The sequence below is a fragment of the Haliotis rufescens genome, unplaced genomic scaffold (genome assembly GCF_023055435.1).
Source record: "Haliotis rufescens isolate VD_foot unplaced genomic scaffold, xgHalRufe1.0.p SCAF_22, whole genome shotgun sequence".
Classification (NCBI taxonomy): domain Eukaryota; kingdom Metazoa; phylum Mollusca; class Gastropoda; order Lepetellida; family Haliotidae; genus Haliotis; species Haliotis rufescens.
Window position 1 is genome coordinate 3,151,188 of NW_025963913.1, and position 144,179 is coordinate 3,295,366.

The following is a 144,179-nucleotide window of genomic DNA, read 5'->3' on the forward strand; positions in this document are numbered from 1 at the left end:
CATGGCAACACACAATGTAGACACATGCTCAACCACGGCAACACACAATGTAGACACATGCTCAACCACGGCAACACACAATGTAGACACATAAGGAATCGTGGCAACACACAATGTAGACACATGCTCAACCACGGCAACACACAATGTAGACACATGCTCAACCACGGCAACACACAACGTAGACACATGCTCAACCATGGCAACACAATGTAAACACATGCTCAACCATGGCAACACACAATGTAGACACATGCTCAACCACGGCAACACACAATGTAAACACATGCTCAACCACGGCAACACACAATGTAGACACATAAGGAATCGTGGCAACACACAATGTAGACACATGCTCAACCATGGCAACACACAATGTAAACACATGCTCAACCATGGCAACACACAATGTAGTCACATGCTCAACTATGGCAACACACAATGTAGTCACAGGGTCAAACATGGCAACACACAATGTAAACACATGCTCAACCATGGCAACACACAATGTAGACACATAAGGAATCGTGGCAACACACAATGTAGACACATGCTCAACCACGGCAACACACAATGTAGACACATGCTCAACCACGGCAACACACAATGTAGACACATGCTCAACCACGCCAAAACACAATGTAGACACATGCTCAACCATGGCAACACACAATGTAGTCACATGCTCAACCATGGCAACACACATGTAGACACAGGGCCAAACATGGCAACATTATAAATAATAGATCAATATTAAATAAATCAATAAATAAATAATATCGACCTATAGCGGCCGACTCGCTATAATGGAATAATCCATCAGTTGACAGGCACGTCTGGTTTCAAACAAAACTGTAACCGCCACTCCAAGGTGCCCATCAAACGAGGTACATCGGCACCTTTATTCATGACACAGTTGACCAATATATGACAACAGTTTTCCACAGATGTCGAGTAGATGTTGTACTGCGCATCAGAGTTTAGTCAAATTGGAACACACTATGGATTTCGTTTTCATAGGGATTGAAAATACAAGTAGAACATTACCAAACTGTGATGTCGCTACGTCCAGGTAGATGCGGTAGATGCGTCCGGGAAGGTCATACCAAACTATGCAGTATGGAAGTCCCAGGAAGTTATACCAGACTAAGTAGTATTTAGGTCCGGGTAGATCCAACCAGACTATGCAATATTTATTTCCGTATGTGTCATACAATACTATGCAGTAGTTAAATCCGTGTAGATCAATACCAGAATGTGAGGTATTCAAGTCCAGGTATTACTGACTGCTGTATCTAAGTCTAGGTAGGGCCTACTCGTGGAGAGTGATTTGTCACTCTGTCACTCTTTGCATAGCTCTTAATATGAAACAGGTGATACGGTCTCCTTTAGTGGAAGCGAATTGACTTTTTGACGGTTGTTGAACGAAATCAGATCATCGACATACTTGCAGATTATAATAAGTTAAACTTCTTGGCCAGATTACGTTTTTTTACTTTGCCAATCCGAGCAGAAAAGCATAAAGAAACACATCAGCAAGAAGGAGCGTAATAGGTGCCCGTGAGGATGCCTACTCCATGCCAAAATGTCCTTCCCCAAAATTGTATATAGATGTTATCAATGAGGAAGCACAGCATTTCACATATGAATCGGAATTTCTGTTCGGATTGGCAAAGTCAAAACAAGGTAATTTGGCCAAGAAGTTTAATTTAAGCTTCAGGTATATCGATGATCTGATATCGTTCAATGACAATCAAATAGCCAATTCCCTTCCACTGATTGACCCACCTGAACTAGAAATAAAGGAAACCTGTGAGACCCCCTCGTCTGTTTCATATTTAGTGACAAAACACTCTCCACAAGACTGTATGACAAGAGGGATGACTTCAACCTTCCCTTCATGTCGAGCAATATTCCAGCAGCTCCAGCCTTTGGTGTTTATATTTCACAACTTTTGAGATACAATCGGGAGCTCTTTCTACCAAGATTTCAAAGAGCATCATACGACTCTTGCTCAGAAGTTGGTTGATCAAGGTTACAACATTCAAGGTCTCAGTAAAGCTTTCAAAAAGTCTTATGGTAGACATGTGGAGGTCATTTCCATATTTAACGCATCAGTGACAACAGTGATGTCCGATGCAATTCCCTATTTTGACTTGTGCCATATGTTTCCGTGTTTTATCAGGTGAACAATTGACTTGCCTTTGCATGTGTTTGTGACGGATGCCACGGGTTAAGGCAGGTTACACTCATATTTTCGCGAACACCTGGTATCATTTATTTTACTATTTGATAGTGATTCATAAACACATGCTCATGATATAGTCGGAATCGTACAATCGACTCTGCCTTAAAGCAGATATTTCTATTGGATATGGAAAGGGTTTGCATCGCTTTAATAATATTGTTATTATTCTCAGTACATTTCAGATGACATCTGCTTTCATTTTTGACAAATTGCCCTGAACCTATGCAGATAAATATGCAACTTTATATATGGTCGCCAAATTTTGTAGCGAAAGCCCCGTGGATCAAGTCGTTTCTTAAGTTTATCATGTGGGATAGTGGTTTACAAACTTGAAAAATCAAAAGATTTGACAGAACTGAACTTGGTTCTTTTCTGAGATTGTAAAACGTCAAGCAAATCCTTCGAGGATCCACATGGTATTAATACCAGTTGCCTAAACCAATTCTGTTAATGTAAACAGATCCTTCCTTGTATTAATGATTATGGTTTATGACAGGGATTTGGTGGTACATTTTTCGGCCCCAAAAATATATCTCTGCCATGGAGCTTTGAAATGCAAGAGGAATAGACATGCTTTCGTGTTTTAGAGTCGAGCCAATAGATAATATTACTGATGCATTGTTTTGGCAGATTTCTGCCTGTTAACAAACTGGCCTTATACGTGGAATTATTTGATATGCCACTTATACCAAGTTCTTTTATAAAACGATTAATGTAGTGATGCTTATATATAATGATTATGTTATTTGAGGTATTATCAGTGGGAACAACTACAAACTTGTGTAGGCCAGCCAGACTTTTGATGACAGCTGACTGGGACAGAATGGGTTTATTCCAATTCTGTTTCCTCTTTTTCAGTTTGTGCATTCCACCAATGACAACATCACGCACTGACTTGACCCACTCTCAACAGGTTCCTCTTCTCTCTTGGTCCATTTTTTTGCATATGCTTCGAATTGGCATATGCGTCGACAGTATCCATTATGTTTTTAAGTTGTGATCCGAAATGGTAGGAAGAAGCTCACGATATTTTGGCCTATAGTTGAAAAATTGACGACGGTTGTTATTGTCAACAATAGAGAAGTCTCTGTGATTAAAACGTTCCCCTTTTCAGCATACTGTATTGGCAATAGGCAGCCCTACACTTATTAATTACCTATACAAACCTTTAAAATTGCAAAATATACAGTTTAAAAAACTTCATTTATGCGTCAATGTGTATTTCAAATAAATGGTCCTAACTTCAAAGTTTTATTAAATATTATCCGCGATAATATGAACACTCACAGCAATCTATCTATAAGGGGTAGTAATGAAGGGTAGGCTATATACTTTAATATATCAATCAATATACTTTAATCAGCATATCAATATGTACTTAATCAATATAGCAATAGCAATTGTATGCATAAAATGTAAACTATTGTTTAATAAAACATTGTTCATATCAAATCAGTCAGTCGTTTGGATTAACAATATGGTGATGGTCACTTCGTGTGAATAGTCACTACGCCGGACTTCGAACTCTCCAAATGTTTCTAATGTTTGATGAAACACCCCATACCTTTACTTATATATATATATTCAGTGCTATTCAGTGCTATTTAATTTAAGTGTAATACCAGTTGAACACTACTGCTAATTGTATTAAACAATTTTAAGTAAAATAAAGGTTAGTAAAAAATGTGTTTGATCCACATGCAAGTATGGGCCCAGGCCTATTATCCCCTGCATATTGACCCTACGCACCCCCTTCCCCAGGTCAGACCCCCCCTCTAGGTCATCTTCCCCCCCCCCCCCCCCCCCCCTCCCCCCACCACCACCAAAAGGAAGCACAAAGAAAAGGTAAACATTAATTTTTCATTATTAAATAAATTCATACAACTGATACTTTATCACTGAAACTTGATTTCATATTTTAATATTTCATACTTGAATATGATAACAATTGATGCATTATTAATAATGCTTCATATTATATTTAAAAAGCATTATTATTACAACAGTATCAGGTCAACAGACTTTGCCAATACACACACGATACAATGGGGGCACCCTGTTGATATTACTGTGGCATTTTGTACCCCTTTTTGGTTTTTCCAATTAAATAAATATCTATTTTTCCGCATAGAGTGATTTGGTCCTCAGAGAGGCGTGATTATATCCCGGAGGGACTGATTTGATCCTGAGAGGGGATCGATTTGATCCTGAGAGGGGATCGATTTGATCCTACGATACATTCCCTCCAGAGTATGTCCGTTCCAGGATCAGTTCACTCTAGACCGATTCTATCCTGGGACAGAGTAACACTGAAAGGGGGGTGATAAAATCCTGCACACCGGCAGCACCCGCCACTCGAACAGTTTACATAAGAAGCAAATGTAAACCATCCCCGATTTTTCTCTTATTCATAGGTCTGGCATAGAGTTACAATCACGTCTGGGCGTCCCGACACGTCTGGACGTCCCGGTATGGTAATGGATGACCTTGACCTTGGCCCGTTGTGATTCAGCAACGTTGCACTGAGTCATTTTTGCTGAGTAGCTTATGTACAGAGGAGATTAGTCTCTTCTCACTCGAGCTCCACAGTTGTCGACCTTGCCCTTGGCCCGTTGCATTTCAGCAACGTTCCACTGAGTCATATTATGCAATAGTTATATGTGCATGTGAGACCAGTCTCTTCCCACTTGTGTCTGGGTTGTGGCAAGAGTTGGTCGGTAAGAAACATGCCTCAATACAAGCTGATTTATTTTGACCTTCCTGGGCGAGGGGAACTGTCTCGAATGCTCTTCGCTCTGGCGGGACAGGAATATGAAGACGTCAGAATGAAGTTCGAAGACTGGCCAGCGGAGAAAGACAGTGAGTAGTTAGTTGGCCGATGGGTGAATGGGTGAAGGGGGGGGGGGGGGGGGGGGGGAGAGAGAGAGAGAGAGAGAGAGAGAGGAGAGAGAGAGAGAGAGAGAGGGGGGGGGGGGAGATTTGTGTGGGTGGGTGAGTGGGTAGTTGACAGGGTGTGTCAGTGAGTGAGTGCTGGTCGAAGGAGTCGACTGACGGGCACCGGCAGATTACAATGTGTGACCTTCCTGATCGTACCCCAGAATGTCCTTCACGAACACTGTGGTACACTGCGGTTTATCAATCCAAACGCATGTGAGATTTCGGCATCCAATAGGTCCCAAGTAATCCATTTTCGTCGAATGAGGCGATGCACCAATATAGGGACCAAACTCAATTCGGCAAGAGTCAGTTCACGAGCTAACCCACTCCACCCCCAACGTAAGGAATAGTAATATACGTAGGAAGGAGGACTTGTACCGGGTGTAGTAATGAATCGCAAATTTAATGTTCCGTGAAGGTTGGTCGGGTATGTGAGGGTTGTTGGGATATAAAGAATAAGTTCCAGTACATACTGAGAATATCTTTACTAACTAAAAGTGGGCTTAGGACGGTTGGCAACCTTAGCCTGTTTGATTCAACTCTTTGGAACACTACTTTGTCTTCTTAATAACATCTTATAGGCATACTAATTTAACAATCACTTATTACCTTCATTATTGTACGTCCACATATGTCTACTTTGACCCAAGCGGACGTGAATTAAGCTTAAATTTAATTTGACCGTTGTACAGTGTATTTAACACCCTTTGATACGAGCTGTCAACGTGTTTTATTTATGAGCAGAGGTATGACTATATTGCTACAATGACAAATGTTTCAACAAATCAAATTACATTTTCCTTGGCATGTTTTTTTAACAATTTCAGAGTACATCTTCGACAAAGTTCCTATATTGGAGGTAGATGGGAAACAGTACGGGCAGAGCATGGCTATCGCCAGTTTCCTGGCCAGACGGTTTGGTGAGTGGTGTGGGCTCTACCTTTCAGGAGTAACTAGTCAGTTGTGGTACAGGGACAAGGCTCCCTTCTTTGGTTAGTTGATATGTAATCATTCGTTGGTATGAACAACGATGGTTCATGGAGATTAACTGTGACAATTCATGGCGGAAATAATGCGGATACGTGATCTTACTGATAATATGATATATGTTTTATTAATCAGGTTTCCATGGCCGCACTGATGTTGAAGTACTAGAAGTTGACCAAGTCCTTGGGATTGTCGGGGACATACTTGCAACCTTGGTTCGGGTTTTCATGGAGAAGGATGAAGCGAGAAAGGTGAGAGTGCCTAGTAACAGGTTACGTTATAATTCTTTATGCAACAGCACGAAGACGACATGTTGACTAAATGAGTGAGTGAGTTTCGAACGGTTTGAAAAGTAAAGTATGCATGCATGCAGACATATTAGTATATGCCTCTGTATATTGACCGCTTCCTTGGGAGGGGCACGGGTGGCCCAGTCGTCTAAGGCGCCGCGATTCGCTGTGCAGAGTTGCGTCCCTTGGGCACGCCAGAAACCTATGATTGTGGGTTCGAATCCCGGTTCGCCACGATTATGTTTCTAGGTTTGTCAGCACCATACCCGTGCTCGCGGGTTTCACCGAAGAGTTAAACGTCTGAGACCTGCAGCACTTCGGGCTTTCCTCCCACATTAAGCTGACACAACGCGATATAACTGGAATACTGTTAAAAGCGGCGTTAAACCCAACTCACTCACGCTTCCGTGATCAAGTGGATAAAAGCGTCTGTTCCAGGGACCTGTAGGTCGTGTCAAATCAAAAGACGTTAAAGGATGATTTGATAATTTGTTATGGTAATTTTCGTAATTTTGTCCGCCTCCGTGGAGGACAGGGCGTCTGCCCGGAGAGCGGACAGTTAGTGGTTCGATCCCAGGCTTCGTCATACCAAAAGATGTTCGGCATTAAAGTGTTAAAAACAAGGACTTGTCGGCTCGGTGTCTGGGTGGTGCACCCATGTTAAACTTCGGCATGGTTTCTCAGTGGGCTAACACTATAAAACCGGCAACAATCCAGACTACTACGCGCGTATGCACACGCACACGCACACTGCTATATAGTGCAATAATCTTGAACGTCACTTTAAACCACAGGTAATTTATCTGAAGGCAATCCTTTCAACGTTTTCGACTCAATAAACGTCTTAATAGTGTCGTCTCAATAAACCTACAAAGGTGTAGATTAATGTATTTTATTCAGTGCCATTTTGCAGTATCACTCTATTGATGTGTTTACATGTGTGTTGTAGGCGGAGATTGTGACGGAAAACAAAGTAACTAACATTCCAAGGTTTCTGGGCTTCCTGGAGACTGTGTTGAGAAATAACAACACTGGATACTATGTGGGCGATAAGGTATTACATCTGACTTATAACCTTTGCATACGTTACACTACAGTGTGAGTAGGCTGTTTGACATGTTGATAAACAGGGAATGAATGCCCGTGGATTCTGAAGAAATGCCCCAGCTTTAATTGGATTTGTAAGAACAAGGTTTGAATTTAAAAAATGACCCTTTGATATGAATCTAATGTTGACTTTTGATTGGTTAAAAGTCACAAAATCGAACCTGCAACTTCACATATCGTGTTAAGTTCTGTAACCCACTGTTTTCCCACGGAGCCACAGGGGCAGGTGATAAAAGGGTATTCAATCTGACATTTCATGACTTCAGTTGTGTGCAGGCGGCACGCTTTTGTCGAATTCCTTTGATACCTCGACGCGTTGTATTGTTTCACTGTAAGTTATCCCGATGTCTTCTTATTCCTTCGGGTAATTCTTGCATTTGGACAGTTTATAATTTCAATATAAACTTCCTCTTCGGTCTTGATTGGGTCAGTTTTTATCCTTAACATAAACTTACCGGCAAAAGAAAGTATAAACTTGAAAACAATTTGACAAACGAAGTTTAAAATGTTATACAATGTTGTACAATGTTACTAGGCTCAAAGCAGTCGCTGAAATATCGCATACGTACGGTCCAAAACCCAACAATGACACCCGTATAAAATACATCACCATCGAAAAACCATAATCCTGTTTGTTTCAGTTTTAGCCACGATCCACCATGGATGTATACTTTCTTTTGCTTGGCAGTCCATAAACATGACATGCTTTATGACACTGCTTAAATAAATGGGTTTTACAACAAACAAACAAAAGAATAAGGGAAATTAATTTTTAAATAGATTATGGTTCGCTGGACACGCTGGATGTCTTGAAACACGTGTTGTGTAGAGATTCCGTCTGTAACAGAATTCCACAGAATGATGACTTACATGTATACATGTTCCCCTAAACGTAGGTTTCAATGAAGGTTCATTAGATGCTCAGCACCCGTTACGAGCTGGAATGGTTAAACACTTTTATATACTACACAAAAGAAGTTAAAGAACACCCGATTCTTTCATGTTACTATAGTTACTCTGTTATGGCATCTTTAACTGCTTTTGAGTAGTATAAAGTTTTAAGTAAATGATCGATGCTCCATCAATATTTCTATGTGTATGTAGCATGAGAACCTAGCAGATTGCCCATTATGTTATTTTAAGATATTATAAACTTAAATAACATGAAGAGCATATTCGTCTTGTGTGCAATAAAATTGTAATGAATGTTTAGCAAATCGCAATGATGAATTTATGAGGACAAACCATGAATCGTTCGCAAAATACAGAGAGAATGCTTTAAAATGATACTTCCAGCTTGGATATGCCGATGTGGCTGCATTTGAAGTACTGTATGCTGCTGGCATTGAACAAAGCCTGATGGAACGCTTCCCATTGGTCAAAGCCAACTTTGAGAAGGTCAAAGCTAACGAGAGAATTGCCCAGTGGTTGGCCAAACGACCGCAAACACCAAAGTAAAGGAGAGCCAATTAGCCTGGGAAAAGAACAACGATATCTATATTTATTTTATATTCTGCCACACATCATGTCGACAACACATATTGAGCAAAGAGAGAGGAGCTCTGTTGTTCCACCTTTTAGTTGGAATGGTGGAAATTGAAATAAAAGTATGAAGTGCAACTGTGTTGTTGTATATTTTTATGAAATGATACAAGAAATTTTGGGAGGAGGACACATTCTGTCCGTGCACACACAATCATGCCGACAGACATGTTTCGCTCTTTAACCCTAAGGTCCGTCTGTGGCAGAACACATTATCTTGTCTTAAAATACTAGCTTCTTATTGGTTAAGTTATTTTCCATGTAACCCACCAGTACCCCGCTGAGAAATCGATCGGAACACACCTTAGTTAACTTGCTTATCTCACATAAGTATCGATGAGCTGAAATGAAGACGCGAAGAAAACGAAGGGAACACGCAATGTTACAGCTTTTTGACGTCGGTGAACACGCAATGTTACAGCTTTTTGACGTCGGTGAACACGCAATGTTACAGCTTTTTGATGTCGGTGAACACGCAATGTAGGCACGGGGCCAACCAAGTCAACACACAATGTTGGCACATTGTCAGCCAAGGTAGCATACAGTGTAGGCACGAGACCAACGACGGCAAGACGCAATGTAGGCACATCTATAACGATAGCAACACACAGTGTAGGCACATCTACAAGTATGGCAACACACAGTGAAGACACGAGGCGAACCACGGCAACACAAAGTGAAGACACGAGGCGAACCATATCAACACACAACATAGGACAGAGCGAGCAGGTGAAGGAGGAGGACGCTTTCTACCCGTTTACACACTCTCATGTATAAAGATGGTCAGATATGGATGGATTGTAACCGTCACGCTGAGGTTCCCATCAAACTGGGTACCATAACGCCTTACCTTACTCCTTACCAATGTAATGACACCAGCTTCCTAAAGATGTCGGGATGTGGCAATGATTACCAGAGTCAGATTGGATCAAACTTTGCAATCCGTATCATAGGAATTGAAAATACATGTAGAACATTACAAAACTGATGCCTCTAAGTCCTGGTAGATGCAATAAATACCTTCACGCTGACTATACCAGACTATGATACATCGAAGTAGACCATAAGAGACAGTGAAGTATTCATGTCTAGGTAGATCATACCAGACAGTGAAGTATTTAAGTCAATGTAGACCATACGAGACAGTGAAGTATTCATGTCTAGGTAGATCATACCAGAGAGTGAAGTATTTAAGTCGAAGTAGACCATACGAGACAGTAAAGTATTCATGTCTAGGTAGATCATACCAGACAGTGAAGTATTTAAGTCAAAGTAGACCATACAAGACAGTGAAGTATTCATGTCTAGGTAGATCATACCAGACAGTGAAGTATTTAAGTCAAAGTAGACCATACGAGACAGTGAAGTATTCATGTCTAGGTAGATCATACGAGACAGTGAAGTATTCATGTCTAGGTAGATCATACCAGACAGTGAAGTATTTAAGTCAATGTAGACCATACGAGACAGTGAAGTATTCATGTCTAGGTAGATCATACCAGAGAGTGAAGTATTTAAGTCGAAGTAGACCATACGAGACAGTGAAGTATTCATGTCTAGGTAGATCATACCAGACAGTGAAGTATTTAAGTCAAAGTAGACCATACAAGACAGTGAAGTATTCATGTCTAGGTAGATCATACCAGACAGTGAAGTATTTAAGTCAAAGTAGACCATACGAGACAGTGAAGTATTCATGTCTAGGTAGATCATACGAGACAGTGAAGTATTCATGTCTAGGTAGATCATACGAGACAGTGAAGTATTCATGTCTAGGTAGACCATACCAGACAGTGAAGTATTCATGTCTAGGTAGATCATACGAGACAGTGAAGTATTCATGTCTAGGTAGACCATACGAGACAGTGAAGTAATCATGTCTAGGTAGATCATACCAAAGTGTGAAGTATGAAACTTCGCATTAATGTCTCCAAAATGACTATCAACGATAAGATGGCCTCACAGCACACTTTGGATAGGCCGTCATGTAGCTGGAATATTGCTGAGTGCGGCGTAAAACAACAAACGAACAAAGAAACAAAACTTTGGATAGCGGAAATACCAACTTGAATATAAACGCAAACACGGTTTATTGAGCAGCAGTTGTAACAAGTGTATAACAATCCCATTCAAAGGGTGAGTTATCACTGCTGGGGTCAAGAGTTCTATCCACTCGTGTCAAACTCCATCGACATATTTCAGTGTTTGTAAGTTCTGATACATTGATATCAAGAAATATGCCCATGTACCTCTTTAATGCATAACTGTACAGACAAAAACTCGATGTAACATAAGACAGTGTGTTACATGTACCCGACATTGTATATGCCATGTACAATATTATAGACCAGTAGTTCGGAAACAAAACAACAAGAATGGATTGGAACACTTCGTGGAAACGATACTTACCTTCCATCCACTGAAACAATATTTCAGTTTCACGTATGACTTGATATATTTACAAGGACAAGACGTTAACTGGAAATAGGCATATACAAGTACGTTCATCATTCCCCTTCTTTTAATTGATGCCAAAAACTCATTTTGACCAGTCTGCAGTGCAGCATTTTTAAATACGAGGGCTGGCTGAAAAGTTCTAAGCCTAACTGTGAAAGACCCGTACCAAGTCCATGGTTTTCATTTATTTCTCCACATAGTCCCCTTCCAGGTTTACACACTTTTGCCAGCGATGCTGCAAGGCCTGGATGTCGGACAAGAAGAAATTTTCTTCAGCCACCCTAAAAAAGTCATTCACAGCGGAAATGACGTCATCATTACAAGGAAAATGGCGACCAGCTAGTTCCTTTTTCATTTTTGGAAATAGGTGGAAGTCTGACGGGGCCAAATCGGGTGAATAAGGGGGATGGTCAATGAGTTCGAAGCCACAATCATGGATCGCTGACATGGCAACCACCGATTTGTGAACAGGAGCATTATCTTGGTGGAACAGGACTCCTTTGGTGAGCATTCCCCGTCGCTTAGCTTTGATAGCTTCACGCAACTGTCTCCGTAGGTCAGCATAATATCTTCCATTGATAGTCTGACCTTTTTTAAGATAGTCAATCAGCAGAATACCCTTGGAATCCCAAAAGACTGAAGCCATCACCTTTCCAGCAGAAGGAACCGACTTGGGTTTTTGGGGGGCTGGTGATTCCGGATGCTTCCATTGTTTAGACTGAATTTGGGTTTCTGGTTGAAAGTGACGAATCCAGGTCTCATCCATGGTTACAAATCGGGCCAAAAAATCATCGGGATCTGCTTCAAAACGGCATAAATTGTCACGGGACGTCAGGAATCTGATACGTTTCTGATCCGCTGTCAAGAGTTTTGGCACCCATCTTGCAGAAACTTTTGTTATTCCCAACTCGTTAGTGATAATGTGCTCAACCCTCTCATGAGAGATGCCCACAACACTGCAGCTGGCAATATGTCGAGTGGTCAATCGTCGATCAGTCATCACCATGTCATGCACCCGGGTAATGTTTTTCGGAATGGTTGCTGATGAAGGCCTTCATGGACGCGGGTCATCGTCAAGGCTCTCTCTGCCACGCTTGAATTCCGCAGCCCACTCCTTTACAGTGGAAAAGGAAGGGGCATCATCCCCTAAAGCGGAGACCATGTCAGCATGTATCTGTGTTGGAGTTAGCCCTTTCAGTTGCAGGTTTTTGATGACTGCCCTATAGCCAGTTTTGTCCATTTCTGGTGATTTCAATGGGTAGGTTCACAAGATGGTCTGGTATAAGGACAATAATAACACTACAGTTGCAGTTCTTATGTCTATGATTCATTAAATGATTATACATGTTGGTGGCAAAAGTTTGTTTCAATCCGATTGAGATATCCCACTTAGGCTTAGAACTTTTCAGCCAGCCCTCGTATATAACCCCAACATTTGAGAACAACCAGTCTCGATTATCCATCGAAACAAATTCCACTGGGCGTAAAAGGCAAAATAGCAGTGAAATTAACAAGAATGGATATCTGAAAATCAATGATGACACCAAGTGTTTGAGAAAAGGGTTAGCATGCCCTGCCCCATCGGCAACACCCCCATCTACACAATGTGCCTAAAAAAGCAAGTGTGAGCCGTCCCATATTTTGCGCTCATTGACAGGTCTGATATAGAGCTACTATCATGCGTAGACATGTAAAACTGTCCCGAATACGTGCGGGCATCTGCCATATGATAATGCATGATCTTGACAGAGTAGTTTGTGAACAGGAGAGATAGTCTCTTCCCACTCCAGCACACTTTGTCGACCTTGACTTTTCGCCCGTTGTATTTAAGCAACGTTGCACTGAGTCAGATGAGATTAGTCTTGGATGTCGTTAGGGCTGGTCGGAAACATGTCTCAATACAAGCTGATTTATTTTGATTTCCGAGGACGAGGGGAACTGTCTCGTTTGCTCTTCGCTCTGGCGGGACAGGAATATGAAGACGTCAGATTCAAGAGGGAAGACTGGCCAGCAGAGAAAGACAGTGAGTAGTTGGTGGGTGGTATAGTGGTTGAGGGATGGGTGAAGGAGTCAGTGGTGGGTGGGTGGGTGTGAGTGAATAGGGTTCACGCCATAAATTCCCTCGGGGGGAACCGGGGCAAAACAGGTCCTTGTTCTTGCTTGTGGTAGGAGACGACTAACGAGGACCGGCAGATTACAACGTGTGGCCTCCCTGATCGAATCCCTGCATGAACAAAGCTTGCACATCTCTGTTGTGCACTGCGGTGCAATTCCAGCTCAGAATAGGCCCCAAATAACCAATTTTCGTCGTAAAAGGAGATGCACCAATAAATTTCGGCAAGAGTCAGTTCAGTAGTTAACCCACTAGGGAGAACTAGAACTATAGGAAGGACTGGTACTAGGTGTAGTGTGTACTCTATTTAATGTTCAGTAAAGGTGTGTGGGTGGGTGAGGGTTGCCGTGATTTAAAGAACATGTTCTAGTAAATACTGATAATATATTTGCTAACTTAAAGGCGGACTAGGACAGTTGGCAGTCATAGCCTGTTTAATTACACTCATTCGAACACCAGTTTTAATGTTTTATAGGTACTGTAATATAACACTCCCTTATTACCATAATTTATAATACGTAGACGAGTTTCCACTTTGACCCATGCGAACCTAGTTTAAATTAAATTTAAATTGGTCGTTGTAGAGTATAAAATGACATCCTTTGATACGAGGTGTCGACGTGTTTTATTTACGAGCAGAGATAGGAATGGAATGCAAATAATCAAATGACATTTTCCTTGGAATGTAGATTTTTTAATTAAATTCCAGAGTACATCTTCGGCAGAGTTCCGGTGTTGGAGGTAGATGGGAAACAGTATGGACAGAGCATGGCTATCGCCAATTTCCTGGCCAAGCGGTTTGGTGAGTGGTGTAAAATCTATCTTTCAGGAGTAACTAGTTATTCAGTTAGTCAGTTATCTTACAGGGCACGGCTCCCTTTTTTTGGTTAGTTGATCTGTAATGGTTCGTTGGTATGAACAACGATGGTTCATGGAGATTAACTGTGACAATTCATGGCTGAAACAATGCCGATGCGACGTCAACGTTTAACCCACTCACTGTTAGTGGGTATGAACTGTGATGGTTATTGGATATGAACTGTGAAACATCAGGGAACAAATGGCATTTGAGCCCACGACCATAGGTTTCTGGTTCACCCCAGGCGCGCAGCTCTTCAGTGTTAACTAGACGACCTGGACACTACAATACGTGATCTTACCGATCAATGTGTTATCTTTTTTATTAACAAGGTTTCCATGGCAGCACTGAGGTTGAAGTACTAGAAGTTGACCAAGTCCTTGGGATTGTCGGGGACATACTTGCAGCCATGGGTCGAGCTTTCATGGAGAAGGACGAAGGAAGAAAGGTGACGTATATGTTATATGTCTTAACTCCCTATGCAACAACACAAAGTATACATGTTGAGTGAGTGGGTTTTGATCGGTTTGAAAAGTAAAATGTGCATGCAGACATAATTATATATGCCTCTGTATATGGACCGCCTCGATGGTCAAGTGGATATAGCGTCTGTCCGGAGAGCGGAAGGTCATGTCATACCGAACGACGTAAATGATGATGGTACTTGGTGCTCGGTATTAAGGACTGGAGTCGGATCGGAGTCAGTATATTGTGTTTTAGTGGAGAGTGCATGTTAAACTGCGGAATGGTATCTCAGTTTGTTTGTTTGTTTGTTTGTTTGTTTGTTTGTTGTTAAACGTCGCACTCGGCAAAATCTCAGAAAAATGACGGCTGTCTGTAAAATAACCGAGTCTGGTCCAGAAAATTCAGTTATTGATATTGTGATATTGTACAATTTAGATACGATGACATGCATCAACCAAGTCAGCGAGCATGACCACCCGATCCCGTTAGTCGCCTCTTACGATAAGCTTGGGTTGGGTATCTCAGTGGGCTGGCACTATAAAATCGTCATTGGTCCGGAACAGCACAAGCACACGTGTATCCACGGTATCGATGGAAGTTCAATAATCTTCAATGCGACATTAAACCCTATCTCATCTCACCTCCGCAAGTGGTGGCCTCCAGAGCCTGTCAGGAGAGCGGAAGGTCGGTGGTTCGATGAATCCGGCATTTGTCCTGGCTTTCTCACACGCACGCACGCACGCACTCACGCAAACACACCGCTGTATGAGTGCAATAATCATTGAGCCATGTTAAACCCTATTTTATGTGAAGGCAATCCTTTCTACGTTTTCCGAGTGCTTGGTCGTCTCAATATACCCTACAAATGTGTCCATTATTTTATTTTAATCTGCTTTGTTTTTGCAGCTTCAATCTATTTCATAATATCTGTTTTGTAGGCGGAGATTGTGAAGGAAAACACTGAAACTAACATTCCAAGGTTTCTGGGCTTCCTGGAGACTGTGTTGAAAAATAACAACACTGGATACTATGTGGGCGATAAGGTATATATCTGACTTAAACAGTTGGGCAAAAGAAAGCATAAACGTGAAAACTGGATTTGACCAAAAGGTTACAAACGTTATCAAAACGATACTAGGCTCAAAACAGTCGCCGAAACACTTCAAACGTCAGGTTCAAAACACAACTAAGATGCTCGTATTACAGCCATCACCATCGAATAATCATTTCTTGTTTGTTTCTTGTTTAGGCACCATCCAACATGGATGTATACTTTCTTTTGCTTAGCAAACATTACATGCTGAGTGACACCGCTCAAATAAGTGGGATTTCCATAAATCCAATAGAGTGAGTGAGTGAGTTGGGTTTAACGCCGCTTTTAACAGTATTCTAGTTATATCGCGGCGTGTCAGCTTAATGTGAGAGGAATCTCAGACGTTTACCACTTCTGTGAAACCCACGAGCACGGGTATGGTGTTGACAAACCTAGAAATATAATCGGGGCGAATCGGGATTCGAACCCACAATCATAGGTTTCTGGCGTGCCCAAGGGACGCAACTCTGCACAGCGAATCGCGGCGCCTCAGACGACTGGGCCACCCGTGCCCCCAAATCCAACAGAACGATAACTTACATATTGATGTCCCAACTTCCCCTTAACGTGGTTCTGAATGAAGGTTCAGTTTAAATAATCAGATTGTCAGAACCGTTGGTTTTACCAAAGTGATAACAGTATAAAGCATGCGTCGTCGATTTGGGCTTTCCTCCCATAACGAGCTGGCATGACATCACTCATATATACTACACAAAAGAAGTTAAAGAACACCCGATTCTTTCATATTACTATAGTTACTTTGTCATAGAATATTTACTTCTTTTTAGTAGTATATACATTTGTGAAAATGATAGATGTTCCATCAATATTTCTTTGTGCGTGTAGCATGAGAAAATGTTAGATTGCCCATCATGTTAATTTTAAAGTATTATTGCCCTAAATCACGGGAAGATCAAATTGTTATTGTGTGCAATTAAATTTTAATGAATGTTAAGCAAATCACAATGATTAATTTATAAGGACAAACATTAAATCGTTCGCAAAATACAGAGAGAATACTTTAAAATGATATTTCCAGCTTTGATATGCCGATGTGGTCGTTTGCAAAATACAGAGAGAATACTTTAAAATGATATTTCCAGCTTGGATATGCCGATGTGGCTGCATTTGATATCCTGTTTGCTGCTGGCGTTGAACAAAGATTCGAAGGACGCTTCCCATTGGTCAAAGCCAACTTTGAGAAGGTCAAGACTAACGAGAAAATTGCCCAGTGGCTGGCCAAACGACCGCAGACACCAATGTGAGGGAGAGCCAAGAAGCCTGGAAATAGAACAACTGTGTTTATTTTATATATATACTGTAAATCTGGAAACCTATAATATTATTATTTTTTAACTGGCACACATCATGTCGACAACACATGTTCTTTGAGCAATGCCAAAAATGCTCTGTGACTGCTTATAGTTGAAATGGCGCAGATTGAAATAAAAGCATAAACTACAATTGCTGTGTTTTAATTTATTTGAAATGTTAAAGGAAAAGATACAATGAATTAAGCATTGGTTTTTTTGTTTCTTGAGTGTCGCCACTTGCTCCACAGAATCAATTTCAATGTAATTGTTTTTAAGTTTCCTTGCCATAGATTGAAATGAAGCATTTGTGGCCGTGAGGGAGTGAGTATAGTTGAACGGCGCTTTATACAGTCTTTCAGTTATATCACGGTGTATCAGCTTGATCTCGGAGGAGCATTACTGGTCGACTTCGTATGTTGCTGCTGCTGAAACCTATGCAGCGGAAGCCAACAGGGATGTTATCAAAAGTTGTGTTATGTCTCCCGTGTCTGTTCTACGCACTGGCTATATAGTAACACATGTTACTGCATAAGGTTTGCATTCGGTGATAACATTGAAAATGCTTTATTGTTAATTAAATTAAACAGCTCCCAAAGTAGTAAACGTCGTAAAACTGCATCACATCGGACCTTCCTACCACATTAAGCTGAAACGTCATGGACCACGTCCGTGTTCTCCTGGAAGGAGCGTCTGTCTGGAGAGTGGACGGTTGGTGGTTCGCCCCCGGCATGACGGTAGGGATTAAGGGCATAGAACAAGGATTGGTTGGCTCAGAGTATATCTGACTGGGGAACATATGTTAATCTGTCACATGGTATCTCAGTGGGCTTTCACTATGAAAATAGGAATTTGTTCGGACTAGTACAAGCAGACACATATCTCACACACACGCACACACGGACACACACGGACACACACACACACACACACACACACACACACACACACACACACACACACACACACACACACACACACAAAAAAAAAAACACACCATTTGCTCAAATATTCAAATACTCAAATGAAGAATAATCACCTATCATCACACACAAATTTAACCCTGCAAAGAAAGACGTGCCTAGACCTCACTCGGTAAAACAGGTCAAAATCCACACCACGACTGCACAACGGTAACACAGCACTTAATGTGACCGTGGTCGTACAAATATTATGCAACAGCTTATCGACGGTCACAGAACAAGGCCAGCCGTAGAGAGAGCGGGACGTATTCTACCCGTGCACACATCACAATCATGCCGACATACAGGTTTCGCTACTTCGACTACAAGGCCGTGGGCGAGCTGTCCCGGCTGCTGTTTGCACTGGCAGGACAAGAGTATGAGGACGTCAGGATCACTTATGAAACATGGCCCTCGGAGAAGCCAAGTAAGAATAATATAATATCAAGTAAACGGGTATAGAAACATGAGGGCCTTATAATATTTGGTTCATTTGGTCATGATGAACTGCTTTTTAGATTTCCATCACTATCAAACATCTCGCGTCTCATAATTACATTTGCCCTACAAACCCTAGCCCTTGTTTCCTCATATTCTAAAACGATGATCATTTTTAAAACTGTCATGTTTTTCAAGTTACTTTCAACATCGACATTGCATATCATTTTTTTATTTTGATAGCTATTTGTATTTGTTCGATTTTATTTAAATTTAAGTCAGTGGTGGTATGAACACTTATATTATTATTGTTGATACATTTACTGTCGTGGGAAATAACCCAAAGGGCTGATATTTGAAATAGGTTTGTATTATTTCATTTATACGATGTTGGCTGTTATTTGTTTGTCTGTTGTTTAATGCCCCACTCAGTAATATTCCAGCTTTATGACGGAGGTCTGTAAATAATCGACTCTGGACCAGAGAATCCAGTGATCATCACGAACATCGATCTACGCAATTGTGACACGATGACATGCATCAACAAATTCGGCGAGCCTGACCACCCAATCTCGTTAGTCGCCTCTTACGACAAGCATAGTCGCCTCTTACTACAAGCATGAGTTGCTGAAGACCTATTCTAACCGGGATCTTCACGGGTTAAAGCTGATGGGACAGTCTCTGGGAAGTGGTGAACCCAGGTTTCATTCATAGTCATAAGTCGTTGCAAGAACCTTTCTTGATCAGCTTCAAACAGAGCTAGATTATTACGAGACGTGTTGTGCCTGGTGCGGTTTTGATCGGATATGAGACTTAATTCAGTCATTCCCCGGTCATCACCATATCGTAGATTTTGTGGATCACTTCAGATGTTGACGTGACCGGCCGTCCAGGACGGGGTCGTCTTCACAGATAGGGTAACAAAATATACCGTCTGTTTACGTCTTAATGCGGTCAGGGATCGAACCATTGACCACCCACTCTCCGGACGGACGCTCTATCACTTGACCACGGAGGCGATCTGACTTAAACAGTATGTGTGTATATTTTCTTTATTCGTTCACATGATCGGGACGAGTATTTCACAAACACAATTCGTAGAAATGGTTTATGCCATTATTTCTTGATGTGTTAGAAACACATACATTTCTAGATCGGTGTAGAATCAGTTACAGTGTCAGTGTTACAAAGTTAACATAACTCATTATCCTGGATAAATATACTGATTGAGTCAGTTTGGACATATGCTTCTTTGAACAGTATTTCAGTTATGAATATTAATGTCATAACTCATTAAAATTGTTACACAAATAGAAATATTGTACACGCAGGATGATGCATGAATGCAAAATAAAGAGCAAAAAATACAGTTTTGATTTCAGCTTCTACTGTATTATAGGCCTCGCTGGAGCATTGTTCTGTGAAAACAGTTTCTAGTTCAAATTGTTCAGATTTTCCCTGCAGATTTTCGCAAACTGAGTAACGTTGAAAAGGTCGAAAAGTGTAGTGTGGATTGGCAACGAATCAAGACATTTATTCACATTTGAACATGAACATATATTTAATTTGCGGGTTTTAAATTCAACTACATTCCGGCTGAATACGGGACAGGCAAGCCCCTTTTGATTGCCAGTCTGCTTACAAATCCAGGTTCAGCTTCGAGTTCCACGGACCACTGCCTTTGTAAGCTTGTAAAAACGCCCTTAGTGCCATTATTTTCTTTTATTCATACTTCTGACAAAAATGCAAGACGCATATTTCAAAGTATTGGACATTTTCATCACTCGCAGTGATGTCATTAGACTCGCAGTGATATCATTAGACACACAGTGATGTCATTAGACTTGTGGTGATGTCATTACATTCACAGTACTGTCATTAGGCTTGCAGGTATGTCATTAGACTCGCTATATTGTCATTAGACTCGCAGTGATGTCATTAGTCTCAGTGATGTTATTATACTCTCAGTGATATTATAAGACTACAGTGATGTCATTAGACCCATAGTATTGTCATTTTACCCATAGTGATGTCATTAGACTCGCAGTGATGTCATTGGACACACAGTATTGTCATTAGACTCACAGTGATTTCGTCAGACCTGCGGTGATTTCATCACTTGCGGTGATATAATTAGACTCACAGTACTATCATAAGACTCGCGGTGATGTCATTAGATTCACAGTGATTTCATTAGACATGCAGTGATGTCATTAGACTCGCAGTGGTGTTATTAGACTTGCAGTGATGTCATTAGACTTGTTGATGCCATTAGACTCAGTACTGTCATTTGACTTGCAGATATATCATTAGACTCGCTGTATTGCAATCAGACTCACAGTGATGTCATTAGACTCGCAGTGATGTTATTAGACTCGCAGTGATGTCATTAGGCTAACAGTGATCGCATAAGACTTGTGGTGATGTCATTAGACTGTGGTGATGTCATTAGAGTCACAGTACTAACATTAGACTTGTGGTGATGTCATTAGACTCACAGTACTGTCATTAGACTCAGTGATGTCATTAGACTCGCAGTGATGTCATTAGACTTGCAGTGATGTCATTAGACTTGTTGATGTCTTTAGACACAGTACTGTCATTAGACTTGCAGGTATATCATTAGACTCGCTGTATTGCCATCAGACTGACACCGATCGCATTAAGACTTGTGGTGATATCTTTAGACTTGCAGGTATGTCATTAGACTCACAGTGATGTCATTAGACTCGCAGTTATGTCATTAGACACACAGTATTGTCATTACACTCAAAGTGATGTCATTAGACACACGGTATTGTCATTATACTCACAGTGATGTCATTAGACACACAGTATTGTAATAAGACTCACAGTGATTTCGTCACACCTGCAGTGATGTCATCATATTTGCGGTGATATAATGAGACTCACAGTACTGGCATAAGACTTGTGGTGATGCCATTATACTTGTGATGATGTCATTAGACTCGCGGTGATGTCATTAGATTCACAGTGATTTCGTTAGACCTGCAATGATGTCATTAGACTCGCAATGATGTCATCATACTTGCGGTGATATAATGAGACTCACAGTACTGGCATAAGACTTGTGGTGATGCCATTATACTTGTGATGATGTCATTAGACTCGCGGTGATGTCATTAGATTCACAGTGATTTCGTTAGACCTGCAGTGATGTCATTAGACTCGCAATGATGTCATCATACTTGCGGTGATATAATGAGACTCACAGCACTGGCATAAGACTTGTGGTGATGCCATTATATTTGTAATGATGTCATTAGACTCGCGGTGATGTCATTAGATTCACAGTGATTTCGTTAGACCTGCAGTGATGTCATTAGACTCGCAATGATGTCATTAAACTTGCGGTGATGTTATTAGGTTCCTCGTTATACTATCTGAGGCAAGGTACTTTAATCTGGTTTTTAATCTGAGGTTGTAATGGACACCCATTTCACCATATGTAATGATATGACAATTGAAATGCGAGTGGTACGTACCGATTCCTTGGGACTTCTAGAAAGGTAATTTCCGTCTTGCAACGAATTGATTCCCTGTTGCTCCTCATTACTAGTATAGTCATTCAGGAGGACCAATATTACCAGATATTGTCAGGCATTGTTCCACGATATCAAACAGGCCGCAATGTACATATAAGACGTCATGATATTCGTTGTTACTTCGCACATTCGAAAACCTTTGTAGGGTGGTAGGATAGCGTAGTGTTAAAGCGTTCGCTCGTCAGGCCGAAGACCCGGGTTCGTTTCCCAACATGGGTACAACGTGTTCAGCCCATTTCTGGTGTACAGATTACAGGAATTTTATATTGCAGATACACCTCTGGGTCAGGTTCCCGTCCTTGAAATTGATGGGAAACCCTTTAGCCAGAGTAGCGCCATATCCAGATACCTTGCAAGGACATTTGGTGAGTTGAAAATGTGGGTCAGGCCACCTTGAAAGTTATCGATAAAAAAGGCCCTCCAATAGGCCATCCTTTCCGTAAGAAATGACTGCAGTTATGATTCGTGTGATTTGGTTGAAGAGGGTAAAATACTGCTGACTTCCTTCAGTTGGTTGACGTGCGTATATTTACTGCAGATTATTGTGGGAATGTATGTAGAGTTAGGGGTAAATTACTACGTATGGGCAATCCGTTAATCCCGATGTCGTTGAACCAGACGATTTCATTGGGAATGGTACTGTCCGGAATATCGAGGTCTCACTGTAATTGATTTTCGGTAGAGAACACATGTATCCTGATACACGTTATACCTGTACTGACACGGAGTGTATCATGTAATGTCATCCGTATCAGGCTTCTATGGTAACGGCGATCTGGAAGCTCTAGCAGTGGATCAGGTTCTAGGTGTGGTCCAAGACGTCAACACCTTCATGCGCGACTATCACAAGGAGCAAGACGAAGCCAAGAAGGTAAAGTAAACTGAGTGTACTGTATACCGATCGCCGAATCAACTGAAATTACGTCCCTTATTTGTGTCAGGATCTGCTGAAATCCCTGATTCGCCCTATGTATGATCCTAAGTCTGTCATCATTTTCTCACCACAGACTTTGCTCCGACATCAAGATAACACGCCGTGATATGACTGAAGTACTGTCCAAATAAGGGTAAATCCAAACTCACACCGCATAACTGATGCGGCTGCATGGAAGATACCTAATAGAAACTTGAAACCTTTTAAACCTTTTATATGGGCCTTTGAGATATGATTGTCACAATTTGATCAATTATGGAAAACAATCTGAATCGAACGGTAATGTTCAATCTCAAGCTGCACGTGAATCCGGCCACAGCACACCCCTCAATGATCAGGGTGGAAGAGATCTAAAGTGCTCATCTTAAACACAGAATATGATCACAAGATGGATCTAGGACTGAATGATCAGAGCTCCTGATAACTATTTGAGTAACTGAGTTTTTACTCGAAAGAAGGTTTCTATTTTAATTGGGTTATTACATTTTTCTTTCGGTAGCCTATATTTTTTCACATCTATTCATCACTCTGTTGGGTTTTCCAAAAATTAGTAAACATTTTGAGATTACAAAAAAATGAAATGTTTCAGATGTACATGTATATAGCGGTTCTTAACATTGGCTTAACTCGGAAAGTAAATTAGCTCGTAATTGTGTTTCGGAAAACTAAGTCCACTGTACACATGCTGAAAAAGTTTCATTGGGTATTTACGCCTGCTGTTTTTATACATTTGAGTTTTTCAATTAATACATGCGTCTCTGTACGCAAGTTAATTGAAAGTAATTGGGTTTTGAATATTGCTTATCTGTAGCTCTGGAATGAGTGAAAGATATAGAGGTTATCACGCGAGTGTGTTTGGGGATGGTAAATATCCTGCATTAGGAATAAACATTGTATTTAGCGAGCCTTGGCGAGCTAAATACATAGTGTTTATTCCTAATACAGGATATTTACCATCCCCAAACACACAAGCGTGATAACCTCTTTATCATATAATGTCATTCTTTAATTCTGTGCTTCAAAATCGCTTTCCCTCTCTCACAAACATTACCGAAACATTGCGAGTTTTCCTGGAATGCGCGCATTAATATTTATTACGTCACAGGGTAAGTGATGTGTCAGTCGGACAGTGACAGTAGCCAATATAGTTCCAACTGAAATCTGTTTCTTATACAGCGGCGAAGCAACATATACGCAAAACAACAATTGTTTTTAATTGCCTTTTGCGGCAATCCATCGGTCTGTCCGCTAGAGTAACTGCCCTTTGTCAAAGGGAAGCTACTCTAATCCTAGTCTATGAGACGTCACGGCCACGGTCAGACGTTGTTGACAGTCGGTCTGTCCTGTCATAACGATAAGAAATGTACTCAGATGTACACACAGCGACAAAACGAAACAAGGTAACAATTCAAACATATTTCCGTCAAATCCAACTATTTTAATTTGTGGAGAAGGTTTCAAGCCGCAGAGGTCTACAAGCACAGATATGGCTACTGATCCCGCTTCTCCAAAGTTGCCAAAACTTATAAAATGCCTTAGCTGCGTCACAGTTAGACACAGATTTTCAGTATATTAGACTGTTCTTTTGATAATGATAGCAATTATCCCTGTAGTTTATCCAGATTCCCGATGGTTAATTCTGACTCGATCGCCGAATGACGAGTGCGACGCCATGTTTGTTTATAAACAGTGAAAGTAGTCCCTACTTGACCTTTGATATTTGCATCTCTATCCGCATATGACCCCAACGGATATCGTTTTTATCCGTTGGCTTTATCCTGCCGAGAAACCTACCCATTATATGATAAATTACAATATCAAGCCTCAATCAACAATATTCCATCTTTATCCTGGCGACAAACTAAAACATAGGTTGATAGCATGAGCAACAATCAGTGCCCTTATGTTACTAGCGGTTGACACAACTAGCCAGATCACTCATTTACACCTCATATAATCTGCCTCTTAACTCTTATGCTAGGGGTATATTCTGACCTGGAATACCCAGGGGGTAGTGAGTGAAGGATTCAAATGTGATGTCTCATAGTCATAAATTATAGGATGAAAACCACGGCGTGTCAGCTTAATGTGGGAGGAAAGCCCACTCCCACTTCGGTGAAACCCACGAGCACGGGTATGGTGCTGACAAACCTAGAAACATAATCGGGGCAAACCGGGATTCGAACCCACAACCATAGGTTTCTGGCGTGCCCAAGGGACGCAATTCTGCACAGCGAATCGCGACGCCTTAGACGACTGGGCCATTCGTGCCCACTAACTGGTGATGGATTTGAGAGTGTAAGAAGGGGATCAAAAGATTACACTATAATGCGTGTTCCACTCTTGGTTCTGTAAAAGCAAGTGGGTGTGATTTACGCAGCGTTTAGCAATATTCCACGGCGTAACACGGCGGAGGTTCTGTGACGTACAATGTATATATGATATATTACTCATCCTTGAAGAGATCACCTGTTGAATAAAGCTGTAGTACACATTGTTTAATAACATCACGTTCACACGAACATTTTTTGGTCGGTCACATGATACAACACATGACTAAACAAAAAGGTAACGTCAAAATGTGGGCGTGATTACAAATACTTTTTGTTCAGATGAATATACGGACAAAATATATTTATTAATTAGAAGTAATAAACGACAAAAAAAAGTACATATAGGATAGGATAGGATAGGATAAGTTTTATTCCATACTGAAAGGCCTCAGGCCCATAGTACAATTCTGTTTTCGGAAGTGGTTACAGATCCGTTTAACAGGTCATATTCTAATTAACATAGCATGATAAATGAACATTGATAGATTTTTTAGAGTATCTTTATCAGTTGTTGACATGATCGTTGTAAATCTTTGTATAGTGGGATGTACATAACCAGGCAGATCAATATATTTTCTTCTAAGGTGGTCGTATTTTGGACAAACTAACAGAAAATGAAACTCATCTTCAATCACATTTAAATCACATTGCTCACATATTCTCAATTCTCTGTCTATGTTTCTATGCCTGCCTACTTCGATCCTAAGTCTATGAGAGCTGCATCTAAATTGTGCTAAACTTATTCTAAACCTTTTAAAGTTGATGTCAAACAAATAGTTTTCTGGGGAAATTGTTGTTTTGAAAAGCTTGTAATAATTGCATTTTTCTGAACTTAAAACATGCGATGCCCATTTTTGCAATTATATATCCTTAAGTCTTTGGCGTAAAGATACTAAAAATGAATCTGGATTGTTTGGTACACATTGATTACGCCAAACATACCCATAGCCGCAATCATTTAATAACGACTTTACATCATTTACCCAATTGCGGCTTCCATGTTTTTCAAACAATAACATCATATTGTAACATTTTCTAGGTAATCTATCAATAGGCATTTTAAGAATCTTGAACCAATACTTGAGAATTCTAATATGTTGAAATATGTAAAGTGGTACACGTCCACATTCACCATATACCATAACACTCGATGTAGAGTTTTTTACGCCAAGGACATATAGCACACGATGACAAAAAGCACACGATGATTCTGTCGTTCAGCATGATCCCACCCCAATGGCAACTGAAGCTATAAAAGTAAATGATTGTGTCAAAACTGATGGACAGCTGAAGGGACGGGTGCTATCGGTTGTTTAACAGCATGTTCAGCGTTAAAATAGGATGATCGTTCAATGAAAGCAGGTACCTCGCTATCGAATGCAATGCATTCCTGAGTCTGTGTCGGTCATGTCACCCCCACCCACCTTTGTTGACAGTGACTACAGTTTGTTTGATCTCTACGAACTACATTAAGGTGACTTTGCTTATATTGTGCCTGTGCCTCTAAAGGGGCATGAAATACCTGTTCCGCCAACCTAGTGTGACGATTCCGAAATTGCAGATTTCACTGCAACAAATAAGAATGTGAACACTTCAGGGAAGGTCAAAAAGGGTGACGGGGCCACAGGTGTAGACAGGCAACTCCAATGTTTTTTAACGTGAAATCAGTTATGCACGATACAGAGTTTGCACATGTTAGGAAGGTTCTGAAAACCAAACAAAAAATTGTAAAACAAGAAGGTCGCGGAAACGTGCCTAAGCGTGCTTAGCCGGTAAATGAGAACGATATGTCAACTTTATGGAAATTCGGCGAATTGGGTCTCGAAGCTCCATGGTTCATTTTGAACACACTTTGGTGGCACAACCCAACACTTTGTGGGGCTTCGCAGCAGGACTCCTCACAGATATATGCACTGTGGAGACGTTACATCAGGTGCGTGCAGTTCTCAGAGCGTCAAACCAAAACACGCACTGGTGTAAACATCCGAGATGTTTGGACTGTCACGCCAAAAGCCTGGACAACAGGTGACGATCACTGCCCCGTCCTTGCTTACATGCGCTATGTACATGCTTTCAGTGGCAATGAAGCGCCATTTTACTTGGCAACAAATTCCCAAATTGCTCCCGCTCTAACACATCCTTGGTTTAAGCGACAACCCGTTGGCATCAACAAGCTTGGGTCCATAATGAAACGCAGCAAATGCAAAACTTGAAAACACCAAACGGTTGACGAATCATTCTGCCAGAAAGTATCTGGTCCAAACTCTTTCTAAGAAGAATGTTCCACCTACTCAGATAATTTACTGTTCACAAACTTCTGAAGAGCAGCACAAAAACATCAGTAAATTGATTAACGGGCACAGTGATTCTTGCATTTCCCAATCACTGTGTTCCGACTTGTCAACAGTCGACCATCTCTGTTCCATCCCAAACCTTCAATGTGACAGCAAGCAAGTCTCTGACACACAGCTCATTCTTTGCCGGTACAATCATCAATTCTGAGACAAATGGTTATTGATTTCGAAACGTCACCGCAGTTTCGCACGAAATCCATTAAAGGTTTATGGAAAATATGCGTGTTCGGTTTTTTCTCCATTGGAATTGCTTAATTTCTTAGGTGATAGTTGCACTTGACGATGCCTAATTACATGAGTTTGTATTCATACGCATGACCTGATTTGAACGCGGGAGGCGACTTACTGAGTCATTCAGCTGATTTTTACGTAGGTGGCGAGTAATAAATAAAATACTAAACTCGCTCCCGTGTGAGCTTTAGCTCGTCAGATACCAGAACTATTCACTCGTTTCATAGAATTGGTATTACAGGGTAGCTCATTTAGTATTCTAAATGTATATGGTGACACTACTGTGTGCAGAGCTTCATCGGTATTATGTGTAACAACTTTATGCTTTCAGGCTGAGTTTCTGAAGGAGGCGAAGGATGTGAAAATACCGCTGTATTTCGGGATGTTTGAGAAGTTACTGAAGAACAATGGCAGCACTGGGCTTTTTGTTGGCAAGAAGGTAAAACACCTTTACTGCTACAACTATCTTTACATCTTCTACGACTACTTTAATACTAAGACTATGATCACTACTACTACGTCTACTACGTCTACTACTACTTCTACTACTACTACTACAACTGCGCCTACTATCACTACTTTTGTTGCTGCTGCTAATATCACGACGACCACTCTTGGAAATGGAAACTGTCACTACTACTACTACTACTACTACTACTACTACTACTACTACTACTACTTGTGCGCCTACTATCACTACTGCTACTACTACTACTACTTCTGTAACTGCTACTACTAGTATTACGACCACCACCACTACTACTACTAACACTGCTATTACTACTTCTACTACTACTGACACTACCACTATCACTTCTACTACTGCTACTTCTTCTATTACTACTACTGCTAATAGATCAATTCCTACAAATCTCACAATTTGAACATACAAATAAAAAATTATACTATGCCATGAGTGCAGCCATTTTGTGGATGCTGGGTCATGTCCCGCACGTGCGCGAATCAGAGTTTTCATCTGCATAGCATCATAATCTTCTCTGTGACTGTCATATTAGTTACATTGTTGAATCAGTTAATGGGGATAAGGGTCCGTTAACCTGACACCACTTTTCACAGCAATAAATGTTCTTCAGATCAACTTTAGGGATAATGTTGCTGATTTTCTTAAATATATATTTTAGCACAGTCAATTTGCCCGTCATATAACGATTAAAAAAGCACGCAATTAAAACGTAAAAAGATTGTTTTACCACTAACACAAATATGATGATTGTTATCAACGTAAGTGTTGACGATTACACTAATTACATAGAGGCACTGTCTCAGTTTCACACAAGCCAAGAACGAGCAAAGTTACTCCGTAACATCTTTGATTTCAGTGTTTTTAAGTGGATGTATGAACACTTGTTTTCAGATTAGTATTGCTGACGTCAGTCTCTTTGATATCTGTGACAAAACCACAGAGGCAATGTTGAAGATGGAAGACTACCCTCTGGTCAAGAAATGCTGTGACAACGTGGCGGCCAACCCTAAAATCAAAGCATGGGTTGAGAAACGACCAGTTACAGCATTCTGATGTGAGACACATGGATATTTCTTCTGAGTACAAGTGGCAAGTACTTGGCAGAATAATGTTTACAATATATGAACATCAGATGGGTAATTATGATTGTTTTCATCACGATGTAATCCCCGATTTAGTATAGAATATTGTAAAAAATTTTTTTTACATAAAAAGATTGAGGCGATACTGTATGGGTTTCGTTGGAGATTCAGTTCGAAAGAAAGTATTAGTAAGCAATCTTTCCACATTTGGTTACCGACCAGGACATCAACTTTGTGTCACAGTGTTTTCATTACAAAAACAATCCGGGCTGGGTAATTTTAGTGGAAACATTAAGCCTCATTCCGATAAGAAAAATAGATTTTCAGCTGAACCTTTTATGCGTCTCGACTGCTGCAAGACGGCATCCACCAATGTGAAGGACAGTAAAGTTGCATTTGCCTCGGGCGCCAAGATGCGAGCTGGTGTTCCCCAAGGTTGTCTTATGTCTCCTGTATTATTCAATCAATACGCACACGACAAAGTCAGGATATAAGAATTACATTTATAGAGGGCATTGAAACAATATATTATTTAGGATTTGTATCGGGTGGCCCAGGCGTCTAAGGCTCTACAATTCGCTGTGCAGAGTTGCGTCACTTAGACACGCCAGAAACCAATGATTATGGGTTCGAATCCCGACTCCCCATGATTATGAAGCTAGGTTTGTCAACTATACCAGTCCTGTGCTCATGGGCTGTACCAAAGTGGTCAACCTCCGAGACCTGCATCACTTCGGTCTTTCCTTAAGATAAAATAATAGAGACTTTTTACGACGGGGTTTTTCATGTTCCAAGCAAGACAAGCCACAGCTAACATCAGACTGCGTGAACAAAGCTTGCATGCCTCTGCTCAACACATGTATTTGTTTCCCTCCATGAAATGTCATCTCTCCTCTACAATAAATAAATGAGGGCACGGGTGGCCCACTCGTCTAAAGGCACCGTGATTCGGCATGCAGAGCTGCGTCCCTTGGGTACGCCAGAAGCATATGGCTTTTGGCTCGAATCCTGGTTCGCCCCGATTATGCTTTTGGGTTTGTCAGCGCCGTATATATCAGTGCTTGTGGGTTTGACCAAAGTGGTAAACGTCTGAGACCTGCATCACTTCAGGCTTTCCTCTCACATTTAGCTGTCATGCAGTTCTGAGCGGCCTTAAATCTAACTCACTCACTCAACAAGAAATACATGTACATGTACCCACAGTAATCTCAGACCCATACACACGTGAGGACCAGATCCATAACAAATCCCTTGCATCTATTTCTTATAAGAGGCGACTAAATTGGACTAATTAAGATAAGGGTTGTTGACGTGGTTCTTGCGTGTCATCGTACCCCGACGGCGAGGGACGTTGCTCACAATATCAACCACTGTTTGTGTGGCGTGAAACCCAGATAAATGCCAAGTGGTTGGCCAAACGACCGCAAACACCCATGTACAGGGCAGTCAATTACGTATCCTGGACAAAGAACAATAAATAAATTATTTGTTGTATTATATGCAAAGGACAAAGTTGCTAAGTGGTTCCAACTTATACCGCAGGTTGGAATAAAAGTATGAATTACAACAGTTTTGTTTTAAGTTGTTTTTATTTAGTGCAAGATCATATTTTAATGTGTATAAATTTAGGGACCGACCATTTGGTTTTATTGGGAAAGCAATTTCCCCCGAAAATGCTTGAAAGAATTATTTATGTTTCAAATTGTGGAAAAAAAGAAGAAATTGTCTGTTGCAAGAGCTGAACCTGTGAAGATCCGGGTAAGAGTCAGTCTTCAGCAACCAATGTTTGTTTAAGAAGCTAATATGCTTGTTGTCCGAGGCGACTAACGGGATCGGGTGGTCAGTCTTGGTTGATGCATGTCCTCGTATCCCAATTGCGATGATCGATGGGCATGATGTCAATCAGTGGATTGTCTGGTCCAGACTCGGCTATTTACAGACCGACATCATACAGCTGGGATATTGCTGAGTGCGGCGTTAAACAATAAACAAACAGATGTAACAAAAGCGATATATCAAAAGACGTTATAATATGCTACTTGTTGTTGCCGTTGGCATTAAGGAAATAAAACAAGGACTGGTCGGCTCGGAGTCTGTATAATATATCTGAGTTGGGTATCCATGTTAAACTGCGACATGGTACATCATTGGCCTAGCACTATAAAACAGGCATTTGTCCTGACTAGTACCATCAGCCACACACGCACGCACGCACGTACGCACGCACACACGCACACACACACACATACCTCCCCATTTGTTCACACACTCACTCAAATGAAGAACACAAACATACCAGCACACACAAACTGCCCTTTACTAGTACAAACTTCACCTTGCCCCACAACATATCTCGGTGACGTACATTCAAACTACGATTGCAAAATAGTGACACAGCACTTTCTGTGAACACGATGGTACACATCACAACACAGCCTCAGTATAAAAGCCAGCAGTCGAGGAAGGAGGACGTTTTCTACCCGTGCACACACACCAGTCATGCCTACATACAGGTTTCGCTACTTCAACGCAAAGGCTTTTGGCGAGGTGTCCCGGCTGCTGTTTGCACTGGCGGGACAGGGTTATGAGGACGCCAGGTTCACCCAGGAGACATGGCCGGCAGAGAAGCCAAGTTAGTATTTTAAAATGGTTTGGTAAACGGGTATAGGAACATGAGGGTGAGATTATAAATTGTTCATTTGGTCATAATGAAGTAATCATTAGATTAACATTTGGCCTCAGAACATTGTATTGTCCTGTACAAACCATATATTTTGTTTCCATATATTCTGAAACGATGATCATTTTTCAAACTACATATTATTTTGTCAAGTTACTTCGGTCAATATCTGCATTGCATATTATATTTTATCTTGAGTTTTATCTTGATATATTGTAAAAGAGAGTTGAAGCCCATTCGGACGAAAACATCGCTCACCGACATTTTGTTTTTCCGTTCTTTGAGTCTTGGAGGGCAGAACAGCAGATATACCATTGATGGGCGCTATGTTCATCCTGGAATATTATAAGAAGTTAATTCTTTTTACAGGCAGTCTGGTCGTGACTCACTACTTCGATTGTTGTGTAGCTTGAGGATGAGATAATATTCAAGCGATATTGAACTGATCCCTCTTCTATGTTTGTCATGCAGATGTTTTGTCTTTGGAAATTAGACCCAATACCGCACAATACATTAAAAGAATGAAAAACTTACCCCTGATATTTTGAGGGCCTAATTCAAAGGTTTAATGCACATATGCACTATTTTGCATCAATGTAATCTGTATCGGGAGATAATGAAGACTAATTATTCTCTGGGGTTGACGTTTTATATTTATGTAGCGACGTACATACACGTGTGTGCGTGCGTGTGTGCGTGCGTGCGTGTGTGCGTGCGTGCGTGCGTGCGTGCGTGCGTGCGTGCGTGCGTGCGAAATACGAGAGGTGGTTCATATGTCCTATGCCTCACATGACCAAACTGACGTAAAGTCATAAAAAAGATATATTCTTTTAAATCTTCCCCTTTGATGAACTTTGCTACCGATGTTGAAGGGATTTTATCCCAGTTTTCCCTTGGCTGATCAAAACGTCTACTATGAATACATCGTTCAAGTCGAAAAAGGGTCTTTCTGTTCGTTTGGGAACAGATGAAAGTCTGGTAGAACCACATCAGGAGAAAATGGTGTTTGTTGCCATGGCAATTGCAATTGCCAGTTGTTGCCTGGTGTGTTAGAAATAAATACATTTCGAGACGGTATCTCTTTAGCATCAGTAACAGTGCCAGTGTTACAAACACTTCTTCAATCCGAGATAATCACACCGAATGAGTGTGTTTGGATTTAGTCCTTTCTTAACAATATCTCAGTTATAAATATAAAAGCCATTTCAGATGCAAATCCTCACAAAAATAGAAACAATGTACACACAGGATGATGCATGAATGCATATTAAAGAGCAAAAATTAAATATTTGTCAATAGCTTCCACTGTATTGTAACCCTCATTAACATCGGAGCATTGTTCTGTAAAAATCGTATCTAGTTCAAACTGTTCAGATGTTTCCTGCATAGTTTTAATTTCGCAAACTGAGTCATGTTGAATACAGTAAACTACGGTTATAACAAACTCAAAGAGACAACTAATTTTAGTTCGTTATAACCGTAATTCGTTATAAGCATATATACAGCATAACTACAGGAAACAGTCGGGACTAAAAAGTTAGTTCGTTATATCCGTCAGTTCGTTATAAACGTGTTCGTTATAACCGTAGTTTACTGTAGGTTGAAATGTGTAAAACCCCCTGTACACAAGGCTGCTCCTTGTGCCACCTTTGAGCGATCAAAAACTGGCCAGGACGCACAATGGTCGCCTAAACCCAGAAAATCATGTATCTATGTAACTGCCCCAGCAGTTGTTCAGCAGTAAGTGCTCGAGTTGTTCAGCGTCTGCAACCACAATGAAACACCGCAGGTACAAGCCCTCTATTCATAGGCAGGCTGAGGAGGCACTGCAGGTAGCTCAAAGGAGGCAGAAAAGAGGCAGAAGCATTGCCATGGTGTCTCAAGGGTTGCCGTGGTCGCCGAATGGAGGCATGGTGGTCGCCAAAGTCATCGTTCAATGCACGCTGTGGATCGCCCAAAGGAGGCACAAGGGAGGCAGAAGCGTCGCCCATGATTGGCGGGAAAATATTTCAGCAGAACGCATCTGTTACCTGGCGACCATTGAGCGACCACTGTGCCTTCATTCTGCAACAGCGGCAATGCATGTGCCTCCCTTCTGCCTCCTTTGAGCCACCTTTGAGCAACCAACCACCTCGGCGACCTTTGTGCGACTGTTTTGAACATGTTCAAAAATCGACGGCGATTTCAGAACCTCCTGTGTACCACCTTCGAACGACCTAGGCAACCATTCTGCCTCCTTTGAGCCTCCAACGACGACCTGGCAAATTTTATGGTCGCACTAGGGAGGCACAAAGGTCGCCATCCTGTGTAAAGGCCCCATAATGTGGACGGACAACGAATCATAACATAAGTGACCAAACATGCATGCTTCCCTCGACATTTACCCCAAAATATCAATAATCAAATGCCTTCCTCCTTACAGTATCTGAATTATGGATGTCAACAGGGATGTCTTCCTTAAATGAACATGTTGAATGAATAAGGAAAGTAATATTTGTCCACAATGGTACACACCACTCACCTGCTAACGAATAAATGCTATCTCAAAACAAATGATAATATATAATTGTTCAACAAATTGTTATCTTAATGTTTTAATCTAGCGTGTTTATTTCACAGTAGGGGTAATCAATATACACCACAGCACAGCAATGTCGCTATTCTAAATTCCAACTGCGAGTGTACGAATGATGTTCTTGAGAGAGTCCGGATACATGGTGAAGAACAAGCACCTGGAGTTCAGTTAAATGAAGCCTACTTTTAATTAAATCACATACCACTTTTGCATTGGTTTCACAAAACCGCCCCTCGTAAACAGAAATTCTTTAGTTTTGTCGGAATGTTGACCCGCCACAGCCATTGTGATTTGTCATCTCAGGGAAGCACATATCCCTGTTTTACACATGATATGTCATTTGCCAAACAGCATGACAAGTTTATTTAGTGCCTGAGGATTTACTTTACGCTAATGAAATATGATACTTATCTTTCTATGGGCGGGGCAAGATCGAAAGTGTGACCTACGTATTAAGTCAAGGTCACAGTGAATGACATACGTAATTTAAAAGTACTATTGCCATTTTTACTGTTTACTCTTTCTGCAACTAGGTAAATGTAATGCATATAATGTATACATATATGACGTCAGGATATTTCTTTTTTACTTAGCACGTTCGAAAGCCTTTTTCATTATTTTAAAAACAAATCATATAATATCGCTCATGACTACTAATTTGACAGATATACAAATTCATGTATAGAAATATATATAGCAGAGTATATTTTGCAGATACACCTCTGGGTCAGATGCCCGTCCTTGACATTGATGGGAAATCCTTTGGCCAGAGTAGCGCCATATCCAGATACCTTGCAAGGACATTTGGTGAGTTGAGAATTTGGGTCAGGTTCAATGGAATTCATCGACAAAATAGGTCCCCCAGAAGCCCATGCTTTCTGTAAGAGCTGACTACAGTTAGGATTTGTTTGATTTGGTTGAAGAGGGTGAAAGACTTTCTTCAGTTGGTTGGCGTGCGTACATTTACTACAAATGATAGTAAGCTTCGGGTTGGTTTTCCTGTTGTAATTGTCCAAATAGTGATAGTCACATTCGGTTAAGTAAAGATAATTATCGTCCTGACCACTGTAGTACAGTCAGACTCCGTGAATCTCAACTCTGAAAATCAGAAAATGTCGTCTTCTGTACGACTGCTGTTGGGGTGTACAAAAAGTTAGGGGAAAAGAATTATGTATGGGGAAGTCGTTGATCCGGATATCGTTAAACCAGACAATTTAATTGTGAATGGAGCTACCTGGACTAACTAGATCTCACTGTATTTGATTCAGGGTAGAGGACACATGTATCGCGATGCACGTTATACATTTACTGACACGGAGTGTATCATGTAATGTCATCCGTATCAGGTTTCTATGGCAACGGCGATCTGGAAGCTCTAGCGGTGGATCAGGTTCTTGGTGTCATCCAAGACGTCATCACGGCCTTGATGAAAAGTTTTCAAGAGAAAGACGAAGCCAAGAAGGTAAAGTAAACTCTGCGGCTTGTTGGAGTGACATCCGACGTTAAGTGACATCCAACTTGCTACTGTATACTGGTCGCTGCAATCCACCGGACTGACGCCTCTTTGTCGTGTCAGGATCCGCTGAAATCCTAAATTCGTCCTCCGCATGATCATCGGTCTGTCATCACATGTTCAGAACGGGATTTTCTTCAATATCAAGTTCAAACGCCGTCATATAGCTGACATGCGGTTCAAAGCTGAGTTAATACCAACTTACACTCGAGCCACTTCACTGATATATGTGCATGGAAGACATTCGTTACTTTTGAAACAATTTTGGTCAAACTTTATGTTTCCTTGAAAATTCAGACTTGCTGAAATACTGTTCAAAGCTGTGGTAATCCTCGAGCACTTCTCGAGCACTCATGTGCACGCTAGTCACCTTTGAAACAATTTTGGTTGAATGTCATAGAAAATTTAGACTTTCTATCTGAAGCTGCTTGTGAATCGGGCTAATATAGCGGAGCTTCAATGATCTTCTGACTCCCCATGGGGTTGGGAGTGAATGAGTAAAACGTTGACGTCGTGGTCGGCATTCAAAGTCACTGGTGATGAAAGTATGAGTTGCAGAACTTGATTAAAAGATTATTCTATTTTATTTTATAACGCACGTTTCCCCCTTGGAATCTGTAGTGTATACATGATGTAAATGGTGACACCCTCTGTGCACAGAGCGTCATGGGTATTCAGTATTATATATATGTTTTCAGGCTGAGTTGAGGAAGGAGCTAGCGGATGTCAAAATACCGCTGTATTTCGGGATGTTGGAGAAGTTACTGAAGAACAATGGCAGTACTGGGCTTTTTGTTGGCAAGAAGGTAAAAAATTTACTGCCACAACTATCTTTACTTCTTCTACGACTACTGTAATACTAAGACTACAACTACTACTACTTTTACTACTATTACTACTGCGCCTACTATCACTTCTACTACTATCACTATTTCTACACCAACAACTACTACTATTGCTGCTGCTGCTAATATCACGACGACGACTATTGGAAATGGCAGAATGTAAATGACATAACTCTCTTTGAAATTCACGGTAATTCACCAGTTAGTAAACAGAACTTACAAATCTCGCAATTGTAACAAAATCTATTTAGAGTACAACCATTTAGAGGACGAGACGAGTTTCATCTACAAAGCATCTCCTCCGTTGGTTTTTTAAAATATATTTCGGCACAGTGCAATTCCCAAGAAGACAGTTTGAAACAATCGCGCAATAAGAAAACGTTAAAGATTTTTAGACCACTTTAGTACAAAGGCACTGAAAACTATTCATTGTCATGTCACATAAGGCCACAAGGTTGCGCTGAACTCGTATCTCGCGTGACCACCTGGGCAGCAATCACGGCTCTGCATCTCCTCGGCACTGACTGGATAAGGGTACGAATTCTGTCCGGCGGAATTCTGCGCCATTCTGCTTGTAACGCGTTGGCCAGTTGTGGGAGAGTCTGCGGCGTGTTCTGACGTTGACGTACACGTCGATCGACTTCATCCCAGAGGTATTCGACAATCGACAATGGCTGGGTTTTGTCGCACCGTTTGTCGAATATCAGGCCACCAACATTTTCCAATAGTATATATTCAATTTATATACCGTTTTGTTGTTGTTATTTTGTGTAGTCAGGTTCAGTGAACTACATACTGTCTGTGCGTTTCCTTTTCTGAAGAGTGTATGCTGACATCACTACAACTACTGCTACAGCTACCGTGACTACAACTCCGACTACTATTACATCTATTAATGGCTATTATCACTATTACTACTACTACTACTACTACTCATATTACTATTGATGATGATGCTTCTTAATGTCAATGCTAAATCCTTACAAACGTTCATATCTCACAGATGCAAGAGCAAATGAAAGCACTGACCATGCCTTGATGGCAACCATACAGGCGGCGCATTGGCAGGTGGAATTACCTGTATATCACCATGTATCACAACTGCTTTAAATTTACTTTGTTTAATTAAATCTATGAACATTTGTTTTCAGATCAGTCTTGCTGACGTCAGTCTGTTTGATCTCTGTGATAAAGTCAAGTCAATGGTCAAGTTGGCAGACTATCCTCTGGTCAAGAAATGCAATGACAACGTGGGTACCAACCCTAAAATCAAAGCATGGGTTGAGAAACGACCAGTTACAGAGTTTTGATGTGAGAAACGTGAACATTGTCTCTTTAGTACTGGTATCAAGAACTTGGTAGATTAGTTATTAGGACATACACACAATAATGAGGTAATTATTATTTACTTCATCTTGATTTATTATTCAAAACTGTAAAGGTATTTTATGACAATAAAACGAACACGGAGGTGCTGTTGTACGAGTTTATTTGGAGTTTTGTTTGAGAGAAAGTATTAGTTAGCATGATTCGTTTCGACATTTCAGTTACCGACTGAATGTATTTGGTTTTGGTGATTCACAACAGTTATTTCTTTAAATGTTCTTCAAATTGGAGTGTTTTTGTAACAAAAAGTCAGGTCGGGGTTATTTTAGAGGCAACATCAAGCCCCACCAGAGAAGGAAAAAGGATTGGCGCCTTAGGTTTTGAAGAGTCTGTACTGCTGCAAGACCTGAAACACCAATGTAATTAAAGGACAGTCAAGTAGCCTGAAATAAAAGAGATTTTTTTACACTTGAATGTTATATACTTAACTGGAACACATGCTTGACAAAGGACAAAAAAGATTTGTGGTTACAGGTTATATGTGACACTGCGCAGGTTGGAGCAACAGTACGAACATTATTTTAAAAATGTTTTATAAAATGATTTCACTTTTTTTTCTTATGGGTAACTTAGGTATGGAACGTATGTATTGCCATAGATTGTGATGAAGCATTTTTGGTTGACTTCCATACGCTATGACTAACGGTGCCTGGGTGCTAACATGTGAACCGGTGTTATTCAAGGTTGTCTTTTGACTCCTGTATTATTCATTCTTTACACTGGCAACAAAGTCACCAAAAGTATTGTATGAGTATTAAATTGACAAAAGGCAGATCCCTGGATCTCTTCAGTAGGGTCAACTACTGATCTGGGGTCAACACTGTGGATCCAATCATAAACAACAAATTTCTAATGCGGAGTGTGTCAGCTACGATGGATTGTGATGACCCACAACTGAATAGTTTTCCAAAAAGTGTCAGCGATAAGTTGAATTGTAAAACGTCGGTCGGTCATAACCATGCAGTGGACAGCCTCCACTTGAAATTCAGACGAGGCATCTTGAGGACGGCCAGGCCTGCGGTCATCTTCTGTGTTACGTATGTCTCGATGTCGATACCTGACATGGGTACAATGTGTGAAGCCCATTTCTTGTGTCCCCCGCCGTGATCGTGCTGGAACATTGCTAAAAGCGGCATAAAACCAAAATCACTCACTCACTCAAAGCGGTGCAGCTTGTCGTAAGAGGAGACTAACGGGATCGGGTGGTCAGGCTCGCTGACTTGTTTGATGCATGTCATCGATCCCAATTGCGCGGATTGATGCTCATCATATTAATCACTGGATTGTGTGGTCCAGACTCGATTATTTACAGACCGCCGTCGTACAGCTGGAATATTGCTGAGTGCGGCGTTAAACAACCAACCAACCAAATCTAAGCGGTGCTTAAAAAACCACCATCACTCACGAACCGCCATATTGAAACAGGTCAATATACTGATACTAATAAATAATTCGCACACAAACTGTTAGTATAAAGCGTAGATGTCATAAGTCAGACGTTCCGGTAGAACGGCGAAATTGATCCGCTTCATAGATCCTGGAACGACACGCATGTGACGCAGCATTTTCTTTGTGCTCGCGTCAGTATAAAAGGCAGCAGTTGAGGAAGACGAGCGCAGTCAACCCAAGCACACACACACAGCCATGCCGACGTACAGATTCCGCTACTTCAACCTTAGGGGCCTGGGCGAGGTACCCCGGCTGCTGTTTGCACTGGCGGGACAGGATTATGAGGACGTCAGAATCCCGTCAGAAGCATGGGCTGCGGAAAAGCCAAGTGAGTACATTTAAAATAGCTTGATCAACTGGTAAAGGACACGCGGACAGACACGTGTATATACAGTACATATAGCATACTTTTATGTTACAGATAAGACACCCTGATTGATTTAGGACATATTATATTATCAATAACACATATATACAATGATATGCTAAATGTACATTTGCGATGTAGCAGGTTTCCATGGCGTTTCTAGCACCGTATGTTCGTTTAAACAAACGACATGTTCTTTCTTTGCCAGTGTTCGTGTTTTCGACCTCGAACTCGCCTGATCATCCCACGTTGATAAAGCAGTTTATCAGGAAGTTAAGATTTCATTAGTTCACGTAATCGTGATAAAATATTTTTTTATAAACCTCTAACGGTGTCACTCTGTTATAAATATAGGTTCGCATTTTTTTGGGGTAAGCCGGAAAGGAGTTATTCCAGCTTAAGTATGTCCGGGTAAGCGGGCATTCTGTGAAATTTAACGTGTTATAAACTTGCCTTTTGATGTAATCACAATTGTGTTTGAAGATTGGTTAAAAGTCAGAAATTTGTTTTAAACATGAAACTTCCATGACGTGAATGGAATGTAACCTCACATATCGTTTTAAGTTTTGTAACCCACTGTTTTCCCCCTGAGCTACTGGGGCAGGTGATGAGACTTTGTTCAGATTACCATGTCATGACTCCATCTAGTCCAGGCTGCACAAGGCCAGACCCAGCACCGCACACCTTGCACGCCTTGCACGCCTTGTATCCCTGTTTCTGAGGCGCCGCGATTGGCTGTGCAGAGTTGCGTCCCTTGGGCACGCCAGAAACCTATGGTTGTGGGTTCGAATCCCGGTTCGCCCCGATTATGTTTCTAGGTTTGTCAGCACCATACCCGTGCTCGTGGGTTTCACCGAAGTGGTAAACGTCTGAGACCTGCATCTCTTCGGGCTTTCCTCCCACATAAAGCTGACACGCCGTGATAAAACTGGAATACTGCTAACAGCGTCGTTAAACCCAACTCGCTCACTCACTCACTCGCTCGCTCACTCACTCACTCACTCACTCACTCGCTCGCTCACTCACTCACTCACTCACTCACTCACTCATTCACAAATGGCCGACATCAGACCCGCAAATAATGGGTGTGTCGAAAAGCAGCCCTTTGATTGGTCGATATTTTTAATCGGGTTGGGGACACTTGAACCACGGGAACAGTAAACATTCATAAGCTCTTCATTGCCATGGGAACCACATCTGTCGACCGTTAATGTACACAGATCCCTTTGGGAGTTCTTTTTGAAATGGAAGTATGACAAAAACATCTTCCCGCCTTACAATATTGAGGAATCGCGTTGACAATCTAACAATTAGTTCATCGCGGCTTTATGAAACCACCTAAAGAGTTAACTCAAAGCATCCTTTGACTTATCTCATGCCGACGGTTCATCCTCATTTCAATAGGGCCTAGTTTTGAGGTGTTAGTATTTACTATGAAATCCTTCGTTAACTCGCACTTGCAATTCAGGACACGTTACACAAACCACACTTTCATTTACCTTCCGTGGCTGTGCCGTGCACTCAACACCCCCACCCCTGTAAAGAAACACCTCAACTTAAAGCATTTAAATTACACTTTTTGATCAACTTTTTTATGTTAAGTCAAGTTAACCATAAAAAATAATTGATGAAGTAAAGGTAAATGAATAACTTTGCGTTGATTTAATAAAAAAAAATGTTTATAATTTTCTTAGTTTTCTTAGGTTTTATTGGGTATTGTTCTAAGTTAGATAGTTTTATTTTAGTTTTGAGTGTGGACTTACATGAATGGTCCAACTTTTGAAATTGGCTGGCTGGTGAGGGATGTGTATTGTTGTGTGTTATTGTGTAAGTCTGGATTTTTGTTCAAGACCAATATTCGTCTCGTTATTCTTTCAACATATTCATTTAATTCATAAAGAATTTTTCATTTTGCGTGTTGCACCACATCAATTTTTTCTGCATATATACATTTCATTAATGTCCACTATTTTGACAGATATACCAAAGATTCTATTTAGACAAATGCCATGGCAGCTGTTTATATGTATAACACACATGTACGCGTTAGGCAGCTTATTCTTGGGAGATTCCAGGGCTTCGGTCCTGCCCGACACTAACACAAATGTAACACACGTACACGCAGTGTATCCTTAGGCCCACGACTATGGTCGGAATATGCCGAACCGTTTACTTCGAAGTGATTGGGGACCCGTTTTAGGATGAGATGGTAATGGGTGTCAGACAGGGAGCTTGGGTTGTAGGCTCCCCAGGGAGCTGATATTGAAGATCGTGTGCACACCGATCCATTAGGTGCACATTAATATGCAGAATATATAGTAAACATTATTTTGCAGACACACCTCTGGGTCAGATGCCCGTCCTTGACATTGATGGGAAACCCTTTTGTCAGAGCAGCGCCATATCCAGATACCTTGCAAAGACATTTGGTGAGTCGACAACTTATGTTAGTTCATCGTGCTTGCCTTCAGGGGCTGACCATTTGATAAAAACATAATTCTCCAAAAAATAATTATTGTATGCTACCCTAAAATGGATCTGGCGTCCTAAAAACGTATCTGTTATATCAGATGCCTCAGGGGCGGTGGGCTAGCCATGTGGGAACCCGAAGGTCCAGGTTCGATTACCGAACGAACACGCACTCACGCACACACACACACACACACGCACACACACACACACAGACACACACACGCACGCACGCACACGCACACTCACGCACACACACACACACACATGCACGCACTCTCTCTCTCACACACACACGCACTCTCACACACATGCACGCACTCACGCACACACAAACACACACACGCACGCACGCACGCACACACAAACACACACATCGCTATGTAAGTGCCAGAATACATTAAAGCAATGTTCAACTCCGTTTCACTTCACCTCACCTATAAAAAGGCCTTTTACTGGTTTTCATGTTCCTTGGGGTTTATCATTGATAGCCACCTTTGGTTTGGCCAAGATCGTTAACGACCAATGTAGAACAGTCAGACCTCGTTAATCCGGACACCTTTTATCCGGGACTCTCGTCTTCCGTACGATTATTTGGAACGTTTTTGAATAGTTAGAGGGACATTATATTACTACATCCCGGAGAATCTGGATATCGTTAATCCAGACAATTCACTGTGCACGGCCCTATCCGGATTAATGAGGTTTCACTGTATTTAATGTTCGGTAGAGAAGACATGTTTCACGATACACTTTATGCATGAATCGACACGTTGTGTTTATTCTAATGTGATCTGTGTCAGGTTTCTATGGTAACGGCGATCTGGAAGCCCTACAAGTGGATCAAGCTCTGGGTGTCGTCCAAGACGTCATCACTGCCTTCTTGAAAAGTAAATTCGAGAAGGACGCCGCCAAGCAGGTAAAGTAAACCCTGCGTCTGATTATAGTGTACAAGTCTGTCAGCATAACCCTCTACATACTATCAGCTCACGAGTGAACTCAGTCCTCTGCAGTTACGGCTCATGGTTGTGCCAGGATCCGCTGTTTTAAGTTCCGAATTCTCCGCGGGTATGGTCATTGACCTGTCAGAACGATACTCGTTTTCCATCGATTTCACCAAAATTGTGACGACATGAAATTAGAGTCACAAAGTGAATGCGAGTGTCGATCCCTGGCCTAAAACGAGTATTGCGTTAATGCGTGCAGCCCTGCCTATCAGCAAACAATAACACCACAACTCCATGTTTTAGTATAGGGTGATAGCTGTTCGAATGAATAATATCATTTGCTATTTTCACAAACTTAACTTCAACTGTCTAGGCGAGCAAGCGGTCTAGGGCAGGCAAACAAGTCTAGGACAGAGCGTCACTCCCTCTGATGATTGTCCCAAATAAAACAAACGTGTTTTTTGTAATTATTCAAATTTAGGAATGTTTTATAAACTATTTTCATATGTATTTATGTATTTCGTGTGTACGTATAAGCCTTACTTTCTACTATCACTGGAAGATACCAGAGCTTGCGGTCTAGCTTACCAGGCTACTTCGTGGCAGTAGTTCTGTTTTAAACCCACCTTAAATTTCCAATAATAAATCACTAAATTTAATACACAAGAGGAATCTCAGCACACATAGGTTTATTATAATGCCACAATGTCTCACTTGGGCATTAGTCACGCCAGTTAACAATAAACAAAATGGCCGCTCTTCACAGCGAGCACTTCGCGTCCATTTTTACAGTTCACATTATAAATGCGACACATGGACATTCTACAATTCACACCGACCACGAGGAAAAGAAAACAAATGGCCGCTCTTCACAGAGAGCACGTAGTACCCATTCATACAATTCATACCATAAATGCGACCCATAAAGGTAATTTCCGTCACCGGTGGCGGTATATGCAGGCGCCCACCACACAAAGAGCCACGACCGTGTAGGACGTTATCAAACGTATAACCACAAACGAGCCGCGAGCATTTACAGTGGTGTCAAAGCAATGCCACCGAATCGTTTTAGAAAGATGATATGTGATTAGGTGTCACAGTTTCATCAATAGAATATGGAACGACTTTATGATTTCAGGCGGAGTTGATGAAGGAGATGAAGGAGGTGAAAATACCGCTGTATTTCGGGATGTTTGAGAAGCTACTGAAGAACAATGGCAGTACTGGTTATTTTGTGGGCAAGAAGGTAAATATAAATTGTCAATGAAGTAGCAACATTGCAAATACCACTCCGACAATATGTGATTGATATCAACACTACTACAACATCAGCAGCCACCACGTATACATATACTCTCCAATAACTGCTGTTACACCTCACTACTGGTACAATGACTACTATCACTGCAACTACTACATTCATCACCTCCACAACCACCACTACCTACCACCACTACCACTACCACTACCACTACCCTTGTCAATGATGTTACTACGACAACAGACCAGTGAAGATCTGGGGTAGAATAGGTCTTCAGCAACCCATGCTTGCCGTAAAAGGCAACTATGCTTGTCTAACAAATGTTATATTTGGTATAACACTTTCTTAGTATATATTTCATTGTGTATTCATAACTATGCTTGTCGTAAGAGGCGACTAACGGGATCGCGTGGTCAGGCTCGCTGACTTGGTTGATGCATGTCATCGATCCCAATTGCGTGGATCCATGCTCATGATGTCAATCACTGGATTGTCTGGTCCAGACTCGATTATTTAAAGACCTCCGTCATATAGCTGGAATATTGCTGGGTGTGGCGTTAAACAATCCAACAATCAAACTGCAACAACTACATGCACGACATTTACAACTGCGATCACTACTACTACTACTACTACTACTACCACCCACCCACCCACACACACTACTACTGCTACTATCCTTCCAACTACTTCTATGACGACTACTATTACTTCTATCACGACTACCACTACTTCTATTGGGTCTAAATGGCAAAGCTAAATTCTTACAAACGTTCATATACTGAGGAGAAAAGGCAAATCATGCCTTGATGGCAACAATAAAGGCGATGCATTGACATGTGGAATCATCTGTATATCACCCTGTATCACAACAGCTTTAAATTTACTTTGTTATTTACATCTATGAACATTTGTTTTCAGATCAGTCTTGCTGACGTCAGTCTGTTTGATCTCTGTGATAAAGTCCAGCCAGTGGTCAAGTTGGCAGACTATCCTCTGGTTAAAAAGTGCAACGAGAACGTGGGTGACAACCCTAAAATCAAAGCATGGGTTAAGAAACGCCCAGTTACAGACTTTTGATGTGAGACTCATGGACATTTACAAGTGACAAGTACTTGGTACTTAGTACTAGTGTTTATATAAACAACATAAGTGTAATACTATTTAAAAGATAGAAGAATTCGTCACGATTTAATTCGTCTATTTATTATAGAATATTGTATTTTTAATAATACAAAGAAGATATCTGTGTTGCCGTTTGAGTCGGTGGTCTGTAAATAATCGAGTCTGGACCAGACAATCCAGTGATTGACATCATAAGAATCCATATAAGCATTTGGGATACGATGAGATGCATCAACCAAGTCAGCGACCCCGACTACCCGATCCCGTTAGTTGCCTCTTACGACAACAATAAGATGGTAATGAACTGAATTTTGGACATAAGAAGCCAGTGATCTAACACAAACATATTATGCTCTTTGTATGTTTAAGTCCAGCCAATTGGCGTTGCCTTCATTTTATCCAGGCTGGGGTTTTTTCAGAAAAATTAAGCCTCATCGGAGAAGAAGAAACAAACCATGATTGGCCCCTTAAGTTTTGAAGCGTTTTGTACAGTCTCCATTACTATCTATACACCGAACGCTGGGTTATCAATATGACATGAGTGAGTAAGGAAATATTACAATTTTATAATTTCAATGTCACGATGGCAATGCATTGAATATGGACCCGACAAGCCAGTGATCGATAGCATGACAACGACACACGCAATTACATGATGACACACAATCGGACAGGTGACACAGTCAGACCATCTGATAAGTCGGCTTTTATAACAAGCACCAGATACTCAGAGCTATTTTAGCGCCGGATCACATGAAGCTTTTTTGAATGAGTGGCAATTGCCTAACGCCGCATCAGTAATCGTGCGGTTATTACCAGCGAGGAGTGACGTGTTGAAAGAAGTCACGGTGATATATATTGATGTATATAATCGAGTGTGAACCATGGCCAGTGACTGAAAGCATGGGCCACGATCCACGTCATCACGTCATCGACAATGACGTATTCAGTTACCTGATCCGCTCAAATCCCAGTGAAGTGTAAAGGGGGACACGGGTGGCCCAGCCGTCTAAGGCTCTACAATTCGCTGTGCAGAGTTGCGTCACTTAGACACGCCAGAAACCAATAATTATCGGTTCGAATCCCGGCTCGCCCCGATTATAAAGCTAGGTTTGTCAACCATACCAGTCATGTGATCATTGGCTTTACCAAAGTGGTAAACGTCTGAGACCTGCATCACTTCGGTCTTTCCATTTACATTAAGCAGACACGCCGTGATATAACTGGAATAATATCAGAGCGGCCTTAAACCCAACTCGCTCACTCAACAACAAATACGGAAAGCTGGGTTATCAATATCACGATGGTACTGAATCGAATATGGACCAGACAAACCAGTGATCGATAGCATGACAACGACACACGCAATTACACGATGGCACACAATCGGACAGGTCACACAGTCAGACCATCTGATAAGACCAACAACAGGTACTCAGAACTATTTTTGCGCCGGATCACATGGGGCAGCGTCAAAGGAGTGATAACTGCCTTACGCCGCATGAGTTATCGTGCGGATATACACAGCGAACAGTCCCGTGTTGAAAGAAAGTCACGGTGATATATATTGTTGTATAATCGATTCTTTTCGTATTGAATAGGTTGAATTGTGTGCTGTAACCAAACAGTTTTGTTCTTGTTTGTGTAAATGGAGTCAGCTGGAAAGAAACCTTGCAAAAAGCCACAGTGTAATCATCTGCATTCACACACATAGCAGGCGAGTACAGCGTTGTGCATTGAATGACTTGATGAAATATTTATCCCTAAGTAGATCATTACTAGACTGTGAAGTATTTATGTCCACTTAGATTATTACCAGACTGAAGTATTAATGTCCACTTAGATCATTACTAGACAGTGAAGTATTTATGTCCACTTAGATCATTACCAGACTGAAGTATTAATGTCCACTTAGATCATTACCAGATAGTGAAGTATTTATGTCAACTTAGATCATTACCAGACTGAAGTATTAATGTCCACTTGAACATTACCAGACAGTGAATTATTTATGTCCACTTAGATCATTACTAGACTGTGAAGTATTTATGTCCACTAAGATCATTACCATAATTGAAGTATTTATGTCCACTTAGATCATTACCAGATAGTGAAGTATTTATGTCCACTGAGATCATTACCAGACTGTGGAGTATTTAAGTCTCGGTAAGTTATTATGAGACTAAAGTATTAAGGTCTAGGTAGATCAAACCAGACTATGAAGTATTTAAGTCCGGGTAGGTCATAACATACAATGCAGTATTTAAGTCCGAGTAGGCCTCACCAAACTATGCAGTATTTGAATCCGGTTTGGCCTTACCAGACTATGAAGTATTTAAGCCCGAGTAGGCCACACCAAACTATGCAGTATTTAAGTCCGAGTAGGCCTCACCAAACTATGCAGTATTTAGGTCCGAGTAGGCCACACCAAACTATGCAGCATTTGAATCCGGTTAGGCCTTACCAGACTATGAAGTATTTAAGCCCGAGTAGGCCACACCAAACTATGCAGTATTTAAGTCCGAGTAGGCCTCACCAAACTATGCAGTATTTAAGTCCGAGTAGGCCACACCAAACTATGCAGCATTTGAATCCGGTTAGGCCTTACCAGACTATGAAGTATTTAAGTCCGAGTAGGCCACACTAAACTATGCAGTATTTAAGTCCGAGTAGGCCACACCAAACTATGCAGTATTTAAGTCCGAGTAGGCCACACCAAACTATGCAACATTTGAATCCGGTTAGGCCTTACCAGACTATGCAATACTTAAGTCCGAGTAGATCATACCATAATATGCAATATTTAAGTCCAGGTAGATTATACAGGGATGTGAAGTATTTAAGTCCAGGTAGGTAGGTCATACCAGACGATGCAGTATTTAAGTCCCGGAAAAGCATACCAGACTGTGAAATATTTGAGTCCAGGTAGATTATACATGATTATGTGGTATTTAAGTTCAGATAGATCATACCAGACTGTGCACATTCTAGTATGATACACCTGTGAAGTATACATGTAGGGCATTCCAAACTGTGAAGCATTCAAGTCCAGGTAGATTATACAGGGATGTGAAGTATTTAAGTCCTGGTAGATCATACCATACTATGCATTATTTAAGGTCAGGTAGGACATACTACACTGTGCAGTATGTAAGTCCGGGTAGGCCATACCAAACTATGCAGTATTTAAGGCCGGGTAGGTCATACCAAACTATGCAGTATTTAAGGTCGGGTAGCTCATACCAAACTATGCAGTATTTAAGGCCGGGTAGGTCATACCAAACTATGCAGTATTTAAGGCCGGGTAGGTCATACCAGACTATGCAGTATTTAAGGCCGGGTAGGTCATACCAAACTATGCAGTATTTAAGGCCGGGTAGCTCATACCAAACTATGCAGTATTTAAGGCCGGGTAGGTCATACCAAACTATGCAGTATTTAAGGCCGGGTAGGTCATACCAAACTATGCAGTATTTAAGGCCGGGTAGGTCATACCAAACTATGCAGTATTTAAGGTCGGGTAGCTCATACCAAACTATGCAGTATTTAAGGCCGGGTAGGTCATACCAAACTATGCAGTATTTAAGGCCGGGTAGGTCATACCAAACTATGCAGTATTTAAGTTACCAGACAGTGACAGTATTTAGTACAGTATTTAAGTCGGGTAGGTCATACCAGACTGTGACATATTTAAGTCCATGTAGATTACACAAGAATATGCAGTATTTAAGCCAAGGTAAATCGTACCAGGTAAGAAATACCCATACCGTTTGTTGCTATAGCAATAAAGTACACATTTTACTATGTTATAACATAGCAAGATAAGCGATGCAATAGATGTAACATTATTTGAACGAGTGGCAACCTGAGATGTAAATGAAGCACAAGGCTTTGTCAAGCAAATTTAATTGAAGTAATTCAAACACAAACGTTGTATGATTGGTTTAATTTGTATTTTCATCCAATTCATTTCTGTATTATAAAGTGTTAGAACAGAGATTTATGCAGAGTGAATTTATCGCCGCTTTGGTCATTATTCCTGTTATATCACAGTGTGTCAGCTTGAATCGAGAGGAAAGCCTGAATTAATGCCTGTCTTAGACGTTTACCACTTTGGTGGAACCCACTTTATTAAGATTTATGCAGAACGATATCAGTTTGATTAATAATGTTACAAAGACATGCTCTATTGAAATTAAGATGTCCCATACATGGACTTCTTTGAAGTTGGACGATAAACTAACATTCCAAGGACATCAAGAATATGTACACTGTGTAAAGCTGTCACCTTAATAGAGTTGAGGGTGAATATCATTTTCTGCTTGTATGTCCTTTCTATTCTCAGTTTAGAATTAAGTATATACAGAATTAAGAATGTACCATTTGAATACAACACATTGTACATACAACATTATATAATAGGTTTCTTTGTTATGTTCTGATAACTTCTTTGAAATACATTTAGGAGTTGGAGTACTAAGTAAGGATAAGAATTTATGGATGAACAACTTCTCTATTACAATTAAGAGCAATATTAATTGTAATAGAGAAGTTGTTCATTCATAAATACTTATCCTTACTTACGCTCTGATACAATGATAGTATAACATGTCCATGCACCACAGCCATACATAACGCAGTCTGTTACATGGACCCGCCATTGCATATGCCTTGTACTATAGACCTGTAGTACAGAAATAAAACAACAAAGAATTGATTGGTATTGTTGACAGCGTCACCTTCATCCACAGATTCAATATTTCAGTTTCATATATTACATAAATATATCTACAATGCCAAGACGTAAAACAGAGTGAGTGAGTGAGTGTGTAAGGTTTTACCCAGCTTTTAGCAATATCACAACAGGGGGCAAAAGAAATGGTCTTCACACATTGTAACCATGTGGGGATTTGAAACCGGACCTTAGGCGTGACGAGCGAACGCTTTAACCACTAGACTGTCCCACCGCCCCACATTTACAAGAACGTTGACCATGCCCATGCTATCTTAAATTGAATCCAAAGCTTATTTAGACCAATTGTAAATATAAAACGCCAACGCTAGAGGATAACCAGACTTTATTATCCACCGAAACAGATGCTATTGGGCGTGAAAGACAATATAGTAGTGGCAATTGTATAAATGGATGGCCCCCAATCAGTGATGACGCCATATGTTCTTGAAAAGAGTACTAAGCATTTCCTGCCAGACCGGCAGCACCCGCCACCCACACAATTTGCATAAAAAGCAAGTGGGAACCGTCCGAGATTTTACTCTCATTCATAGGCCTGGAACAGCTACTATCAGGTCCCGATTACGTGCATCTGACATTAGATAATGGGTCACCTTGATCTTGCCCCGATGTAATTCAGCAACGTTGCGTTTAGTCATTTGGCTGAGAAGGTCTTATTCAGGTGAGATTAATCTCTTCCTACTCGAGCAGCACTTTGTCGACCTTGACGTTTCAGCAATGTTGCACTGAGTCATCGTGATCAATAGTTTATGTGCAGGTGAGATAAGTTTCTTCGCATTTGTGTCAAGATCGTGGTAGGAGCTGGTCGGAAACATGCCTCAATACAAGCTGGTTTACTATGACTTCCGTGGACGAGGGGAACTGTCTCGTTTGCTCTTCGCTCTGGCGGGACAGGAATATGAAGACGTCAGAATCACGAAGGAAGACTGGCCAGCGGAGAAAGACAGTGAGTAGTTAGTTGGTGGATGAGTGGCTGAGGGGAGAGCGAGTGGTGGTTGGGTGGTTGGGTGGTTGGGTGGTTGGGTGTATGGGTGAGTGAGTGGGTAGGTGACAAGGTGTATGAGTGAGCAAAATAGGTCCTTGTCCTTGCTTGTCGTCGGATCCGAATAACGAAGACCCGCAGATTACAATGTGTGGCCTCCCTGGTCGTAACCCTGTATGAACAAAACTTGCATATCTCTGTGGTGCACTGCAGTTCATCATTCCAAACACACGTGGGAGGCGAAGCACAAAAAGGAACCATACAAAAATTCGGCACGAGTCAGTTCACTCGTTAACCCATCCCACCCCCAACACATTTACTGTCACATCGGCAGAATTTCAGTCATATATATATATAAACTGTAAAATGTGTTTGTTTGTTGTTGTTTTACGCCGCGCTCAGCAGTGTTCAAGCTATATGATGGCGGTCTGTAAATAATCGAGTCTGGACCAGACATTCCAGTGATTGGCATCATGAGCAACGAATCACACAAATGGGATACGATGACGTGCATCAACCAAGTCAGCGAGCCTGACCACCCGATCCCGTTAGTCGCCTTTTACGGCAAGCATGGGTTGCTGAAGACCTATTCTACCCCGGATCTTCACGGGTGTTAAACTGTAAAAAAATCCAACCTGGTAGGCAACCTGCTTGGTGTGTTCATACAGTGCTGAAGTTGTTGCTGGAATAGTCTCAGATGATCGGCCCTTTTTGCTGTTGGTGCCGGGTTGACACACAATGCGCTGTTAATTAGGGGAGATTTTCTTAAAGTAACTTCTGTGTCAGATATCCATGTGTTCCATGCTGTAACTGTGCCCTTGGTTGCAAAGAAAGACACTTGGTCACAACAGGTAAATGCGTGAAAGGCTCCAAGAGCTTTGGCTACATCTTCTCCAATTCCTGAAGCAATACTATGTATTGGAATATATCTAAACGTTTTCCCTGTTCTGATCGCGATTCAAAAACGTGACATATCCAGAAATTGCAATAATGCAACAGCAGGGACAACAGCATCACTGTTCATAGTTCATAGTTCTGGAGCGACGAATACAAGAACAATCTAGTATCTGCCTCTCAGTGAGAAAAATAGACCCCATAGCCTCAGCCACCTTGTTTCTCAGAACCAGATTCCCACTTGTGGCAACGATTTGTTTTTCTGTGTTCTGTGATGCTATCAGTTCGTCAAGAATGTGAATAGTTAACCGTTGTTGTCCTGTGATATCGAGAAAAACTTGCTTGAATAAGTCTTCCTGGACTGGTTGCTATGTGATGTGTTGGGCTCTACCAAGCCAGTTGCTCATCCATCACTCTTCACTATCTGGGTATGTTGTTCATGAGCCTGGTCAATGAACATGGACGAGAATGCTGAACGGGCCTTTCTAACAACAAACCGTACATTTCGTAGATTGCTGGATGAGTTTCCGGAAGTGATGTCATGTCTCTCCAAAGTACCGTCAACCAACGAGCATAGCCGATGTGGTCGAGTGCAAAGAACAAGGGAAGCAGTTGTTCTAGAGACCCTGTGTACAGCTTGAAATTTCTGTTTCTCAGTGATCTCAGAAACATCAGAATACTGATCTCAAAATCTATTGTGATGGACACATTGAATTGGTGCAACTGTTGCTGCTTTACTTTCCTCAAAGTGCAGTTCGGTCCTCTTTTGAAGCCGCTCCAGTAATGGCTTGGTTGGAACGAGTAATACCCATCTCCAGATGTTCAAACGGATTGTGAACCTCCATCGGCAAATATGATGGAACCTCCAAATTTCCAAGTGCCAAGTGTCACATCTACTTCTTTTCTTTTTTGTTTCGATGAGCAGAACCTTGGACAGTCTCAGAAAGTTCTGGGGATTCTGGCTTTGATGTCCGTGAAATTGGTTCCTCTGTTTGAGAGGCTGATACTGATGGTCTTTGATGTATCTGGTTTACTTCTATATGTTCATCTTTGACTCATGAAATGACACTCAAGCACAATGTAGACACTGTCGTAACCTTTGTAACAGGAATATTAGGAGAAACTGCTGCAGATATGTTGTGATAAGCAGCGGATTAACATTGACAACAACAGGCAATAGATAACAAGTAGCATACAGATAATTTGAAGAAGCCAAATGTTCAGTAAGAAAAACAAATTGCACACAGGTAATAAAGCACTACAATGAATAGAATGCTACAATGACAAGTGTTTCAAGGAATTAAAATTACATTTTCCTTACAATGTAGTTATGTTTATCAATTCCAGAGTACCTCTTCAGCAGAATTCCGGTGTTGGAGGTAGATGGGAAACAGTACGGGCAGAGCATGGCTATCGCCAATTTCCTGGCCAGACGGTTCGGTGAGTTGTCTGGGCTCTACCTTTCAGGAGTAACTAGGCAGTTGTGTTACAGGGACATGGCATCCCTGTATTATCTAGTTGATGCCACGTTACATTTTAACTCACTCACTTTTAGTGGGTATGAACTGTGATGGTTTTTGGATACGAACTGTGAAACATAAGGGGGGAAATGGCATTAGATCCCAAGATCTTAGGGTTCTGGTGCAGCCAAGGAAAGCTTCTCAGCTAACTAGACGACTTGGCCACTTGGACCACCTGGACACAATACGTGATCTTGCTGATCAATGAGTTATCTATTTTACTAACTAGGCTTCCATGGCAGCACTGATGTCGAAGTACTAGAAGTTGAACAAGTCCTTGGGATTGTTGGGGACCTTCGTGAATCCTTGGTTCGATTTTTCACGGAGAAGGATGAAGCGAGGAAGGTGACGTAATAACTCTCTATGCGAAACACAAAGTATACATGTTGAGTGAGTGGGAGAGTTTTGAACAGTAAAGTGTTCATCGGGGCATTTCGATATATAGTATATGTCTGTGCATATGATTGTAACACAAAAGGACCTGCAATGTCGAACTTATTTAAGATATAAACGACTCATGGTCGTTTTTTTATAGTAATTAAAACACTGCAAGGAGAATAAACCATGAGGGACGTCGCCCCGTGTGGTTTATTGTCCCTGCAGTGTTTTAATTACTATAAAAAACGACCATGAGTCGTTTATATCTTATATGAGATATCAACATAATCTAACTTAATTCCTTTAAGGATTTTGATAAAATTTACACGTTTAAAAATATTTACCGAAATTGAATAATGATGACTCCCTGAATATCCAACCACGGAAATGTCGGAGATGTTAAGAGATGGCAGTTGTTATCCTGCCAGGCGCTCGACATTAAGGAATATGGACTTGTCGCTCGGAGTCAGTTTTATTTATCTTAGGGGTATCCATGTTAAATTGTGGAATGTTATCTCAGCATTATAAAATCGGCATTAGTCCACGAACGCAGGCACGCACACAAACACCGCTATATAAGAGCATTTATCATTAACGCCACGCTAAACCCATTTCATCGCATAGGTAATTTTATGTGAAGGCAATCCTTTCTACGTTTTCCGAGTGATTGGTCGTCTCAGTATACCAACAAATGTGTACATTAATGTATTTTAATCTGATTCGTTTTGCAGTATCACTCTATCTATGTGTTTATGTTTGTTTTGTAGGCGGAGATTGTGACGGAAAACAATGAAACTAACATGCCGCTGTTTCTGGGCTTCCTTGAGTCTGTGTTGAAAAACAACAACACTGGGTACTATGTGGGCGATAAGGTATTACATCAGACATGACCTGCCGGACAAACGAAAGCATAAACGTGAAAACTGGATTTGACCCAACAAACGTTATCGAAACGTTACTAGTTAAAACAGTCGCCGAAACACTGCAAACGTAAGGTCCATAATACAACTATAATATCCGTATCAAATACTTCGCCATCTAATAGCCATTTCTAGTTCACATAAACATAACATGCTACACAAACAGCTTAAAATGGGATTTACAAAAACCAACAAAAGGGGAAAAAATAAGTGGTTTACTCTCACTTTGCCAGCAGGCTGGGGAGATTAACTTGTACGGTCCAGTGACTTGCCATTATATGACCTAGCTGTGACCCACTGTGAGCCAAACTTAACTAAATCTCCCATCGAGTATGGCGATGCTGTATCTCACCTTGTCGGACTCTAAGTGATTTTGCTGTAGCCAGACACAAATTTTGCAAGCTATATTGTATTAGATTGTCTTGAAAATTTGTACATCTGTACATAAATGTAAATTTTAATTAATAATTAATAAAAACCTATACTACTACATACATTTTTTGTGTTATATCTACCTAGACAGGCTGTAGTCTGGCTATAGTCAGTCAGTGAAAGTGAAACAGTCTATAGTGTTAATCCCCATAGTTGTAGGGATTATCACGGGCTACTGAGTTTTAAACTAGAACACTAGCTGCTGGCAAAGTGAGAACGCCCCAAATAAGTTTGCATCATGTTTTAAAATAAATACATATTGATGTCCTGAAGAGCGTGTTGTATACATAATTTGTACGCAACAAAATCCCATTGAATGATACTTCTATATAAATTCTTCACGCTCCTCTAAACGTGGGTTTGAATGAAGGTTCAGTTTAAATGATATTTAGATGGTCAGCACCCGTTGGTTATACCAAAGTGATAAAAGTTTAAAACATGCGTCATCTATTTAGCATGTCTTACTGATGAACACCACTCATATATACTACACAAAAGAAGTAAGAACACCCGATTCTTTCATTTTACTATAGTTACCAAGTCATGGCCTGTTTAACTTCTTTTGAGTAGGATATATATACTACCCATCAAAAGTTTAGACTCACCAGTGTAAATGTAGCCACTCACTATACTCAACTGTTTCAAACCAGATAATGCCAAATATTCTAAAGTTTTTACAGGTACTGTTAACACATGAACTGTTGTGGCGTAAAACCAAATCTGTAACGGTGAAAAGATTAGAGTTTTTCGTTCATTAATTGATAAAACTCTGTGAAATGTCGCACATTTTAAAACAAAATTCGCACCAAAACGCAGGTGTTCACATGCACGATAATGCACGTGTCTTAGCAGCAATTTGACGCGGGATACTCGTGCAATTCATCTTTATAAGGATTGCAGTTGGCTCCTCTGAGTTAGTGGAGAAATTCTTCTTTGATGCAAGCATGGGTAGAGGGAGAAGTCTCCGTATTGAGCAACGACACCAAGCCTTGGCACTGCTGCAAGATGGCAGATCACAACGGTATGTTGCCAGACGTCTTGGCGTATCCCAATAGGCAGTTTCCAACCTCTGGGTACGCTTTCAACAGACCAACTCCGTCCAGGATCGACCCAGGTCGGGTAGGTCAAGGGTAACATCACAGCAAGATGACCGATGCGTCTTTTTGCTGTTTCTCAGGGCCAGAAACATTACAGCCACAGCAGCCAATAATGCTTTCCAACAAGCTACAGGACGACGTGTATCTGTATCAACAATACGCCGCCGATTACGTCACTACGGACTGCGGGCACGTCGTCTAGCTGTAAGACCCCCTCTTACACCACGCCACCGTCAGAACAGACTGAATTGGGGAAATGGACATTTACGCTGGGGTCCCCGCAGATGGGCAAGGGTACTCTTCTCCGACGAATCAAGGTTCAATCTGCATTTCAACGATGGTCGGATCCAAGTCTACAGACGTCAGGGAGAGCGGTACGCTGACGTTGCTGTTGTTGAGCATGATCAATTTGGAGGTGGATCCGTTATCGTCTGGGGAGGTATCACCCTGACTGGAAGAACTGATTTACTGGTACAGGATGGGAATCTGACTGGCCAGAGATACAGGGACGAGATCATCATTCCTATTGTGCTTCCATTCGTAAGGGCCATGCCAGGTCACGCGGTTTTCCAAGATGATTATGCCAGGCCTCACAGAGCTCGCATCATGTCAGCTTCTTTACAACAAAATGTGGTGAATCGAATGGATTAGCGAGCATTATCGCCCGATATGAACCCCACTGAGCATGTTTGGGATCTGCTGGGCCGGCGTGTTTATGCCAGAGTTCCTCCCCCTGCTAACCTTCGCCAACTTCGCAATGCATTGTTTGAGGAGTGGCAAACATTCCCCAGCGGCAGATTGAACTGTTCTTTCGTGGTATGCAACGTCGATGCAATGTCTGTGTTAGAGCCAGGGGTGGTCATACCCGTTATTAAATTTTGCAATTTCACTTTTGTATGGTACTAGCCAATACGGCATTCTGGTTCACTAATCATCAATGCACACGTCCTTGTGAACAAGGATATGAAGACCTAAATGAATGATTTTGTTATTTTGTATTGGTAGCTTTCACAAATACGATTTTCTTACGAGATATAGTGAGTGGTTTCAGTGAGTCTAAACTTTTGATGGGTAGTATATTTAAGAAAATGATAGGTGCTCCTCAATATTTCTGTGTGCGTGTATCATGAGAAAATTGTAGATTGCGCATCATGTTAATGTTAAAGTACTGTTAACCTGAATGACCCCAAGAGCATATATTTCTTGTGTGCAATTAAATTGTAATGAATGTTTAGCAATTCACAATAATTAATTCATAAAGATAAACATGCAGCCGTTTGCAAAATACGGAGAAAATACTTTAAATTGATGTTTCCAGATTGGATATGCCGATGTGGCTGCATTTGATTTACTTGATGCCGCTGGCATTGAACAAAGCCTGGTAGAACGCTTCCCATTGGTCAAAGCCAACGCAGAGAAGGTCAAGGCCAACGAGAAAATTGCCCAGTGGTTGGCCAAACGACCGCAAACACCAATGTGACGGAGAGCCAAGAAGCCTGGAAATAGAACAGGTATACCTATATTATATACTTAAACTGCCACACATCATGTCGTCAACACATGTTTTGTATGAGGAAAGGACAAAGATGCCCAGTGGTTCCAGCTCATAGTTGGAATAGCACAGGTTGGAATAAAAGTATGAACTGCAACTTCTTTGTTTTATTTTTTGGCGGCAATGATTCAAGAACATTTTTTCTTGTCAATGAATTAAGCACGACATGCGTAAACAATATTCTTGTAGTTCGTGAGTGTCATCTCTTGCATGGCAGATATAATTTTGCTTTAATGTTTTTAGTAGAATGAAGAATATGTGGTAGTGAAGGAGGGAGACGCCATAGATTGGAGTGAGTGAGTGAGTGAGTGAGTGAGTGAGTGAGTGAGTATGGTTTTAAGCCGCTTTTAGAAATTTTGAAATAAATGCATGAATTACAACTGTTTTGTGTTAAGAATGTTTTTTCATATGATGAAAGTACACATTTTGATGTGAATGAATTAAGGCCCCGGCCATTTGATTTTCTGGGAGTGGGCTTGGGGGTTGGGGGTTGGCTGGGGTTTTATTGAAACAAAAGATTGTCACCGAAAATGCTTGAAAGAAATGTTTATATATGCTTCAAACTGTAAAAAAACAACAAAGAAATTGTCTACAATTAAACTACATTGCTGCAAGAGCTGAGCCTGTGAAGAGCCTGTGACGAGCCATGAACAGCAACCCATGCTTGTTGTAAGAAGCCACTTCCAGGAACGGGTTGTCAGGCCCTTAGTCTGTCTTACAGACCCTGATACAAATATATATCAAATACAGCCCATGCAAGTCGATAATGTTTGGCAAGTCTAGATCACTGCAGTATCAGGCTGAAAATGAAGAGAGTCACTGGGCTCCTTTTTATTATATTTTTATTAAGATAACTGAACAACTGTTTTTTTTATGTACGATATGTTTCTTTTCAGAGACTAGATTTTAGTCTATCAGGCCCTCTGTGACTTAGCTGATGCATGTCATCGTATCCCAATTGCGTACATCGATGCTCATGATATTTGGTCCAGACTCGATTATAAATAAAATGGCCGGTCTTAAAACGAAGAAATGTTTTTGTGTTTTTTGAGTGTAACCTCTTGCACAACATATTAATTTTTTTTTCATTGTTTCTTATAAAAGTTTCTGTGCCATAGATTTTATCAACTAAACGAACACAAATCTGATGTGCACGTTGGGACCTGAGTTAGGCCATTCACATTTTTTAATGTGTTTCTCATCTCCAACCACAACCAACAAGAGAGCGGGCGGGCGAAAGAAAATAATGCAAAAATACATTTAAAAAACTGTTTTTCACTACTTGTGTAACTTATTTTATGACATTTTGAAGTTTAAAACACCTGTCACCAGTCTAAAATCAATTTATGACTTAGATAGTCGCTTTGCTTGATGACTTGTGTGCCATCATGGTTGCGTATCATGATGACCCGGGGCCATACGGCTTTGGACGTTGCTCATAATATCATTTACTGTTTTACAGATCGCGCGACCCGTGAGGATCCGAGGTAGAATAGGTCTTCAGCAACCGATGCTTGCCGTAAAAGGCCACTATGCTTGTCGTAAGAGGCGACTAACGGGATCGGGTGGTCAGACTCGTTGACGCATGTCATCGATCCCAATTGCGTTGATCGATGCTCATGATACTGATCACTTGATTGTCTGGTCCAGACTCGATTATTTACAGACCGCCGTCACATGTCTTGAATGTTGCTGCAACAACGGCAAAGCTTGAGCATCCCTTCTGCCTCCTTTGAGCAACCAACCTCCTCGGCAACCTTTGTGCGACTGTTTTGAACATGTTCAAAAATTCACGGCGACCATGGCGTCCATGGCGATGTCTGAACCTCCTGTGTACCACCTTCGAACGACCTAGGCAACCATTCTGCCTCCTTTGAGCCTCCGACGATGACCTGGCAAATTCTATGGTCGCACACGGGAGGCACAAAGGTCGCCATCCTGTGTAAGGCTACATTAGTTATGCATGCATGCATCAACCCACTGCGTTACATTCAGTATATAAGTACAGACACAATGTATTCAGAAATACCTCAATCGATCCTCTGTATGTTTACGCGTTGCTATTGACCGATTAAGATAGTGTGAACGTGCATTCTGGACCAATCAACGCGTGGGTTAGAAGTCACGTGACAACCGACAACCGCGTCCCTGGAGAAACTTCGAATGATTCAGCAAGTTTGATAATCTCACGGCTCCCGCGATTTTAACCCTTGTTATCGCAGTCGCCAGCGACGTTCTAGCGAAGAAAGGACGCAATCCACAGCTCAAACATGCCTACCTACAAGCTGAGATATTTCAACGCCCGTGGGTTCGGCGAGGTGTCTCGCCTTCTGTTTGCCTTGGCAGGACAGGAATATGAAGATGTGCGATTCACACAGGAGACGTGGCCTGCGGAGAAACCGAGTAAGGAACTAGATCATATAACGTTAATTCCATATAACTACCTGTTCGAATATCGTATCCTTATGTATTGGAACAAACAGGTTGTCAAAGTGTTACAGAGGCGGATACAGCTTTTTTGAAAAGGGTGGGGGGTGCACAAGTAAGATCTATTTATTGTCTTTGGTGGTAATTTATACAGAAATAATTATTTTTTTCGAAATAAAAAGGGTGTGTGTGCGCACCCCCGCACACCCCCCACCCCTCTGTATCCGCCCATGGGTTAAGGCAATGCATGTCCGATGTTTGGGCGTGGTCGGCACAGATCACGTTGGAATGTACTCCGATAACACCTGACAACGACCTAGACAGCCGCAATTCGGTGTGTTCCCTCCTCCAGTCCACCCGATCAGTTCACTGAGGGTTAAGATGTCAGGCTGCATACAAAATTAAATGTTTCTCGAGCACATTTTCCTAAAAAGTGAGAAGCGCGGTAGGACCTTTTTTATTGTTAATTGAAAACAAAAGTGATGCGTGAGTAACACTTTTTATCTTTTCCCATCAAGAATACCAGTAGGCACAACTGGGCACACAATGAATCCACTTCACTACAGTCTAGTAGTCAAGGATGTTATCTTAATATTTTGGAGAAAGAGAGTTAACTAGACACATTATCTGCCGCCGTTACGGACCTTGAACTGCCGAGGGGCGTGTCAAATATGTACTCAGTGACCTGTCTAGGACGCAATGTTTACGAGTATTTTATTACGCTTCCCCCACAACATAATTTGCTTTTTGTTTAGCGCTGCACTCGGCAACAAATATTATTTTAAAATAACAACTTAGCTATCGCGGTTTATAGATAATTTTTGTGAATACAGATTAGATAGGATAGCTCAACTTGAATTTTATTTACACTTCTCGAAAGAAGATAAAGAACACCCGATTTTTTCATATTTCTAAAGTTAATCTGACATGACAGATTGCCTCACCTTACATTAAAATACCAGCTTCTGATTGGTTAAGGAGAGGGCAAATGATTTCCATGTAGCCCGCTCGTGTACCTCTCTAAGAAATCAATCGGAACACACCATATCTCAAGTACTGCTGAGTTCAAATGAACCGATGTTTATCCGAATGCAATGGGTAAGGGCAAGTAGCTCGTTTCGTTTGCATAATAACATAATTATGTTCCGGAGGCGTATTAATGAATGTCTCAATACCGCTCGGGGGTACACAGGCACACACACACACATGGTACATCACACTATATACCCCTCGAGATCGGTCGACAACTTAAATAAAGTCATTAAGTCATATGAAAGAATCGGGTGCTCTTGAACGTCTTTTGAGCAGTATTTATGAATTTGTATTTGATTTACTATAAATATCGGTAGGGTAAAAAATACTCAATTTTCGCTCGTATTAACAATTTGTGATGATATTTGAGGCAAGAAAATCCCACAAAAACACATTGAGGCCCATGGACGGGTCAGAGCAGGATCCGCTGATCACCGGTTCGAATTACATATTCAACCTGTTTATAATCCTTGGTTTGTCAGCACCATACCCGTGCTGGTAGTGGTAAACATACACGACCTGCATCACGTTGGGCAGAATAGGTCTTCAGCAACCGAAGCTTGCCGTAAAAAGCGACTATGCTTGTCTTAAGAGGCGACTAACGGGATCGGTTGGTGAGGCTCGCTGACTTATCTGATACATGTCATTGTATCCCAGTTTATGGATCGATGCTCATCATGTCAATCACTGGATTGTCTGGTCCAAACTCGATTATTTACAGACCGCCGTCATATAGCTGGAATATTGCTGAGTGCGGCGTTAAACAACAAATAAAAAACAAACAAACACTCAATGACTGACGTTTTTCTCCTTATATTACAGACACTCCACTCGGACAGATGCCTGTGCTTGACGTTGACGGACAGTCGTTCGGTCAGAGCAGCGCTATTTCCAGGTTCCTCGCGAGGCGATTCAGTACGTTTTCTGCAATAGTTACTAGTCTACGAACTTCAGTTTACCCACAACCATATACCTTTTGTATCCGTAACAAGGGACAATTTATTGTTTAATATACCTCATACAAAGTCGTGTCTTAATAGAGGGCCGGCCATGGTAGAAAATATGACGCAGCTTGGAAATACCGATTATTGGGAACAAATGTTAAAAGCCTTGCTTGGAAGAGAAATTAACCCGGGACATCTAAACTGAGGAGCAAAAGAAACTATACCTCTCAGTTGACTTTATCTCATGTGTTTGATTTTCAATTGAAAATATGTTAAGCTTGCGATATTTTATATAAAAATGTGAAATTCAACTGTACTGGCGCCTTGTAGGCACTCAAAGAATACTTCTGCATGTTTTTTAAATATATTATTTTGTAAAAATTTCAAAATTCAAATAAAATTCGCATAATACACAACTGCTAATGGGTATCGTAGATATCTTATCTTTGAAAATCAATCAATTTGCTTTTTTCAGCATAAATTTATATTTCAAACATCTTAAGAGTCATGTTTCTTTTTACACAAAAGTACCCACCCACAATTACATTTTACAAACAGTGGCAGGAATTAGTGTTGGTTAATAGACTTAAAAACAGTTCTTTCACTATTATTACATACAAAATAAACTCGGTATACTTTCTTTTGCGTGGGAGTTTATTGTGTGAAGATGGTGCTACTGTCCTGACAGTGAGTGTTGTGTTGCAGATTTCTATGGTCAGGGGGATATCCAAGCCCTTCAAGTGGACCAGGTTCTAGGAATAGTCCAGGACATAATAAATGGCATGATCAAAGCCTTTTATGAGAAGGATGAAGAAAGGAAGGTAAACTACAGTACCGTAACTCATTAACACCCTCTACTGTGTGGACGTGTCTAATGGATAGAACATCTGCCTGAAGAGAGGGAGGTTCGATCCCGTCCGTGTTATACAAAAAAACAACGTTAAAAGATGGTACTTGTTGTTACCCTATCTGTTCAGACTCGATTATTTACGGGGGTGGAGTTTTACTGAATGGGTCGTTCAACATTAAACAAACAATAAGCTGTGACATACTTAAGATGCATCTGAAATCGGTGTCGATTCGAGAGTGGTCGACTTACCTTTTTATCAAATGCTTCCTCCTTGTACTTCTACAGAAGTTGTATTTGATGTTTACAGGCCCAGTTTATGAAGGAAAACAAAGAAGAAAAGTTGCCTTTGTATTTTGGGATGTTGGAGAAGCTTCTGGAGAGAAACGGCAGCTCAGGCTTCTTCGTTGGCAATTCGGTAACTTTATTATAGTTTATACCAAACTGTCCTGCTTCCTGGTCATATACTCATACACACAGTGGCAGTATCACTCATCGAATCTACCCCTGAAGCAATCTCATCAAAATCAGACCTCACACTCGCTACCGCTAAACAAAGATCTGAGGACATTCCATTACGGGCCACGTCAGAACGACCTTTCATCCGACCAATCAGAGCATCGCTTACCAGATTATGAAAGTGACAGTCGGAATGTGATTTCTGATCATGCAGCCTCGATAACTTTAACTCCGAACGATAGTTCCGGGTTGGACTGTATCCATAGACCATCTATTAGCCATTCCAGAATGTTCTTTTGTTCAGGTTTTCAAATTTGTAATCGAGAATTTGTCAAAATATGTTTCGAAGCGTAGTCGCCAATTTGAAATTAGTGCCGTAAAGCACGGGAAAGCTGCATTTTGATTGGTCATTCCATTGGTCGGTCAAGGTTCGCGCAAGGTCGGCCTGACGTGATCCGTAATGGGATGTCCTCAGATCTTTGTTTAGCGGGAGCGATAACTAAGATCTGACTTAATGAGATTGCTCCTGAAGATCCCCTGAAGATCCAGGTTTGAACTGGTCTTCAGTAACCGATGTTTGTCATAAAAGGAAACTATGCTTGTCGTAAGATGAGACTAATGACAAGGGGTTGTCAGGCTCGCTGACTTGGTTGATGCATATCATCGTATGCGTGGATCGATCGATGTTCATGATGTTAATCAGTGGATTGTCTGGCTCAGACTCAATTATTTACAAATCTCCGCCATATGTCTTGAATGTTTCTGAGTAGGGGTTAAACAAAAAAAGAATGTTCCGAGTCCGAATAAGTCCCCAGTGCCCCAAGAACCGATTCATGAGGATCGGAAGCTTTGCAATGAGTGAGTGAGTGAGTTGGGTTTAACGCCGCTTTTAACAGTATTCCACCCGTGCCCCCTTGGTTTTTTTATGTGTGACCTGGTTGATTGTATGTCATCGTACCCAAAGAGCGGTGATTGTTGCTCATAGTATCGACCACTGGTCATCCTGTCCCTGGCATTGTTCAAAAGCAGTCGCTGATAAAATATGTCAAGCGGTCCAGACATATAATGTATTCGTGTGGAGCCCATTTCTGGTGTCCCCTGCCGTGATATTGCTGGAATATTGCTAAAAGCGGCGTAAAACTATACTCACTCACTATAATGTGTTCTTGTTTCAGTTTACCCTTGCTGACGTGTCTGTGTTTGATATCTACGACAAGGTCAAGTCCATGGTCGATTTGGACAAGTTCCCTCAGGTCAAGAAAAGCGTAGACAAAGTTGCTTCCAACCCTAAAATTAAGACATGGATTGAAAAGAGGCCCCAAACGGAAAACTAGTCCCACGACATCACAGATCTTATTCCGGCGCAGTGTAGGCGTGGCATGACACCGATGACACAGGCTAATTTGCATATGTGACGTGACCTCACGTGTCTCTTGTTTGTAAAGAAACGCGGTTATTCTGAAAACAACAGATTGGCCTAATGCAAGCCTTTTGGCGCGCTTTACATATTGCTTTGCATAGTTATATAGATATCTTACTAAAACTGCGACAGTAAGGTGATTGACAATATATCTTTGTACATCAAAGTGGCGGTATCACTGGCTCTCCGTAGTGCTTCGATGACAGCACTTGGAGCCGTTCAACCAATGTAAAGGATAACTACGCAAATGGAAATTGTTTTTGACGTTTTAGGACATTTTCTAAATAAAAGTTAACCATTCGATGACATACGGTTATCTAGATGTGTAGACGTAACAAAAATGAATAACATGCAATATCTCCGATGGACTGTGTAAGATGTGTCGAATCGTCACATGGCGCTGGCCTGTGGCAGAGGTGCTATGCTGGCCGCATGGAACTCTGGGTAGGAGAGTGATCATAGACAATAAAGAAATATTTGTATCGTATATTCATTTGTTATACACAAAGCTTTGACGAAGTCCAACAGCCGATCTGCAAGCGTGTTTCGTGTCTCTGTCACAATCACATATTTTTGGCAAATATTTCACGTTCATTGATCAAATAAAACTCGTCGTGTTTCAGTAAGCTTAAGTTTAAAAGTTTTTCTGTCACGAACATTTACCCGTGTAGTTGCCACACTATATGTACGTTTCAGACGGAACTTACGGAACTTTACGAATAAAGTTTGTCAAATCATTGATTTCTCAGATTTTTTTCATGTGTCTGCGCGTTTGTTTGTATAATGTAATTCCATAAAACTAGACTATGTTTTTGTTACTAAATACTTTGGATGTTAAACTATTACCAAATGTCACATTATACAAAAAATCCTGTCTTCCCACACATTTATGATTCTGCGTGGACATTGAACATTGTTTAAGGAAGTCAAAATACCCAAAGATCCGGGGTAGAATAGGTCTTCAGCAACCCATGCTTGTCATAAAAGGCGATTATTGCTTGTGGTAAGAGGCGCTTAACTGGATTGGTTGGTCAGACTGGCTGATGCACGTCATCGTATACAAATTGATTGGATCGATGCTCATGATGTCAATCACTGGATTGCCTGGTCCAGACTCGATTATTTACAGACCGCCGTCATATAGCTGGAATATTGCTGAGTGCGGCGTTAAACAACAAAAAACACACAAACAAACTTTGATATGACAAATATACAAACTGAAATGTGTGGTATTCTCATTCCTGATTCCTGCGCGATAGTCGAGTTTTAAACACGCTGGTGCACGGCTGGTTGCGGCCGAGTTCACTGAAGTGCATTACATGCACGCAGACTTTCCATAAACGGTCTTACAACACTCTCAAAACCACTGCGAGGCAGATTGAATGTGAGGTGACTTGAAATGGGATCTAACGTCGCGTTCAAGACTATTGCACTTATATAGTGATGTGTGTGTGCGTGCGTGCGTACGTACGTGCGTGCGCGCGTGCGCGCGTGTATCAGTCCATCCTAATGTCGATTGTATAGCCACTGAGATGCCATGCCGCAGTTTAACATGAATATCCCTCTCAGACACAGTATACTGACTCAGAGCCTATTCCAGTCGTTGTCTTAGTCCCTAAAAAGGAATACCGCCTGCACGGACAGCTAAATAAACTTGGAGGCAATATTTGTTTTACGCATTTTTGAACACTGATTGGTTACCCGTGATCTGTGAAGATTTCGAGAAAGGGCGCATGTTATAAATTAATTTCTTCAGCCTTAACAAACAGACAAACAGCCCATCGGATGTCGTTATTTGGAAATACCCCTGATGGTTATAGTTTAATAATAATAAAAAGTATCCCTCCAGTGAAAGCATTTTCGTATTTCGGATTGCGTCGATAATATGATTACTACTCCCTTGTTGTCATCCATCTTTTCTGGTATAACCCTACACTTGTGTGTTTGTCGTCATTCACTTGATGCTCAGTTAATGAATTTATTACAGGTACAATTAGTGGTAGCACCACTCAGATTGCCTGATAAAGGTTACGATTCGGCATTTCTTGTGTCTGGGGTAACTATTCAATCTAAATCCAGGTTTGAAGGGAGGTGAAATATGTGTTATGTAATATGCACGTGGCAGCTCAGCAAGAGATGAATGATCAGTTGATTTACTTTTTTGGTAAATCAACGGATCATTCCTAGCTATTAAAGGGTCAACAGAAAATACATTGATTGATTAATCACTGTTATCTTGCACAGTGGATTTGTCAAAAGTAAGTGTTTACATGTGTAAGTTCACTAAAACAATATTAATGGAATACACTCATATCATGGCGTGAAGTGCCGATGTAAAAACAACATACTTTGTTCAAAGTATGGCATTTACTTCTGCCATCCGGGCAACTTTCTTTGGTGAATATTTGAAATAATAATATATTGCTGTGATTGCTTGATTTATTGCTCATTGTTATCTTACTCAGTGGATTTTTTTTAAGAACCTTGGACATTATGTAAATAGTTGTCACGTGGGCTTTCTCAGCTGACCTTTGAGACTTGACACCTATGTGAAACACCTGAAACAAACTAAGTGATCAGTTGAGCAACGAATACCGGTTATAATATCCCGAAACGATATTTTAAAATATTTGATTGTTACAGAGAAAAGTGACATCGAATTAGTTTCTGTACAGCTGCAGACGTGTTGGATATTGTTCCTTTATGTGGATATTCACGGATACATTCCTCGAACAAGGAAGCTGCCTAAAATTATACATATAACTTTGGTAGGTTTTAATTATGATATTTGCATTTTGTTTTCATTCATTTGCTGTGGCATTGAACAGAATCATTCTTGTTCCTCTACGTCTTGGTTGGGAAGTTCTTCGGTGCGAGATAGACGTTGTTTTCACAAGTCTTTTCCTTTGTAAGGTGTATGATGTGATTCACTCAGGCAATTTATAAAATGTCTACATAGTTCAGGAATTTACAAATTGACGGAAACATTTATGTCCATTTATTTAACAGATTGACTAACAATTATTCAGAGGTTTGAAAGGGCTTATAACATCACAATAGACCAATTATGCTAGGATTCGAAGCCAAAACTATAGAAATGTACTTTAAATTTCGTTTTCTTTCAATCCTATCACTTTCAGTCACTGGGTGATGAAATTAAAACATAAAAAAAATGTTTGGAATTCGTTGTCATAATAACATAAATGGACTGATATTTCAGTCAATTTGTAAAATAACTGAATATTTAGGCGTTTACAAAATTGCATAAGTGAAAGTTTTACACATTTTGACTATAAAATATACACACGATAAAATAAGCAATGCTCAGGTGAAATATTTACTTTTTGTTGCAAGTCAATATAGTGTAAACGAAAATACCAAGCGAGTGATCAAAACTTCGTCACCATTACCGATGCTACCCACAAAGATACCTACATTTCCTTATTATTTTCAATGCTGTATTTCATGTTCTTGATCAATGTACTATCAATAAAAGCGACAAATGCGCTTACGAATGGCGCAGAACAGTTCGCGAACTAGGCTAGATTTTTGCGATATCATCCGGGTACTCAAGGGGAAAAAACAACAACAAAGGCAACAACCAGTCCCGGTGAATTGCTGCAGATCAGTGGCCTTTTAACCTATTGAAGACGTATGGGTGACCGACGAGAGATCGTCCTAGTTAGTTCACAAGTCACGTGACACACGTGTTCACAGCAAGCTCCCGTGAACACGACCCAGCCCTGACTAAATTGCATCGGAGCAGACGATAGAGACTGCTGGAAGAAAACTGAAGTTACACGAAAGATGCCATCGTACAAGCTTAAGTATTTCGAGTCGAAGGGTCGCGCCGAAATGTGTCGTTTGCTGTTCGCCATGGCAGGACAGGAGTACGAAGATATCCGGTACTCTCAGGAGACCTGGGCAGCAGAGAAAAATAGTAAGTTGAAACCGGTTGAATGCAGGGTGCGTTGTCAGTTGTAGTTATATAGGTCCAGGGTGTCAATATGTCCCGAGACCATTATCAAAATGTTACAATACGTCCGACTACCTTGAAATTAATTTTCTCTGAGTTATTTTGTTAGTTGTTTTTTTTTGTCCATACCGTCAGTTTTTTGTTGTTGTTTGTTTTATATTAACTCGCCTAGCTATTATCGAACGTATGATTAATAAACTATTGCATATTGTTCAGGGCTCTAGATAAACTGTGTATTTGCATAAAATACGAAACAAATCACCATGGACCTACATAAAGGGGTAGAGCTAACTTTATTACTTTTCGAAGATGCCGAATATTAAGACTAGCCATGTGTTTTATTGGAGCTGGGTTTAATTGAAATCTGTAATGACTTGTGAAAAAATGGGAAAATGAGTAATTTATTTTTTACATAGGTCATAATTCATTATCCGTTAGTGTGTGGTTATCCATATTCCCATGCAGCAATAAGTAGGATTTAATGTAAATTTTTAATATTAATTTGCTTGAACTTAATCACGTGACTCACACCATTTCCACAAATGCATTGTGGGGCTGAGCTAACACATGTAAACAGCTGGTTATTGTGAGTTGAGGTGTTTTCTGTCGTACAAGTTGCAACTTTGTTTCCACCACTAATGTTTGCAGGCTGCAGCAATATAAACTACTCAAAAGAAGTTAAGGATCACCCGATTCTTTCATATTGGTAATGTTAATCTGTCATGGCATGAGAGATTAACTACTGTAATATGGAAGAATCAGGTGATCCTTAACTTCTTTTGAGTAGTATATACAATTGCAATCCATGAAATGGTGTGCTGACCGAGTTGGTGAATCGACGACACGTGGAGTGATTTGGCCGTGGAATGAACCAGGCAGAGGGAGAGAAACAGCGGCCGTTTTGGTAAATGCTGTACGCAGGTCTTCCAGTGAAAACTGACAGCCACAAAGAAAACTCTCATATGCCTACAATACATAAGGATTATTCAACTTAAAAAAGAACGTAACCAAAAAACAGCATCATAAATCTGAGAGCACGCTGCCGAAAACATCAAAACGGCGACACTAAAACACACGGACCGCAGTCTTCCAAATTAGGCATGCGCAGAACAAGAAGGAAGTTGACAGTCATGTCATGAGGATCAACAAACAGCGAGTAAATTTACGTCAATATTGAATATTCTAGATGTGTATTGTTGTATTACAGCTGTAGGATGTAAATATACTCGCTGTTTGTTGATCCCCTTGAGTTCCCATATATTTCCGGGATATTGTCACAGTGACTCAAAAACACTGTGTTTGGACGTATATGTATTGAATGAATACTAACTTCTGGACTACATCACTTACGTTCAGCGTTGGGTTACATATTGTGAAGGGAGCCAAGAGTGTTTCCAATGCGATTAGTTATGTGTCGAACAGGGGTTGATAGTGCCATTGTCCAACAAAATAATTCATTACTTAACATACTGTGAAAACGCAGTGTAATATTGGAAATAGTGTTCAGCGAACTGATAGAAAACAAAGACATTGGTATGTGGTTATGAGGCCTGAAGGCATGAGACATTGCAATAATGTTGTCTAAGTTGGATTCATCATTCTCGTTGTCATACGTGGACATTAGCTTCCAGTTGCGTGCGCCTACTCTGCGTTTTCAAAGGTGTTCATGGGCTAAAATGTTCCGAGCCTAACTATGATAGACGGCTTTGATGGAGTTGGCTGCAAACTATTTTTCAACATTATCCCCGGGGTACACACATTTCTACCAGCGATGCATGCTTGACCGGATCCTACTGGTGTAGAAGAGGTCCTCCACAGCAGAAATGACTCCATCATCATTTAAGTTATGACTGCCAGACAGTTCCTTCTGCCAGTTTAGAAAGAGGAGGACCTCCTCTTGAATACGGAGGATGTCCAATGAGATCAAAACCACCGTCATGCATTGCAGCCATGGCGACACAGACGGGTGCAATTTCCTTGAGATTATCAAAGCAGATTAGCATGAAATTGGCCATTCGGGAGATAGGCCATCAATAGGATTCAGAGGGTGATGCCTTTCTGAGACTTGGGTGTGGAGAAGATGCACTGCTCTCTAGGGCCAACAAGGGCCACCTGATGCTGAGAATGATCAACGTTGTACAGAAGTCCATCAGGGGATATGATTAAGCCAAGTTCATGAGTGATGAATGGAATTCCACCTACTTCTCTGACCCAGGGAAGTTCACTTGTGAAAACGTTCGTCAGGTATGCAGCATCTGAACAAATGTCATGTTTCTTTCCATGCTCCATTGCTGTCGAAGTGGCACAGAGAAATGTGATGCATCTTTTCCATTCCTATTCCTAAAATATGACTTCTGAGCTTCGAGTCCTGTACAGCCAACAGCTTCACACAGCTTACTTTTTTGCAGCACACCATTCATCAGCTCCTTATTTCAGTTCATTGCTCTCTTGAGTCTCTTCGTCCAGTGAACAATCTAAAATCGAAATCATGGTATGTTTGGGGCATGAGTACCCATAAAGATATGCTCCAACTACTACCAAGTGAATCTCTTATGCTGTTATTCTTTTGACTATCTTTCTCTTCCAGAAGTAATGCTGTCATCATGCTGATAGCATATGAACATCTTGACTTTGTATGGTTTTCCCCACAACTAATCTTCAGATTGTCATAAAAGAAAGTAAATTTAACCTAATGATTTCTTTTTTTTAAACATTTTTTTGTCCCTTGCTAGCAGAGACCGAGTTTCCTGGATGCCTTTTGATGATCTATCAAATCAAATTTTACAACAAAAGCTATAGCTTGTGACTGGCAATAACGCACTCACCCCACTGGTAACCGGTTGAACCAACTAAAAATATGATCCAGGCTCATAGTTTTAATAAAAACAACATGAAAAAAATATCTAGTTGCAATACAACCGCACCCACCCAGCCACCCACCCTTACCGGTAACCAGTTGAACCAACTCAAATGCGTTTGAGACAAGAAGACGAAGAACAGAATTTGGGCAAAAATATTTGGTTTGTTACTGGTAGAGAGCCGCCGCCATACAGCTGGAAAATTGCTGAGTGCGGCAACTGACAACAAAACCAACAAACAGGTAGAGAGAGTACGTATGATGTGCACGTGCAGGTCATGACGATGAAATTGACTACGCTCCCGTTTTGCTCACAATCATTTGATGAATGACATGACACTATTCATTATTGCTCGCTTGGGTAAAAAGAATCCATGTTGACAACAAATGAATTCCCTTCATTGTCACGATACTTCTCAATGGCTGTTATCTGTACAAATTTGCTGTCATCGGGTACCCAACACCCACATGATACTATTAGGTGCTATGAAACTCGCCACTAGAACTCGTTGTTAGCCGAGACAGGCATATTCATATTCATCGTACTACTTGTCGCGGACCACCCGCTATCCCTTTCTTCACAATGGTATGCGCCAGTGGGCGGACCTCATACATAGTTATACTGGGTTAATTGTCAGGTCATTACTTTAACTTAGCCTGGCTTACCAGTAAGTCGCAACGGCCACATAGGTTTCTGCCAGTGCAGCTACTGATAGAGGTTTTGTCCGGAGAGCGATCCCCGGACGCATCATATCAAAAGAAATTAAAAGACGTTAACAGATGACACTTGTTCTTACCCTGGCGCTCATCATTTAGGGGACTGTTGGGTTCGGAGTCAAAACACGCGACGTTAGACCCAATTTCGCCTATAATAATTGTAATTTGGGGGCACGGGTGGACCAGTTGTCTCAGGTGCCGCAGTTCGCTGTGCGTCCCTATGATTGTGGCTTCGAATCCTGGTTCGCCCCGATTGTTTCTAGGTTTGTCAGGCCCATTCCCGTGCTCGTTGGGTTCACCAACGTGGTAAACGTCTAAGAACTGCATCAGAATGGGCTTTCCTCCCACATCAAGCTGACGCCGTGATATAACTGGAATACTGTTAAAAGCGGCGTTAAACCCAACTCACTCACCCACTCATTGAAATTTACAGGTTTTTCTTGCTTACCGAGCTGTGTATAAAACACTTGTAAAGACACAGAACTGGCTTATAAAATCTGACATCATTTTATAATGTACTGTTCTGTAGACATGTTTGTTCATAAAGAAATGTGCTCCAAAACGCACCCGGAGCTTATAGATCGCGCTTGACGTGTAGTCATGTTAGTTTTAAATAAAGAATCTGTTCTCGAAAACGCACCCGATGCATAACGATCGCGTCGCCTGAACACACCAACTTATGGCTGTGACTGCACGTGAAATGTGAGGGTTGTGAACAAATATTAGGCGGTAGCGCGCATCAATTAGTTAGTGGGTGAGAGTTCGTTAGAATGTTCGTTAGAGAGCTGGTTAGTTAGATGGTTAGAGAGATGGTTAGAGAGATGGTGTTAGACAGCGTTAGACAGCGTTAGACAGTGTAAAGACTCCCTTAGGAGAAACCAACACATAAGCATACAGTAACTGATAGAATTAGCATTAGTTTCTTTCATTTGAGGTTTATTCATCTTTCCTTCACATAATAACAGGTAATCACGTTTAGTTCCTTATAGATCTTCATAGCTTTTTAATAGCTTATCACGTTTAGTTCCTCGTTTCATTCAAAAAAGGTAAGTCATACAAATTTAAGATTAGTTTTCATTTAAGTTAAACCACTCTCAGATATTCAGTTCCACTGCGCAACATGTACTGATATTGAAGAGAATGATATCCTCTCAAAAGTTTTCAGTTCTGATTCAGAATAAACGTATCACGCCATTAAGTCACACACGTTCTTTATCTATGTTATGTCTCATGCATATAGATTTCATCAGCAAAACAATTGTGAAACAGTCGACCATCATAAATAATACTTACATCATTGTTTTAGGGGATGGTCTTTTACTTCACTGGTTCAACCGCTACCACTAATAAATGCTTATGTTTCAGACACGCCATTTGGCCAGCTTCCGGTGCTGGAAAGTGATGGACAACAGTATGGGCAAAGCATAGCAATCATCAACTTCCTGGCCCGAGAGTTTGGTACGTGGCACAAGTTGGTATTTCCGTGTGGTTGTACTTTCAAAAGGTTGATTTAACTGGAATACTGTTCAAAGCTACGTTAAAACCAACTCACTCTTTCACTCGTAGGGGGCACAGGACCCAGTCGTCTAAGGCGCCGCGATTCGCTGTGCAGAGTTGCGTCCCTTGGGTACGCCAGAAACCTATGATTGTGGGTTTGAATCCCGGTTCGCCCCGATTATGTTTCTAGGTTTGTCAGCACCATACCCGTGCTCGTGAGTTTCACCGAAGTGGTAAACGTCTGAGACCTGCATCACGTCGGGCTTTCCTCCCAAATTAAGCTGACACGCCGCGATATAACTGGAATACTGTTAAAAGCGGCGTTAAACCCAACTCACTCACAACCTTTCACTCGTATGATTTAGGTAATGGTATTTATAGCATGTTGTGTTCTGGTAACAGTTCAGCCAACACTGACTGCATTCAATACCAGACGAAACGAACCCAGAAGGAATGGTTATATTTTATCTTCGATATTCGCATGAATATACACGTTTCCACAAGGGGATCACAATTGTCTTTTATCTAAGCACGTCCCGTTTCCGTATGTCCCGCCACCGCCACCCGCTCGCGTCATACCAAAAAAACCCGTTAAAGGATGGTACTTGCTACCCTGCCTGGCGCTCGGATTTTAGGGGCTAAAATATGGACTGGTCGGCTCGGAGTCAGTATACTGTGTCTGAGTGGGGTATTCATGTTAAACTGCGGCATGGTATCTCGGAGAGCTAGCACTATAAATCGGCATCAGTCCGGACAAGTACAAGCAGCCACACACACACACACACACACACATACACGTGCATGCACGTCGCTATATAAGTGCAATAATCTTCGACGCGACGTTAAACCCCATTTCACCTCACCTCACTTGTTACCCTGCCTGGCGCTCAGCTTTTAGGGGCTAAAACAAGGACAGGTCGGCTCGAAATCGGAATACTGTGTACACGGAAACACACACGTTGCTATATAATCGGATATTCTTAAACGCGACGTAAAACCCATTTCACTTCACCAGTTTTCATGCCATTCGAACATGGCCCCCTGTATCCTATGCAGGTCAGACTCGGTGACTACCCCGATGGCGTGGATGGTTGGGCTAACTTGGTTTATTCCACGCTGCCTTCATGAAGTTGCAATATTGCTGAGTGCGGCGATAAACAACACGTACGACCCCCCCCCCCCCCCCCCCCCCCCCCTCCCCCCCCCCCCCACGCACGCACGCACGCACGCACGCACGCACGCACGCACGCACGCACACGCGCGAGATAACAGTAACATGTTTCCAGAACTTCGGGTAAGACACTCGTTAGCATTGACCCATGGTATGTAAGTAAATATCATACCCGATGTTTGTTTGGTTGTTTGTTGTTTAACGCAGCACTCACCAGTATTCAGCTGTATGTTGGCGGTCTGTAAGTAATCGAGTCTGGACAATCCAGTGATTGACATCATGAGCATCGATCTACGCAATTGGGATGCGATGACATGCATCAACTAACTGAACGAGCCTAACCACCCTTTCCCGTTAGTCGCCTCTTACAAAGAAGCATGGTGGCCTTTTACAGCAAGCATTGGTTGCTGAAGACCTATTCTAACCAGAATCTTCACGGGTACCTGATGTAATTGTATTGTAATTTGTCGTCAGGTCTACATGGACAGACTAACCTGGAGCAACTGCAGGTGGACCAAGTGATGGGCATCGTGCAGGACATCTACACCCACCTGCTGAAACTCTTCTTTGAGAAGGATAAAGCCAAACAGGTAAGCCTTGACAATGGAAACAAGACCACCGCATGATTGCTCGTCTGTTGTCTGGAGCCGCACACCGCAATATTCCAGCTATACGAGAGCGGCCTGTAAATAATTAAATGTGGACCAGGCAAACCAGTGATTGACATCATGAGCAAATATCCACGCCGTCTTGGTACGATGACATGCAATCAAGTCATGATAATCAAACTTGACCACCAGATCCAATCAGTGACCACAAGTATACATGTAGGTTGCTGGGGGATTCTCCAACCCGGAATCCGAACGGGAGAGCACTTCAGAGGAAGGGATGGTGTACGTTGTCCTGCGTCCTGGAACAACTGAAACATCAGGAGCTCATGCATTGTATATCAGGATATAGATCAGTATATATTTAGGAACTATGGCGTATCATGATTAAAACTTGAAAATCAGAAATTATAATCACGAATCTGGAGATAATATACAAGATTTGCATAACAGTATTGGTTAGGTTAGTAAAACTCATTCAGAGTAAACAGAATGCCTCTTAGAAGTGCAATACATACTGTTACTGGAGGTCAAATGCAATGTTAGCCATAATTGTATGTTGAGAAATATGTAAACTCAAGTATTACTTGATCCCATGTAATTACTATGGAATAGTATTTTAATACCACATTTTACAAGAACTTGATGACACCTTATAGATGCTTACCTTCATCGGATGAAATAGCACCAAAACGTCATCAACAAACAATATAGACATTGGGTTTTTCCAGGTGGCAATACATGAGGAAAACAACAAAACTCATTATCCAAAATACCTGGGCTTTTTTGAGGCCATTCTAAAGAAGAATGGTGGCGAATTCTACGTAGGACAAAAGGTAAGTACCTGTACTTCAACTACTAGTTTATTGACATGCAGACTTTTGTTGTTGAAGGCTTTTTCCGGGAATGTACGGGAATGATCCAGTAATTCCTTTTCGTTTTGTATTCTCTCATTAAAACATGACAAACTAAATATATATGATAGTGCTTAAAGGGACATTTGAAAATATTTTGTCAGAAATTGACAGCGGTTGTGCTTTTTCTTTTCCATCTTATAACAACTGTAAGAGAACCTTGATTATTATTCTGCCAAAATACATTGCTGATAAGCGTCACACTAACGACATAGTCTTCATAGTGAGAGAGTACTGTGCTACATCAATAGCAGCACTGTTTCAGCGATGTCGGCATACCTGTAAGCGAGTGGGGGGCACGGGTGGCCCACTCGTCTAAGGCGCTGCGATTCGCTGTGCAGAGTTGCGTCCCTTGGGCACGCCAGAAACCTATGATTATGGGTTCGAATCCCGGTTCGACCCGATTATGTTTCTAGGTTTGTCAGCACCATACCCGTGCTCGTGGGTTTCATCGAAGTGGTAAACGTCTGAAACCTGCATCACTTCGAGCTTTCCTCCCACATTAAGCTGACACGCCATGATATAACTGGAATACTTTTAAAAGCGACGTTAAAAAACCCTACTCACTCACTCACTGTAAGCAAGGGATTTAGGTTCATTTCCTCATCCAATAGTATTTCTGTTAGGTGAGGTATGTTTTTTATTTGTTTGTTGTTTAACGCCGCACTCAGCAATATTACAGCTATATGACGGCGGTCTGTAAATAATCGAGTCTGGACCAGACAATCCAGTGATTGATATCATGAGCACCGATCCACGCAATTGAGACCGATGACATGCATCAACCAAGTCAGCGAGCCTGACCACCCGATCCCGCTAGTCGCCTTTTACGGCAAGCATGGGTTGCTGAAGACTTATTCTACCCCTGCTCTTCACGGTCATGTGGGGTATGGGGCGAAGATCTCCAGTTAGTTGGACTTTCTCACAGTGTTAACTGGGCACAGGCGGCCCAGGTCGCCTAACGCTCGGCAATTCAGTGTGCAGAGTTGCGTCTCTTAGGCGTGTCAGAAAGCTATTATCATGGGTTCGTATCCCAAACTCATCCGTTTGGCAGCTCCATACCATTTCACCAAGTGGTTAGTGTCTATGACCTGTATCACTTCGTACTTCCCCTGGACTCGTAAAGATCCGGGGTAGGATAGGTCTTCAGCAACCATTCTTGTCATAAAAGGCGACTATGCTTGTAAGAGAGGACTAACGGGATCGGGTGATCAGGCTCACTGACCTGGATTATGCATGTCATCGTATCCCAAGTGCGTGGATCGACGCTCATGATAACAATCACTGGATTGTCTGGTCCAGGCTCGATTATTTAGACAGCCGTATTATAGCTGGAGTGCGGCGTTAAAAAAACAAACAAACAAACAAAAATCGTACTTCCCCTACATCTTACCAACATATATGACTAAAACACTCCTCAAAGTGGCATGTAACCAAACTCACTCATTCCATTACAGACCGCCTCCGTGGTCTAGTGGTAGAGCGTCCGCCCTGAGAGCGGAAGGTCCGGGGTTTGATCCCCTGTCGCGTCATACCAAAAGACGTTTAAAGATGGTACTTGTTGTTACCCTGTCTGGCGCTCGGCATTAAGGGGCTAAAACAAGGACTGGTCGCCTCGGAGTCAGTATACTGTGTCTGAGTGGGGTATTCGTGTTAAACTGCGGCATGGTATCTCGGTGAGCTAGCACTATCAATCGGCATCAGTCCGGACTGGTACAAGCAGCCACACAAACACACACACACGTACATGCACGTCGCTATACAAGTGCAATCATCTTGGACGCGACGTTAAACCCCATTTCACCTCACCTTACCTCATTCCCTTACACAAGCCTGAAGCACCCGCAAAACACAGTTTAGCACAGTTGATGTATTTGAACATTACGATTTAGCTTACAATTGTTTTATTTCCATTACTAATGGTGCGTTTACAATTATTACAGATAAGTCTAGCAGACATAGCTGTATTTGACACCCTCGACGGGAAGATTGACGACAGCATAGTGGAAGGTTTCCCGTTGGTCAAAGCGAACAGGGAGAAGGTCCGCACAAACGAGAAAATAGCACAATGGTTGGACAAACGTCCCAAGACAGCACACTAGTTGGGGTCCAACTCCTATCACTTTCCATGCTATGAGAATAACTGATGGGTCTTGTGACTATGGCAGCAAAACCTTCAACCTTTCAATATAATGGATTAGTCCAGCGCGTTTTAGTTTAAAGAAGAATCTTTTCTACTCATTGTTTATGTTAAAGGTACTTAATTTCCTAAAAGTTTCCCGGAAGCTAATTACTGCTTTGTGTTTATATATGACGCAAAAGCATGTACTACTTGTGACTTAAACTGAACAATATATACACGACTATGTACATGAATGTGTCAAGTATTTTATCAATTTATAGGTTTTCTAAAATTCTAAGAATTTTGTACCAAATAAAATACAATTATTTTGCACTTATGTATGTTGTGAATGTCAGTCGGATGACTAAGCTGACGTAACGGTACGTGTATTGGCCTATAGGGCATGACAGGTATTGATACTGTTACCACACCTCACTTTCCCATGGTTTCTGTTATAACTGTGATCTTCACACAACCGCTGGTCTTGATGCAATGTGAGATGAGAGGCACGCACTAGAAGGTTCTATACCAGGCTGGATTAGTCTAGCTCTTCCAGAAGATTCCAGATTACACTTCACTCCAAAAGCATCTAAATATAGTCTCTTCGACGCGACTGCTTAAATTAGATAGCAATTCATTCCTCACAACTAACCATTGTCAAAACACAATGCTATGAACTTCTACTGAATCTCAACAGAAATAATGTAATACAATTGCAACCTTGTTCAAAAATATATTGTACTGCCATATAACACTAGTACGAACCGACGTATATGGAGATCAGGTTGTTAAGTCCGCACAAATGCCATTCTTATCAATCACTGGTTTGTCGACAGCTTTCATGCCCCAGGGATATTTGACAGCAGCATTTCAACATTCATTCTCTGACACATGGGGAACACATTTATATTTCTATAACTGTTATTACTAATGTGATACTACTGTTTCTATCACTACCAGCGCTGCTCTTAAGACAACTATGAGTACTGGTCCCAACACAGCCCAATCAGTCAACACCAATGTGGTTTAACATTAAGTGGCCAGCTTCTATGATCTGTCTGTTTGGGCTTTCCTGCCCCATTAAGCTGGATGAACGAGTGAGATGAGTATTCAAGTGATATCACGGCGTGTCAGCAAGATGTGGAAGAAAACCCGAAGTGATGGTCTTAGGTTTTTGGTGCGCCCAAGGGACGCAACTCTGCGCGCTGAAGCTGAAACGCAGGGATACAACCCAACTTGCTTACTCGCACAACTATCTCATTGATCAGAGACAAGGACAATGAATCACACACGCGGGCTCAGATAAGCCTTATCGTATACCGTCGTGAGTTACACTGGGAGTGGGAGTACGCCACTGCCTTGAGACCGAGCAACATGCCTTCCTACAAGCTGATCTACACGAACAGCAAGGGGCGGGCTGAAGTGTGTCGCCTACTGTTTGCCCTGGCCGGACAAGAGTATGAAGACGTCAGATGGACCAGTGAGAACTTTCTGACCGAAAAACAGAGTGAGTGTTGGTTGTGTGTGAACATCAGGGGGTCAGGAGGTGAACAGCGTCTGATGGTTATGTTAGCATCACGCTGGTCAGGAGGTGAACAGTGTCTGATGGCTGTGTGTGACAATCACACTGGTCAGGAGGTAGATCAGCGTCTACATCTGTAGCGACCAGAACTGGGATAAACACCGTAGAGAATTATATCTCTGGCATGCAACTATGTGTTTAATTGACAAACATTTAATTAAGAGCAAAATAACCTGCACTTCTTGTGTTTTGTATTTTTACTCCGTTCTGCAAAGTGCGCCAATGGCAATGCTACCGACTCGATGTCCGACATTTGCAGCTAAATATAGCAGCGTATAAAAGTGGTAATGCGGAACTAAAGCGGAATACAATTTCTTCTTTTTATGCATATCGCTCATGACAAAATGCAATTCCTATAAAAATGGTCGTGTTGCTTATTATCTGTAATTACTGCACATTGCCATGTTTAATTTCTAACCATGATATCACTCCCAAATGTATTATTTAATTGTCTATCATATCATAACCTTTGTGAGGTGGTGACATGTTTAATAACAGAGTAAATTTTCTGTTAAATAGCTATCTTGGCCACTTCTGAACAGTGTTTCCTATAAAATAGCAAAAGCCAAATGAAAATAAAATTATTCTCTAATTTATGTATTTTAAAGTTGTTATGCCACTCATTGGTGGGGATACAAGTGTAATAATTCAAGTTCCTAGTATGTTTGTGTTATGCAATTTTGCAAGAGTTATGAGAGTTGGACATATTTCTTCTCATACACAGTAAAACAGCAGGTAAATGTCTAGGAATAAATACTCATGACATTGTACAATAGGCCATGATGTTCACAAAATATATGTGGGAGGGTATGTACATCAATATAATAATATTAATTATTTTGAATATAACTAAGTGTCATTAAACATCAAACAATGAATACTCAACATGTCAGAGTTGAAAGGGGTACATTTAAATTTGTACTGTTCAAGGGATTTCTAAGCCCCAACACCTCACAGCCCTCTGGCAACTGATGTGTGTATTTTTGTTTGTATTCTCAAGTCCCAAAGTCATTTTTTGTAAATATTACCATCATTATCATGTTAGATTTTAGTGGTAACAATTATTCAAAATCACTCCATTTGATTATTGTGTACATGATGATAAAAGCAACTATTTTCTTATATTAATGGAGGAGGTACATGTAACTGCTTCCAGGCATAGCAGATGCAGGATGTGAGAAAGTTTGTGCTTCATCTTAGAAGCCTAAATTAAAAAATAAAAGAAACTAATTTTTACATATATAGAAATATTAGAGTAGATATTGTTGAAAAAGATTTCTCTTGTTAAAAAAAGATTTCTTTAATGTTCCTTTGATTCACCCACCACCCTATTCTTTTTCTCATTGTTTTAAAGGAAAAAATACATATGTAATACCCGGTATGACAAAATCTCCTTCCTGGTCAGTATTAAAATAACTGGGAAACTCATTGAACCATTCCTGGTAGCTTATTGACATAAAAACGTTGAAGCTTTCATAACCGTTTTGCCAGCAAAATGTCATCATATTTCTGGGGAGACCATATGGAATCTAAATGATATTATTTAATATGATTGAAATATTTAGAAAGGTTTCAAAATTACCAACTTAAGACAGATAACATATATTTAATAAACCCATTACTAATAGAGAACTTAACTTGTTATCTCATGCTCTGTCATCATTGACATTAAAATTTGCAAGACAAAGCAACAGTAAGAGTTATCCTCCCTTTACAACTTGATCAAAATGGTCGTCTGGTCCTTGCTGTTGAAGGCCAAGTGGCTGAAGTTTCTAAGATAATATTTCTTTGAAAGACGAGAATGTGTAGGTAAGTCATTATACCTTTACTTTTTACCTTTTTTCTGTGGTTTCTATCAAGGCAGGTACAGACCTAGCACAATGTCATGCATTGTGCAGTCAGTCCCTCCATGATGATCAGTTAGCCTATTACAGCTGTGAAGGGGACGAAGCTTTTTTTTAAAACTATGTAGTTTCATATGCACAGCTTATTGTCAAAGTACATGTTTCTCAAAGGTTGTAAATGTGAATGACAATGTTCAGAAAACAAAACTCTCAAGATTCCTTTCATTCTTGAAAGTATAACATTTATGCCACTTCTGGTTGAGGAGATGTGAGTAATAATATAGTCAACAATCTCTTAACATTAGCAATATTGACCCATAGCATTCAGATTACCTTAATTGTAGAGTTTAAAGGTGTTATCCCATTTCTGGTCAAGGCAAGATAAGTAAGGATATAGTCAAAAATCTCTTAAAATTAGAAATATTGACCCAAAGCACTCAAATTCTGCTCACAAGTTTGAAATATGATTTACTATCATCAGCCAAAAGAAAATCTTAAGATTCTATTATTTGTCGAGTTTGTAGGTTTTATCCCATTTCGGGTCAAGGTTATATGAATGATAATATAAATTTTAGTAAAAAAATCTCTTAAAATTAGAAATCTTGACTCATAGCCTTCAGGCTTTGCTCACAGGTTTGAAATGTGATTTACTATCATCAGCAAAGAAGAAATCTTAAGATTCCATTAAGTGTAGATTTTATAGGTGTTATCCCATTTCTGGTCAAGGTGATATGAGTATTAATATAGTAGAAAATCTCTTAAAATTAGAAATATTGTCCTATTACATTTAGATTCAGTCCACAAGTGTGAAATATTATTTACTATCATCAACCGAGAAGAAATCTTTAGATTCCATTAATTGTAGTTTTTAAAGGCATTATCCCACTTCTGGTCAAGGTGATATGAGTCATAATATAGTCAAAAATCTCTTAAAATTAGAAACACTGACCCATTACATTAAGATTCTGTCCACAAGTGCGAAATATTATTTACTATCATCAACCGAGAAGAAATCTTAAGATTCCATTAATTGTAGATTTTAAAGGCATTATCCCACTTCTGGTCAAGGTGATATGAGTCAAAATATAGTCAAAAATCTCTTAAAATTAGAAACACTGACCCATTACATTAAGATTCTGTCCACAAGTGCGAAGTATTATTTACTATCATCAACCGAGAAGAAATCTTAAGATTCCATTAATTGTAGATTTTAAAGGCATTATCCCACTTCTGGTCAAGGTGATATGAGTCATTATATAGTCAAAAATCTTTTAAAATTAGAAATCTTGACTCAAAGTGTTGAGGCTTTGCTCACAGGTTTGAAATGTTATTTACTGTCATCAGCCAAGAACAAATCATAAGATTTCATTAATTGTAGATTTTAAAGGTGTTATCCCATTTCTGGTCAAGGTTATATGAATAATAATATAGTAAAAAAATCTCTTAAAATTAGAAATCTTGACTCAAAGTGTTGAGGCTTTGCTCACAGGTTTGAAATGCTATTTACTATCTTCAGCCAAGAAGAAATCATAAGATTTCATTAATTGTAGATTTTAAAGGCATTATCCCATTTCTGGTCAAGGTGATATGAGTATTAATATAGTCAAAAATCTCTTAAAATTAGTATTATTGACCCATTACATTAAGATTCTGCTCACAAGTGTGAAATATTATTTACTATCACCAACCAAGAAGAAATCTTAAGATTCCATTAATTGTAGATCTTAAAGGCATTATCCCATTTCTGGTCAAGGTGATATGAGTATTAATATAGTAGAAAATCTCTTAAAATTAGAAATATTGTCCTATTACATTAAGATTCAGTCCACAAGTGTGAAATATTATTTACTATCATCAACCAAGAAGAAATCTTTAGATTCCATTAATTGTAGATTTTAAAGGCATTATCCCACTTCTGGTCAAGGTGATATGAGTCATAATATAGTCAGAAATCTCTTAAAATTAGAAATACTGACCCATTACATTTAGACCTTTGTTCATAGGTTTGAAATGTTATTTACTATCATCAACCGACAAGAAATTAGAAATCTTGACTCAAAGTATTCAGGCTTTGCACACAGGCTAGAAATGTTATTTACTATCATCAGCCAAGAAGAAATCTTAAGATTCCATTATTTGTCGAGTTTATAGACTTTATCCCATTTCTGGCTGAGGGGAGATGAGTAATGCTATTGTAAAAATCTCTTAAACTTAGAAATATTAACCCATAGCATTCAGAATCTGCTCACAAGCTAGAAATGTGATTTACTATCCACAGCCAAAAGAAAATCTTCAGATTCCGTTAACTGTAGATTTTATAGGTGTTATCCCATTTCTGGTCGAGGGGATATGAGTAATAAAATAGCAAAAAATCTCTTAAAATTAGAAATATTGACCCATAACACTCAGGTTCTGCTCACAAGTTTGAAATGTAATTTACTATCATCAGCCAAGAAGAAATCTTAACATTCCATTAAGTGTAGATTGTATGATGATATTGTGTATAAAATGTCATAGGTTGATTATGACCTGTGAACATCTGTATAGATTGATGTATTACCACCTTCCATGGATATGTGTATTTGTCTATTTCTAGACTTGCTAAAGCCAAACTGGGGAAAGTGGAAACTGATAGTTTATACTGAAGGGTTCATTGGTCTGTTGAGGGCTCAAACAAACTGAATACAGGTGAGCTACTGCTAGCACTGACCTGACACACTAGCCATAAACATGTCACAAGATTGATTCCCTAATTACTACTGACTAGTTGTCTGTTCAGATCTCTTACTGCTCAAGAGATTGTTGATACTTGAATTCCTAGGAGGAACTATCTCTATGAAGGGTGTGAGAACCTCAGTGTAAATTTAAGCAAGGTCATAAGCTCATATTGTTAATGTTGTAGCAGGAAAAAATAATTTTACTTTACTGGAATTATTTGAATTGTTTCAAACCATCCATTCTGTCATTAGCCTTAGATATGTACGAACCCATGTAATCCTGTGACACATTAAAAGCTGCTTCTTCAGCTCTCATTGTCCCCCGCCGCGCGAAAGCGCGAAGCGGGGGATATAGTATTCACGACCGTCCGTACGTACGTCTGTACGTCCGTACGTCCCACCTGTTTGTTGCCGCGATATCTCAAGAACTAAACACTGGATTGTCTTCATATTTGGAACTATGGTGTATATACAAATTCCGCAGACACCAGTCGGTTTTGGTGACCTTGACCCCATTTTCAAGGTCACAGCAGGCAAATCTGCTTTTGGAGTTGGAAAACGGTGTTGCAGCTATATCTCAAGAACTAATCGCTGGATTGTCTTCATATTTGGAACTATGGTGTATTTACAGACTCCGCAGACACCAGTCGGTTTTGGTGACCTTGACCCCATTTTCAAGGTCACAGCAGGCAAATCTGCTTTTGGAGTTGGAAAACGGTGTTGCCGCGATATCTCAAGAACTAATTGCTGGATTGTCTTCATATTTGGAACTATGGTGTATATACAGACTCCGCAGACACCAGTCGGTTTTGGTGACCTTGATCCCATTTTCAAGGTCACAGCAGGCAAATCTGCTTTTGGAGTTTGAAAACGGTGTTGCCGCGATATCTCAAGAACTAAACACTGGATTGTTTTCATATTTGGAACTATGGTGTACATACAGACTCCGCAGACACCAGTCGGTTTTGGTGACCTTGATCCCATTTTCAAGGTCACAGCAGGCAAATCTGCTTTTGGAGTTGGAAAACGGTGTTGCCTCAATATCTCAAGAACTAATCGCTGGATTGTCTTCATATTTGGTACTATGGTGTATATACAGGCGGGGGACATTTCGTCACTTTGTGACAAAAACTTCTCTGTTTGATAAGATATTGATATGTTGTCATATTATGTTCACGTCGCTGTCAGGGCTGCACCAAATAAATTGTGTGAGAATTCACCAATAAAAGGTAGCAATGCTCTCTTGGAGCGAGTTTGAGAACCAACAATTTGACCTTGAAGAATAATGTTTCTGATCAAAGTAACCCCTCCTAACATGTCTTTGAAAGTGTCGTCATGTACGCAATAAGTAAAATTCAATATAGCCCTCATATTTTCATCACAGGACATATGATTCGCCTGAAGACTAATTCTTACTAATACTTTGTGCACCATGTCTGAACTCCTGAAGCAAAGACAAAAAGAAACTATTCTGCCTGACATAGATTATCAATATGTACATTTTACCTCAACATTCAAGTAGATCTCTACATTAACCATGGTAATAAGCAGTACTTCTTTGTTCTCGTTTCATTTGCCAGGTACTATACTCAACAACAAAAGTTCCTGTGACACCAATATTTTAGTGTATTTTTCAAACAAGTAAAGTTTGGTTTTCAATATTGTAGTACATGTATGGAATCTAGTCACAAAAGCGCAACTGCTACAGAAAAGCATGCATTCGATGCAAAAGTTGACTTTTATGCAAGCCCCATGCATTTCACTACCCAAGAATGGGTATAAAAACATGTGCATTAACTGGATTCCATGTGCATTGTTTAGCATCGTGCTGACAACAACTACTCAGAAAAACAACAAAATTACGCAATTATTCCACATTACGAAATGCCACGCTTGTCCGAAAATGAGGCCCTGTGAGCAATTTGGTGTTTATGGCAACATTGGCAACAGGCGAATGCAGTCAGAGACCATCCTCGGAGTGGCAGGCCATGCGTAACCAATAATCGACAAGACAACTTGATTTGAACAATACACCTACGAAATCGATTCCAGCCAGCAACAGTGACTGCAAGAAGCATCCCTGGCCTTTGACGAATATCTTCACAAACCATACCTCACCACCTCAGATGTGCAGGGATTGTCGCCAGAAGACCCGCCAGACGTCCAATTTTGACAGGAAACCACCGTCAAGCATGTCTACACTGGTGTAGACAGCATCTACGCTGGACGGCCATGCAGTGGGGACAAGTTCTATTCACTGACGAGTCTCGTTTTCACCTCAGCCAAAGCGATGGACGGATTCGTGTGTACCTACGTCAAGGTGAATGTTACTTCAATCGTTGTGTTATGGAAGAAGATCGGTTCGGGGGCGGCAGCATTATGATATGGGGTGGGATTACAGCAAGACAGAGGACCTGTTTGATAGTGGTAGAGGGAAATCTCAATGGACAGCGCTACCGCGACGAGATCATCGGCCCTGTTGTTCTACCGTTTTGTCGTCGTCATGGCCCAGGCATTACCTTTCAACATGACAATGCCCGGTCTCATATTGTTCGACTTGTTCAGGATTCTCTTCAACAAACCAACGTAATTGTCATCCCCTGGCCGGCTCACTCCCCTGATCTCTCACTAATCGAGCACATATGGGATGAGATGGATCGGCGCCTTCGACGTCAACCACGTGTTCCACAGACACAGCAGGAACTTCAAACATGCTCCAGCAGATATGGACAGATATCCCACAGGACTTTGTGCGACGCCTGGTCTATTCCATGAGACGAAGACGTGTTGCTTGCATTGCAGCCAGAGGTGGACACACACACTATTGATTTGTAAATTAACATTTTGGCATGTTCATGTTTTTTTATGAAATCACGCATTTTCTGAAGTCAATCAATCAATCTTTATTGTATGAAAGGCCATTGGCCCATATACACATACAGATAAACAATATCATTTACAGCTGTACAGGGCATTATATAATTATTGGATAACTAATATGATGCTTGACATGTAATAGAGGTATTGTAATAACAGTGGTAATAACCTCAGTGGCAGCAGTAGTAGTATAAAATACAAAAGGAATACCAAAGGAATGGAATGGAAATATGAAGTTTTACGTCGCAAAGGCTTTCAGCCATAGCACAACGCTCAATACAAAAGGATCTATCAGTAATATACTCATCATGTCATGACAATTTGACAATTTAAATGTATATGCATTTCTAGTAGAAACAAACAGACAAAAATGAAATGTAGATACTCCTGATCGAGATGCGAAAGTTTCAAAACAACTAATTATTTCTGGACATATCGGATTTACTAAGTAATTTACTACGCACTCGTAGACTTTGATAGATGTATTGTAATATCTTAGTTAATTTTTGACTAGGGATACCATTAAAAGATAATATTTTGTTCATGGAATGGTGGTTCTTAGTGATATCAGGCATATATTTCAATCTTAGGTTGTCGTAAATTGGACATATAAACAAAAAGTGTAATTCGTTTTCAATATGGTTTTCGCAGAATGGACAAAAACGCATATCCTTAGGAAAAGAGGAGAAGCGACCCCTGTTGCACATCAAATCATTTAACCCTAGCCTGAGTTTAATAAACGTGTCTCTAATTTTTCTCTCTGTTATAGTATGCAGGTAAACCTCTGGTGTTAGACAATATTTAAAGGTTTTATAGACGTCGTAGCGTGTACTGTTATCTAGTGACGACCTCTAGTTTTGAGTAAACATATCAATTGCTACCTGCTTAAAAGAGCTAAGAAAATACATTTTGTCTCCAACGCTTTGATTTAGCCAAACATATCCAAAGCCGTGAGAGAAGAGTAAATGCTTAATGTTTGATGCCCAGGTTACGTAACCAACACTATCACGATAGACAAGCATTTCGTAGCATTTTCTTGGGATTCGTTCCCACGACATCTCTGTTATTTTGAGCCAGTATCTGAGTAAACGTAAATATGAACAAATATATAACGGGTATCTACCACATTCGCCATAGACCATATGACTTGGAGCTGATTCAGAAACATTTAGTATGACAAATTAAACCATTTGAACATTTACAGGAGTCTTTTATCTGTTGCAAACAGAAATTGTTTCAGATTTGGTAAAAAACATAACTTTGCATTAAATCTTATTTATTGCACAGGAACTTTTGTTGTTCAGTATATATTATTACTTATATGGCCTCGACCAGAAAAAGGGAGAACACCTGTAAAATCTACAGTAAATGGAATCTTTAGATTTTCTTTCAGCTGATGATAGTAAATAACATTTCAAACTTGTGGACAGAATCTGAATGTAATGGGTCAATATTTCTAATTTTATGAGATTTTATACTGTATTATCATATAATGGGTAGGTTTCTCAGCAGAATAAAGCCAATGGATAAAAACGATATCCGTTGGGGTCATATGCGGATAGAGATGCAAATATCAAAGGTCAAGTTAGGACTACTTTCACTGTTTATAAACAAACATGGCATCGCCCTTGTCATTCGGCCATCAAGTCAGAATTAACCATCGGGAATCTGGAGAAATATCAATTACTATGTATTTAACAAGCCAAGGCTCGCTAAATACAATGTTTATTCCTAATACAGGATATTTACCATCCCAAAACACACTCGCGTGATAACCTCTATTTATCACTCATATCACCTCAACCAAAAGGGGGGGGGGGGGGGGGGGGGGGGGGGGCGATCGGGTAGCCTAGTGGTTAAAACATTGGCTCGTGACGCCGAAGACCTGGGTTGATTCCCAATATGGGTACAATGAGTGAAGCCCATTTCTGGTGTCCCCCAGTGATATTGCTGGAATATTGCTAAAAGCAGCATAAAACTTACTCGCTCAACCATAAATGGAATAACACCTTTAAAATCTACAGTTGGAATCTTAAGATTTGTTCTCCGCTGATGATAATAAATAACATTTCGCACTTGTGAGTAGAATGTGAATGCAATGGGTTAATACTGTTAATTTTACAAGATTTTTGACAATATTAAGACTCATTTTGCCTCAACCATAAATGTAATAATGCCATTAAAATCTACAATTAATAGAATCTTAAGATTTCTTCACGACTACTGATAGTAAATTCTTGTGAGCAGAATCTTTATGTTATGGGTCAATATTTCTAATTTTAAGAGATTTTTTACTATATTATGACTCGTATCACCTTGACCAGAAGTGGGATAATGCCTTTAAAATCTACAATTAATGGAATCTAAAGATTTCTTCTTGGTTGCTGATAGTAAATAATATTTCACACTTGTGGACTGAATCTTAATGTAATGGGTCAATATTTCTAATTATCCCCCGCCGCGCGAAAGCGCGAAGCGGGGGATATAGTATTCACGACCGTCCGTACGTCCGTCCGTACGTCCCACCTGTTTGTTGCCGCGATATCTCAAGAACTAAACACTGGATTGTCTTCATATTTGGAACTATGGTGTATATACAAATTCCGCAGACACCAGTCGGTTTTGGTGACCTTGACCCCATTTTCAAGGTCACAGCAGGCAAATCTGCTTTTGGAGTTGGAAAACGGTGTTGCAGCTATATCTCAAGAACTAATCGCTGGATTGTCTTCATATTTGGAACTATGGTGTATTTACAGACTCCGCAGACACCAGTCCGTTTTGGTGACCTTGACCCCATTTTCAAGGTCACAGCAGGCAAATCTGCTTTTGGAGTTGGAAAACGGTGTTGCCGCGATATCTCAAGAACTAATTGCTGGATTGTCTTCATATTTGGAACTATGGTGTATATACAGACTCCGCAGACACCAGTCGGTTTTGGTGACCTTGATCCCATTTTCAAGGTCACAGCAGGCAAATCTGCTTTTGGAGTTGGAAAACGGTGTTGCCGCGATATCTCAAGAACTAAACACTGGATTGTTTTCATATTTGGAACTATGGTGTACATACAGACTCCGCAGACACCAGTCGGTTTTGGTGACCTTGATCCCATTTTCAAGGTCACAGCAGGCAAATCTGCTTTTGGAGTTGGAAAACGGTGTTGCCTCAATATCTCAAGAACTAATCGCTGGATTGTCTTCATATTTGGTACTATGGTGTATATACAGGCGGGGGACATTTCGTCACTTTGTGACAAAAACTTCTCTGTTTGATAAGATATTGATATGTTGTCATATTATGTTCACGTCGCTGTCAGGGCTGCACCAAATAAATTGTGTGAGAATTCACCAATAAAAGGTAGCAATGCTCTCTTGGAGCGAGTTTGAGAACCAACAATTTGACCTTGAAGAATAATGTTTCTGATCAAAGTAACCCCTCCTAACATGTCTTTGAAAGTGTCGTCATGTACGCAATAAGTAAAATTCAATATAGCCCTCATATTTTCATCACAGGACATATGATTCGCCTGAAGACTAATTCTTACTAATACTTTGTGCACCATGTCTGAACTCCTGAAGCAAAGACAAAAAGAAACTATTCTGCCTGACATAGATTATCAATATGTACATTTTACCTCAACATTCAAGTAGATCTCTACATTAACCATGGTAATAAGCAGTACTTCTTTGTTCTCGTTTCATTTGCCAGGTACTATACTCAACAACAAAAGTTCCTGTGACACCAATATTTTAGTGTATTTTTCAAACAAGTAAAGTTTGGTTTTCAATATTGTAGTACATGTATGGAATCTAGTCACAAAAGCGCAACTGCTACAGAAAAGCATGCATTCGATGCAAAAGTTGACTTTTATGCAAGCCCCATGCATTTCACTACCCAAGAATGGGTATAAAAACATGTGCATTAACTGGATTCCATGTGCATTGTTTAGCATCGTGCTGACAACAACTACTCAGAAAAACAACAAAATTACGCAATTATTCCACATTACGAAATGCCACGCTTGTCCGAAAATGAGGCCCTGTGAGCAATTTGGTGTTTATGGCAACATTGGCAACAGGCGAATGCAGTCAGAGACCATCCTCGGAGTGGCAGGCCATGCGTAACCAATAATCGACAAGACAACTTGATTTGAACAATACACCTACGAAATCGATTCCAGCCAGCAACAGTGACTGCAAGAAGCATCCCTGGCCTTTGACGAATATCTTCACAAACCATACCTCACCACCTCAGATGTGCAGGGATTGTCGCCAGAAGACCCGCCAGACGTCCAATTTTGACAGGAAACCACCGTCAAGCATGTCTACACTGGTGTAGACAGCATCTACGCTGGACGGCCATGCAGTGGGGACAAGTTCTATTCACTGACGAGTCTCGTTTTCACCTCAGCCAAAGCGATGGACGGATTCGTGTGTACCTACGTCAAGGTGAATGTTACTTCAATCGTTGTGTTATGGAAGAAGATCGGTTCGGGGGCGGCAGCATTATGATATGGGGTGGGATTACAGCAAGACAGAGGACCTGTTTGATAGTGGTAGAGGGAAATCTCAATGGACAGCGCTACCGCGACGAGATCATCGGCCCTGTTGTTCTACCGTTTTGTCGTCGTCATGGCCCAGGCATTACCTTTCAACATGACAATGCCCGGTCTCATATTGTTCGACTTGTTCAGGATTCTCTTCAACAAACCAACGTAATTGTCATCCCCTGGCCGGCTCACTCCCCTGATCTCTCACTAATCGAGCACATATGGGATGAGATGGATCGGCGCCTTCGACGTCAACCACGTGTTCCACAGACACAGCAGGAACTTCAAACATGCTCCAGCAGATATGGACAGATATCCCACAGGACTTTGTGCGACGCCTGGTCTATTCCATGAGACGAAGACGTGTTGCTTGCATTGCAGCCAGAGGTGGACACACACACTATTGATTTGTAAATTAACATTTTGGCATGTTCATGTTTTTTTATGAAATCACGCATTTTCTGAAGTCAATCAATCAATCTTTATTGTATGAAAGGCCATTGGCCCATATACACATACAGATAAACAATATCATTTACAGCTGTACAGGGCATTATATAATTATTGGATAACTAATATGATGCTTGACATGTAATAGAGGTATTGTAATAACAGTGGTAATAACCTCAGTGGCAGCAGTAGTAGTATAAAATACAAAAGGAATACCAAAGGAATGGAATGGAAATATGAAGTTTTACGTCGCAAAGGCTTTCAGCCATAGCACAACGCTCAATACAAAAGGATCTATCAGTAATATACTCATCATGTCATGACAATTTGACAATTTAAATGTATATGCATTTCTAGTAGAAACAAACAGACAAAAATGAAATGTAGATACTCCTGATCGAGATGCGAAAGTTTCAAAACAACTAATTATTTCTGGACATATCGGATTTACTAAGTAATTTACTACGCACTCGTAGACTTTGATAGATGTATTGTAATATCTTAGTTAATTTTTGACTAGGGATACCATTAAAAGATAATATTTTGTTCATGGAATGGTGGTTCTTAGTGATATCAGGCATATATTTCAATCTTAGGTTGTCGTAAATTGGACATATAAACAAAAAGTGTAATTCGTTTTCAATATGGTTTTCGCAGAATGGACAAAAACGCATATCCTTAGGAAAAGAGGAGAAGCGACCCCTGTTGCACATCAAATCATTTAACCCTAGCCTGAGTTTAATAAACGTGTCTCTAATTTTTCTCTCTGTTATAGTATGCAGGTAAACCTCTGGTGTTAGACAATATTTAAAGGTTTTATAGACGTCGTAGCGTGTACTGTTATCTAGTGACGACCTCTAGTTTTGAGTAAACATATCAATTGCTACCTGCTTAAAAGAGCTAAGAAAATACATTTTGTCTCCAACGCTTTGATTTAGCCAAACATATCCAAAGCCGTGAGAGAAGAGTAAATGCTTAATGTTTGATGCCCAGGTTACGTAACCAACACTATCACGATAGACAAGCATTTCGTAGCATTTTCTTGGGATTCGTTCCCACGACATCTCTGTTATTTTGAGCCAGTATCTGAGTAAACGTAAATATGAACAAATATATAACGGGTATCTACCACATTCGCCATAGACCATATGACTTGGAGCTGATTCAGAAACATTTAGTATGACAAATTAAACCATTTGAACATTTACAGGAGTCTTTTATCTGTTGCAAACAGAAATTGTTTCAGATTTGGTAAAAAACATAACTTTGCATTAAATCTTATTTATTGCACAGGAACTTTTGTTGTTCAGTATATATTATTACTTATATGGCCTCGACCAGAAAAAGGGAGAACACCTGTAAAATCTACAGTAAATGGAATCTTTAGATTTTCTTTCAGCTGATGATAGTAAATAACATTTCAAACTTGTGGACAGAATCTGAATGTAATGGGTCAATATTTCTAATTTTATGAGATTTTATACTGTATTATCATATAATGGGTAGGTTTCTCAGCAGAATAAAGCCAATGGATAAAAACGATATCCGTTGGGGTCATATGCGGATAGAGATGCAAATATCAAAGGTCAAGTTAGGACTGCTTTCACTGTTTATAAACAAACATGGCATCGCCCTTGTCATTCGGCCATCAAGTCAGAATTAACCATCGGGAATCTGGAGAAATATCAATTACTATGTATTTAACAAGCCAAGGCTCGCTAAATACAATGTTTATTCCTAATACAGGATATTTACCATCCCAAAACACACTCGCGTGATAACCTCTATTTATCACTCATATCACCTCAACCAAAAGGGGGGGGGGGGGGGGGGGGGGGGGGGCGATCGGGTAGCCTAGTGGTTAAAACATTGGCTCGTGACGCCGAAGACCTGGGTTGATTCCCAATATGGGTACAATGAGTGAAGCCCATTTCTGGTGTCCCCCAGTGATATTGCTGGAATATTGCTAAAAGCAGCATAAAACTTACTCGCTCAACCATAAATGGAATAACACCTTTAAAATCTACAGTTGGAATCTTAAGATTTGTTCTCCGCTGATGATAATAAATAACATTTCGCACTTGTGAGTAGAATGTGAATGCAATGGGTTAATACTGTTAATTTTACAAGATTTTTGACAATATTAAGACTCATTTTGCCTCAACCATAAATGTAATAATGCCATTAAAATCTACAATTAATAGAATCTTAAGATTTCTTCACGACTACTGATAGTAAATTCTTGTGAGCAGAATCTTTATGTTATGGGTCAATATTTCTAATTTTAAGAGATTTTTTACTATATTATGACTCGTATCACCTTGACCAGAAGTGGGATAATGCCTTTAAAATCTACAATTAATGGAATCTAAAGATTTCTTCTTGGTTGCTGATAGTAAATAATATTTCACACTTGTGGACTGAATCTTAATGTAATGGGTCAATATTTCTAATTATCCCCCGCCGCGCGAAAGCGCGAAGCGGGGGATATAGTATTCACGACCGTCCGTACGTCCGTCCGTACGTCCCACCTGTTTGTTGCCGCGATATCTCAAGAACTAAACACTGGATTGTCTTCATATTTGGAACTATGGTGTATATACAAATTCCGCAGACACCAGTCGGTTTTGGTGACCTTGATCCCATTTTCAAGGTCACAGCAGACAAATCTGCTTTTAGAGTTGGAAAACGGTGTTGCCGCGATATCTCAAGAACTAAACTCTGGATTGTCTTCATATTTGGAACTTTGGTGTATATACAGACTCCGCAGACACCAGTCGGTTTTGGTGACCTTGATCCCATTTTCAAGGTCACAGCAGGCAAATCTGCTTTTGGAGTTGGAAAACGGTGTTGCCGCGATATCTCAAGAACTAAACACTGGATTGTCTTCATATTTGGAACTATGGTGTATATACAGACACCGCAGACACCAGTCGGATTTGGTGACCTTGACCCCATTTTCAAGGTCACAGCAGGTAAATCTGCTTTTGGAGTTAGAAAACGGTGTTGCCGCGATATCTCAAGAACTAATCGCTAGATTGTCTTCATATTTGGAGCTATAGTGTATATACAGACACCGCATACACCTGTCAGATTTGGTGACCTTGACCCCATTTTCAAGGTCACAGCAGGCAAATCTGTTTTTGGAGTTGGAAAACGGTGTTGCCACAATATGTCAAGAACTAATCGCTGGATTGTCTTCATATTTGGTACTATGGTGTACAGGCGGGGGATATTTCGTCACTCTGTGACAAATACTTGTTTTAAGAGATTTTCTACTATATTAATACTCATATCACCTTGACCAGAAATGGGATAATGCCTTTAAGATCTACAATTAATGGAATCTTAAGATTTCTTGTCGGTTGATGATAGTAAATAATATTTCACACTTATGAGCAGAATCTTAATGTAATGGGTCAATACTGCTATTTATAAGAGACCTTTTACTATATTATCACTCATGTCCCTTTGACCAGAAATGGGATAGCCCTTTCACATGTACAAATAATGGAATACTTGTAGCTGATTTTTATTAATTATCGATTAGATATTTACCCTTTTATTACTGTAATTAAGCCGTGCAGAAGCGGCATAACACCTTTAAAATTTATTAACTGTTGAATATTTATAATTAATTTTAGCTTTTGAAAGTGATTAGGACCACAAACTTAGCAAATATTGAGGGAGGTCATGAGTGGTACTTTTATAGGGAGTATTATACCAGTAAGTGTGTTACACAAGGAGTGTCAGAATTCAGAAATTCTTGTATTTACCCAGTGAGGGTGAAGGTAATACATGGATTCTTACATGAGTTTTGTAAAACAGAATATGTACTGTGTTTATCCACGTTTATCCACGTAATGCCAATCGCCAAGCACGGGTACTATCTTATTCCGTGTATTTTATCTTCCGCTGTCAGGGGTGCGATTGGTTAGCCTATTGGTCAAAGCGTTCGCTCGTCACGTCGAAGGCCCGGGTTCGATTCCCATCATGTGTTCAATGAGTAAACCCTATTTCTGGTGTCCCGTGCTCAGTGCGGCGTTAAACAACCAACCAACCATCGATTGTCGCCTAACATGACAAGCCAAGCGGTGGGTATATTTTAAGCAATGCCCAACATAGACATACACAATGCACTGTCCATGGATCATCGTGATTTTAGGCTAGATATATAAATATATTATTTCGACTTGCTTCAATATATCTTTCCTTTATTTCAAATTGAAGCTGCCTGGTTCCTAAAATACTATGGAGTAACTATATACTCCTTTCTGTTGGGTCTGGTTTACCGGTGCATGCATGCATGCATGATGAGTCATATCCGTCTTACCGCTTATATCTGTTAGTTATACATTTATATTTATATATTTATTATAAATTTGCACACTTCTGAGCTTGCATTACCTGCATCATGTATATGTGATAGGGTTAAGTTAAGGAGGTATTTGAGGTTACCACTAACTTGTATATGTGGGTAGAATGCCATTCTGAAACAATCGTCAATATCCAGCTTGGATACTTCTTAGCATGTTTCAAAGCTTACATTGGTCTGCATCTACAGCATTCTGAAGTATGTAAAATATAATACATCCGATACAAACCCTCTATCGTTATCTATCGTTCTGAGTGATGTATAGTTTATATCCGATATACATACTCCCCCGCGTCTTTCATTTATAATAATGTATATAACATGTCTGATATACAACACCCCGCGTTTCATTCTGAGTAATGTATATTTTATGTCCGATGTACCTGTGTACTTCCCCGTAACTTTGTAAAGAAGAATTATAAAACACTTTCATCTTGTGTAATTTTCGCCTCAATCTTCTGGCAAACCATATACAATTAACCCATCGAACTAATTAAAAGAAGTGGAAAGAGCTTGTCTAAATACAGAGGCAAGTGAAATAATTGTTTTGAAATTATATGAATATTGTTTCTCACATCTACTCATGTGTGAATTACAAGGATTCCCTTCAGCACAGTTACATTAAATAAATTAATGAGGATACATGTTTTGCATTTCTATTCAGATCGTGGGATTGGAGGAGACCGCACGTTAAATTAAACAGAATACGGAAAATTGTTTACAGTTACAAACAAAACAAAATCTAAATGGAATGCATAATGTGTCGGGGCTCTTTTATTTAACGGCCACAATCCGAAATATTTCAGAAACCCCTCGAGTTACCGCTTTTACTTTTGTAATATGGCCGATTCCATTACATTCTATACACTATTGTGACCACAATGTGATGTAGAAACACATCCCTGATTTCAATTATTGATCTAATTATAACATAATTTGTTAAAAGAAATATCGCACAGACACTGTGACATTTGTGCATAAATGTGAATTGCCGCACAGAAAGGTGTGTGAATATTTGTCAAGTACAAAATAACAAAAAAATAATAATAACTAAAGATGTTTCCAATTTATAGTGAAGAATTTAATGTGCGTTATTTATTTGGAATGGGACATGGAAATATACAAAAGATCATATTCAGTACGGTCCCCCCAAAAATATAAACTAAATCATATTCCGCATATATATCGCCATGTGTTTTAGAGCTAACCGAAAGCATTACCGCAGTAAATGGGGTTTTGCGAAATTGTGGACTGTTTATCCCAGTTCTGGTCGTATCCCAGTTCTGGTCGCTACAAGCGTCTGGTGGTTGTGTGTGAGCATCACATTGGTCAGGAGGTAGATCAGCGTCTGGTGGTTGTGTGTGAGCATCACATTGGTCAGGAGGTAGATCAGCGTCTGGTGGTTGTGTGTGAGCATCACATTGGTCAGGAGGTAGATCAGCGTCTGGTGGTTGTGTGTGAGCATCACATTGGTCAGGAGGTAGATCAGCGTCTGGTGGTTGTGTGTGAACATCACATTGGTCAGGAGGTAGATCAGCGTCTGGTGGTTGTGTGTGAGCATCACGCCGGTCAGGAGGTAAATCAGTGTCTGATGGTTGTGTGTGAGCATCACATTGGTCAGGAGGTAAAACAGTGTCTGATGGTTGTGTGTGAGCATCACATTGGTCAGGAGGTAAAACAGTGTCTGATGGTTTTGTGTGTGACAATTACGATGGTCAGAGATATATCAGTGTCTTTTGGTTGTCTGTGAGGATCAAATTGGTCAGGAGGTAGATCAGTGTTTGGTGGTTGTTTGAGCATCACTTTAGTCAGGAGACAAATTGGTGACTAATGGTTGTGTGTGAGCATCATGCTGGTCAGGAGATAAATCAGTGTCTGGTGGTTGTGTTTGAGCATCACTTTAGACAGGAGGTAAACAGTGTCTAATGGTTGTGTGTGAGCATCACGCCGGTCAGGAGGTGAATCAGTGTCTAATGGTTGTGTGTGAGCATCACGCCGGTCAGGAGGTAAATCAGTGTCTAATGGTTGTGTGTGAGCATCACGCTGGTCAGGAGATAAATCAGTGTCTGGTGGTTGTGTTTGAGCATCACTTTAGTCGGGAGATAAATCAGTGTCTGGTGGTTGTGTGCGAGCATCACGCTGGTCAAGAGGTAAAACAGTGTCTAATGGTTGTGTGTGAGCATCACGCCGGTCAGGAGGTAAAACAGTGTCTGATTGTTGTGTGTGAGCATCACGCCGGTCGGGAGGTAAAACAGTGTCTGATGGTTGTGTGTGAGTATCACTTTAGTCGGGAGATTAATCAGTGTCTAGTGGTTGTGTGTGAGCATCACGCTGGTCAGGAGGTAAATCAGTGTCTGGTGGTTGAGTGTGAGCATCACGCCGGTCAGGAGGTAAATCAGTGTCTGGTGGTTGTGTGTGAGCATCACTTTAGTCGGGAGATTAATCAGTGCCTGGTGGTTGTGTGTGAGCATCACGCCGGTCAGGAGGTAAATCAGTGTCTGGTGGTTGTGTGTGAGCATCACTTCTGTCGGGAGATTAATCAGTGTCTGGTGGTTGTGTGTGAGCATCACGCTGGTCAGGAGGTAAATCAGTGTCTCGTGGTTGTGTGTGAGCATCACGCCGGTCAGGAGGTAAATCAGTGTCTGATGGATGTGTGTGAGCATTACGCCGGTCAGGAGGTAAAACAGTGTCTGATGGTTGTGTGTGAGCATCACTTTAGTCGGGAGATTAATCAGTGTCTAGTGGTTGTGTGTGAGCATCACGCTGGTCAGGAGGTAAATCAGTGTCTGGTGGTTGTGTGTGAGCATCATGCCGGTCAGGAGGTAAATCAGTGTCTGATGGTTGTGTGTGAGCATCACTTTAGTCGGGAGATTAATCAGTGCCTGGTGGTTGTGTGTGAGCATCACGCCGGTCAGGAGGTAAATCAGTGTCTCGTGGTTGTGTGTGAGCATCACTTTAGTCGGGAGATTAATCAGTGTCTGATGGTTGTGTGTGAGCATCACGCTGGTCAGGAGGTAAATCAGTGTCTCGTGGTTGTGTGTGAGCATCACGCCGGTCAGGAGGTAAATCAGTGTCTGATGGTTGTGTGTGAGCATTACGCCGGTCAGGAGGTAAAACAGTGTCTAATGGTTGTGTGTGAGCATTACGCCGGTCAGGAGGTAAATCAGTGTCTGATGGTTGTGTGTGAGCATCACGCTGGTCAGGAGGTAAATCAGTGTCTAATGGTTGTGTGTGAACAACAGGAGGGTCGTGTGAAACGGTGACTGAGGGCAGGGAGAGCAACAGTGTCTGAGGTGAGTGTGTGAATATCGGGGAGAGAAACACTGAGTGTGTGTTTGTGTGTCGGTCTTCGTCATAGTCGCCCAAAGAGTAACAATTAGGTTACTTAACATACCTTTACTTAGCATAGGTGCAACCATTTGGAGTAATATAAATGGCTACACTGAGTGACTGAGTAATACGAGTGTGCGAAATACGCTACAGTCGGAAAGCGCACGTTAAATCTCCTATATTAGTCAGTCAGACTGAGTAAGGTTTTACGCCTCTTTTGGCAATATTCCAGCAATATCACGCAGGGGGACACCAGATATATGGCTCCGAAGGCGAATTGGCCACCCGTGCGGCCGTGCCCCCAGCTACAAGTACAGACGCTTGTATCATACACTACCTCTGCATGTTGTAACAGTGTCGTGCATCTGGTTCACTGATACCACCACCAGATGAAGATATCAGTGAACTTGACCTGCTGCACTCACCCATGGGTGAAACAATACAGTGAAACCTCGTCAGTACGGAAACCTTGCATTCCGGGCGATCATGTTGCGAACGTCATTTGGATTCAAATGAACTTTACTTCACATATGATTCCTTTATACGAAAACTTGTTAATCCGAACGATTTCACTGGTAACGCTAGCGTCCGGATTAACGAGATTTACTGTATATGAATTCCTAGGACCGCAGATTTGAATCATAACATGACAGATTGATATTAACAATAATATGTTATATCTCAACTATCATTTTGTGAATTCAGGGAGCACGGGTGGCCCATTCGTCTAAGGCGCCGAATAAAAACCTAAGTATGATTTTGGGTTCGAATCCTCGTTAGCCCCGATTATGTTTCTAGATTTGCCAGCATCACACCCATGCTCGTAGGTTTCACCAAATGGTTTCACCTAGACCTGCATGACTTTGGGCTTTCCTTCCACATTAAGCTGACACTGCGTAATGTAACTGGAATACTGTTAAAATCGGCGTTAAGCCCAGCTGACTCACTTATTGTAAGTTCAAATTATGACTACATGCATTACATGTACGTTACTCGATATTCGTCATTCGAGATAATTCATTTGATAAAGTCACAATACAAGAAGGTACACTAACTTGAAGAATGTAATACTATTCTTTGGAATCCAAATGAAACCAAATGTAGTATCGTGTTACCATTGTCTACTGTCTCTGACATTAACTATGCTCTGATTTAAAACCCAAACTAATGCATAATTAATTAGTCAAATAGTTAATCATGTTTCGATTCTTTTCAGATCTTCTTTTCGGACAGATCCCCGTGCTTGAGGTGGACGGGAAACAGTATGCACAGAGTATGGCCATCGCAGGGTTCCTTGCGAGGGAGTTTGGTAGGGGGAGTAACCACTCAGCTCAGAGAAACTACTTATATTCTGTACCGACTAAGAGAATAGTAAAATAATATTTACAACGTTCATTTACACGGGGCAGGTGATCCGTACTTCCGAGTCTCGGGAAGCGTATTTGTAAAATACATGTTCTTTCTTGATTTTTAAGGAAAAAAATGATAAAAAAACAACAACCTAAAACGCTGTGCTGATGAATAATATGACACCCTGTCGTATTGTTCAGAGTGAGTGAGTGAGTTGGGTTTAACGCCGCTTTTAACAGTATTCCAGTTATATCGCGGCGTGTCAGCTTAATGTGGGAGGAAAGCCCGAAGTGAGGCAGGTCTCAGACGTTTACTTTGGTGAAACCACGAAGTGAAATGTATGGAGCCCATTCGTTATGTCCTTGGTCTTCAGCAACTCATTCTTGTCGTAAAAGGCGAGTAACGGGATCGGGTGGTCAGGCTCACTGACTTGGTTGATGCATATCATCGTATCCCTATTGCGTAGATCGATGCTCATGATCTCAATCACTGTATTGTCTGGTCCAGACTAGCATTCAAGACCTCCGTCATGAAGATGGAAAATTGCCGTGTGCGGCGTGAAATAATAAACAAAGTTTTTATTTCCACCGGATACAACTGGAATAAAAATATTGTTCATTATGTGCTTATATTTCCTTCACAGTACACAATAAGTTTATTCAGTCACATTATGGATTCAGCTTTTGATTCTGGGTCAGAAAAGCTGCCAGTAACTGATGATTGTTGTAAGGGCCGACTAAAATGGGGTTCGACTGTGCTGATTTTGTGTAATCGTCCCCCGACGGCGTTGGGCGTTGGGCGTTGGGCGTTGGGCGTTCGGAATGATATCAACGACTGGTTTGTCTGGTCCAGACTAGATTATTTACAGACCGCCGTCATTTGGCTGTGGCATTCGTAACTGAGGCGTTAAACACTATGTTGTCATTCTAAGGGTTTCACGGGAAGACCAGTGTTGAGCAGATGGAAGTCGACCAAGTAATCGGCATCATCGTCGACATCTTCAATGCCCTCATCAAACAGATCCACGAGCAGGATGAAGGAAAGAAGGTAGGCGTCATCACCCTAACCATTATCAAGACGATAAGAGCGAATCAAGCAGTACTCATATTCGTTGTTATCTTAGTGAGTTGTTGTGTGAATTGCGTTAACGATGCCGCTTAAGTAGTTAAACTGTTTCTACACTTCATCTTATCAAGGTCAAAGTTGCTTCATCAGTACGAACTCTTCCGTATTGTATGTATAACGGAATAAGAATAAAACGATTCACCGTGATTTAATGGTGTGAGGCATCGACTAATAGCAACTCTTCATGGATTATCTGGATATATTTTAGTACTCACGATCCAACCTCGGAAGGTGAAAGTCCACCATGAACAGCCCATGCTTGTACGAGTGAGTGAGTGTGTTGGGTTTAACGCCTTTTGAACAGTATTCCAGTTTTATCACGGCGTGTCAACTTAATGTGGGAGGAAAGCCCGAAGTGATACAGGTCTCAGACGTTAACCACTTGGTGAAACACACGAGCACGGGTGTAGTACTGACAAATCTAGAATCATTGGATTCGAACCCACGATTATAGGTTTCTGGCCTGTCTAAGGGACGCAAATCTGCACAGCGAATTGGCGACTGGGCATGGAAAAGAGACCAAGAATCAAATCTTGGATTCGAACCCTCGATCAAAAGATCCAAGCACAGCTAAGGGTTACAACTCCGCACAGAGACTGCAGACGTAGCACCTTTGAGCACGTGTCCATCGGTGCCATCCTTATGTCAATTTATATATATTTTGAAATACACAATACTCTTAAAACAATACAACATGAAATGCAAACAAAAAGATTTAAATGAGCATTTTATACGTATAGTATGTGGTAACAATGTGGTACGTTTTTCTTTTTTCGCAGGCTGACATAATAAAGCAAAACAATGAGACAACTTTTCCGAAATTCGTCAGCTTCTTTGAGAAGATATTGAAGAACAATAATACGGGATTTTATGTCGGGGACAAGGTAAGTAGGAATAACACACACGTGGCTATAGACTGATATAGACATGCACCACGACAACGGTATGCTGACTGTATGACATCAGAGTGAGTGAGTATGGTTTTACGCCGCTTTTAGCAATATTCCAGCTATATCACGGCGGGAGACACCAGAAATGGGCTTCACACATTGTACCCATGTCGGGAATTGAACCCGGGTCTTCGACGTGACGAGCGAACGCTTAAACCACTGGGCTACCCGGCCGCCCCCGTATGACATCAGAAGGATCATCATAATAATAACAATATGTGGGGTGGCTTCAGAAAACGTTTTCCTGACTGGAATTGAAAAGCTTCACTGTCGATATGAGAAGTGTATAATCAGGGAGATTATGTTGAAAAATATAATGAAAACAATGTTAGGCTTAGAACCTTTTGACCAGCCCTCGTACGTCAAAGTAATGACCAAGGTTGGTCAGTAGAGTGTCTATGTCATGACCAAGGTTGGTCAGTAGAGTGTCTATGTCATGACCAAGGTTGGTCAGTAGAGTGTCTATGTCATGACCAAGGTCGGCAGTAGTATGTCCATGATATGATCAAGGTCGGTCAATAGTATGTCCATGATGTGACCAAGGTCGGCAGTAGTATGTCCATGATATGATCAAGGTCGGTCAATAGTATGTCCATGATGTGACCAAGGTCGGCAGTAGTATGTCCATGATATGATCAAGGTCGGTCAATAGTATGTCCATGATGTGACCAAGGTCGGCAGTAGTATGTCCATGATATGATCAAGGTCGGTCAATAGTATGTCCATGATGTGACCAAGGTCGGTCAGTAGTATGTCCATGATGTGATCAAGGTCGGTCAATAGTATGTCCATGATGTGACCAAGGTCGGTCAATAGTATGTCCATGATGTGACCAAGGTCGGCAGTAGTATGTCCATGATATGATCAAGGTCGGTCAATAGTATGTCCATGATGTGACCAAGGTCGGCAGTAGTATGTCCATGATGTGACCAAGGTCGGCAGTAGTATGTCCATGATATGATCAAGGTCGGTCAATAGTATGTCCATGATGTGACCAAGGTCGGTCAATAGTATGTCCATGATATGATCAAGGTCGGTCAATAGCATATCCATGATGTCGGTCCATGATATTACCGCAATATGATATAGGAACAATTAGCGTATGAATATAAATTTGTCGTCTGTCAATGTTTTACTTTGTATTTTGGTATTTATACTATACACGTGTTTAACAAACTTTTAACTTTATATATTTACAGCTTGGATTTGCAGATGTCGCTGCCTTTGACACCCTTTCCCAAATCGAGGCAGGAATCAATATTGATGATTTCCCCTTGGTGAAAGCCAATAAGGAGAAAGTGGCCTCCAATGAAAGAGTTGCAAAATGGCTGCAAGACCGGCCGGTCACACGATTCTGAGCAAGCCAAAGTGGCGGTCAAATATGCCCAAACTGAACCAAAGGGCAGGGCCCACTCCTAAAAAGCCTATGTTAAAAAATGGGAGTTACGATCATCTTTGCGCAAAGAACGCTTTGTACAAGTGGTCCATGTACTGTTCCTAGAGGCATACTCTTATATAGCTAAATGCTTGAAAATTAGACTGCAACACCTATGGTCCACGAGCTTGAGCCTATATCCAGACTGGGTCTTTGTAATTCATTCTCCCCCAGACTGGGTCTTTGTAATTCATTCTCAAAATTAAGATAATCATCAATTGATAGATTGATATACGTAATGATATATGTGTTTAACGTTATGATATATGTGCTTCCACACACTACAGGTTTGATTGAATTTAAAGACAGTTTTGTCTCGACCCTTGAAGCATATTAATCATGTAGTTCATTTTCGTCAAAATAATAAATATACATCTTGTCTCAGACCGCAATGGACATTTGTTATTGCAGACGATTTCACTGGGAACGGAACTATCCGGCTAACGGAGTTTCACTGTTTTCTATTTCTCCTTATATATTGTTTGTTTGTTGTTGTTTAACGCCGCACTCACCAATATTCCAGCTATATGACGGCGGTCTGTAAATAATCGAATCTGGATCAGACAAACCATTGACTGATATCATGAGCATCGAACCACGCAATTTGGATACGATGACATGCATCAACCAAGTCAGCGAGTCTGACCACTCGATCCCGTTAGTCGCTTCTTACGACAAGCATATAGTCGCCTTTTATGGCAAGCATGGGTTGCTGAAGACCTATTCTACCCCGGATCTTCCCGGGGGGAGACAAGCATGGGTTGCTGAAGACCTATTCTACCCCGGATTTTTAACGGGGGGAGACAAGCATGGGTTGCTGAAGACCTATTCTACCCCGGATCTTCACGGGGGGAGACAAGCATGGGTTGCTGAAGACCTATTCTACCCCGGATTTTTAACGGGGGAGACAAGCATGGGTTGCTGAAGACCTATTCTACCCCGGATCTTCACGGGGGGAGACAAGCGTGAGTTGCTGAAGACCTATTCTACCCCGGATCTTCACGGGGGGAGACAAGCGTGGGTTGCTGAAGACCTATTCTACCCCGGATCTTCACGGGGGGAGACAAGCATGGGTTGTTGAAGACCTATTCTACTCCGGATCTTCACGGGGGGAGACAAGAAAGGGTTGCTGAAGACCTATTCTGTCCCGGATCTTCACGGGGGGAGACAAGCATGGGTTTGTTTTGTGCAGAGCAAAATTATTAATGGTACCAACATCGGTTCTCATATTCCTGTTATGGGAATATATAGTGTTGGTTGGTTGGTTTGTTGTTTTACGCCGCACTCAGCAATCTTCCAGCTTTATGACGGCGGTCTGTAAATAATCGAGTCTGGACCAGATAATTCAGTCATTCATATCATGAGCATCGATCCACGCAATTGGCATACGATGACATGCATCAACCAAGTCAGCGAGACTGACCACCCGATCCCTTTAGTAGAATAAATAGTGAAACGGTTAACATACTAATAGTGCAGTCCAGAGTTGTAAGCATCTAAAAAAACTAAGAAAACTGCGCGTTTGGTTCCCCATTCAATTTAGTACAGTGAATTCTACAAGTAACCTGTCACTGCATTGAAAACCCAGAATTGTTATCTCCTAAATGATGTATGTGTTTAGATTTAATAAATGCATGGTGTTTGAAACAGGGATTCAATATATCTCGTGAAATATGCAGTAATGATGATTATTCGTCGAAACATACCTACTAGTGTTTAGTGTATGTATAGAGAATAGGTCTTCAGCAACCGATGCTTGTATCACGAGACGACTATGCTTGTCGTCAGAGGCGACTATCGGGATCGGGTGGTCAGGCTCGCTGACTTGGCTGATGCATGTCATGGAATCGCAATTGCGTAGGAGCCGTGAAGATCCGGGGTAGAATAGGTCTTCAGCAACCCATGCTTGCCATAAAAGGCGACTATGCTTGTCGTAAGAGGCGGCTAACGGGATCGGGTGGTCAGGCTCGCTGACTTGGTTGAAGCATGTCATCGTATCCCAATTGCGTGGATCGATGCTTATAATGTCAATCACTGGATTGTCTGGCGCAGACTCGATTATTTTACAGACCGCCGTCATATAGCTGTAATATTGCCGAGTGCGGCGTTAAACAACAAACAAACAAACAAATCTGTGAGGATATACAGATCTCCAAATATATACTAGTAACATTATTAATACAATTTCACTGATGCTTTGATAGACTTGGACACGTTTAAAGGATAGCCTTACATTGTATAGACATTAGTCATATATATTTTTCAACTGAAGGATATTCGCAATAGTATTTTGGAAGATATCGATTTCTGAGGACATTTAAGTTAGGTTAATATAACATGAAATGTAACTCGTCGCCTATTCCAGGATTACATAACGTACAAATTCAAATTCCCTGCTCACACTGTAGCATCGACCAGTTTCTATTGGAAGATGGTGATTATCTAATCCATTGCGAGTTAAACATACCTTAGCTTTTCAGGCTGAGATAATAGGTGTTGTTCAGTGATATGTAACTGCTTAAACATAGGGGCAAACTAGCGGTGAAAATTATGTGAATTGGATCACAAGAAATCAGTGACGACTACAAAGGCAATATCATATTGTAACACATTTTCTTACATGTAGTGTTGATTGACGATTGTTTAACTGGGGCCGTCAAGGTGGCTTGTTATGGGTGGATGGTCACGGGCTGAGCTTCCCGGGGGGAGCAAGCTTCAGTAACAAAGCATGTTGTCACGGTAACAATCGTGTGATTGTCAGACAAAAGAATGAGACCAGCTGACGTTGTATACCGAAGCTAATGAAATGCTCATCTTGTAAACTTCGCGTCTTTGCGAACTCATTTAGAATGACTGCTTGTAGACTGAGTTGTATCACACAGAGAGAAAGAGCCAGAGAGCCAGATTGAGAGAGGGGCGTAGAGCAAGAGCGAGTTCGATAGAGAGGGACATAGAGCAAAAGAGAGAGATTGTTTATTACAGCCAGAGGATATCGAAGGTGTGTGCTGGCTATTTTTCTTGGAAAAGAATCACAGGTAACATGACACAAATGAATATGTGTTGAAGTGTACAGGGGGTATTTGTCGAACGTTCAAAAGGATATTTTAAGTTCCCAAACTGAATTAACCTCTACATAGAAGGGTTCACGCATGTAGCTTCTCGTACAGTTGTGCACAATGAAGCTATGCCAACAGACACGAAGTAGAGCTTAATCATGAATAATGAAGAAAAGTAAAATTACCTACATTTGTTTTGATATTCTATTTACTTATATGGGAAAGACGTCCACCGGTATCCTCCAACCCAAACCCCACCCCACCCCACCGCATCCCACCCCCATCCCCACACCATCAAAAACATATTTTAGTTAAACGCGGAAATCTATAGGACATAAATTCGAAGGGGGAGGGGGTATACGGACAGAAGTCTTTTCCAAGTGTATACTGTAGAATTAACTATTTATTTTTAAACTGTTTAATGTTATATATCAGTTCATTTCAGTGGTCCATAAATATCAATTCGTACGTCACTTCCCATACTCGCCCAGATCCGAAGATCCGAAGATCCGAGTCATCCATCGTTGGTGTACGTGTATGTACAGTACTTCCGTCTTCACTGTTTTGTCTCCTTCTTCACCTCAGTAATTTCGGCTGACCTGCCTCTCTTTGGGACTCGTATGTTTGAGTAGGGTGAAATATATCAGTTGGATTTAAGTATTGATATTTTTTCTGTTTATATATTGATAACATTTCTTTTTTCGGACTGATAAAAAAAAAAAAAATTGAAAATGGATACGATTTCAGTGGTTGTTGTGTTTAGAGACACCAGCTTTCAGAAATAGTTCGATTTAGTACATATATGCAATAATACATAGGTTTAGTGCATCGTGTGTGTTCAATAGCTAGACATCAACAAGAGACAGACTTATCTTAGACACGTCCTAAAACGGAAAAAAGGTTACAAATGAATTCTGTTTGAATGAACCAAGAGACTGCAACGAATTCAGTAATCCATATTTGTTGCTTTTGTTTCGCATGGCTGCCAAAAGGTTTAGCAACGTGTTAAGGTTGAAAGTTTGAGTAAATATAAAGTCATCTTCCAAACATTGCCACAAGAAGAAACTCTGTATCAACAGAGATGAAGCTCTTAAAACTATCTGCATTGAGATCTCTACATACGAATCTGAAGCGAAAATCTACGATTTGATAAAATATAATTCCGAATGTTTTGTATAACAATAAATCGTTGAATTTGACTGTGGTCGGTAAAAACAAATTGGAGTACGAATTTTGGCATAAAGTAAATTCATAATAAATGTACTTAGAAATTCTCAATACAGAATCCAGACAAACTCTAGAATTTATGTCTTATGTTAGACACTGGTTTTCAGAAGTTTACACTATTCTTTGACAGTGATAGCAATTACCGCAGTAGTTTCTCCAGATTCCCTATGGTCATTTCTGACTGGATCGCCGAATGACAAGGCGACGCCATGTTTGTTGTAATCACAGCATGTCTATCCGCACATGACCCATTGTTCAGTTGGCTTTGTCCTGCCGAGACACCTACCCCATTATATATGATTTATCTTTATTTTGCCACTGTTGCCGTTACGTACAACCTTGGGGTACAACAATACAGGAGATAATGTTGAAGGATTGCATAATATTTCTGTAAAAGGGTATTAGGAATATAAGGGGCGGTGGAGTTGCCCAGTGGTTAAAACGTTCGCTCGTCACGCAGAAGGCCCGGGTTCGATTCCCCTCATGGGTACAACGTATGAAGACCATTTCTGGTGTCCCCCGCCGTCATATTGCTGGAATATTGTAAAACCATACACACTCACTCACTGCTAGGAATAATACAAATATGTTTGTAATGCTGTTGTGTATGCAAAACCTGATCCTTAAACGTTGGTATATAATGTAACAGACTTAACCGCTATGTTTATAGTTTGTTTGTTTGTAGTTTAACGCAACACTCAGAAATAATCCAGCTATATGACGGCGGTCTGTAAATAATCGAGTCTGGACCAGACAACCCAGTGATTGATATCATGAGCATCGATCCACGCAATCAGGATACGATGACATACATCAACCAAGTCAGCGAGCCTGACCACCCGATCCCGTTAGTCGCCTCTTACGACTAGCATAGTCGCCTTTTACGGCAAGTATGGGTTTGCTTGCGACCTATTCACCCCGGATGTTCACGTGTCCGCTTTGTTTATAAGCTAGCATGGTGCTTGGTGTTAGATATGATGCACTATACAAATCATGACCCAAGAGAACATTTAAAAAATGGCAGGGTAATACATGTCGCGACCTAAAACAACCAGGAAAAAGAAGAGAACATTTAAACTGAGTAAGAAAGTTTCATATAAAGAAAGACTACATTATTGTCTACGTGTAATCAAGATGATGAAAAGATTATTAAGAACAACTTTTCAAGATGGGTTCACAGTGTTCAGAATTATTTTTATTACATGGTTAAACATGGTGTTCAGAGTTTTGGGCAATACTTTAAAGATAAATCTACTAAAGATAATATCTAGAAGCCTGACTCTGCCATTGGATTGATTATTTATTGCTTTCGAGCACATGTTTGTCCAATTCTCTTGTAGTGAGGACAGGGGTTTAGTAACTGTTCTCCCTTAGAAAATATTCATAAATCATTTCTGAACTCATGCCTTAAATTACGAGAGACTTCATCCATTCACATGCTTGATGTGGAAACAAGTCGCTTACCTTTATATGATCTAGTTAAGAAGCTTTCAGTGATGATGTATAAAGTTTTATATAAAAATTATGTAGATGAAGTTAATTGTTCTCCATCGCTCTTATATATCAAGATGAAAACAAAGTTATATGGATTTAAGTGTTGTTGGGCAATGCGATCTCTTGGTGACTGCCTCCAACAGAAAACATAATGGCTCGATATCCTCCAGTAGTTTTCAACTGATGTTCAACCTCTAATAGTTTTCAACTGATGTTCAACCTCTAATAGTTTTCAACTGATGTTCAACCTCTAATAGTTTTCAACTGATGTTCAACCTCCAATAGTTTTCAACTGATGTTCAACCTCTAATAGTTTTCAACTGATGTTCAACCTCTAATAGTTTTCAACTAATGTTCTACCTTCAATAGTTTTCAACTGATGTTCAACCTCCAATAGTTTTCAACTGATGTTCAACCTCCAATAGTTTTCAACTGATGTTCAACCTCCAATAGTTTTCAACTGATGTTCAACCTCTAATAGTTTTCAACGGATGTTCAACCTCTAATAGTTTTCAACTGATGTTCAACCTCTAATAGTTTTCAACTGATGTTCAACCCCCAGTAGTTTTCAACTGATGTTCAACCTCTAATAGTTTTCAACTGATGTTCAACCTCTAATAGTTTTCAACTGATGTTCAACCTCCAGTAGTTTTCAACTAATGTTCTACCTTCAATAGTTTTCCGCTAATGTTTAACCTCCAGTAGTTTTCAACTAATGTTTACTCCAATAGTGCAGGAATGCACGCAGTGAAGTCATCGTAGGATAGCCAAAACGCAACTATTCCTTTTCAAAAAGTTAAATCAAAATACATCACTTTAAAAAATTATTTTCTTTTTTTTTCATGTTCATATCAAAAGTTTCATAAAACAAACAACAAAAACACAGAGTTAAGCATTGTATCCCCGTCGTACAAGGACATAAGTGTTCCATCAGGCAGAATAATTTTCGAATCTTGCCGATGCCGACGCTGATTGGACAGCTATGTCTACTATTCCACCAGACCCGTGAGGATTCCAGGATAGAACAGGTCTTCAGCAACCCATGCTTGCCGTAAAAGGTGACTATGCTTGTCGTAAAAGGTGACTAACGGGATCGGGTGGTCAGGCTCGCTGACTTGGTTGATGCATGTCATCGATCCCAATTGCGTGGATCGATGCTCATGATATTAATCACTGGGTTGTCTGGTCCAGACTCGATTATTTACAGACCGCCGTCATATAGCTGGCATAATGATGAGTGCGGCGTTAAGCAACAAACCAAAAATACTATTCCACCATCCGAATCTTCAGTTGTAGCAGGTGCTGTTGCCCTCGATGCCATGGTCAAGCGTCGTTTTCTGCTCAGTTCTCACAAATTAGAAATTGAACGTGGAAGACATTATAATATTCCTCATGAATTTAGAAAATGTAAAGTTTGTGACTTATCGATATCGAAAATGAATATCACTTTTTGTTAATTTGTCCAGCTTATAGCCATCTTCGGCAAAGTTACATAGAATCTAAATTTTACATCTTTCCACATATTCCGAAGTTTCATACACTACCGTAATATCGCCAAACCCTATTATCAATATGAAAACAACAACATACTTGTTTAATGCCAATGCTGCAAGGACACAAATACTCCAACACTGATAATATGCAATAAGGTTAAAACTGGTTTTGTTAAAAAAATCAATGAAATGTTTTTTTATATTTTATACTGTTTACACCAAAATTATATTATGTTTGTACAAAAGGCCCTTGACCTACACGTGTTGAATCAAGTGAATAAAGTAAAACCTCTGGTAATTGATGTCAATGGCTTCCCGAGGATAACTGCTCACGTGGCCCAACACCCCAGCAGATGTTCTCTATAATCAAGTGTAAACTGGTCAATTTTCTGTTGCATTTTTTAGATCGAGATATAGTCTAAAAAGAACAAGAAAGTTACACAGACTTTTGCAGGACATCTTTAAAAAGGTTGTTGTCAACTTGTATACCGTATAAGGAAACAGCGCATTTAATCGAATATACAGTTCTCCTCTTACAGAGATACAGGAACCCATGTAGCAGGTGCACCAGGAACATTTCATCAACCATCAACGCTCTCTATAAGAGCACATAAGGTGATCATATGACATTGTCACGTCATTAATTAATTTACACATTTCACTCCTTAATAAGCTGCTAACAACAATGCAATATGAAATCATATGAATCACATTTTTTTTATAATTTAGGAAAATAACGAAATTGTTGCTTTCAAATTAATATTGCTTCCATCAGTTTATATTATGAGTCTACCTTGAAGCTACGAATCACGAGAGTGGCCAGTTCGTTCTGCTATTAGCTTTCATCGAGGCAAGAATCATATAGCCTGGTTAGCGCCTTCGCTCTTGTCCTCCAGATCCTAGACAATAAATTAAGCAATGAACTCAACTCAAGTCTAGAATTATTCGACAAGCCCAGATTGCCTCAGCTCCTAAATTCAGTATTGCTCTGAGCCCCATGAGGATTTTATTTTATATTTTCATGATATATATTTTTTAATAAGATAACGTTATTTCTGGGACTAAATGTTAGTCTTCCCTCTCCCACAGTGAACGATTACTGAAGAAACCTTGAACGCCACCTGTCTTGCATGTTTTCCTCCATCAATATCAGCGTACCAAACATTGTCCCCCGTGTACTGGAGGGGCGCACATAGAATGCCCTGCATTTACCATTTCTGGGCCTGAAAATATTAGTGTTATAGATATTAAGTATCCATATTTTGCAAGTAATATTGACATTTTCGGAAATAAAACTTTGAGAAAAAGAACGAAGTCTATACAGTATCCCCTTGTTCATTGCCTATAATTATTCAATGTAATAAAAATTTATATATATTACCATCCATATCAATATCAAGACAGATATACAGATAACAGAACGACAGGCATATCGATGAGTACGTACGTGAGTGAGTTGGGTTTAACGCCGCTTTGAACAGTATTCCAGTTATGTCACGGGGTGTCAGCTTAATGTGGGAGGAAAGCCCAAACCGATGCAGGTCTCGAATGTTTATCATTTTGGTGAAACCCACGAGCACGGTATTGTGCTGACAAAACTAGGAACATATTCGGGTCGAAACCGGGATTCGAAACCACCGAACTCACCTCATAACTCTACGCATAGATAACCCTGTGATGCAGCATGGTGCTTGTGTTTCAGATGCTGATGATGGGTGAGCTAATAGCCTTTTTCAAGTCTGTTATCATCATTCTTCTGAAACTGGTATTGCTGTTTCTGAAGAAGCGACACAGCAAGGAGCAGAACCTATCGGAAAATGACACCACCAACGACTCAGGATTCGGATCACACAGCCCTTCAAGCCGTGAAGATGAAGCATTTGACCTGTCCTCTGAATTGGATGCTGAGATTGGCAGACTCCGTACAGAAAACAAGGCCCTCCGGGATATAATGTCCAAGGAACATCACGGGCCACGAAGCGACTTTAATCGAAATGCAGTGAAGAGTTTGTGTAGCCGAAGGGGGACCAGTTTAACTGACATGTCACATCATGTGGACTTTGTGACCAGTACCCCTCGGTCACCGGCACCTGACGTCGCCGTACACGACGTCGTATGCCAGAAGCTGATGCTAAAACTACAACTGGAGAGGGAAGAGAATGACCGACTTCAGAATTACATCAACGACATTATGTACATGGTACTTGAAAACAGACAGAGCTTATTAGAAAAATGAAAAATCACACCAATGCGTGTTTGCTATACGTTGTCCAACTAAATAATAAACGTTTGTTTGTTTTGTTTGTTGTTTAACGCTGGAATAATAAATGTGACATGACTGTTTACTTGTACTATATTTGGAAAGGAGCGGATGAGTGTAGTTTTACACCGAAGTTATCAATATGACAGCTCTGTCACGATTTGTTTGTTTTGTTGTTTAACGCCGCACTCAGCAATATTCCAGCTACATGACGGCGGTTAGTAAATAATCAGGTCTGGACCAGACAATCCAGTGATTGATATCATGAGCATTGATTCTCGAAATTGGGATGCGATTACATGCATCAACCATGTCAGCGAGCCTGACCACCCGATCCAGTTAGTCGTCTCTTACGACAAGCATAGCCTCCTTTTACGGCAAGCATGGGTTGCTGAAGACCTATTCCACCCGGATCTTCACGGATCAGCTCTGTCACAACGACCTGCAGATAATTAATCTTGGCCTGATTAAATCATAGACTGGAAGCATTGGCAATTTATTACAATTGTTGTCTTGGTAACGTGACGCTCTGTCAGGGAGGTGGCACATGGTAAACTGTCGGAATAACCGCACGTGTTTGCAACATACACAGTTTACCTTTTTCGTCCACGTTCAGACTCCTAAACCAACTTGCACAACGCGATCTTAGCTCTAAGATGATCGTAACTCCCATACTTTAACATAGGCTTACGATAGTCTTAGCGCTAAGATCGCTTTGTGCAAGTGGGCCCTGATAACGTATTACGACCGAGTATCCTTATAGACTGTCGTGCGACTGTCCGCCGATTCATAGTGGTGTGGTGTGGTGTGGTGTGGTGTGGTTGATATTGTGAGCAACTATCCACGCCGTCGGCGTACGACGACACGTAGTCAACCAATTCATCTGACCACCCGATCCTCTCGCCTCTTGCGACCAGGGGAGCACGGGTGGCCCAGGGTAGCAGCACTGTTTCAGCGATGTCGGCATACCTGTAAGCGAGTTAGGGGCACGGGTGGCCCAGTCGTCTGAGGCGCCGCGAGATTCGCTGTTCAGAGTTGCGTCCCTTGGACACGCCAGAAACTTTTGACTGTGGGTTCGAATCCCGGTTCGCCCCGATTATGTTTCTCGTCGGTTTCACCGAAGTGGTAAACGTCTGCATCACTTCGGGCTTTCCTCCCACATCAAGCTGACACGCCGCGATATAACTGTAACACTGTTAAAAGATGCGTTAAACGCAACCAGCGTAGGATGCCGGGGAGCAATTCTAGCCATGAATGATTAAATATGTATTGACGTAAAACCTTTTATGCCTTTACTTAAAAAATACTTGTTATTTTCAACTTGACCACACAAAAAGAAGACCCAAAATCAACGCGATTTACCTCCTGTGACGTCATGTATTGATATTTGTTACAAGACAACTGACAAGACAACAAATTACTCATTTCTTTACCAGGACTATGTTTGCTCATAACAGGCCCTCCAACAAGGGCATGTAAAAATTTGGTGATTGATAAATGTGCACGAGTTAAAATATGAACCGTATATGTGCCACGGAACAGGCATTGCAAATCACGTGCATATCACGCAGGAGCTGCTCACAGGTAAACATATCTTTTTCAATACGGTTATCAAAACAACGTGGTTTAAACAACGTAAGTGCTTGGGTTCCTTGAATATTGCCCATATATTGAGTAGGTTAGATCACTTGAACTCTGACATCTGAATAATCACCACTAGATGACGTAACAGCAGGTTTCTTATTGTTGAAAGAAATCGCTGTCAGTTCGTTAGTGTCACGAGAAACTTGTGTTGCACGTGCGAAACTGACAAGTCGTCGGTCGACTCGTCTGCTGCGCTTGGTCTCGTCTCTGTCCAGTACCAAAAGCATAAGCGTGTGCCGGGCCTGTACTTTCAACATACATTTCTGTTATGTTAATCTATAAGATATGATAATCATGATTCATTGTGGTGTTTAAATTTCTCATGTTATTAGTGAGTGAAATTGGTTTCACTGCTTTGAACAGTATTCCCGTTTATCGTTATTGCTGATCATTTTCCGCTCTGGCGGATAGTGTCTGTGGAAGGTCTGTGGTTCGATCCACTGGCCGCGTCAGATCCCAAAAATGTGAAAAAATGGTACTTTTTCACACAAAATGGCGTTCAGCATTAAAAGTCCAAGTAATCTGGGCCATTTTGTCACTCAACTTGGAATAAATTGCAACCGAATTTATTTCACCACAATGAATTTCTACAAATTCCCAAGAACAACAAACTAAAAGTCCCAAGCAATCCTGGTTTGGGAAATATGTCTAATTTGCATAATCCAATATGACTACCAATTATCAATATCTATTCCATGTTTGAGATGAGGTTCAATCTTTTGATGATAAAAGGCATGTGTTGTGTTGTGAAATAGCCATATTGTGTTTCTAAAAAGATATTAACTATAACTGAACGTTTTCGACTTTGGATAAATCTACAAATATTGAAGATGGCCACCAAATTCAAGATGGCCGCCAAGTTTCCTTAATATGAGTTTAGACTATGGAATTTTTAACTCTAAAGACCGCCGTGGTCTGGAGGTAGAGCGTCCGCCTGTAGAGCTGAAGGTCCGGGGTTCGATCCCCGGGCGCGTCATACCAAAAGACGTTAAAAGATGGTACTTGTTACCCTGCCTGGCGCTCGGCATTAAGGGGCTAAAACAAGGACTGGTGGGCTCGGAGTCAGTATACTGTGTCTGAGTGGGGTGTTAAATATTAAACTGCGGCATGTTATCTCAGTGAGCTGGCACTATAAATCGGCATCAGTCCGGACTAATACAAGCAGCCACACACATGCATTCACGTCGCTATATAAGTGCAATAATCTTGGACGCGACGTTAAACCCAATTTCACCTCACCCCACCTTTAACTCTAAAACAGTGTGATAGGACTTATATGCATACTTATTACTCAGTGGCACACAAACTCACTGAAGTATAGTTTACACTTTTAGATAATATACTCTGTCACTATTGCCCTATAATGGCCAAAACTTCTAAGATTGCCGCCAAGAGATTGCTGGATAGACATGAAATATCAATACACTATTGGTCTTTGATGACATATTTGAGTAATTTGAACTTCTACACTGGGGTAAACAAACCCAAGGATGCATGTAGAATACTCAATCATTTGCATAAATCCAATATATCCACCAAATATCAAAATGTATCTCGTAAATGACATGTTTTGGCAAGTCTAAATATCAATATTGATTGTTATTGTCTGTATCTACTTATTACCATGAAAATAAACACTAGGATGAACACTAATAAAACACTTGTTTTCTTTAATATAAATACCAGTTGGAAAAACAGTGTGTCCACACGAGGTCCTCTCAGAATTAATCCAAACCAGTTGTTTCACTAGTAGTTCATTTGCGGAAATCCAATATAACCGCCAAATACCAATATTTGATTGTTTGTTTATTTGTTTAAAGCCGCATTCAGCAATATGACAGCTATATGACGACGGTCTGTAAATAATCGAGTCAGAACCAGATAATCTAGTGATTGATATCATGAGCAACGATCCACGCAATTGGGATACGATGACATGCATCAACCAAGTCAGCTGGCTTGGCCACCCGATCCCGTAAGTCGCCGTTTACGGCAAGCATGGGCTGCAGAAGACCTATTCTATCCCGGATCTACCCCGGATATTTAAATATAAACCTAAAAAGTGCTCATTCAGTTACATGATGGTGTGATTCGTGATCATTAGTACGTGATGAACAATGGAACAACTGTCAAAGTGAATGCTGTAGCTTGACGTTGCACGCTCATTATGTACATGTACATGTACCTCGAAAGTCACAACAGGTTTGTTATCCTCTGAGAAGTCTGGCAACTGTTAATTGGTACAGCTTGTATTCCCCGCACACAGCACTGCAAGTGAGACCATATTTCCGGTAAGTGCATCTTCGTATGTTACAGTCTTTTTTTAAATTACATCAGATGATGTCCTGGAGTGCTGAAGGTGCTGCAGGCTGATCTGAATGTATTGGTAAGCACCATCCATCTATCGTGTGCCATCCCCGCTCCATTATCTCTCTTTAACCCTTTCCACTCCATTATCTCGTAGTAGACACGGGGTCTGTGGTATCTTGTGGCTGCAGAGGATGGTGGCAGAGTTTGTGGCTCTACGTGTGATAGGATCTTCGTCACTTTCCCCCAAAATCGTTTGTATCACAAGCTATCCAGTCCTTCCTTCTTACATCCGCTATATAAGACACTATTGAATGTTTACGTGCTTCCGTGATGACTTTTTCATCCCCATTTTCTTCTGTTTGGCTGAACATTTTAGCCTGATCACAGAACAAGGAAGGCATTATTCTTCAATGCTAGACCCTTTCCCAAGCCAAACAGTCGAGGCGCGGTGTCACAGCCAAGAATTGTTTTTAAAAAGAGCACATGCTTACATACATCACTGCCCAGCAGCAGCGTTGATTGCTTCATGCACATAATCCCGTGCCTGCTTGAAGCTGGCTTGGGTTCAGGTGCCAGGAACAAGTCAAGTGCTTCCATCTTAACATGATGGAGAAGGCGGACGAGCAAGTCTGTGTCATCTCCCACCAGGACAGTGTGACAGCGTCTTGTTTTGAATGAACTGTTCTGCACCAAGCTCTCTCCGGTTTGTCACCCAGACAGACAATGAAACGCTGTTTGTGTTTTGCTTTGTTCTAGAGTTCTTCCTTCTACGATTGAATAATCATTTCCCCCGTGAAATAATCTATCTCTCGCCAGAAAAGGCCCCTGTGTTGCATCTTTCGTTGATGTATCATCATTATGGGTCCTGATAAGAATTAGGCCCCAGCATATACAGTAAAGTACGGTTATAACGAACTCAAAGGGACTACTAATTTTAGTTCGTTATAACCGTAGTTCGTTATAAGCATATATATAGCATAACTACAACAAATAGTCGGGACCAAAAAAGTAAGTTCGTTATATCCGTCAGTTCGTTATAACCGTGTTCGTTATAACCGTAGTTTACTGTAGAAGCACGCCTGTTGAAAAGAAAACATGCAACAGATTGCTACAAATCAGTGTATGTAATAGTATAAGTGATCTTAATCATGTTCAGAAAGTGTTTTTTTATTATGCCAAGCCGAGATATTGTACATTTTATAGGCAAACTTGTATTGCAGTTGAAAATATTTAGTGCATAACCGTGGCATGTGATTTATTTTCAGTAAATTCAGTGTATGTTTATATCAGCATTATGTAATGTATTGAAATGTCCTTTACTTAATATTAATAGGGTATATATTAGAGCCTATTCACTTTATGGTTCAAATATTTTGTATGATCTTGTAGATAATTATACTATATTTATGCTGGTTTATAGTCTCTCGTAACCCTTAACGGTTAGTTCATTTTGATTGTCTGGACTGGATTATTTACAGACCGCCGTGAGATATCTGGAATAATGCTGAATACAAACAAACACTTTCAATGATCCTATAATGAACTTTTATTTATTACTATTTCATGTAAGGTACTTTGATAAACAATTTGTCTGTCTCTGTCCGTCCGTCCGTCCGTCCGTCCGTGGTCAGGCTCGTTGACTTGGTTCATTGCATATCATTGTATGGATAGTATAGCGTGGATAGTTGCTCGGAACAGATGAATTGCGTCACATACATGTAGCCGGGATATTGCTGTGTGCGGCGTTAAACAACAGACAATGCTGATAAACGAACAGTTACGAATGCAGAAGCTGAACTTTAAAGCACGGACACAATGACCTACATAGAGAGCTGAAACGTGTACAGCTTCACGCAAGGCCGGTCACAAAATTACCCACAATGAGTCTCCAGTTGACTATTCATACATCTGATGGGTATCTATTACGCCACTCCAGCCCTGATCGTGCATTTGGCATCACGCTGCTGTAAAACTCTCGGCGCAGCTGGTCCGTCCCCCAGTATTGAAATCATCACCGACGTCTGCGAGCCTTCAAAATGTCGACCTACAAACTCATATATTTCGATCTTCGCGGTAAGGGTGAACTTGCCCGTCTGATACTTACATACCAGGGCCAGGAATATGAAGACTCGAGATTCTCTATGGACCAGTGGCCGGAAATAAAACCCAGTAAGTCAGTGTAATATATCGAGTGTATGTAATCTGAAATTCTGCTGCAACATATTGTGATTTATTCGTGACATGTCAATGAACTTCTCATTGAGTAAGCATAATAATAGCTTTCATTTTCCTGTTTCTTATTGTCGTTTGACTGTCATGTGAATTTGAAAAAACGGTTGTGTTGAACATGACAAGGTGCGAGAACTTTAGCTAGGTCATTGGCGGGCACAGACAGTTACGCCTCAGCTGTGCCTGTGTGTGAATCATTCCTTCTGTCCTCGCGCAGATATCGAGCGCAACACAGCCTCTGTTAGACTTGCACAAGTCTGTAATCATAATTCCTCGATTATATAAATAATCAAAACTTGTTGTCCCTTTAAAAGACTGCCTTGCGTCCTTGCGGTCTTTGCTTATCTAGACTTGCATATTATAGGGAGACATCCCATACATCCGTGGACTTATCATTCAGTGCAGGCTTGGATCAAGGCTAAGCCTCTTTCAAGTCTGTGTCGAAAAGCTGCTGCAAACGTTATACGTTAAAAACAAGACATTGGTGCATCCAAATCTAACCGCAAAATAGGAATCAGGAGGATTGTAAAGCTTGCGATATCACAAACGTGTCTACTGTGTCCCGATCACTGTTGTAAGGTATCCAAAACAAAAAGACATTCAATATAAACCCAAATTAAAAGTGTTTTGTCTAACTTATGGACAGAAAATAATCTCTGAAACAATATATTTCAGCATGTTCATGGTTCAAACAAACTTTCTGCGAACCTTAAGAAACGTGCATAAAATATCTGTTGTTGGCGTGCATGTACTTGAAAAAGAGATTCTTCATAGCATAATGATTTATCGGCGCCTGTAGTATGTTGTTCGCTCAACAGGTTACCGATACGAGGGTTCGATCCACTGGAATATAAAGAAAACATTTCTCATTTGATTTTACATCATTCCGAAGGTTTCATTATGGTGTTTAAATGCAAAGTAAATCCTAGCACCGGTGGCCCAGTCGTCTTAGAAGCCGCAATTCGCTGTGCCGAGCTAACCCAACTCTCTTACTCACTTTGCAAATTTGACTTGTATTTCACAGATAAAATAATCAACTAACCGCAATAGACCCTAATAGTAACATAGGAAATGTGAAATCAGGGGTGCAAAACCAATGTTTCGAGGGCGCGAAGCAGTCGGGTTTGGGGGCATGCCCCCTAAATAAATTTAAAAAATTAAAACCTCTTAAACGCTATTTCCTGCATTTTGGAACCGATTATGTTAGATTTTATTTGTAACAAATATTAGTAATTTATTTATTATAATTTTTTATTTGTAGTATATATAGGTGTTTCACCAACACCTTTAAGACTTTCAGTCAAGAAACATCTTTACGTTTTCACACTGTTTCTCGGGAGTCGTATTGTACATGGTAGCTACATTATTATGTAAAAAACAATATTGCTTTTTTTCATGATACTTGCACTTAAATATTTGAAAATATATCCCATTTAATCCCACATATTTTTTATTTTTAAAATCGTAGATCAATCCTGTATTATTGTTGTGAGAATATGTCCTTTGAACGTGGCATTAATCGGTATTTAATGACCATTTCAGAAATGCCCTTCGGACAAGTTCCAGTCTTGGAAGTTGACGGGAAAATGTTTTCTGAGAGTGTGGCTATAAATAACTTTCTAGCCCGGAAGTTCGGTGAGTACATTGTGAACAAATATACGCATGCGCAGGGATCAGTGAGCGAAACCAATCAGTTTGTATTGCGATCAGTCGCAAATGTTATATCATCGATATTTTCATCGGTTTGTATACACTACGTTCCTGACCACCCCTGTGGTTTAGTAGATAGGGCGTCTGCCCGGAGAGCGGAAGGTCGTGGTTTCGATATCCGGTCGCGTCCAACCAAAAGACGTTAAATATAGTACTTGTTGTTACCCTGTCTGGCGCTCGGCATTAAGGGGCTAAAACAAGGACTGGTGGGCTCGGAGTCAGTATACTGTGTCTGAGTGGGGTATTAAATATATAACTGCGGCATGGTATCTCAGTGGGCTAGCAGTATAAAATCGGCATCAGTCCGGACCAGTACAAGCAGCTACACACACACGTGCATACACGCCGCTATATAAGTGCAATGATCTTGAACGCGACGTTAAACCCCATTTCACACCATCTCGATAGTCCACTGTTTTTTTAACACTACATTCCTCCATCGCCCGTGCATAGATACGGTTATTATTCAGGTTATTTTGCTATCTTGGGGCGGTGGGGTAGCCTAGTGGTTAAAGCATTCGTTCGTCACGCCGAAGACCCGGGTTCGATTCCCCATATGGGTACAATGTATGAAGCCCATTTCTGCTGTCCCCGCCGTGATATTGCTGGAATATTGCTTAAAGCGGTGTCAAACCATACTCACTCACTAACTATGTTGTTGTTTTAACAAACACAACAGTGAAAGAAAGTAATTGGTTTCGTGAGTTTGCAGACCAATGGGCGTAAGATTTACATGGCTCAAACGACAAGGTTTCTCAGATCACTATTTGTACAACATCGACCATGCACTTGCGACCATTGGCTTCACACAGTATTTCAATGTAAGGTACTGCAGTAAACTACGTTTATAACGAGAACTCTTATTACGAACCGTCCGCCCGGAGAGCGGAAGGTCCGGGGTTCGATCCCCGGCCGCGTCATACCAAAAGACGTTAAAAGATGGTACTTGTTGTTACCCTGTCTGGCGCTCGGCATTAAGTATACTGTTTCTGAGTGGGGTATTCATGTTTAACTGCGGCATGGTATCTCAGTGAGCTAGCACTATAAATCGGCATCAGTCCGGACTAGTACAAGCAGCCACACAAACACACACACGTGCATGCAAGTCGCTATAAAAGTGCAATAATCTTGGACGCGACGTTAAACCCAATTTCACCTCACCTCACCTTATTACGAACTGACCGGTATAACGGATTTATTTTTTAGTCCCGCCCATTAGTTGTATATATGCTGTGTATACGCTTATGACGAACTACGGTTATTACGAACTCAAATTCGTGGTCCTATTGAGTTCGTTATAACCGTAGTTTACTGTAGTAGGGTTCACACAATTGAAGCACGGAGTAGGGCTCATTTGACTGAGTTATCCACGTCCTCATATTATAAGCAGATTAATAGAAAAACGCGTCACCATCTGAAAGGTACCGTGTATACAAGACCGTATTGACGTTCGGAATGTTACAGAAACGGGTCCGATAGTACAACAGGACAGCCAGGCCGAAACTAAAATGTGGTCACCTTCCATATACGATTAATACAATCCACCCTTATAAACATCCAACCCTAAATTTATCTACGCTGCTATGGCCCATAGGAACCAAGACTTGAAGGTATATGACGTCACATACAATATTAACTCGCCCATTTGCTTCAAACTTTATAGTAGAACTATTTTTATCAGTTGAGTAGGACAACTTTCAAACTGTTTTAGGAAAGTCGTTTCGATCATTTTGAAAAATAGGTTGTTTTGGGTTTTAAGAAAGTATAATTCTGATACTCAACAAGTAATGCATCATCAAGATTGGTTAGTTACAATGCGTGTCCTTGTACACTTCATGTCAACGTACCTCAGACCCGTGAAGATCCGGGGTAGAATAAGGCTTCAGCAAACCATGCTTGCCGTAAAAGGTGATCGGGTGGTCAGGTTCGCTGACTTGGTTGATGCATGTCATTGTATCCCAATTGCGTGGATCGATGCTCATGATGTCAGTCACTGGATTGTCTGGTCCAGACTCGATTATTTACAGATCGCCGTAATATAGCTGGAATATATCTGAGTGCGGCGTTAAACAACAAACAAAGACAAAGTCATCGTACCAAGACGGCGTGAATCTTTGGGCTGTAAACCACTTGTATGCATCCCCCGGCTTCAATGGTATATATCGTGGAATATAGCTGGAATACAGTATTATGTCAGTATTACTTCGGCTAGTTCATCTGCAACGCGGGGACCCCGGGAGGCCCAGTCGGCTAACACACTGCAATTCGCTGTTCAGAGTTGCGTCCCTTGGAAACGCCAGAAACCTGTGATCGTGGGTTCGAATCCCGGCTCGACCCGCTTATGTTTCTAGGTTTGTCGTGGATTTCACCAAAGTGGTTAACGTCCAAGACCTGCATCGGTTTAGGCTTTCCAACCACGTAATGCTGACACGCCGTGATATAACTGGAATACTGTTAAAAGCGGTCCGGGAGTTAAACCAAACTCACTCACGCAAATGTGACTTGTATTTCACAGATAAAATGGACAACTAGCCGCAATAGACTTTAATACTTACATAGAAAATGTGAAATTAACCCTTAAAGTGAAAGTCTCATGGGTTTATACAACTTTGCAGATTTTGATAGATCGTAACATTACCGCTGCTTTGTATCTCCCTCCAGGGCTATACGGAAGTACTGACTTCGAGATGGTTGAGGTGGACCAAGTTGTGGGCATCACCCAGGACATGTGGAAGGTCATCGTGGACTGGGTTCACGAAAATGATGAAACAAAAAAGGTTTGTCGTTAAAGTAGAAAGACCTTCGATACTGCTAAATACAGTGAAAAATAGGTCCCAAGTACCCAGTGCTTGTCGAAGAGACGACTGAAGAAGTTCGGTGATGAGGCTCGATGAGGACGTCATGCATTGCTTTGCCTGGTCCAGACTCCTATCTTTACACGGCACCGCGACACAGCTGAAACCTCAGCTGACTAAAGATCTAGAGGATGATCTAGAGGGTGATCAAGCTAGGTAACAAGCTCATTGCGGTTCATCTTGCCCTGATGGTGTGGATCATGATCCAGTCTCTGATTTGCCTGGCAGAGCTCCTTTACAGCTGAAAAGTTAGCCGACACCAGATGACTAAAGATCTAGAGGATGATCTAGAGGGTGATCAAGCAGGGTAACAAGCTCATTGCGGTTCATCTTGCCATGATGGTGTGGATCTTGAACCAGTCTCTGATTTGCCTGGCAGAGCTCCTTTACAGCTGAAAAGTTAGCCGACACCAGATGACTAAAGATCTAGAGGATGATCTAGAGGGTGATCAAGCTAGGTAACAAGCTCATTGCGGTTCATCTTGCCCTGATGGTGTGGATCATGATCCAGTCTCTAATTTGCCTGGCACAGACTCCTTTACAGCTGAAAAGTTAGCCGACACCAGATCTTGAGGATCGGGCTCGGTGACCAGCTAATTTGTTCTTGCCTTTGTCATAATGGTGTTGCTGGTTCCTGGACCAGACTCCTATATTTACAGAGCTTCGCAATACAGCTGAAACGTTAGTCGACAAACAATCTGGGGGACCAGGTGACCAGGCCTGGTAATTGCATTTCATCTTGCGCTGATCACAATGGTGTGGGTCGAACTCAGTCACTGATTTGCCTGGTCCAGGCGCAATCATTTTCAGACAACCGTGACATAGCTGGAATATTGCGGCCTTTTGGCAACTGCTGTGTTTATCAGTTTATTGAAATTTATAGTACACCGTGGGTATCTTGGTTTCATTATTAAATGCAGTCTACATTGGATCGGGGGGGCTGGTCCAGTGACTAGGTTGATTGCAGGCAAGTGGGAGATTTGGACTGGGGTGGATAGGGTGTAGATGGGTTTGGGGGGTGGAATGGGAATTGGGTGAGGGGGAGGTTGGTTGGGGAGGCTAGGGTTTTTGTTAGATTCACCATCTCCGGATGCTTTCAATACAGCTTGGCAAATAAACTTTATCCAGTGATTTTGGAAACAAAATAAATTCATAAATAACATCCCAAGTCCCCCTCCATATATGATATGCAAATGATCCTAATCCGACTGTGTTCGGACGTTGCTGTCAATATTAGGCTCTTGTTTGCTTCTCCAAGACTCAATTATTTATTAGAGCTGGAATATTGCTGACAGCGGCGTAAACCAACACTCAGCTGATATATGTTTCTCTGTTTTAGGCTGCCTTGCAGAAGGAAAATGAGGAGAAGAATTTCCCCAAATATCTGGATTTCTTCGAAAAGATTCTGAAAACTAATGACACTGGCTTCTATGTTGGTAATCAGGTATGTTTGACTGACGAAAATACATCACAGTGTATAATCTCCACCAGTAACTCAAATAACATAGGCCCCTTTTTTTATTTTTTTATTTTTGTTTTGATGAGTAAAAAAATATTACAGAAAATAGCCACGATTTAGCCTTGCAGCCTTGCAGCCGTCACTCAAAGCCATGATCATTTATCATTATACACGAATTTGTCGATCAACTTCACATTTCCAAATTGGTCAAAATACCATTTAGACCTCGTGTCCAAGCATATCGTGAAGGTATATCACGGCGCGGCAGCTTGATGTTGGATGAAAGACCGAAGTGATGCAGGTCTCAGTTGTTTACCATGAGCACGGGTATGGTGCTGACAACAAAGAAACATTATCGTGGCAAACCGGGAATCGAACCAACGATCATGGGTTTCTGGCGTGCCCAAAACAACGACACTGTTTCCCGGGCTCACTGATGTAGGATGAGATGAGTTTAAGCGAAAAGGGGATCCGGGGATCGAACCCATGACCTTCCGCTCTCCGGGCAGACGCTCTATCCCCTAGACCACGGAGACGGTCTTAAGTAGGACGATGGTACGCAGATATGTTTACCACTATTGTTCAACCTGTGCGCTCTCGGTATGGTGCCAAAGATCCTTATTTTGGTTAATCGTGGATCCGAACCCACGACCAAAGCATCCCTGGACTTTACTCTGCGGCTCCTAAGATGTCTCCATGCAGATTTTATGTTCACAGTATTGGTCACTGACAGGGGTGTTTAAGGCACCACCCTTGAAGATTCCATGTTATAATTGGTCTTCAGCAACCCATGTTTGTCTGAGGAGGCGACTAACAGGATCAGGTGATCAGACTCGGTGACTTGGTTCATGGATGTCATCGCACCCCATTTGCGTCGATCGATGCTCATGACATCAATCAAAGATTCGATTAAGTACAGACCGTCGTCATATAGCTGGAATAGTGCTGTATGTGGCGTTAAACAACAACAAAAAACAAAAAACCCACTATGGTTCAACATGAGCACGCTGGGTATGGTGCTCACAAACCAAAGATCAAAATTTGGGTGAATCGAGGATTCCAACCAATGAGTATAGCACCCCGACACACCAAGAGGTCTTGATTCTGCGGCGCCCGAGATCTCACCTGGCAGATATTATGCCCACAGTTTTGACCACTGATCTTCAAGGCACCATCATCGGTACGGCAATGACAGACTACAGATCATAAAGCGTGTGAATCAGGGATCTCACACAACTCTGAACCCATGTGTTAAACTGTTTGGCCATCAACGGTTTTCCGTCATGCTTTTTTTGTTTGTTTCAGCTGTCATATGCTGACCTGGCGGTGTTCGATGCCCTGGACATAGAAGTACCCGACTCTGTTGTGGATCGGTTTCCCCTGGTTAAAGCCAACAGGGAGAGAGTGAGGACAAACGACAAACTCAAAGATTACATCGCGTCGCGCAAGGAGGCTACTGTCTGAGTCAGACAGATATCTTTGTCTGATATTTGACTCTCAAATTGAAATCCGCATAACTTGAAATCCCTTGATCTGTTTAAATACGCAATGTCTATTTTGATTAAATTGCTGTTATGGTTTTATACTCAGTTAATTTATTTATTTGCTCGACCGGCGAAGGGACCAATATGGATTTCGCGTAAGAATATATAGGTCCCCAGCAACCTTTGCTGTTTGTAAGAGTCTCCTATAGATCGGGTCGTCAGGCTCGTTGACTTATATCATGTCATGTCACCGTACTCCGAGGGCATGGATCGTTCTTCATAATATCAATCACTGGAATGTCTGGTACAGCCATGCAGCTAAAGCGTTAAACAAACTAGCGGAGGAGAATCTAAGCTATTGTCTGACTGCATCGTCCATCAGTTAATATTTGACATTAAGCTCTACTGACTGAAAGTTTTCTATCTGTCTGTCCGTCAGTCCGACGTCTGTCCTGACACAAGGCCAATGAAGCTGCAACTTTGGATGATCACAATGATGAGTAGATTGACACATTGATACAGCTGGGTAGATCGAAACAATGATAGGCAGATCGACACATTGATACAGCTAGGTAGATCGACACAATGATCAGTAGATCGACACATTGATACAGCTGGGTAGATCGACACAATGATCAGTAGATCGACACATTGATACATCTGGGTAGATCGACACAATGATAGGCAGATCGACACATTGATACAGCTGGGTAGATCGACACAATGATAAGTAGATCGACACATTGATACAGCTGGGTAGATCGACACAATGATAAGTAGATCGACACATTGATACAGCTGGGTAGATCGACACAATGATAAGTAGATCGACACATTGATACAGCTGGGTAGATCGACACAATGATAGGCAGATCGACACATTGATACAGCTGGGTAGATCGACACAATGATCAGTAGATCGACACATTGATACAGCTGGGTAGATCGACACAATGATAGGCAGATCGACACATTGATACAGCTAGGTAGATCGACACAATGATCAGTAGATCGACACATTGATACAGCTGGGTAGATCGACACAATGATCAGTAGATCGACACATTGATACATCTGGGTAGATCGACACAATGATAGGCAGATCGACACATTGATACAGCTGGGTAGATCGACACAATGATAGGCAGATCGACACATTGATACATCTGGGTAGATCGACACAATGATAGGCAGATCGACACATTGATACAGCTAGGTAGATCGACACAATGATCAGTAGATCGACACATTGATACATCTGGGTAGATCGACACAATGATAAGTAGATCGACACATTGATACAGCTGGGTAGATCGACACAATGATAAGTAGATCGACACATTGATACAGCTGGGTAGATCGACACAATGATAAGTAGATCGACACATTGATACAGCTGGGTAGATCGACACAATGATAGGCAGATCGACACATTGATACAGCTGGGGAGATCGACACAATGATAAATAGATCGACACATTGATACAGCTGGGTAGATCGACACAATGATAAGTAGATCGACACATTGATACAGCTGGGTAGATCGACACAATGATAAGTAGATCGACACATTGATACAGCTGGGTAGATCGACACAATGATAAGTAGATTGACACATTGATACAGCTGGGTAGATCGACACAATGATAAGTAGATCGACACATTGATACAGCTGGGTAGATCGACACAATGATAAGTAGATCGACACATTGATACAGCTAGGTAGATCGACACAATGATAAGTAGATCGACACAATGATAAGTAGATTGACAAAGTGATACATCTGGGTAGAGCGTCACACTGATTCACCTTGGTACACAAACACACTGATACAAACACACTGATACAGCTCATGCATAGCATTCAATATATCTCAGTCTTAGAAATTTATTCTCATTATGTTATGAAATCATTTTTTTAATCACATGCTTCACAAGGTCTTAGACGCTTTGGTGTGCTGTGCAACAACACATTGGGGCCAGTATATGTTCATGTAAGAACATTCTTCATTTGAAACAATAAAGCCAAGACAGCTGAAACGTTGTGACGATATAACTTTTTTAGCTCACCTGACTGAAGGCAAGTGCGCTTATGTCGTTGCGCATTGTACGTCACACTTCATCCGTCCGTGTTAATGCACATTTTACGACATCTCTGATGAAATGACAAGGTCTATGAAGCTGAAACTTGAAATGTAGGTAAAACGAGCCATCTAGTGATTTCTCGAGCTCCTTGAACCAGGTAGCCCGCCAACAACTGTAAAGAAGGCCGTAGACAAATTCCTCTCAACGAAGTTGTCTATACCGAGAGGGTAACGAAGGTGTCAAGCCCTGGTACGGAGTTTGGACTGTGGACTCAAAGGGGGGCCAATCTATGTTTTGAGCTGCCGTGAGAGAATCACCAGAGGCCAACAGAACACATTTTAAGAGCGCCTCATTTAATTTGCTGCCACTCACACTCATCAGAAATAAAGATAAATATATATTAATACTGTCACATAACATTGAATGAACAAATACTGCTTTTAAGCCGTATCAGCAATTTTCGTGCTGTTCACGGCGAGAACCAGTTGATAAAAATCCAACATGTGCATGTAAATAACAATCAAAGACGTCTTAAAATATCAGCTGACTATCAGCTTGTTATTGGCTTCTTTATCCTAATTTGACTGCCAACATATTGATTAACATCTTGCCTGATAACTGGCTTACAGTCAGTACAGGGGAGTTTAGTGTGCGTTACCGTTTGCTCAATAGCATCGTTTGCTGCCGCATCATGTGATTAATTGGACCAACACCATGTGTTCATACCTTGTTACTAATACTCAAACTTTGACGCACTTCCAAGAACATGTTTTAAAAAGAATTGCTAGGGCAGTGATAATAAACTCCATTAAACGTCGCATTTGCCTGTCAACCCAACCTTCCACAATTAATTATTTTAAACCCCGGGTCTGCGAACTGTGCTCATCGTAAGAGGCAACTAACGGGGTCGGGTGATCAGGCTCGTTGACCATTTACAGATCATATTCATGTCGATTCATCTAGTTTAGTTATATACTAGTACCTAGTATATTTTCCCGGGTGAAACCTGTCAGTAACATAAAGCATAGGACGCAAAGGGTGGCCGCATCCAATCAGGTCCAATCAGGTATCTGTGTTTCAGCATTACCATGTACATACCCCAGTATTTGTTCTAATAACCAGAGGGGTTGAAGTAGCGTAAAATTATTGTCCCCCTAAGAGGGTATGTAAGTCCCACATCATTCGAAGTATTTTATGCATGCCAGAATTTCAAAACGTAGTAGTTTTGTCATTTTAATCTAAGGCTTAACTGGTAAACTATCACCAGTGACTGAAGGGAGGATATAAATCCTGCCGGGGTCCATGCAGGAAGCAAAGGCAGTCTAAGTCCCCATGGTCCCTGGTATGGTGATCTCCTTGTAGTTACTGACGATCTCTAGCCCATTTTTATATTGTGTTGTTAATTCTTTCTGCTTTTAAATGTTCCTCAGCTAGTTTTAAATATACTCTGTGACATTCTAGTTATTCTGTGATATTATAGTTAACGTCATTGTTCATGTTATTGTTCATGTCATTGTTCATGTTAGTGTTCTTGAAATTGTTCCTGTCAGTGCTCGCGTCATTGTTCATGTCATTGATCATGTGAATGTTCACGTCATTGTTCAAGTCTCTGTTCATGTGATTGTTCACGTCATTGTTCTTGTCATTGGTCATGTCATTTTAACGTCATTTCTCATGTCATTTACCATGTCATTTGCCATGTCATTCACCATGTCATTGTCCACGTCATTGTTCATATCATTGTTCATGTCAATGTTCATGCCATAGTTCTTGTCATTGTTCACGTCATCATCGCTCTCTCTCTCTCTCTCTCTCTCTCTCTCTCTCTCTCTCTCTCTCGCTTTTTCGAGTGCCGTTTATATTCACCGATGTGTAGTAGTGTAGCTAAGGGATCATGTGTATGTGTGTGTGTGTGCGTGCGTGCGTGCGTGCGTGTGTGCGTGCGTGTGTGTGTGTGTGTGTGTGTGTGTTTTCGTCTAGGAATACGCTTATCTCACTAAGTGGGGCTGCGGGGAAGCCTTGTAATGTTAACGCGTTGGTGTTTCACGCCGAACACCCTGGGTACAGTCCATTTCTGGTGTCCCCTGTGGCTGGAATATTTGTGAAAGCTCCCTTCAACAGATTTGATTCCTTCTTATAAAGTTGCTTAGCATGTTTATTCTTATACATGTAATTGACATGTATTTGATGTTACGGATCATATTCAGATCCCTCTTGATGCATATATCTTAATTTCTCTATTTACGTACTGATGAGGCCACAGGCCTATAGTACATTTATGATTTGTACATTCAGAGCAGAGTCTATAACATAATAGTTTTCCTGTGTCTCATTGCATGATAAATGTACATAGATACATTTTGTAAAAGTAAGTACTTAGAGTTGTTTAACAGAGATGTGAATTTAAAGAAATTGGGATTGACATGGCATGGTAATATTCAGATATATACTTATCCCTTAATGTTGCATAAAATGGGCATATAAGAAGGAAGTGGTATTCATCTTCAATGTCATTCAGTGCGCACAATTGACAAATGCGTTCTTAATAGCCGTGTAACGTCCAGTTTCAATAAATAAATCATGTGAACAACATCGAAATCTTGCTGAGGAAACACGGATTTTTTTTCTACATTTAACAAGATAAATACTGTTCGGGATATAAATCAGTTTTTACCATTTTGTAATAAATACATTTGTTTGATTCAGATATAGATTGAGACGTATTTTGTAAATATATATCTTTTAGTCTTTGTGTCAAATGATCTAGTGAAATAAGAATGACATTGTATATTTTGTTCACACCATACATAGCCATAACCAACCGAAAACAGCAAGTCTTTTAAGTCTGTTACCCAATTTCGTTTTCCATTTTTATCAAAGAGTACCATCATATAATAACATTTTTTCGGGAATCTAAAAGATGGGATATTCAATCATCTTAATCAATATTTAATAACCTTTAGATATGAATATATATATATAGATAGATTTGAAATCTGCCACAACCACCATATACAATAACACTTGATGTATTAACCTTAACACCAAGGAATTTCTTGCAGGCATATAAATGTACTTTTTCTATTTGTTCAAGCTTACTGAGTCCCCATATCTCTGCTCCATATCGTAATATCGTAATATCGGACTTATCTTTAAATCAAATATCTTGAAGAACGACTTGTAAGTAATATTTCCAAGAGTAATGATTTGATTTAACACACACATTAATACCTTTTGAGCTTGCATAGACCAACTAAGATGATTTGTAAAATATACACCTAAATACTTGCAGAAAGAGGTAGCTTCTAGGCGTTCCCCTTTGTAAAAACATTTTTCCTTTTGAGCAAGTTTCCCACCATTTTTAAAAACAACGATCTTTGTTTTATCTTTGTTAACAGTTAATTTCCATTCATCACAGTATTTTTCTAATTCGTTAATGTGTGTCTGTAAGCCGCCAATACTAGCAAATAATAGTTAAAATAATTGCGTCATGTCAGGATGTAGTTGAATTCCATTTGTACACTTATCTTGAATTTGCATATATCATTTAGATCACATTTTGTGCTTATTAAGTTTGTACTTTCAGATGGCGTTAAAGAGGGAAACTGAAGTGTTGCGCTGCCACATGCAATAGTATCGTGCACGGTGGTGTGAATAGTGGGCACGTCTTGTGTCGGCAAAGGCAGACGTTTTGGGGCCGCCCCCAACATCAGCCGCGCCCACTTCTCACCAATGAATCTCTGCGCCTCAGCACCAGTTCACTGACATAATGAGATCTGTTTATTCCTTGTTCCTCCAATACTTTTGTTCATTATTACAAGAGATGTACCCACGTGTGAAGTCACACCGTCTTTATACCGCTCAGGAGCTGCTGGCGACTGACCACCACGTTATAAGTACCAAGAAGCTGCACAGGCGTGACTTGTAGGCGTTCCATGAAACTTACAGAACTCATTTGGCGAGACCAGAACAGAGCTACGAAATAGTAATGTGAGTATGCAGTCTTTCAACTCATCGTAGTAAACCAGTTCGCCATTGCTGGGTCGCCTTTATATATGAGTGTCTACGTTACATTCATGTGCATATTTGGTAATTAATTTAACTACACAGTGACAAGTAAAATGTATGCTTCATCTGGAGCTGTGAATCTATCTTTTTTCATGATGTGCTCATTTTAGTCACCATCAAACATGGGTGTATACTTTCCTTTACCCGTGAGTTTATAAAGGTTTGACTCCCAATGAAGTTGCTGTGTTTGACCCGTGAGGATTCCGGGTAAGAATATAGGTCCCCACAAATGTGTAAACTTTTGTAAATTATTATACAAACGTTTACATGTCGTAAAGTTTGCTAGTTTACAGACGTTTACATTTAGTATTTTTATACAAGTTTAGGATATTTGCACATTGTACACTGCGCGATAGTAATTAAACATTATGCATGATTAATCCTGATATTCTAAAAGATTGTCATGGATATCTGTCATTAAAGTATGTGTATGATCAAGGTGTTTTTGCAAGTTTTTGCATTTTGTAAGTTATCATGACTATGGTTTCAAGTTTCGTTAATTGAACACGTCAACGCCAGAGAGAAGAAACGATTATCTGCGGATAAAAGGCAAAATAGCGCAATAGTGTTAACAATTATATGAATGGATCACTGAAAATCAGTGATGACACTAGATGTTCGCAAAAAGTGTAAACTTGTCCTTTTATACCGGTAGCACTCTAAATCATAACCTCTAACCACAGACTCCCAATTGAAACTGCCAGATATAGAGGATTAACCCCTGTGTTCGGTTGTTACCGAAAAATCTACACACGAGTGATTAATCTGTCACGATTAGAACGTGGCTTCTAATTGTGGCAGATTAATCACGAGTGTGTAGTTTATCGGTAACAACCGAACACAGTGGTTAATCCTTTTTCTCCCATAACAATACGCCATAAAAAGTCGAGCTCGTAGTTGAAGATTTCCCGTGTTTAGTAACCACTCGGGATTCTCCCCAGCCTCGTTTTCGAATATGCTCACTGAGACAACTGCACCATAAACAGGTAAAAAGGATCTAGCGAAGACAACTCACGCGAGTTTGCCGTGACAGGCAAGCCACTTGATAGCATTCATGTTATGTTTTTTGTTAACTATTAAAAGCTGATCGGAGTAACGTTTTGCGAATTAGTAATGTGATTTGATATTTGTTAATGGTTTTGGATTACTCGGCCCATAACTTTAATTGCATTCGCCTCGCCGTGATTATCATTCTCAATGCGCAACACTAAATAGGCCCACCTTTTTAGTGTATGTAAATACGTTATTCGTTTTTTTGTTCGTTTGAAACAAATGTTATTAATCCAATTAAGGGGAAATTAAATATTGTCCTAAATATTGTGAAATATTGTTAGCGAAAAACAAGGGCCCAAGGAACTGTCAACAGGATTGATCAGGCAAGATTCTATGAATACCAACTCAGGCAACTGATCAGCTGACCAAATCTTCTCAAATCCATCAATGGATTGTAATATTTTTGGACGAATTTTCCTCTTTAAAACTAAGTTTGCAGTGAATAATTTAATATGTGAAATGATGATTATTTCATGTCATCTTTTTTTCTCTTTTTTTTTGTTCCTGAACATGGTGAGCACATGTGTTTTTATTATATATATTAAAAAAACAAATCAGTGGACAATTTTTCTTTTGAACATACAATTTAACATCATGACACCAAAAATGTTACTAAATGAGTCATCTAATTTCCCCATATTTGTGAATGACAAGAAACAATGTGAATTTGACACAATAATTTATTGTTTGTGAAACATAAATACATAGGATATATGTAAACAATAAATTATCATTTCAGTAGTTCTACAAATATTTACATTTTAATACCCTTGTAATTTTACATTGTTATTTTACTGCAACATTTACCTCCAAACTTTATTCTTTTGTTATTTAATCAGATTAGAAGTTAAGACTTACTGAGATAATAGGTAATTTAAAATTAACATTTTCTTCCTTTTATTTTCATGAAAACAAGACATAATAATATATATGTATTTTCGTGACCTGTTCATATGTGATTTTTTTGTAAAAAGTATTAAAATTAAAATTAGACATTGCTAATGTAAAGAAATGAGGTTTATGGAAAATGTTAAAAGTGGACCTCTTGTTGGTCATTTCTTCATCACCAATAAATTTGAGTTTTTCTTTACTTACCATGTTCTGAAAATTTACACATTAGAATAATTTAAGGTCTCTGATTAAAATAGCGACACAGCTTTCCACTCCCAGGCAGCCAATTAGATTGTGTGTAAAAAATAAACCACTGTAAACATTGTAATGGGAGAATAATAAATAAAAATACATTTCTTATTTTGTCATATGTCCAGTTTATCATCCCAAGAAATGCTAAATAATTATCATTTAAATCAAGCTAGCTATGCATATTGGGCCTCTTTATCTGCTATGATAATATAACAATTGCATTATTAAAGAAGTGTTTTTTTTTCAGTAAACATGGTAAATAATAAATCTTTGGTTTGAAGATCATAATTCGACATGTCTTAATGATGTAAGCTTTGTTGCTGGGTATTGTGACACAAAGTCTGTGCTTCTGTTAGGGATACCATCAATACTCAGTTATACATCAATTATCAGTTATTGGAACAGTGGTTGATTGAACATTCATCTGAACTGGTAGTACCAGATGGAGACCTTAACGAAGATTTGTTAAATAACAATGTACACCACCTTCACGATATAATGGTGATAAAGATCAACGTAATCTCATTAAACAGCCCACGCGTTTTACACAAATCTCGGCTTCTCTGATTGACCCTATTGTTATAAGCCAGGACAGCGAAACTGTAGAAGCCGGTGTCCCGGTATAAACTCTTCCCCGTACAAATTCTCCCCCCGGAGATTTTATACCGGTACAGATTCTCCCCCGGAAAATCTGTTCTGAAATAAAATCTCCCCCGGGCGGATATATTTCGCGCCCCCCTCAGTATAAAGTCTCCCCCCTGATTATTCGGTTTGTTGCATTGTCTTTAAGTACTATATTCTTTAAATAGTTATCTTTAATGTAAGGAGGGTCACTTTAAACATAGATTATAAAATATGGTCATAATGAATTGATATTTCAGCATATTTTATTTGGTAACCGTACCTTCCACCCTAAAATAATTATAAGACATAATCATACCAAACAAATTTGAATGAAATGACTTAATGTAACAAATACATGTACGGTAACTGTTGTAACTGAATTCAGAAATCTTATTAATCCTCGCAAACATTCGGTTTTAACACTAACTACGCACAAACCGTCAACATATCCACGCGCGCCTCCAGCTCAGGCTGTCCGTTATACTCTGATTTAAGATCTAAAATATATTCCTTAATACAGACTACGATTTGAAAATGGTATCAGTGTAATATCAGTGGCTAGAATATCATGGTGCAACCAAGTTTCTGTTAAACATACAACATCATAACTATCTAATTCAGCACTGATTAAATCTACTTTGTCTTTAAGACTGCGTACGTTTAGATGTATAATCTTTAAATCTGGACTATGCAAAGGTCTTGGATTCGGATGGATATCACCGCAGCAGAGGAGAAAAGGTAAAACTAAGAATGGTAATCGGAAATTATATAAGCAAAGTAACCCAAAATATAGAGAAATGTGTATCATCTTCCCGAAATGATTAGCATGTAGAATAGATTCAAAAACACCCACCGCCAGCCTGTATTGAACAACATCAACCGGCATCGTCAAAGCAAAGTGTACATGTTATTGTTACAATCGGGCTGGCGGTGAATCTTAATGAAAAACACCTTGTTAAAAAGACACACCGAAACATATTTGCATAACTGATGACCACAACATATTGCAAAATATCAAAATAGTAAAAATGATACAGTATAACCTCATACTGAAGAGAAAACAAGAACAACACAGAGAAGTAAAATAACACGTCATATAGAAATGAGATAAAGTAATCTGAGAAGGGATTCATGTTATATACAATATTATTATGAAAAACGAAGGAAAAGTGGGGACCCCAACAATCCCCCTCCCACACCCGAAAAGAAAAAAAACCCCGCAAAATCAATAAAAATGAAAATCAACAAATAAAAAAACCAAACCCACACACACACTTAGTGGCATAAGCCCAAACTCTCCCTGTCAGCATTCCCCCTCTCACTGAATCTGATACTCTTTAGCCATGATCTTATCAGTTGTTCCCCTGCTCCAGTGAAGCAGGCACGGTCAAGCTGGTCCAAGTTTGTTTACTTTAGGGCACTGATGGCATGGGCCAGCTTGACACTCAAGGATTGAAACATAACACTCCAAGACAAAACAGTGAAACTACAGTGACCAAATCAACTCTTTGAAAAACGTTTTGGAGGTAATAATTATAATAAAGTGTCTATTCACTGGAAACTGACATCCCTTGACCAATATTTAAATCATGTTCAATGTGGTAAGCATTTATATATATCGGGTTTAAACCCATTTAGGCAATTCATTAGCCATTACTAATGATGGTAGTTTTGGGTTAGGCTCATTGTCATAGGTATGTTAGTAGACTAACCCTTAGTCTATATAATTTTGATAAAAACCAATAACGCAAATAAATTGAAAAAGAGCCACACTGAGATGAGAGATTCCGCTTTTAGAAAATTTTACACTTGCTTCATGTTTTAGGGCTATACCATTTCAGTAAGGGGAAGGCAGAAAGGAAACTAAAAAGCTTGAGATTCTGTGAGGCAGACTAGTGTTTTAATAGTATTCTGTTCAACTTGCTCTTTCAGTGAAAAATTGAAAAATGGATTTATACTGGAGCAAATTTACAATACGTTCGACACTACAAATAATGTTCAAAACTGTTTGACTGCCATGATCACACAATGCCATTTAGAAAGTGGTCAAATGTAACAAATATTATATTTGGGATAACACTGGTAGTCAACTGGTAGTCTAGATCACATACTTTGTGTACCCCTCTGAAAAGTGTAAATTGGCAGGGCTCCCATGGCCAGTTGTCGGACTTTCATTTTTGTGGAAGCCTCGGTGGCTGAATGGGTTACATCGCTGACTTTGTGTGCAGGCGATAAGGTGCCTCACTCTGGCAGTGTGGGTTCGAATCCTGGACGGGACTCAACCCGAAAAAGTACCACTTTCTAAATGGCACAAGGGAGCAGTGCCAATTTACACTTGTCAGGGGGGTACACAAAGTACGTGATTTAGACTACCAGCTGTCGGACTTTCATTTTTGTGGAAGCCTCGGTGGCTGAGTGGGTTAGATCGCTGACTTTGTGTGCTGGCGATTGGTGCCTCACTCTGGCAGTGTGGGTTTGAATCCCGGAGAAACTGTACTTTGCAAAGAAAGTGTTATCCCAAATATAACATTTGTTATGTTTGACTGCCACTTCAGATTATTAAAAGGATATATTATATGCCTCAATAACCTCATCAAAGTCTAACATAGCAATGTAAAATGGTTCCTCAAACCTTTTTGAGAATAATATGATGGGTAAAATTTTAAACTTTATAATTAGTGGGTTTAATAAGTAGCGAACATATTGCAAAGTTGTACCCGTGCCACTATACACTTGTCAGAGTGGTACACGAAGCTTGTGAGTACCATTTGTCAAACTTCCAGTTTTGTCCCAGATGGGACTCAACTCCAAAAATGACTAGGGTTTGCACTTTACAGAGAAAGTTTTATCCCAAATATGACATTGTACTTATTTATGTTTTAAATACTCTTTGCCATCAAAGTTAGAAGAAATAGGGGTGACTATGGAATTTACATGAAAGGAAAACCAAGATGAAACTATTCCTATATAGTTTGTTTTAACTGAACTTCTCGCATCTACATGAATGTCACCAGAAGACCATGTGCACCAATTGTAGTACTGGGCAGTGACATGATGTCCATTGCACCTGCAGGTTTATGAACACGGTTATAGCCATTGAAAGATATTCCTTACTATGTCAAATGTTGAATCCAGTTAGTAAATACTGTTTCTGCTTCATGTAAAAAACCCACTTGATTTGTTAATTATGAACATTTGTTTTAATTATTCATCAATGTCTACTGTACTTTTGATATTTTCGTACACAACTGACTAGATAAATGTTTCATGGCAAAAGAGTTATACTTTGTAATATGTCTTCCTGCTTTTAGAGCATTAATAAGACCATTGTGTTACGCACAATAAATTTAAATTTAAATGGGTTGTCTACAAGTTGACCAATATCTTGTTTTTAATCTGCAGAACATTTAAATGTTTCGAGAGTAGTTTAAAATAACCAAATATCAATATTTTAAAAGAAGACAATTATTTTGTGGACTCACATACATGTCGTCTGCTACAGAATAGCTTGTGGTTATTAATCAGATGTGACACCCCGGGGAAGCTGGCAAGAGGACCCCTGCTGATAGCGGGAGTTTTGGGGGGACTGGAATGCAGAATACTAACTGGATTCAACATTTGACATAATAAGAAATATCTTTCAAGGACTAGAAGCTTGTTCATAAACCTTCAGATGCAATGGACATCATGTTACTGACCAGTACTACAATTGGTGCACGTGGTCTAGATCTTCTGGTGACATTCATGTAGATGCGTGAAGTTCAGTTAAAACAAACTATATAGAAATAATTTCATCTTGGTTTTCCTTTCATGTAAATGCCATAGTCACCCCTATTTCTTCTAACTTTGACGGCAAAGAGTATTTAAAACATAAATAAGTACAAAGTAACAAATGTCATATTTAGGATAAAACTCTCTCTGTAAAGTGCAAACCCTAGTAGTTTTTGGAGTTCAGTCCCATCTGGGACAAAACTGGAAGTTTGACAAATGGTACTCACAAGCTTCGTGTACCACTCTGACAAGTGTATAGTGGCACGGGTACAACTTTGCAATATGTTCGCTACTTATTAAACCCACTAATTATAAACTTTAAAATTTTACCCATCATATTATTCTCAAAAAGGTTTGAGGAACCATTTTACATTGCTAAGTTAGATTGTCAGGAGGTTATTGAGGCAAACAATATATCCTTTTAATAATCTGAAGTGGCAGTCAAACATAACAAATGTTATATTTGGGATAACACTTTCTTTGCAAAGTACAGTTTCTCCGAGGATTCAAACCCACACTGCCAGAGTGAGGCACCAATCGCCAGCACACAAAGTCAGCGATCTTACCCACTCAGCCACCGAGGCTTCCACAAAAATGAAAGTCCGACAACTGGTAGTCTAGATCACGTACTTTGTGTACCCCCCTGACAAGTGTAAATTGGCACTGTTCCCATGGCCGAAAGCTATGCGTTTTAGACTTTAGCGTAGATATCAGTGACCACAAGGTGTTTTTTTTGTCACTCTATCCAATTGTATCAACTTAACCAAGTCTTATGTAAGAGATGTTTTACTTTACAAGCAAGGTGATTATCAACGCCTAAACCAGCTTATTGTATCTACAGATTGGGAAAAATGTTTGACTCTTGCAATTCGGTCAGCGAAGCTTGTGACGCCCTAACATTAGCACTGGGTCAATATGTAAAAGAGTGCGTACCCTCCAAACAAGTAATGATAGGGCCAAGGGATAAACCCTGGTTTAACAGCGAAATTCCACGAGCAATCCGTATCAGAGAAAGACTCAGAAATAAGGCAAAATTATCCTGTAAACCAAGTGACTTTCTAAGGTACAAAAAGCAAAGAAATAATGTTAACAATCTCCGAAAACAAGCAAAAGAGGACTAACTATTGGAAATAACTTAGATTTATTCTAAAGGATTCTGGTACCACAACAACTATACCTCCTTTGGTCACTGATGTCTCAAGTATGCCAACCGCTTTTTCAGATTCCGAAAAGTCTAAAGCATTAAATACATATTTCAGTTCAGTCACAAATATCGATAGTTGTAACCATGTGTTACCTGATACTTATAACAAATGCGATGCTGAACTCCAAGATTTTCATGTTGAACATAACGAATAATCGATTTAATAAAGTCACTTCCAGTAAACAAGGCTAGTGGTCCAGATAACATTAATCATCACTTACTGAAACATATTGACCACTCAATAGCCACGCCATTGTATTTATTGTTCAATTTGTCTTTGCTTAAGCACGAAGTTCCACACCAGTGGAAATTGGCACATGTCATTCCTATATATAAGAAAGGGGATAAATCTTCACCTTCCAACTATAGACCTGTATCACTACTATCATGTATCAGTACGATTTTTGAGCGAATCGTTTTCAAGAGATTGTATAATCATCTTATAGATCATAACTTGCTGTGTAAATACCAATCTGGATTTGTACCAGGACACTCAACTAC

General features: G+C 40.5%; 10 protein-coding genes across 11 annotated transcripts; all 10 read left to right on the forward strand.

The window, feature by feature from the left end:
- Positions 1-4,817: 4,817 nt before the first annotated feature.
- Positions 4,818-9,189, forward strand: LOC124136410 (probable glutathione S-transferase 6). Its single transcript, XM_046502338.2, has 5 exons — positions 4,818-5,107; positions 6,013-6,105; positions 6,308-6,423; positions 7,412-7,516; positions 8,866-9,189. Exons 1-5 carry the CDS (start codon positions 4,975-4,977, stop codon positions 9,025-9,027), a joined length of 609 nt encoding a protein of 202 aa, XP_046358294.2. The 5' UTR covers positions 4,818-4,974; the 3' UTR covers positions 9,028-9,189.
- A 4,131-nt stretch (positions 9,190-13,320) lies between these two features.
- LOC124136378 lies at positions 13,321-29,935 on the forward strand. Its single transcript, XM_048401559.1, has 10 exons — positions 13,321-13,591; positions 14,391-14,483; positions 14,873-14,988; positions 15,944-16,048; positions 17,202-17,359; positions 18,580-18,797; positions 22,647-22,739; positions 23,130-23,245; positions 28,558-28,665; positions 29,602-29,935. Exons 1-10 carry the CDS (start codon positions 13,435-13,437, stop codon positions 29,761-29,763), a joined length of 1,326 nt encoding a protein of 441 aa, XP_048257516.1. The 5' UTR covers positions 13,321-13,434; the 3' UTR covers positions 29,764-29,935.
- Positions 29,936-32,225: 2,290 nt separating this feature from the next.
- LOC125383214 (glutathione S-transferase 1-like) lies at positions 32,226-38,895 on the forward strand. Its single transcript, XM_048401435.1, has 5 exons — positions 32,226-32,424; positions 35,762-35,854; positions 36,394-36,509; positions 37,259-37,366; positions 38,557-38,895. The coding sequence occupies exons 1-5, from the start codon at positions 32,292-32,294 to the stop codon at positions 38,713-38,715; spliced, it is 609 nt and encodes a 202-aa protein (XP_048257392.1). The 5' UTR covers positions 32,226-32,291; the 3' UTR covers positions 38,716-38,895.
- Positions 38,896-40,387: 1,492 nt separating this feature from the next.
- On the forward strand, positions 40,388-46,537 carry LOC125383213 (glutathione S-transferase 1-like). The gene is made up of 5 exons (XM_048401434.1): positions 40,388-40,568; positions 42,944-43,036; positions 43,880-43,995; positions 45,162-45,269; positions 46,206-46,537. Exons 1-5 carry the CDS (start codon positions 40,436-40,438, stop codon positions 46,362-46,364), a joined length of 609 nt encoding a protein of 202 aa, XP_048257391.1. The 5' UTR covers positions 40,388-40,435; the 3' UTR covers positions 46,365-46,537.
- A 5,291-nt stretch (positions 46,538-51,828) lies between these two features.
- LOC124136342 (probable glutathione S-transferase 7) lies at positions 51,829-59,034 on the forward strand. Its single transcript, XM_046502247.2, has 5 exons — positions 51,829-52,108; positions 54,386-54,478; positions 54,788-54,903; positions 55,704-55,808; positions 58,704-59,034. Exons 1-5 carry the CDS (start codon positions 51,976-51,978, stop codon positions 58,863-58,865), a joined length of 609 nt encoding a protein of 202 aa, XP_046358203.2. The 5' UTR covers positions 51,829-51,975; the 3' UTR covers positions 58,866-59,034.
- A 2,062-nt stretch (positions 59,035-61,096) lies between these two features.
- On the forward strand, positions 61,097-66,803 carry LOC124136341 (glutathione S-transferase 3-like). Its single transcript, XM_046502246.2, has 5 exons — positions 61,097-61,340; positions 63,219-63,311; positions 64,046-64,161; positions 64,498-64,605; positions 65,822-66,803. Exons 1-5 carry the CDS (start codon positions 61,208-61,210, stop codon positions 65,978-65,980), a joined length of 609 nt encoding a protein of 202 aa, XP_046358202.1. The 5' UTR covers positions 61,097-61,207; the 3' UTR covers positions 65,981-66,803.
- A 2,860-nt stretch (positions 66,804-69,663) lies between these two features.
- On the forward strand, positions 69,664-80,261 carry LOC124136339 (glutathione S-transferase 1-like). Its single transcript, XM_046502244.2, has 5 exons — positions 69,664-70,006; positions 74,982-75,074; positions 76,759-76,874; positions 77,624-77,728; positions 79,750-80,261. Exons 1-5 carry the CDS (start codon positions 69,874-69,876, stop codon positions 79,906-79,908), a joined length of 606 nt encoding a protein of 201 aa, XP_046358200.1. The 5' UTR covers positions 69,664-69,873; the 3' UTR covers positions 79,909-80,261.
- Positions 80,262-81,118: 857 nt separating this feature from the next.
- Positions 81,119-106,893, forward strand: LOC124136337 (glutathione S-transferase 3-like). Of its 2 annotated transcripts, none has more exons than XM_046502242.2 (5): positions 81,119-81,435; positions 102,866-102,922; positions 103,931-104,046; positions 104,904-105,008; positions 106,274-106,893. In XM_046502242.2, exons 1-5 carry the CDS (start codon positions 81,303-81,305, stop codon positions 106,430-106,432), a joined length of 570 nt encoding a protein of 189 aa, XP_046358198.2. In that variant the 5' UTR covers positions 81,119-81,302; the 3' UTR covers positions 106,433-106,893. The 2 variants fall into 2 exon arrangements, with proteins under 2 accessions (XP_046358198.2, XP_046358197.2); XM_046502241.2 differs by having other exon boundaries at positions 81,121-81,435; positions 102,866-102,958.
- Positions 106,894-109,498: 2,605 nt separating this feature from the next.
- Positions 109,499-116,108, forward strand: LOC124136340. Its single transcript, XM_046502245.2, has 4 exons — positions 109,499-109,544; positions 110,011-110,100; positions 114,305-114,394; positions 115,482-116,108. The coding sequence occupies exon 4, from the start codon at positions 115,482-115,484 to the stop codon at positions 116,013-116,015; it is 534 nt and encodes a 177-aa protein (XP_046358201.2). The 5' UTR covers positions 109,499-109,544; positions 110,011-110,100; positions 114,305-114,394; the 3' UTR covers positions 116,016-116,108.
- Positions 116,109-121,903: 5,795 nt separating this feature from the next.
- LOC124136338 (probable glutathione S-transferase 6) lies at positions 121,904-129,829 on the forward strand. The gene is made up of 5 exons (XM_046502243.2): positions 121,904-122,162; positions 123,765-123,857; positions 126,594-126,709; positions 128,127-128,231; positions 129,552-129,829. Exons 1-5 carry the CDS (start codon positions 122,030-122,032, stop codon positions 129,708-129,710), a joined length of 606 nt encoding a protein of 201 aa, XP_046358199.2. The 5' UTR covers positions 121,904-122,029; the 3' UTR covers positions 129,711-129,829.
- Positions 129,830-144,179: the final 14,350 nt, after the last annotated feature.

What these genes read in the sequence shown, in the direction of transcription:
- LOC124136410 (XM_046502338.2), top strand. Translation starts at nt 4,975, where the DNA reads ATGCCTCAATACAAGCTGATTTATTTTGACCTTCCTGGGCGAGGGGAA. An exon ending in CTGGCCAGCGGAGAAAGACA is followed by an intron (nt 5,108 to 6,012) that starts GTGAGTAGTTAG and finishes TAACAATTTCAG; the next exon opens with AGTACATCTTCGACAAAGTT. An exon ending in TTTCCTGGCCAGACGGTTTG is followed by an intron (nt 6,106 to 6,307) that starts GTGAGTGGTGTG and finishes TTTATTAATCAG; the next exon opens with GTTTCCATGGCCGCACTGAT.
- LOC124136378 (XM_048401559.1), top strand. Translation starts at nt 13,435, where the DNA reads ATGTCGTTAGGGCTGGTCGGAAACATGTCTCAATACAAGCTGATTTAT. An exon ending in CTGGCCAGCAGAGAAAGACA is followed by an intron (nt 13,592 to 14,390) that starts GTGAGTAGTTGG and finishes ATTAAATTCCAG; the next exon opens with AGTACATCTTCGGCAGAGTT. An exon ending in AGAAGGACGAAGGAAGAAAG is followed by an intron (nt 14,989 to 15,943) that starts GTGACGTATATG and finishes TCTGTTTTGTAG; the next exon opens with GCGGAGATTGTGAAGGAAAA.
- LOC125383214 (XM_048401435.1), top strand. Translation starts at nt 32,292, where the DNA reads ATGCCTACATACAGGTTTCGCTACTTCAACGCAAAGGCTTTTGGCGAG. An exon ending in ATGGCCGGCAGAGAAGCCAA is followed by an intron (nt 32,425 to 35,761) that starts GTTAGTATTTTA and finishes TATATTTTGCAG; the next exon opens with ATACACCTCTGGGTCAGATG. An exon ending in ATACCTTGCAAGGACATTTG is followed by an intron (nt 35,855 to 36,393) that starts GTGAGTTGAGAA and finishes CATCCGTATCAG; the next exon opens with GTTTCTATGGCAACGGCGAT.
- LOC125383213 (XM_048401434.1), top strand. Translation starts at nt 40,436, where the DNA reads ATGCCGACGTACAGATTCCGCTACTTCAACCTTAGGGGCCTGGGCGAG. An exon ending in AGAAGGACGCCGCCAAGCAG is followed by an intron (nt 43,996 to 45,161) that starts GTAAAGTAAACC and finishes TTATGATTTCAG; the next exon opens with GCGGAGTTGATGAAGGAGAT. An exon ending in GTTATTTTGTGGGCAAGAAG is followed by an intron (nt 45,270 to 46,205) that starts GTAAATATAAAT and finishes ATTTGTTTTCAG; the next exon opens with ATCAGTCTTGCTGACGTCAG.
- LOC124136342 (XM_046502247.2), top strand. Translation starts at nt 51,976, where the DNA reads ATGCCTCAATACAAGCTGGTTTACTATGACTTCCGTGGACGAGGGGAA. An exon ending in AGAAGGATGAAGCGAGGAAG is followed by an intron (nt 54,904 to 55,703) that starts GTGACGTAATAA and finishes TTTGTTTTGTAG; the next exon opens with GCGGAGATTGTGACGGAAAA. An exon ending in GGTACTATGTGGGCGATAAG is followed by an intron (nt 55,809 to 58,703) that starts GTATTACATCAG and finishes TGATGTTTCCAG; the next exon opens with ATTGGATATGCCGATGTGGC.
- LOC124136341 (XM_046502246.2), top strand. Translation starts at nt 61,208, where the DNA reads ATGCCTACCTACAAGCTGAGATATTTCAACGCCCGTGGGTTCGGCGAG. An exon ending in GTGGCCTGCGGAGAAACCGA is followed by an intron (nt 61,341 to 63,218) that starts GTAAGGAACTAG and finishes CTTATATTACAG; the next exon opens with ACACTCCACTCGGACAGATG. An exon ending in GCTTCTTCGTTGGCAATTCG is followed by an intron (nt 64,606 to 65,821) that starts GTAACTTTATTA and finishes TTCTTGTTTCAG; the next exon opens with TTTACCCTTGCTGACGTGTC.
- LOC124136339 (XM_046502244.2), top strand. Translation starts at nt 69,874, where the DNA reads ATGCCATCGTACAAGCTTAAGTATTTCGAGTCGAAGGGTCGCGCCGAA. An exon ending in AGAAGGATAAAGCCAAACAG is followed by an intron (nt 76,875 to 77,623) that starts GTAAGCCTTGAC and finishes GGGTTTTTCCAG; the next exon opens with GTGGCAATACATGAGGAAAA. An exon ending in AATTCTACGTAGGACAAAAG is followed by an intron (nt 77,729 to 79,749) that starts GTAAGTACCTGT and finishes CAATTATTACAG; the next exon opens with ATAAGTCTAGCAGACATAGC.
- LOC124136337 (XM_046502241.2), top strand. Translation starts at nt 81,303, where the DNA reads ATGCCTTCCTACAAGCTGATCTACACGAACAGCAAGGGGCGGGCTGAA. An exon ending in CTTTCTGACCGAAAAACAGA is followed by an intron (nt 81,436 to 102,865) that starts GTGAGTGTTGGT and finishes GATTCTTTTCAG; the next exon opens with ATCTTCTTTTCGGACAGATC. An exon ending in GTTCCTTGCGAGGGAGTTTG is followed by an intron (nt 102,959 to 103,930) that starts GTAGGGGGAGTA and finishes TGTCATTCTAAG; the next exon opens with GGTTTCACGGGAAGACCAGT.
- LOC124136340 (XM_046502245.2), top strand. Translation starts at nt 115,482, where the DNA reads ATGCTGATGATGGGTGAGCTAATAGCCTTTTTCAAGTCTGTTATCATC.
- LOC124136338 (XM_046502243.2), top strand. Translation starts at nt 122,030, where the DNA reads ATGTCGACCTACAAACTCATATATTTCGATCTTCGCGGTAAGGGTGAA. An exon ending in GTGGCCGGAAATAAAACCCA is followed by an intron (nt 122,163 to 123,764) that starts GTAAGTCAGTGT and finishes TGACCATTTCAG; the next exon opens with AAATGCCCTTCGGACAAGTT. An exon ending in CTTTCTAGCCCGGAAGTTCG is followed by an intron (nt 123,858 to 126,593) that starts GTGAGTACATTG and finishes ATCTCCCTCCAG; the next exon opens with GGCTATACGGAAGTACTGAC.